General features: G+C 39.7%; 1 protein-coding gene across 2 annotated transcripts; it reads left to right on the top strand.

The window, feature by feature from the left end:
- Window positions 1-34419: 34419 nt before the first annotated feature.
- On the top strand, window positions 34420-134455 carry FAM83B (family with sequence similarity 83 member B). 2 transcript variants are annotated; one of them, XM_043450852.1, is made up of 5 exons: window positions 34420-34538; window positions 56719-57222; window positions 127053-127217; window positions 127898-128022; window positions 131747-134455. In XM_043450852.1, exons 2-5 carry the CDS (start codon window positions 56779-56781, stop codon window positions 134055-134057), a joined length of 3045 nt encoding a protein of 1014 aa, XP_043306787.1. In that variant the 5' UTR covers window positions 34420-34538; window positions 56719-56778; the 3' UTR covers window positions 134058-134455. The 2 variants fall into 2 exon arrangements, with proteins under 2 accessions (XP_043306787.1, XP_043306788.1); XM_043450853.1 differs by lacking the exon at window positions 34420-34538 and adding an exon at window positions 51824-51953.
- Window positions 134456-144179: the final 9724 nt, after the last annotated feature.

Here is a 144179-nt window from a genome sequence, read left to right as displayed (position 1 = left end):
TTTTAACCAATGCACTACAGACCTGGTCATTATATATTAAGGAAATGCATCAGGGAATGATTTTTCTTTTCAGGAGATAGTGATTATCTAGAGCTTTTCAACTTAAGATCATCTCACAAAAATAACAGAGGCAAAATCGAGTAGTAGTAATATCACTAAGATATTAATACAGTTGGGGTAATAATTTTCAACTATTAATAGCTTCTAACTAAAGATCTGCTGTCTATTTCTCATTAAATGAATCATATTAAAAGCAGTTATATTCAGATAAAGCATGTACGATTTCTGGTTAGAAGGGCAATGTAATATGATGCATTATGAATGAGAAGTCCTAGATTTTAGCCTAAATTTCAAGCTTTTATTCTAATTAGCTGTGTGATCTTTGGCAAGGTATTTAATATTTCTTGAGACTTTTTTCCCCTTGTGTATAAAAGGTAATATCTTTTTGCTCATTTTGCCAATAATTTAAGCAAAAGTATTTTGTCAACTATAGAGAGCTCTAGAAATGTAAGTTATTATTGCTATTATCATATCAAGTAATATAAACTATATATAAAAATATAGACTATTTTTCATATATATTTTATTTATTTCAGAAAAATTTTTTGTTTTCATCTGAAAGATTAAACAAAGATCTTCTGATAAAAACCTAGAGGGGGCTAAGTGCTCAAAGATGGTTTCATTGGTTGCTTAACCAGTTCACTTAGTAAACATAGATGCTTACTTCATATACTGATTAGATCATCTTCTGAAAATGAGAGTCTAATATCACTGACCTTGGAACTCAGGATTTGTTCTCTTTCTGGACACACAAGATTGAATAACCCTTTGGAAAAACAAGATTTGTTTCCATCTATTCCCCTATATGTCTTTTGAAAGTAAAAGAATGTTAGTGGATCAGTCATGTCTGACTCTTTGTAACCCTACGGCCAATAGCTCACCAGCCTCCTCTGTCCATGGGATTCTCCAGGCAAGAATACTGGAGTGGGTAGCCAATCCCTTCCCCAGGGGATCTTCCTGACCTAGGGGTTGAATCTGGGTCTCCTGCATTGCAGGCAGATTCTTTACCATCTGAGCCACCCTGGAAGCCCCATACACTATTACAAAATTATATTGCTTGTTCGTAAACCAGTTCCTAGGTATTCTTAAATGCACTTCATTCCTTAATATCCTCTCTATTTCTGCCTGTCAAACATCTGTAAGTTTAATCATAATGATACTTATGGTATTAAAAGACTGAAAACAAAGTGGATGTCAATCACAGAGAATAACAATTATTTTGGGCTATTTTGTCTCCACTTCTTCCCTGATAATGGAGGTCCCAGTTTTTTAACTGGGTCTCAGCTACCTGACTGAAGGCTACTTTCCTCAGATTCTCTTGTAAGTAAACATGGACAAGTAACTAATTTCTACCCTTTGGATAGAAATAAGAATGACGTGTGCAACCTGTGGAAAAGTTCTTCCCCTCTGCTTAACTTCACTCCGTCTTCCTGAAACTTGACAAACAGATGAGGTCTGGGCTTTTACACCATGTGGTGTAATGTCAGTCCAGAACTTCTTTCACGGATACTTGGGAAAAAATTCTGCTGTCTTTAATCCACTCAGTTTTCTCTCATTTGCAGCCAAGTCTAAAACTAACAAATACAGCTTTTTATTTGGGAGAACTGGATAAAAAAAAATCTATTCAGACATTTAAATGGTGCAAAAGAATAGAACATTGATCACAATATACTGAGTGATAAAATCAGATTACCAAACAGCATCTACAGTATGGTTTGAAAGTAGAGCAAACAATGTATTAACTACTGACAAAATTATACAGAGGGGATAAAATATTATGAGCAACAATTTGATCTTCTACGATTACAAAATTACTTTTGCTTGACTAGCTTATAGGTGGTTTAATTTCCTTCTACTTGAAATTTTTTTCTAATTTATATGAAATAATAGTTTTAATATAGAATAAATTTACTAAACTTATTTTAAAAGATGATGTCCATTCTTTAAGGGCTCATCCTAAAGCCACTCTCTCTTTGATGGCTTCTTGGTGAACCCAATAAGTTCCAGTAAATACTTCACTTCTCTGAACTGCAAATCAATTAATTATGTCTTTATATGAACTTTCTCCTGTATCTTTTTTCTTTAATTATCATTGTCTATGCTTATTTCCCATTAGATTGCAGAGCTGAGATTATTTCTTGTTCAGAAATGCATCTACTTAGCCCAAGCTTTGCACATCTAAGGTATTCAAGAAATATTTATCAAATGAGTTGGTGAAGTACAAAGGAATAAAAGTGCATACTGAGTCACTAAGTCACATCCAACTCTTTGTGACTCTATGAACTGTAGGCCATAGAGCTCCTCTGTCCATGGAATTTTCCAGGCAAGAAAGCTGGAGCAGGTTGCCATTTCCTACCCCAGGGGATCTTCCTGACCCAGGGATCAAACCCACATCTCCTGTGTCTTCTGCGTTAGTGGTGAATTCCTTACCACTGAGCCACCTGGGAAGCATAAAAGATAACGGACACCTTTTATAGGAAAATATTAACAAATATTCACAAAAAAGATGCTGGCAGACCAAACACAAAATATTGGAAACAAACAAACAAAAAATAGTATTCATTAGGACAGGCATCCCTGAGAAATGCTGCTTACCTGGATTACACACTCTGATGACCTGAAACTTGACTCTTGTAGACAGATAGAGTACAACCATTTTTAGTAGCCAATTCTCTAACTTAGGACCTTGCAAACATCACAAAATGACTCAGTGAAAATGACTGAGAAGAATGTGAGTTTCCTTTTGGGATCACTCCAGGAATGCCCAGGAATAACTTGGAGAGAATTAAAAGGTGGAACTGAGACCCTGCTCACACATAGGTAGGGGCTACACTACTTTAAATGTAACATTAATGTACCCTTGTTCATTTCCACTGGCTGGTGAGGAGAAGCTTGCATATATGCAGTAAATTCTACTGAATGAAGAAAGCTTATCTTATCAATCTCTAGCGTGTCCTTACAGTAGACCTTAAGAAAAGTCTCACCTAAAATAATAGTCATGTGCAACACAATTCCCCCTTCCAAATGTCTCATATAATTCTTGTTCTGTGAACAAAGTATGAACTCTCAGGATATTCTAGGTATATCAGTTCTTTCTTTTTAAACCTTTATGCCTACCTTTTAAAATAGATTTATTCAAAGTATCAGTGCTGGGAATTCCCTCGTGGTCCAGTGGCTCAGACTCTGCTCTCAATGCTAGGGGCATGGGTTCAACCCCTAGTCAGGGAACTAGATCTCATATGCCACAACCAAAGATCCCACATGCTGCAACTAACACTCGGCACAGTCAAATATATAAATAACTTTATTTTTAAATTAAGAATTAGTACTCCTTCCCAGTTTCTTCAGAAGTCTTTCTATCTCTGCTAAGTGATGTGACAAATGCTATGCATTACTGTGGGTGACAGAGTTCTCCGTATCTCTGAAAAGAGGGTTCTGGAGTCTTACTCTACAATGTAGGATAAGGAGGATACAGTACAAAAGAAAGCTTAATCCCCCTTTGGCTATGTGATTCATTTCCTAGTGGAGGTGTAATGGAGCAATCTCCCCATGATAGATACCCACACTGTGTCCTCTGTCTGCCTCTTGTATGTAGAAAAACCTTAGCCCAAGAATAAATTTCATTTGAGAAGTGAGAAAATGTAGAAACAAAGGAAAGCAGTCAAACAAAGCCAAATAACTACAGTTTAGTCATTAAGCAAACTCAAGGATTTTAGTTTCCTCTTCAGAGCTATAGATAGTAGATGCATGCATGCTAAGTCACTTCAGTCGTGTCTGACTCTTTTTCACCATATGAACTGAAGCCTGCCAGGCTCCTCTGTCCATGGGATTCTCCAGGCAAGAATACTGGAGTGGGTTGCCATGCATTTCTCCAGCGGATCTTCCCCACCCAGGGATCAAACCCACATCTCTTATGTCTCCTGCATTGGCAGGCAGATTCTTTACCACTAGTGCTGCCTGGGAAGTCCATTATAGACAATATTCTGAGCCACATCCTTAGAGCTCAGATATACTGAGCCCAGAATTTATAGATACTGAAGCCCCTACCAGGGGTAAGTTAACTACGTGATGACCAGACTCCCATAACAAGAATTTCAAGAACTGGCCTCAAAGAAATGGGAACAAACCAACCCTAGAACTGAAAATTAACTATATGAACTTAAACCAATAAGGATGACACTGGTCAGACGACCAATGACCAATTTCAAGATGACTGTCAGCGTTGACTGAGCTGTTTCTGCATGGGCCCCCTCCCTCCATTGATACACCCCTGAAACTCCCCTTTAAAAGTTCTTACCCCCTGATTGGCAGAGGGCAGTTTGTTCTTTGGGACATGAGTTCACCTTCTCCCCAGAATTGCTGACTTCCTCAATAAAGCTACCTTTCCTTTTACCCAACACTTATCTGTTAGTATGGGTCAAGAGCTCTTGAGCAACGAGCTCTCCAACTTGAGGTCGGTAACAGAAGTGATACCTGAAAACAGCTGTGTCAGTAAGCAAGACCAGGATGCTACAGACACTGTATAACCAGGGTCCCCAATCCCTGAGCTGCAGAACAGTATTGGTTCACCGCCTGTTAGAAACCAGGCCACACAACAGGAGGTGAGTGGAGGGCAAACGAGGTACACTTCATCTGCTGCTCCCCAATCCCTCACCATTGCTCAAATTATCACCTGAACCAACCCCTTCCACCCTGTCAGTGGGGAAGTTATCTTCCATGGAACTGGTCCCTGGTGTCAAAAAGCCTGGGGACCACTGATGTACAAGACTATTAGCACGTGGTGATTTATTAAATATTTAACATAGCAAGCTCATGTGAAGAAGCATTGAAAAATGAGCTTGGCATTACTTTTCACTGCTCTGAGCCCTGCAGGAAGAAATCATAGGTATTCTCTACCTTCTCAAGAGGGCAAGCTGTTCTTCTTTGTAGAGTAGATACTCCTTCTTCACAAGAAGATGTCAGGCAAAAAAACTTTTAAAAATGCTTTTGTGTTTTATGAAGAAATTTCAAATGGAGATGGAAACCCTGGTGGCAACTCTTTATGACTTTTGGAGCAAGAAGGCATCCCAGGAAGAGAGAGCTGTGTCAGCTTTGCATTTAGGGTTAGGGTGTATATGTGAGGAAGGACATAAAACAGGAGATACCCACCCAGCAACAGAGAAGTTTCAGGAATGAAATTTTGGGAGCAATACAGGGGTCTGAGAAAGCTTATTTGAAGTTTCTTTCTTAAGCAACGAGTGCTCAAAAACAAGCTCATCTTCCTGGGTACCTGTGAGCACCACGTATGTGGTGAGGAGCAGGGAACGGGGTCACTGAGTAAGCAGCACAGCCTGGAAGCCCAAACGAGGGGCCCCCAGGATAGAACCCGGACTCGAGGAGAGAGTAACCCATTGAGCAGGTCAGCTGGAGGGTTCCACTGGTTTGGGCGGGAAGCTGAGGACAATCCCCTCGTCGGTGACACTTCAGCATCGGTGCTCACCAAGATATTCTGCTCCCATTCGGAACTGAGGTTGCTATAGAAAGTGTGGAATTTTTTTTTTCTAAACCAAATAAGCACATGAGTCTGCATGTTTATATACACTTAGGGATGGAAAAGCAGCTCCTGAAAAAAAGGTTGATAGAGGTAGCAGCTGTAGCTATATTAAACTTGATTCAGTAATCCAGTCCACTTTCATTGTTATCATTATTAAGAGCACTTAACTTGAGATATGCCTTCTTAAATTTTGGGGTCCAACAGTATTAATAACTGTAGACAATAAAGCCAAAGATAACAAGATCAGTGTTTATGCAATAGCCAAAAGTCTCTTTAAGTACAGTATTTAAAAGGACCTTCAATGGCTGTATATAATCCACGCATCGTCTATTTTGAGAGCCCTCCCCAATTTTAGCAAAGCTAATATGACTGATGACATAGACATGGAAAGCTCCTTTCTCTTTATAATACACTTAGGTCTGACAGCAATAACCCTGAAACTGTTAGACAGATGAGTAGCCTGTATGCAGAATGTTAAACACAGGCTAGGTTTTCTTGAGCATTTTCTATATGGTTTAGGACCTGGGATAGTATTGATTCTATTAGTAACATATGGTATATTACACTCATATAGAATATTTTAATCTGTTGATTATGTATCTATTGCCTAGTGGTATCAAATAGAGATTAAAACATGGTAAGCAGATAGAAAGACAGCAAGTATCTCAGAGTGTCCCACCAGCAGGTAATTTATGGCTTTCTCTAATCCAGTTAATTCTTTCTGCCTTGTTTCTCCCTTGTAAAGTTGAGATAATACTACTTGTTAATGTTTATAAACTAGGCTTCAGGATACCATGCTTTGGGAGAAGAGAACAGCTACCCACTCCAGTATTCTGGCCTAAAGAATTCCATGGACAGAGGAGCCTAGCAGATTATAGTCCATGGGGTCACAAAGAATCTGATATGACTGAATGACTTTAACTCACTTGGGATACTCAGATGAATGATGTTATTAGATACATATATTACATGTAATTTAATTAACAACCACTTCACTTCTTGGGTTCAGTCACTCAGTCATGTCCGACTCTTTGGAACCCCATGGATTGCAGCAGACCAGGCTTCCCTGTCCATGGCCAACACCCCGAGCTTGCTCAAGCTCATCTCCATCGAGTCGGTGGTGCCATCCAACCATCTCATTCTCTATCATCCCCTTCTCCTTCTGTCTTCAATTTTTCCCATATCAGGGTCTTTTCCAGTGAGTCAGTTCTTTGCAAAGGTGGCCAAAGTATTGGAGTTTCAGCTTCAGCATCAGTCCTTCCAATGAGTATTCAGAGTTGATTTCCTTTAGGATTGACTCTTTGCTGTCCTAGGGCCTCTCAAGAGTCTCCTCCAACACCACAGTTCAAAAGCATCAATTCTTCAGCACTCAGCTTTCTTTATGGTCCAACATTCACATCCATACATGACTACTGGAAAAATCATAGCTTTGACTAGATGGACCTTAGTTGGCAAAGTAATATCTCTGCTTTTAATATGCTGTCTAGGTTGGTCATAGCTTTTCTTCCAAGGAGAGAGTGTCTTTTAATTTCATGGCTGCAATCACCATCTACAGTGACTTTGGAGCCCAAGAAAATAAAAGTCTGTCACTGTTTCCATTGTTTCTCCATCTATTTGCCATGAAGTGATGGGACTGGATTCTATGGTCTTCATTTTTTGAATGTTGAGTTTTAAGCCTCTTTCACTTTCATCAAGAGGCTCATTAGTTCTTCTTCACTTTCTGCCATAAAAGTGGTATCATCTGCGTATCTGAAGTTATTGATATTTCTCCCTGCAATCTTGATTCCAGCTTGTGCTTCATCCAGCCTGGCATTTTGCATCTAATTTATATACTTTGCATATAAGTCAGATAAGCAGGGTGACAATATGCAGCCTTGATGTACTGCTTTTCTGTTTTGGAACCAGTCTGTTGTTCCATGTCCATTTCTAACTCTTGTTTCTTGACCTGCATACAGATTTCTCAGGAGGCAGGTCAGGTGGTCTGGTATTCCCATCTCTTAAAGAATTTTCCACAGTTTGCTGCAATCCACACAGACAAAGGCTTTGGCGTAGTCAATAAAGCAGAAGTAGATGTTGTTATGGAGCTCTCTTGCTTTTTCTGTAATCCAAAAGATATTGGCAATTTGATCTCTGGTTCCTCTGCCTTTTCTAAGTTCAGCTTGAACATCTGGAAATTTTTGGTTCATGTACTGTTGAAGCCTCACTTAGAGAATTTTGAGCATTACTTTACTAGCGTGTGAGATGAGTGCAATTGTGCAGTAGTTTGAGCATTCTTTGGCATTGCCTTTCTTTGGGGTTGGAATGAAAACTGACTTTTCCAGTCCTGTGGCCATTGCTGAGTTTTCCAAATTTGTTGGCATATTGAGTGCAGCACTTTCACAGCATCATCTTTTAGAATTTGAAATAGCTTAACTGGAATTCCATCACCTCCACTAGCTTTGTTTGTAGTGATGCTTCCTAAGACCTTCCTAAGGCCTCTTGACTTCTCACTCCAGGATGTGTGGCCCTAGGTAAGTGACCACACCATTGTGGTTATCTGGGTCATGAAGATCTTTTCTGTACAGTTCTTCTGTGTATTCTTGCCACCTCTTCTTAATATTTTCTGCTTCTGTTTCTATTTCTTTGTGAATGTGGAACCTGAGATTGATGAGGGTAAGTGATGTGCTGAAAATAGTTTTGTAAGTTAGGGATAGTGCTAGAAATATAGACTAATGATTATAAAACTAACTAGTATAAATATGAATAGAATCAAATTCAAATCAAGAAATTCCTAACTATTTGTTTTATGTAGAGTTTAATGACGTTTGGTAAATTTTCAAAAGAAAGCCACTCACGTACTAAGCAGGAGTGTTATAAAACATTTTTTACTCTAAAGTTCTTGCATTTGATATACACTAACATAGGTTTGCCAAAATCTGTGAAAATTCTATGGATAGAATGAGACAATAATTGGAGAATAAGGTTACAATGGAAATGCTATAGGTGGTAATTTGAGATGTGGGTATAACATCTAACTTTATTTCCTTTGGTGAAAGATATTATGAGTCTTACAAATTCTGAATTAAACATTTCTCTCCACTATTGTCATCTGCTGAAGTTTCTCAAAGTCCAACAATTTTTCTCAAACTCCAACAATTTTTCTCAAACTTTATTCTGCACACATTTTGCAACATTTCTTTCAGGTGTTACAGTGGTTTTCTATTGCTTTCATAACAAATTACCACAAGCTCAGTGGTTTAAAAGAACACAACTTAACCATTTACACTTCCAGAGCTCAGGAATCCAAAATGGGTCTCGTTGGCCAAATATCAAGGTATCTGCAGGACTGTGTTTACTCTGGAGATTCTAGGGGGGTAATCTTGTTTTCTGGCCTTGTCCCGCTTCTAGAAGCTTCCTCTTCGTACTGTTGTGGTCTCTCTGCTTCTCCCTCTTTTGCCTCCTCCTTACATCAATCACAACCCTTCTGATTACACCCCCCACACACACACACAAAATAACACAGGATGAGATTTTCAACCTTGATCCCATCTTCTACCTTAATACTTCTCTGTCATGTAAGGTAACATACTTCCAGGTTTTAGAGATTTGAGTAAGGACATCTTTGGAAGGTCATTAATCTGCCTACCACAGATGTTAAAAATTAAAGATCCTCAAATGAGTAGTAGGTATAGGAATAGTTGCCATAAATAACCATATTAATCTCAAAAATTCAGCCCTCTTTCCGTCATGCCTAAATGTCAAGGCTACGGTTTTCCAGTGGTCATGTATGGATGTGAGAGTTGGACTATAAAGAAAGCTGAGTGCCAAAGAATTGATGCTTTTGAACTGCGGTGTTGGAAAAGACTTGAGAGTCCCTTGGACTGCAAGGAGATCCAACCAGTCCATCCTAAAGGAGATCAGTCCTGGGTGTTTATTGGAAGGATTGATGCTGAAGCTGAAACTCCCAATACTTTGGCCACCTGATGTGAAGAGCTGACTCATTGCAAAAGACCCTGATGCTGGGAAAGACTGAGAGCAGGAGGAGAAGGGGAAGACAGAGGATGAGATGGTTGGATGGCATCACTGACTCAATGGACATGGGTTTGGGTGGGCTCCGGGAGTTGGTGATGGACAGGGAGGCCTGGTGTGCTGCAGTTCATGGGGTTGCAAAGAGTCGGACATGACTGAGCGACTGAACTGAACTGAACTAAATGTCATCCTCATTACTTAGACAACATTTTTAAACTCAAACTTTTGTATTTATATTTTTCCTGATCATTAATGAAGTTGAAAATACTCCTGGCTGATAATAATTTGAAAACATACAATAAATTGAATCATATATGACCAGTAACACCACTAGCCAGTCAACATATGCACACAGAATTTATAAATCTGCATGGTAATATGAGTAGACAAACAAGGAGAAATGCACTGGCATTTTAAAATAGAAAACACAGGTTTATAATGATGGTGAATAGTTCCTTTCTCATAATTTATATTGGAAAGTGATCACACATATTTTATGCTCCTTGAGAATTTTGCTTTTTTTTTTTCCTTAATCAATACATCTTTGCATTAAAACTGGAGAGAAAACTTAGTAACAGGCAATTACAGAATCATTTTTAATTTTAAATGTAATCTGTGTTATGTGGTTATCCAAAATATGTTGATTTAAATAAATACATTTCCAAAGGAGTTTGCCAACTTCTCTTTTTGAAATATGAATTCTTTCCTCATTATTTGTTGAGGACACTACTCTTCCCCACTCACTCAGCATCATCATTTGCACTTAAATTTCCTTCATTTGCACTTAAATTTCCTATCAAGATATTAAATTCTGCTATTCTTTTGAAGTGATATTTTCACTGTTGCCTACTTGCAGTGCTAATCAGTCAGTACAAACATTAGTATAAGAAGGTATCTTTTTTTTTTTTTTTTAATAAAAGAAGGTATCTTAAGGATTGTTGTTTGTTGTTTGTAGTCAGTAAGTCTTCTCTGACTGTTTGCGACCCCATGGACTGTTGCCCACTAGGTTCTTCTGTCCTTGGGATTTCCCAGGCAAGGATACTGGAGTGAGTTGCCATTTCCTTCTCGAGGGGTTCTTCCCAACCCAGAGACTGAACCTGCATCTCCTGCATTGCCAGGTGGATTGTTTACCACTGAGCCACCTGGGAAACCCATCTTAAGAATTCGTCCACACTATTTTTTTATTTTTTTGAGAATTAAGAAAAAAAAAATTCAGCTCACATTTACTTTACAAAAGCTTCAAAATGTAAGGCTTATTTAGCTCCCACCTTACCCCTGTGAGCTGAGTACTATTTTAATCTCATTTCCCAAGTGAGAAAACTGGGATGTGGGGAAATTAAGTAATTTGCTCAAAGTTGGGTAGCTGGGAGGAGTAAAGCCACATTTCAAAATCAGATAGTCCAGGCTGGGTTTCCACCCACCTGCCCAGCACTCTGCCTGGAGCGTTTTATGGGAAGCACATGAGTTCCCTTTGTGCCTGGGGGGCTGTGTGACCCACCGTACCTAACGCTATCACTCTGACCGATTCCACTGGGAACTGGAGGGCGCATTTGATAGACAAGGAAGTGCTGGGTATGAGACCTCATTCCCAAAGGGGAAAGAGAAGGAACAAGTCTTACAGCCCCAGACAGAAACGAGCAGAGTCCTGTTTCCCTGGTCAGCCTCCCTCCTCCTAGCTTCACAATGCTGCTGGTGCCCTGACAACAGCACTCACATCACACCCATCTTCCCACGATCCTAATGCACCTTTGTAACACTTATAGGAGCAAGCCCCAACAGCTCTGTCTGGCTCAGGAGATCTGCTTCATCGCGTCTGTCTAATCTTCTACTTCTTCCAAATGTAGATTTCCCAGTTCCACAATCTCCTACTCATCCTTTATTCCTCTTTTTCTCTAACAAGTTATAGCCAATCCCCCTGACTTCAGCTTCAAAACATACTCCAAATCCAAGAATTTCTCAACACCTTCTGGCCACCACCCTAGACCGCATAACCCTCCTGCCTTGTTCGGACCATTGACGCAGCTGCCTAACTGGTCCTGCTGCTTTCACTCCTAGCTTCCTACAGAATCCTCCAGACACTGCAGTCCTAACCTTCCGTAGACATTACTCCTCTGCTAAAATCCCCTAGTATCCGCCTATAGCACATTGGATAAAACCAGGAGGCTTTACCAGATGTGCAGAGCGTAACATAATTGGGCCCCAGAAATCTCTGACTTAATTGCTTTCCACTCTTACACGTGATCAATTTGTACCAACCACTTGGGACATACTATTTTTAGTAGATGTGCCTATAGAGTAATTTCAAAAATTTTAGTATCACTCCCTGGAACATTAAGATAAAATAAGATGGAACCCTTGGATTTTATATAAAAATATTGATTGAAATTCCTGGGGGAAACAATCATCATTCTAGTTGAAGTTGCAGTCTTTGAAGAAATGCAGCTTTTTTTATGCACATCTTTATTTGGAAAAATTAATAACTAAAGGTCATCATTAAGTTCTCTTACAGCTTTAAAAAAATTCACTGTAACTAGATATAATGTACCATTAATAAAACAATGACACCGGAGTTGTTACTAAATTGACACTTTATAAAGAGAATCTTTGAAGACAAAAATCTGATCCTGGCTTATCTTTTAGTTTGATTATCCAATTTTAATTTTTCGTAATACCTAGCAAAAAATGAACCTGCAAAGTAGATCCTCCTTTTCCTTTTTTGAAGTAAAATCACTCCTACAACTAAGAAAAGAAGATTTTTCTTTATGTTCTATCTAAGTATATATTTCAGGAAAGTCTCCATTATGTGGTTTTTGTGAATATTTAAACAATAAACTCCATTTTAATGATAAACAAACTTGTATAAAACTGAATAAATAAATGCCTTCTGATAAACCTTTCTTATTTAAGGTTGACCTGGTTCTTGCAACCAGGACTCAATAGAAAATGAAACTACAAAAGTGTTAAATAACATAATGAGATAATTATTATTTTTTAAATTATGGTACAACATACACAACAAAATTTTACCATTATAGCCACTTTTAAGTGTACAGTTTAGTGGAATTGTTTTCACATCGTGTGACATGAAGCCAATGCCACTATCCATTTCTGTAATATATTTTTGTCATTGCAAGCCGAAACTCTGTGTCCACTAAACAGTAACTCCCATTTCTCTCTTCCCAGCCCCTGGTAACCACTCTTCTACTTCCTATATCTATGAATTTGGCTATTCTAGGTACCACAAACAAACAGAATCATATATTTGTCCTTTTTGTGCTTGTTTTATTTAACTTTACATAGTGTTTTCAAGTTTCATCCTTGCTGTGACATGTATCAGAGTTTCATTCAGTTTTTATGCTGAATAATATTCCATTGTGTGTGTATACTACATTTATTTTATCCATTCATCTGTTGAAAAACATTTGCGCTTTGTCCACTTTTTGACTGTTGTGATTAAGACTGCTTTCAGTCGCTTTGTGTACACACCTACTAGTGGGACTGCTAGGTCTTACCATAATTCTCCATTTAATTTTTTGAGGAACTACCATACTGCTTTCTACAGCAGATGCATCATCCTATATTCCCATCAGCTATGCACTGTAATTGATGCTTCTTCACATCCTAACATTTGCTGTTTTCTACTTTTTAAAAAATAATCCTCTTATTTGATGTGGAGATAATTCTTTTTTAATCTCAGAATAAGGAAGACTTTGGGCTTCTCAGGTGCCTCAATGGTAAAGAACCTGCCTGCCAATGCAAGAGAAATAAGAGACGAGGGTTTGATCCCTGGGTCAGGAAGATATCTTGCAGAAGAAAATGGCAAACGGCTCCAGTATTTTTGCCTGGAGAATTCAATAGACAGAGGAGCCAGGCAGGTTGCAGTCCATGGGTGGCAAAAGTGTCTAAACAACTAAAGGAAGACTTTTCCAAATATGATATAAAACCAAAACAGAGAGAGAAGCCATGAAATATCATGTTGATGAATTTGATTACTCAAAAGCAAAAATTTTTAAGGTTTCTGCAAGGCTGAAGTCACCTTAAGAAAAATCAGTATAAAGACAACCTAGAAAATAATTGTAACTTTCAGACAGAGTTAATTTCCCTAGCTTAGAAAAAACTCCTTCAAATACTTAAATAATCATAAACTAATAATCATAGTAATAATAATCATAAACTAATAAAATAATCATAAACTAATGAGAAATGGGCAAAAGATATAATTAAAAGTTATCAGAATAAGAAAACATAAATAGATCATGAGTATATGAAAAGATGAGTCTTAGGTCATCCATCTCCAAAATGATATCTACTGCATTAGGCCAAAATAAAGATTCAGAAGTAAGTACTCAATGAATACATTTCATATATTTTCATTAACAATCCAAAATCTCTGGGAAGTAGAGCACAATCCACATATAACTCAGACAAAAGGAAAAACCGTTCTTATTTCGAATTCAGATAACATAATTAATTTCTTCAGGACAAATCAGGTCAAGACATTATGGTATAAGCCAAGCTATTGAACTGCATTGTTTAGGTAGTTCAGTAGGGCAGTAACTTATAGAGATGTGAAAGAAAGTGAAAGTGTTGGTCGCTCGGTCCTGCCTGACTCTGCCGCCCCAAGGACTGGAGCCCACCAGACTCCTCTGTCCCTGGGATTTTCCACAAGGATGCTGGAGCGGTTTGCCGTTTTCCTTCTCCAGGGGATCTTTGAAACCCAGGGATTGAATCCGTGTCTCTTGTGTCTCCGGCATTAGCAGGCAGATTCTTTACCGACTGAGCTACCAGAGAAGACCAACGTATAGAATGGTTACTCCAGAAAGGATATAGGGAAAATTTTAAACCAAACATATATTTCTGAGGAGAAACCTTGGAACTTTTTGGAACTTCCAACACCCTCATCATCAGAGTTTGAAATAGCTAATCATATTATTCATACACATAAAAATCTCTGAAAGTCTTCACTCACTATGAAAAATGTGGTTTCAGTGAGTCCTGTAACTATTTAAGTGTAATTCTAAGATGCCACATTAACTCTGAGAATGATTCTTCCTTGAGAAAAATTCCTTGGTAAGAAAAATATATTTAAATTTCATGAACATTTTATATGGGAGGTATTTAATTGTCATGTTTCACATCAAGGGGTCAGAAAGATCAAGAGCATTTATGTAAGAGCCCTTCTCATTTCCCCCATGAAGCTGTCAGGGAGAAAGTTTTCCTCTCCTCTTCTAAGATCTTTTGGCTGGTAAAAGAATTAAATTGACATGAGGCAGATTAGCAGCAGAAAATCAAATAAAAGTTTAATAACAAATATACATAGGAGAGGCTCAGGAAAACTGAGTTACTCTCCAAAATGAACCAAACCTTCACCTCAAAATACCATTTTCACATAAAGATGAAAAGAAGATGTTGCAGGTAATGGTTGGGATTTCAAAGAGGAGGAAGGCAATTCATATAGAGATAGAAAAGCTACTGTTTGCTGGGTTAGGCAAGAGGTGCCTGGATGCAAAGTGGACTCAGACCTCTAGATTCTGCCAAGTTCTCCCCACCACGCCCAGCCCATATCTTTTCAGATATCTCTGGTAATAGCTCTGTTCTGGGAATGTTACCAAATCCAAGCTCTGTCTTCTCATTGCGTGATAGACCAATAATCAGAGACAAGCTGTTGAGGTAAGGAACGTGCTGTGTTCTAAGTCACTTCGGTGGTGTCTGACTCTGCGGGACCCCATGGACTGTAGCCTGTGAGGCTCTTCCGTCCATGAGATTCTCCAGGCAAGGATACTGGAGTGGGTTGCCATGCTCTCCTCCAGGGAATCTTCCCAACCCAGGGATCAAACCCATGTCTCACGTATCCTGCATTGGCAGACGGGTTGCTTACCACTAGCACCACCTGGGAAATTCAAGGTAAGGAATAGTGACTTTATTTGGAAAGCTGGCAGACAGAGAAGATGGTGGACTAGAGTCCCAGAACACCATCTTATCGGGGTCTGGATGCCAGTTTCTTTTATAGAACAGAAGAGGGGGAAGTGAGACAGTAAGTTAAAAAGACATTACTCTTGCAAAATATCTCCTGGCTTGGCCAGCATCAGGGAGGGGATGTGTTAATTTCTCCTTTCCTGAGGCCACTTACAGGTGGGCTGGGTCAGAATGTCTCCCTCTGAGCTGGACGTAGGCACTTCGGTTTAACATTCAGGCAGAGGGGGCAAGGTTTGCCAAGGGGAACCTGAGGTTTCCACAAGGCAATCCACTATATATGCCTTTGTCTATAGACAGCATCCTTGTAGTGATTATAATAAAGTGAAGTCGCTCAGTCATGTCTGACTCTTTTCGACCCCATGGACTATAGCCTACCAGGTTCCTCCGTCCATGGGATTTTCCAGGCAAGAATACTGGAGTGGGTTGCCATTTCCTTCTCCAGGAGATCTTCCTGACCCAGGGATTGAACCCAGGTCTCCCGCGTTGCAGGCAGACACTTTACCGTCTGAGCCACCACGGAAGTACAACATCAACAAAGAGCAAAGGTTAAAGTAAAAGAAACAGATCCAACAAGAAGTCAGAATCTGCTCTTTGCTGGAGTAAAAACAGGCCCTTTATCTAAATCCTGCTAGGCAGTGAAGGGGGCAGTGATGAGAAAAACTCCCCGAGTCATGTTCTTAAAAACAGTCTACACTAATCCTCATGCCAAAGAGACACATTTTGGGGTGACAAACTTTCCCCCCTTAGAAAACCACTATTAAATGTGTAATTAATATTCATATAAAGGGAAAGCTAAAGTTAATGAACTCAAAAAGTTCTTTTCTACACTAGATGTGAGCTTTTTCTCCAACTCACTTTAATAAATGTAATTGGCTTCCTTGGTGGCTCAGATGGTAAAGAATCTGCCTGTGATGTAGGAGACCCAGGTTCAATTCCTGGGTTGGGAAGATTCCCTGGAGAAGAGAATGACAATCCTCTGCAGTATTCTTGCCTGGAGAATCACATGGACAGAGAAACCTGGCAAGCTGCAGTCCATGGAGTCACAAAGAGTCGGACATGACTGAGCGACTGATACTCCCTATTAGATATTAAATGCCTTCCCTGTCTGCCAAATGCTACTCTTGATGGTTTTAGGTAGAATCGTAAACACATGTGATGAAATCCCCGCACTTGGAAAGACTCCATGGTAAGAGGAAGAGACCACAAAAAAGGTAAAAACAAACAAAGATGTAATAGAGTAAGTGTTGCGGGAAGGAGTACCCCTCCCAGGGTGTGAGGGTGGGCTCTCATCTAACTCTCGGGAGTGAATTGTCTGAGGAGACACATGTACCGTCAGAGCAAGAGATTTATTGGGAAGGAACAGCGGGTGGATAGCAGCAGGATAAGGGAGCCCAAGAGGACTGCTCTGGGGTGCCCTCAGCCTGCAGCATTTGAAGCAGGGTTTCCATCCCTGGTCAGCAATTGAGGTAGGGTTGCTGCAGTGAGAGCTGACTCCTAGCCACTATACCAGGGGTCAGTGACGAAGCCCTGGCTCTTCAGCTTTGCAGAAAAGAATTCCCACAAGAGAGGACTGAAACCAGTAGTGTTTATCAGGGGAAAAAGAGTACAGTACATGTGGACAGACGCACAGGCGTCCTCAGAGAGGGTAGTGCCCTTGCGATAGTGTAAATCACTTTTATGGGGCATTTCTTTTGGGTTTCCTTTGGCCAATCATTTTGATTTGCTGATTTGGAGTCCTTATTTGATATATTTCAGGATTCTCCCATGTGTGTGCATGCAGCTCCTAGTCAAGATGGATTCTAGCAAAGAAGACTATGGGTAGACTTGGCATCACTCCCCGTTTGACCTCCAAGGAGCTTTCTAGTCAGGAAGGTCTCCTTGACTTCAAGGAGAATAAGAAATATATGGCCTTTTATCTCTTATCTGGGCAGGGCCCAGCCTCCTCTCGCAATTGTCCTGCTCTTAATACTGTGGAGTTTCTGACTCATGGTCCTCTCTGCAAGCAAGAGCATCTCTCAGCCAAAATGGATTCCAGAGTGAAGGATTCTGGGTAGTTGGCAGGATGTGCTATGGGCTGACATCTGCTCTCTCCTTTTGACCATTCCTGAATTCTCCTGGTTAGTTTTCATGGCAGTACCAAGTGCCTTATAGGTAACATGCCCATGGGCATAGCTCCTGCAGTAGATTGTGGGTTAACAAGATTGGAGGAAAAATTAACAACAACAACAAAAGTGGTGACCAGGGCAGGTAGGAGAAATAACCTGTGTGGACACCATACTCGCTGGGAATCCGAGAAACAACCCGATGCTAGAGTCGTCAAGCAATCAGAGAGGGTGTCTGAGAAGTCTGCAGATGGCATCAACAAGGAGAGATACCAGGTGGCCAGACAACTCATGTCCTCCTTCAACTGGGCTGTCTTAGCTGCCTGAGTGCCTGGAACCTTGGGATGATCCTCTGGTGGATATGTTTAATAACATTGACATATTTTATCCATTTTTATTAAGTGCTGACAATATAATAGGCACTGAGGAAGGAAGGAGAATAAGGATGGCACAGTCTCTGGTGTTAAGAAAATCCATATAACCGGGAAGCTGGGCAGGAAAACAAATGGTAATGCAGTAAAAATGCATTCGGCAATATATGGAGTATCAACAACAGGAAATTATGATAGTGGTAAGTTTTTTAAATGAAATCATTCTGAATCACACACAAGTCAACCCTGGTTGCAGTTCAAAACTGGATCCACCTTCCCATTGATTTTCTCAAAAATACCTAGTGAGTACAACATAAAAGTGTACACAGTATGGTAGAAGATACAGAGATATATTAGACTGAAACTCCCTCTTTATATTGAACTATATTACAGTAGGTCATGCTATAGGTAAGATTTCCCATGATTCATTTTCTTTTTCAGACCGTTTTATTTAAGAGGTTCTATGTAGCTAGGGGCAAAGATGTTCTTTCATGTTACATCAAATTGTCTGTGTCATGGAAGCATTTGTTTAAAATTTAAAACCAGAGTATCAGCTAAGAAAAATATCAGAGGAAAGCAAAACCAGATCCTGAAGATACAGTATACCAAGTGCTATCTCTCTGAACATAATCACAAGATTTTCTATGAGAACTTAAAATAGGGTCAGTCTCTGTGGGGTATTATTATTTTTGTTTGTAGGGAATATTTGGATCAAATAATCATATCTGTCAAAATGACTCATAATGCCACCTGATGGTTGGTATTTACTTCTCAATAACAGTCATACCATTCTAGTGAATAACCAATATCAAAAACAGAACTAAAAGAAAAAAAAAATTAACCTCTCTTCTTGGAATTATTCCAACCGTTTCTGTTGGAAGTTTAACATATCACAGTTCATTTAAGTAAACTCATTATTTATTAAGCCTTTAATTTATAATAATTTGCCTAACATTTATAATAACTTATTTATGATCATTTATAATAACTTGGGCTTCCCTGATAGCTCTGTTGGTAAAGAATCCACCTGCAATGCAGGACACCCTGGTTTGATTCCTGGGTTGGGGAGACCCCCTGGAGAAGGGAAAGGATACCCACTCCAGTATTCTGGCCTGGAGAGTACATAGGTGGAAGTGAATGGAACCCAACTAGTGTTTGGGCATGCACTCAATGAAGCTTAATTGAATTTACAGAGACAGAGAAATGACTTGAGGTCTGGACTGGTGTTAAGCCTCAGAGGACAATGGGATTAGGCCCAGGAGAGTCATCAAAAGTCTCTTTCCATCTCTCTTGTTTATCTATGCGTATCTGGATTGTCTTTTCCATTTCTGCTTACTGGCTTTCTCTGCTTCTCCTCTTTAAGATGAAATGGCGTTGCCACAGCCTCCGAGTTTGCATGTTGTGGTTCCAGTCACACACCACGACTCACTAGCTCATTCTCAAGACTGTATTTAATATGCAGAAAGTGTGATCGGTCCAGCTTGGCTCAGTAAGCTCTTCCTGATTTCTTGTTAGGATCCAGAAACTGATGCAGTTTAACGGCGGCTACCCTCTCACCCTCCTGATGCTTGAGAAATTTCCAGGCGAAGGATGATTACTGTCAGCCTTGCAAAAGAGACACGTCCTAGCCTTGACTTCTCAGCTCATCCGTGTCTTTCTTTCCACATATCCAAAGATATCCTACTCATGACTCAACTAATCAATGCATAACAACAAATGCTTAACTATTTCATGACTGGAGAAATCCTGAATTAATAATCATTACCTTGCCCAGAGGCATAGCATAGGGGATAAATCAGGACTTTTTAAGACAGAAGCAACTCAAACTAACATAACTAAAAGATAAATTTATTAGATCACTTAATTTGGAATTTCTAGATTCTAGATTCAGGCTCAAATAGATTTCAGAGTTCAAACAACTTGCCAATATGTACATCTCTGCCTCCCCTGCTTCCCTCTGTATGTAACCTCGATATTCCCAACTACAGAGGGATGTTCTCCATGCGTGTAGGGAAGATACGTCACTGTTAGAGTCTTGGTGTGATATCCCAGGTTTTTCTCCACTATCCAATTATGTAATCCAGTGGAAGACTCATGATTGATCTGTCTTGGTCATACATGGACCAATTGGTCTATTTAAGAAAAATGTAGTTCAATCTGTTTGTATTGTGTTATTTTTGCCTGCAGAATTTCTTTTTAAGATACCAATTTATGTATGAGGACTCTTTGGGTTGCAAAGGACAAAACCTAACTCAAATTATATTTAAAACATGAACAATGATTTTATACTTAGCTATTTCCAAGACACAATCATCTTATTAAGTGTCATGTCCCTCTACCTCCCAATTACTTAGAGTTTATTTTTCTTCGTAAGTTGGCTTTATCGCTTTCTCTTTATCATTCCTCCATAAAGTTAGGAAAGGAAAAGGCTGTAGTTCCCCACTTCAGCAGAAAGACAGCTTCTAACTTCTCTAACTGTATCATGATATACGGATGTCATCTTAAGCTTTAGAAAATAATCCTATATTTCATCTAGTGACATATTCATAAGTGAAGAACCAAGTATCAGAACAGACATGAGAATGAAAATTGGGGAGAGTGATTACCTTTCCAAGATCACAGAATGATCTGTGGTGCAGTTTGTAGGGGCTGTATTGACTACATGGATCCTCATATGGTTCCTTATATATTTTAGTCTGGTTAAGATATTTTATGATTAAAATTTTAAATGCTATTAATGTTAAAATTTTGATTCTAGAGCCAACTGCTAGATGGCCCTACGTAGATGATTTGAGCGGTCTAGTCTTTTTTTTTCCCAGGTAAACATGGAAGGCCAGATCGTTCACTCACCACTGTGCCTGTGAAGAGAGTGAGGAGGTACTGGGGTCTTCAGCCCCATTAGATCCAAAAGAAACAGGGAAAATACAGTTTTCCCAAAATGAGGATGTTGGTTGGGCAAAAACATCTAAGGGGCATTACAATTAGTTAATTTTCTGTAAGTTAAACTCATTTTTTCTTCAGTTCATTTTCAATCTGTTCTACATACTGATACCAGAAATTAGAGCCTTAACCATAGCCAACACCCTTGAGAAACAATGGTGGGAGGAAAACAGCATGAATCTTTAATGAAATAAATCTTGATCATTTCCTTGTATGGTGCCCTTCACGGTCTCCCCTGGGAGGAGCATGAGGAATCTGTGTGGGTGTGTGTCTGCATATACACACAGGTATGCGGTCATCACCTGCTTCCTAGTGATGTTTAAGCATAGATCTGAGGGGAACCCAAGGGGATAATACTTCCTCCACTGTTTGTTATCATGGGTCACTGTTCCTCAGAATATCACACTGTTTCTGCCCTGAAACTTCCTGAGTTGTCTTTTAAATTCATTTGAGGGGACTTAAATTGCTTAAAAACATTTTTTTTTTTTTTCCCACAAGACACTGCTTATTAGGTAGCACTCCAAACACTTTTGCCATGAGAGCTCTCTGCCTGTGATAATGAGTTATGACCAATGCTTATCATCCTCTGCTGATTGACCTCAGCCACAGACCATAGACAGGTAACAATGGGATGAGGAAGAAGCCTTTCTTAACCATGACCCTGTCCTGCTCCTTCCTCCTGATAACGTAGTGATGGAATGAGCCTTACGATGGAACACAAAGATGACTACTTCTGGGGACAAAATGCTAGAAGACAGCTTTAAAGACATGGGGAGGGAAGTGGGTGGTAAGGTTTAATACATATACACCCAGTATTTTGATTTTGTATTTTTAAGATCATTGCGTCACTCTTATCCATAGTACCTGGTGTATCCATCTACTGCATGTGATTTATGATTAAATTTTTTGTTTGGATATCAAATATGGCAGAAAGTGAAGAGGAAAGAAATAACTTCTTGATGAGTGTGAAACAAGAGAGTGAAAAAGGTGGCTTGAAACTCAACATTCCAAAACTAAGACCATGGCATCTGGTCCCATCACTTCATGGCAAATAGAAGGGGAAAAATTGGAAGTAGTGACGGATTTTATTTTCTTGGGCTCCAAAATCACTGCAGATGGTGATTGCAGCCATGAAACTAAAAGGCACTTACTCCTTGGAAGGAAAGCTATGACGAACCTAGACAGCATATTAAAATGCAGAAACATTATTTTGCCAACAAAGGTCTGTATAGTCAATAATTTTTCCAGTAGTCAAGTATGGATGTGAGAGTTGGACCGTAATGAACACTGAGTGTCATAGAATTGATGCTTTTGAATCGTGGTGCTGGAGAAGACTCTTGAGAGTCACTTGGACTGCAAGGAGGACAAACCAGTCAATCCTAAAGGAAATAAAACCAGAATATTCTTTAGAAGGACTGTTGCTGAAGCTAAAGGTCCAATACTTTGGCAACCTGATGCAGAGTCAATTCATTGGAAAAGTCTGTGATGTTGGGCAAGATTGAAAGCAAAAGGAAAAATGGGTGGCAGCAGATGAGATGGTTAGATAACATCACTGACTCAAAAAACATGAATTTGAGTAAACTCCAGGAGATAGTGGAGGACCAAGGAGCCTGTAGTGCTGCAGTCCAAGAGTCAGACACAAATTTGCGACTGAACAATAGCAACAATTTTTAGTCACTGACCCAGATTTTCTTTATCTGCTTACAGACAAATGCAGGACTGGAACATATCCTGGGTTAAAACAAAACATCTCAGGGTGCACACAGCACACTTCCATACATATCATTCTTTGTTACTGTCTCCATCAATGTTTCTTTTTTGGTAAGCACAGAGCCTAAGTGTCAAGAGCCAAGGGATGATAGTTTAATCAGATACTTCACACTGTGGCATGGTTCAGACTATCAATTTCTCCTTCTGGGATGGGGAAATCCACCCTGGATTTGACTCTCTTGACATCCAGTTCTATGTTCTCTGTGGGTCTGTTATCCTTTCTCAGCTCTTTATCTGATATTAAATAGGTCATTAGTTAGAATTTTTAGATATTGAGTAACAGAAGCCAGATTGTATTTGCAAATGTAGGAGTGAGAGATGCTTTAGGAGAATGCCTGTATCTCTCCAAGCCTAATGATGGGATTGCACTGAAGTGCACAACAGAATCTGGATCTGGAAAGTGGAAAGCAACTAATGCTCAGTGTTAGCTTTTGTCTGCACTCTGCTCTGGGCTTTTGTGAATTTATCCTCTTTGCAGATAAGTTACCCTTGCTTTCCATCTAATGTAAGTCCCCTACACATGAACTTTCCAGATGCAAACTTCCCAGGATGTGAACATGCATTCGCGTGTACAATCACGTGAGTTAGTTCACGTGTCTGGTGTACTCTGTCACCTGTGTGTGTCCTCTATAAGTGGTTGTGCTTTGTGTATTTTTCCATAGAGTACTGTGTAGAGTACAGTAGTACAGTATCTTTATCTCAAGCCCAGGACGTCTGGAACCAAGCGTAAAAGCAGCGGTATAAAGTTGATTGGTATGTAGGCTTATGGTTGGACTTCCAAATAAATTGAACTTAAAAACATTCTCAAAAAGGAACTCATTTGAATATAGGGGACTTACTGTACATGACTAAGTATGGCTTCTTGCAGGCTGATTTTATATTAATAGCTCTAGATAGATGCTGAGGTTGTCTCTAGATTCCAAGAAAATCTCTGATTGGCTTCCCCTAGTCCACAGGTTGTGCGAGCTGAAAACCTAATGAGGTGGAGCAGTTATTTTGAAACATCATCTCCTCTTTTTAGGACATGATCATACAAGGTGAGCCATCAGAATAGAGTTTTGTAATGTAGAGAATGAGGCTGCTTCTGCCTAATTCATCTCAGAGCTTGTCTCCGCTTTGATGTTTGAAATAGGTGTGGCATAACTGCAGTAACGATAACCATAGTCATGTTGGACTTTTGTATGTAATTGCAGGTTTTCTAAGCTCCGTAACATCTCTTTGAGTTTGGTCAGTATTATTATAATTATACCAGATTTAGGGGTATGGATTTGTAGACACAGGTATTTAAGATGCCATGCTAAGGGTCATGACAAATCCAGGATTTGAAGGAAAGTCATCTGGCTGTAAAACTTGGGCTCATAAACTTTGGTCATACTATTGGATTTAAATCTTTTTTTTCCATCTGGATTTCTATTTTCTTCTCACCATTTCTCACTCCAGGTGTTCTAATGTCCCAGCTGAACTTTATAATAGGTTTTTAATTAAAAATATAATAACAAATATAATTTCTTTACATAATAACTTTATATAAAGTTCTTTATGTAATAACAAATAGCAATATAATTTGACTCTCTATAGCAAAAGTATCTCTTAGATTTCTGTCATTTTTTCTTTGTTAAACATTCTTCCTTAACTTCTTTTCTCCAACTAATAATCATGATGATGGTGAGCTTTATTTTCCTTGTAAGCAGAATTGGAGCCTTAAGGAACATCTGCTTAAATGAACTCTAGTGTATTTAAAATAATTCCCTCTGGGGAAATAAATTTTTGGTTGCAATAGGGTTGGTGGTGAAGGCAGAACATGGCGCTGTTCACAAGTGGGTCTGTTTGTGTTTAAATATGAGTGACTTCATTCTCATGATTAGAGAGCGATTAAAAGATACATTCTGATATTTGAACTTTGAGCAATATAGAAGTGTGATTTTTGAAATTCACAGTCCCGTCTAACATCACATCAACTCAGTTTTCAGTAGGGAAAGAAGAAATGGAAGCTCCAATACTTTGGCCACCTGATGGGAAGAGCTGACTCATTGGAAAAAACCCTGATGCTGGGAAAGATTAAGGGCAAGAGAAGAAGGGGGCAACAGAGGATGAGATGGTTGGATGGCATCACTGACTCAATGGGCATGAAAGTGAAAGTGAAGGTCCCTCAGTTGTGTCCGACTCTTTGAGACCCCATGAATTCTACAGTCTGTGGAATTCTCCAAGCCAGAATACTGGAATAGGTAGCCTTTTCCTTCTCCAGGGGATCTTCCCAACCCAGGGACCGAACCCAGGTCTCCTGCATTGCAGGCAGATTCTTTACCAGCTGAGCCAACAGGGAAGCTGGAAGCAACTCAGAGACAGTGAAGGACAGGGAAGCCTGACATGCTGCAGTTCATGGGGTCACAAAGAGCCAGACCTGACTGAGCAACTGCACAACAACAGCTATGGGAAATACTAAGAGACAAAACGTGAGTACGCAGGCACCACTTGGAAGGGTTAAAGAGAAAGTGCTCTTGGATTCAACATGTCATTCACCTCCTTATTCATTATTTGTGCATACTTTAACTAGGATTTTTTTATGGGTTTATTTTTTAATCAGGAGCCAATCAAGGTTATGACACTATAGGTGACGTGATCATGACTCTTTGATCTTAAGGAGTTACTGTGAAACATTTTAAGTGTCGTATTTTCTTTTTAAAATGTTTGTTTATTTTTAATTGAAGATAATTGCTTTATAATACTGTGTTGGTTTCTGCCATATATCAACATGAATCAGGCATAGGTGTACATATCTATCCTCTCTCACCTCCCACCCCATCAGACCCCTCTGAGTTATGACAGAGCACCAGATTTTAACTCCCTGCCTCATACAGTAAATGTCCACAGGCTATCCAATTTCACCTATGGTGATGTATGCTACTCTCTCAATTCGTCCCATTTCCCCATTTGTCTACAAGTCTGTTCTCTGTGTCTGCATCTCTACTGCGGCCCTGCAGATAGGTAGCGCAGTACCATCTTTTTAGATTTCATATATATGTGTTAAAATATACCCGTCTTTCTCTTTCTGACACACTTCACTCTGTAAAATAAGTTCTAGGTTCCTCCACCTTATTAGAACTGAGTCGAGTGTGTTCCTTTTGAGGCTGAGTAATATTCTGTTGTGTATACACACCATGACTTCTTTATCCCTCCGTCTGCCATTGCATATATATCTAGGTCGATTCCGTGTCATCACTACTGTAAATAGCGCTGTGATGAACAATGGGGTGCATATGTCCTTTTCAATTATGGCTTCCTCAGGGTATATGCCCAGTAGTGGAACTGTTGGGTCATGAAGTAGTTATAGTTCTAGTTTCTTAAGGAACCTCCATACCATCTTCCATAGTGGCTGTATCAATTTGCGTTCCTACCAACAGTGCAAGAGGGTTCCCTTTTCTCCACACCTTCTTCAGCATTTATTATTTGTAGATTTTTTGATGATGACCATTCTGACCAGTGTGAGTGATACCTCATTGTAGTTTTGATTTGCATTTCTCTAGTAATGAGCAATGTTGAGCATTTTTTCATGTGCTTATTGGACATCCGTATGTCTCCTCGGAGAAATGTCTGTTTGCGTCTGCCCACTTTCTGATCAGGTTGCTTGTTTTTCTGATATGAGGGTGAATGAGCTGTTTGCATGTTCTAGAGACTAATCCTTTGTCAGTTGTTTTGCTTGCTATTATTTTCTCCCATTCTGAAGGTTTCACCTTGTTTATAGTTTCCTTCACTGTGAAAAAGCTTTTAAGTTTAACTAGGCCCCATTTGTTCATTTTTGTTTTTATTTCCTTTACTCTAGGAGGCAGGTCATAGAGGATCTTGCTGTGATTTATATCAAAGAGTGTTCTGCCTATGTTTTCCTCTAACAGTTTTATAATTTCTAATCTTATATTTAGGTCTTTAGTCCATTTTGAGCTTATTTTTGTGTGTGGTGGTAGGGAATGTTCTAATTTCATTCTTTTACACACAGTGGTCCAGTTTTCCCAGCACCACTTACTGAAGAGACTATCTCTTCTCCATTGTATATCCTTGCACCTTTTCTCAAAGATAAGGTGCCCATAGGTACATGGGTCTCTCTGCACTTTCTATCTTGTCCCATTGGCTTATTATTTCTGTGCTTAAACCATGCTTTCTTGGTGACTGTAGGTTTGTAGTATAGTCTGAAGTCAAGCAAGGTTGATTCCTCCAGCTCCATTCTTCTTTCTCAAGATTGCTTTTCCTATTTGGTGTCTTTTATGTTTCCATACAAATTGTGAAATTTTTTGTTCCGGTTCTTTGAAAATTGCCATTGGTGGTTTGACAGGGATTGCATTGAATCTGTTGAGTGCTTTGGATAGTATATTCATTTTCACAATACTGATTCTTCCAGCCCAGGAACATGGTATATCTCTCCATCTGTTTGCATCATCTTTGATTTCTTTTATCAGTGTCTTATAGTTTTCTGCATACAGGTCTTTTATCTCTTTAGGTAGGTTTATTCCTTGGTATTTTATTATTTTTGTTGCAATGGTGAATGGGATTGTTTCCTTAATTTCTCTTTCTGATTTTTTGTTGTTAGTGTATAAGAATGCAAGGAATTTTTTTGTATTAACTTTATATTCTCCAACATTGCTATATTCACTGATTAGCTCTAGTAATTTTCTGGTGGCATCTTTAGGGTTTTCTATGTATAGTATCATGTTACCTGCAAACAGTGAGAGTTTTACTTCTTTTCCAATCTGGATTCCTTTTATTTCTTTTTCTTTTCTGATTGCTCTAGCCAGGACTTTCAAATCTATTTTGAATAATCATGGCAAGAGTGGGCACCCTTGTCTTGTTCCTTATCTTAGAGGAAATCCTTTCAGTTTTTCACTGTTGAGAATAATGTTTGCAGTGGGTTTGTAATATATAGCCTTTATTATGTTAATGTATGTTCTTTCTATGCGTATTTTCTGGAGAGTTTTTTTTTTTATCATAAATGTATGCTAAATTCTGTGAAAAGCTTTTTTTGCATCTATTGAGATGATTATATGATTTTTATCTTTCAATTTGTTAATATGGTGTATCACATTGATTGATTTGTGTGTACTGAAGAATTCTTGCATCCCTGTGATAAGGGTCAACTTGATCACAATGTGTGATCCTTTTAATGTATTTTTTTATTCTGTTTGCTAAAATTTGGGTGAGGATTTTTGCATCTATGTTAATCAATGACAGAGGCCTGTAGTTTTCTTTTTTGTAGTATTCTATCTGGCTTTGGTATCAGGGTGACAGTGGCTGGTGGAAAGGTTTTCAATCCTCTTTTTAGCCACTCTGCCTCTGGGACTCAATTGTGGTTTTACCCCCACCTCTGCATGAGGCTGCCCTGGAGGACGTGGATCTGCCCAGTGAGGACCAGGCATGGAGGTGGTGCAGCTGCTTGGACATGGACGCTGGAAGCACCAGGTGTGCAAGGGTCTGGCGGTCTTGGGCACAGTTGAGAGGCACTGTGGGGCTCTTTCCCAGCCTCTGGCCGCTCTGCCCCAGCGAGGACCAGGCACGGGGGGGGTGTGGCTGCTTGGCTCGTGGGGAACCCGGCAGCACCAGATGTGCAGGGAAGGCGGTGTCCGGAGGCGCAACAGATGAGGTGCCTGTAGAGTCCTTTTCCATTTGCTGGCAGCTGGCGTTCAAGGGCTTGTCTGGCTGGTCCTTCTTTGTTGCTTGGCACAGCAGGTGCTCAAAGGGCGCCCCTGGCTGATGTTCTTACCTGTTGGTCAGCTTACCAGGCTCTCAAAGGCCGCCCTCCCCGAGATCTTCCTCCATTGAGCAGCTTCTGGCCCTGCAGGTGGGGAAAAAGAGAGGCTATAGCATTAAGTATTCCACATCCACCTACTCCTCCACCATCTCTTCATCTCTCCATTAGTCATATATTTTTGAACCCCTTATTATGCACCATGGGTCCTGTAGTGGACAGGAACAGATAGAAGCTTATTCCCTGGAAACTAAAGGAGTGAAACAATTGCATAAATAAACTTAAAATTATAATTACTACTGGGACTTCCTTGGTGATCTAGGAGTTAAGAATCCACCTTCCAATGCAGGCAACATGGATTCAATCCCTAGTAAGGGAACTAACAGCCCATAAGCTGATAGGGAGCTAAGTCTGTCCTCCTCAATCAGTGACTCCAGGTTCCACAATTAAGACCTGACACAGCCAGAAATAAAATAATTAAATAAATTATTTAGAAAATATAATTACCATAGTTTTCAGGAAGAAAAACCACATGGAAATATACAAACGTAGAAGTGACCCAGTCTAAAAAGCCAGGAAATCTTCCCAGTGGAAGAAAGGGTAACATTTAACTCAAAGGAGATGCTCATAGCAGACCTTCCTTAAATGCACAAAGACGTTTATTGCAACATTGTGGATAGTAGAAAAATAAAAGAATGTTACAGCAAGTCCCCTACATAAAAACCAGTTCCATCCTGAGACTGCTTTTGTAAGTCCAATTTGTTCATTAAGTCCAACAAAGTTAGCCAGGTACCCAGTGAGTACAGTTGGCTACATAGTACTGCACTGTAATAGGTTTATAATACTTTTCACATAAGTAATACATAAAAACTAACACAAAAGTGAAAAAAACATTTTTAATCTTATAGTACATAGCAGAGTAGCCCAACAGCTGGCATACAAGGGCTGGCGTTGAATGAACAGGCAGGAAGAGTTACTGGAGGAGGGAGGGGAGGTGGGAGATCTTGGAGCTGAAGGACTGTTGGCAATTGGAGGCAGAGGGCACGCTGCCTTCCACTCAATCTTACAGCATCTGTGAAAATTCGCAGCTTTAAGCTTCATATGTAGGAGACTTATTGTATAAGGTCGCACACTTTTGGCAGAGAAGTAGTAAAGAGATGAAGGCTTTTGAATTTTAAGAAGCCCACACTAGTCAAAGCTAGAATTAGACACTGTAAGAATAGGGATGGGTGGTGAGCAATAGCAAGCCTGCAGAGAGGCAGAAGGGAACGCAGGAGAGGGGGCGGGCATCACAGGATAGAGATCCACAGGGCAGATGGGCGAAGGGATGAAGGGCAAATAAAGTGGTATGTCTGGGAGACAGGGATATAGGATTGCAGACAGTCCCAAATTAGACCTTCCAGAAAAGGCAGTAGGATTGGCAGTTTACTACTGTTTTCACACTCCCCACCCCCTCATTGCTTTAACTGCAAAAGTACAAGTTATACCTCAGACCTCAACTGCCCTCTGTGAAATCCACTCCAGGTATGAATGACCTTGAGAACACCTAGAACGATCACTACTGATGTGTCCCTAAATAATTCATACAACATAGGAGAGTGATGAATGTTAGTGATTATGTTAATAACACTGGTGATGGTGGCTGCTGCATATTGCCACTCTAAACTGCCTTAGGAGACTCATATTCATCCATAAGAATGATAAAATAGCTAATGACATTTCACAAGTGAAGCCTTTTAAAAGATATTTAAACTGGACAATTTTCATACATCTTTGCAGATAGTGTTTTCCACTAATGAAAATTGAAAAAAAAAAAAAAGTAAGCACAATAATCAGTACATTTCATTAAATATCTTCTGTTAGCATCACTACATGTTCTGTCCCTCTATTTCATTGCATGATTATGTATTTTACTAGTAAATACTGGTAAGATTTTTAAAGTTATGTGTGGAGGTCATAAAAAATGTAAGCAGGCTATTTGTTCTGCCCAAATTGAAGAGAAAATGCATTTGTGAGAAGGTAGGACCTAATGGGCTATTTTAAAATATAAGAGGATGCTTTTCTGCATTTTAACTACCATTTTGTTTCTCTTTACCTCACTTCCTAAAATAATTTATTACAATTATCTAACCTTTTATACTTACTTCTAGATGAAAAAAATAATTACACAGTAATACACCACAATTTCAAGGAATGGAGGAAGTACAAAGTACAATAATACTTGACATTTCCCATCCTTCTAAAAGAATTTAGTGGTGGAAACAAAACAGAAAAACTATGATTAATCTACATATGCACCTACTTATATATAACTGCATTTTTCCATACCTCTTTTCACAAAGAATCACAGCATCTTTTTGGACTTTAAATTGTATTTAAAATTTTTCCATCTTTACGCACACATGAACATACACAGACACAGACACATACACATCAAAGATTTAGATAAACAGCTGATTTCTAGGCATACCTACTATGCCTAATTAACTTTCCACCCTCTGCCCTAACTAGTGTCTGGTATGATGCCTTTCCTACAGAAAGTTCTCAATAAATATGTGTTGAGTTAATGACACTTACGTGATGAAACAAATTAAATGTGGAACATAGATAAAATGTTCATTTCAATGATTTCCACACTAGTCATACATGAAATGTCATAGGACAATTAAACTCATGTGATTATTCACCCAACAGTACTTTTTGCCCAACACTGATAGGAATTTTCCTTCTTAATTTTCCCAAAAGTACTATGGGAAAATGTTATTGATAAGCACAACTAGTTTTTTATTGTTAGATGTGACATTCTTTCTGTATCAATGGCTTTATCTGCCTGGAAGGCATTGCCTTGAAGTGCACTAAAATGTTTATTTTAAAGCTCTTGAAAAGACCAGAAGCTTAGTGCTCCTTTAATCTATAAATAATGGCTGAAATATAGTAATTCATTGAAATTGCTTCGTATCATTTTTCTAAGACACTTTGAAGGAACACAGTTTTGTTAAAAGCAAAATAAACAGAAAAAAATAGTCACTGAGAATATAAATTTTCTGATTTTCCAATAAACTTTAGTTGTTTTTTCTCTTCTATGATTTCTCTCTCTTATTTTTATGTATACTTTTGTGCATCTATATGTTACTCTGTTATTCTATTTCATTATAGTTTGTATTCTCAATGAAATTATAAATACTTTGAGGGTCAGAAAAAATACTTCATACTGTTTTGAAATGCCTTGTGTATGTGAACTCAATATGGGAGATAGATCAAGCTCTGTTGAATGAAATTTGACATTGCCACTATTTTGTTCTAGGACCTCAGCCTAAATTTTGTGGAATGGGGTAAAGATGGACTCACTAATCAATAAATATTGTCTTCGGAGCCTCTTAGTCATAAATACCATCTTCTCATTCATCTTGTTTGTTATTTCTTAAGTATAAAATTATTTGTAAAATTCTACTTTTAGTTCCTGGTTTCAATCTATGCTACTGTTAAAAAACTAAATGTATGAACATACTAAGCACAGTTTTCCAGGGAAAGACTGAGGTTTATGTGTTCTTTGCCGCAGTACCTGGATCTTGTTCCTTACCACTGTTCTTTCTATCCTCTGCTGTTTCCTTTTCACAATGTTTATAGATTTAGAGAGGTCCCCATCATCTCAGAAATAAATTTCACATGACCCTGTTTTTCAAAAGTAGGAAGACCTACTTTTCACATACAGAGCTAGTTTATTTCTTTCCTTTTCCATACTGATAACTTTTAGCTACTCTGGTTATTTCTTATTTCATTCCTTTGAACTTCCACATCCACTCTGACCCCACATGATACTGCTTTTCAGCCTCAATGGTTGTCAGATTGGTCTTCTTTCTGTTGTCACTGCTGCCACCCTGCCACCCTTTTTAGACCACAGCTGGCCCAACTGCTCTTTCTTACACTCTAGAATTCATCTAGATGGGAAACAACTATGAGATTAGTCATTATTTCACCATCAGTAGATACCAGGTCTCTGCTTTGCAGCTTTACAATCAGGAATCTTCACAATCTAAGCCCAAGTATAACAATGAAAGTGAAAGCGAAGTCGCTCAGTCGTGGCCAACTCTTTGGGACCCCATGGACTGTAGCCCACCAGGATCCTCCATCCATGGGATTCTCCAGGAAAGAATACTGGAGTGGGTTGCCGTTTCTTTCTCTGGGTCATCTTCCCAACCCAGGGATCGAACCCAGGTCTCCCGCATTGCAGTCAGATGCTTTAACCTCTGAGCCTCCAGGGAAGCCCAAGTATAACAATAGTGGCCACTTATTACCACACATCAGTGCCTAGATAAGGACTTTACAAGTACTATTCCTAATTCATAATTCTTACAGCAATCCTAGGCAGTAAATAACCATGATCTCATTCTGCAGGTGAGGAAATATCTGTAACTTTACTCCTAAACTTACCTTCCAGCGCAGGCCTGCCGCAACCATGGCCGTGTGCGCCACTTCTGTGCAGGGCCCCAGAACTCACTTTTGCTTTCTCACCTCTAACCTTTCCTCTGTGATCTCAGCATCTAGTTGGATGTCAGCTTCCATCTTCTGTCGAGTTTGCTTATCAGTCAGGACTCAATTCAAACTCCAACATTTCTGTGAAATTCTGCTTGCATTCCCCAATGATCTAAGCAGTTAATCATTTGTTCCTCTTGCCTGGAAAGCACCCGGAGCTTTCCACTTAAAGTTCCTCTCACTGGCTCATGCTAGTTCTGTTTGCTGTACATGTCTCCCATCTCATCTAGCTTGCAGGCTCCTTAAGGTGTCATGTCAACTTGATACAGTCTCTCAACCCATTAAAGACGGAAAGCCTTCAGTAAAAGGCCTTTAATAGATTCTTCCTCTCTACTTAAAGTTTCCTCTCTTTTATTGTTTTGAATAATTAACATCTTAGTAGATATCCTTCTTTGCGATTTCACTTGCTTTATGTATGAATGCATATCAATAAAATTCAACTTCCCATGGGCCGTTTTAATTTGTTTAGTCTAAATACTCTTGCTGTTTTTAAAATAAGATAAGCATATATTTATTAACACAGTTTCAGGTGCTTATATTTGAGAAGGAAACAGCAACCCACTCCAGTCTTCTTGCCTGGATTCTTAACACTTATGGCAAATGGCTAGAGCTTGAAGACAACGCGATGATACACTTATTAGAAACACTCGAAACAGATTTACTGAGATGTAGACGAGAAAATATGAAATTCGTTTTATTAACTGCTGCAATTATATTCAGGAGAGTGTCTCTGGGTCCACAGCATTGCTCCATGGCACCCCACCGAGTGACCTGCTTTTCGCTCAGGTCTTCCTTTCATTCCAAGTCAGTAGCCAGGACAATCCAAAGACAGTCCCACATCTCTGAAATATTTAACATTCTTCTCTTCCAAAAAGGTGACTTCGCAAGCACTTTGTCTGACACCTTTCTGCTGCCTGCTCTTCTCCAAGCCCGGACATACTCCGGCGGGCGGCGTGGTAGGGTCTGCAAGGCCGGCTCCCGATAAGCATTCCCTCCCGGGAGCCGAGTCCGCCGGGTCCCCGGGGGTGGTCCCAGCCCGGCTCCCACCGCGCCGCCCCCCACATTCCTGATCCTGGAGCGCACGGGGGAGGGAGGCCGGCCGCCGCCTGACGCGCGCACCCCCGGCCAGGTGAGCGTCGCCGGCCTCCGGGGGGTCTGCTCACGCGGGCCCGGATGCCGGGACCTGTTGAGGCTGGGTAGCCCCGAGGGCAGACAGAAAAAGAGGGTTTTCTACTTTGCCGGCCGAGGGCTGGATATCTGAGTTCGGACAGGTTCCGGGAGGCTGGCCAGCTGCGCGCGCTGCGGTGCGACCCGGCGCGGGACCTGTTGCAACCCGTCCCCACCCCGCCCTCGCCGGCGCGGCACCTGGGCCCGGGAGGCGCGGCCCGGGCGGGCCCGCGCTGCCCTCCGCCGCCCGACGCGCAGGTGACTCCCCGCCTCCTGCGCCCTCGGCCTCCTGGGACGCGAACCTTCGGCGAGGGCGCGGCGGTGCACGGCGCGGGGCGCTCCCGGCGGTGAGTGGGGTCCCTGCTCCTGAGCCTCCCTGGAGGGTGCGGGGCGACGACGGGGGCGGGGACCGCTGGCACCGCAGGCGGCCGGGAGGGGAGGGCGCGCGCGCCGGACCGGACGGTCGCGGGCGTGCAGAGTTGGGTCCTCGGCTTTCTCTGCTTTTCTGGGCGCGCGGGTTAGGAAGTTTGCAAAGTTCCGTCTCCGGCCGGCCGCGTTCGGCCTCCCTAGGGACCCGCGCCGCCTGCGATGGGTTTTGGATCCCGTTTCCTCGCGGCGCCGGGGTCCGCGGCGCCGGGGGTCGCAGAGGGTCCCGGAGGGGCGCGTGAGCGGGAGGCGCGGCCGCACCGCCGGTGGGTGTACTTCAGATCCCGCGTCGGGAACCGAGCTCAAAAAGGAAAATCCAAGTTTGCCCGGACACCCTCTCCCATTTGTGTGGTTCCCGCTTCTGCTCTCAGAGGGGTCCAGACTTTAGAAACTTTTCGTTTCCCGGCCCCTGTGTCTGTGACCTTGACAAGCTCGCCGGGTCGTTCTGCTTCCTATCAGAGTCTGAGAACCGCTGCTGCGGGTGCTGGTGGACTCCAGAGGAGAGGCGATTACTGCTGGCGAGTCGCATGGAGACGTTAGGCCTGTTCTTTGTCTCCTGTTGGGAGAATGATCACCTCCATGGGGGGTGGGGATGGTGAGGAGGCAGGTAACGTGTGTGTGTCAGTCGTCGGAATTACGGTGAGTGAAGAGACAACAGTGCTTTATAGGGAAGAGGCTGGCGGTCCGGGAGCACAGGCCTGCCTGGGGACTGTGCCCAGAGGGATGCGGTTATGTGGTGGAGTTAAGAGCTAAGGGTTTAGGGCTTCCCTGGTTGCTCAGCTGGTTAAGAATCTGCCGGCAATGTGGGAGACCCTGGGTTCGATCCCTGGGTGGGGAAGATCCCTTGGAGAAGGGAAAGGCTACCCACTCCAGTATTCTGGCCTGGAGAATTCCATGGACTGTATAGTCCACAGGGTCGCAAAGAGTCGGACATGACTGAGCGACTTTCACTTCACTTCACTTCAAGAGCCAAGGAGGCCAGAGGAGTAGAAAAGATCGCGCTGGTGGCCAGGAGTCAAGACAAGGCTGCATGTCCCACTGCTCCTTTCCAGAGTCCCCTGGGGATTTTTCTGCCAGGTTAGGGCCAGGCACCTCCCCTGTCTCCTGTCTCATCCCCAACACAGGCAGAGCCCCGGGGGAAATCCATGATTGGCGCTGAATCAGACTTGACAAGAAATAGGATAGGAAACAGTGAGGAAAGAGAAAGCTGGTCTTTTTGGTCTTCCAGAATAACCAAAGAAGGGGGAGTGGTGTGAAACCAGATCGGGTAGGGGTGGGCTGAGTCCTTGGTTTTGTTTGATTTCTCCCTGTCTTCCTACTGTTTCCGGAGTGACATAGGCCCCCACACACCCTCCAGTCAAAATTGCGTCCCTTGCTTTTGAGTTTACAGCGCACGTGGTGTGCACACCTGTGAAGGATGCTGGCTGCACCCAGCAGAGCCTGCCTGAGGGGCTGGGTGGATCCTGCCCTTCAAGTTGGCACATTCTAGACCCCAGATGCTCAGAATGTATTGTGGGAAGCATCACCCATTGAACAACTGCTGAAAGGGATTGCACACAGGAAGACAAACCACACCTCTAGCTGCTGACTCAGTGATGTTTTTTGTGATCACTCTTTGGAGGTTGCTTTAACCATAACTGACTAAACTCTTTGGGATGGGTTAGTTAATTTATTATTCTTTCTATTATATCCCCTCCTGCTCCCATACTCCTTACAGTTTGTGGTAGAGCTTTTCTTGATGGTGACTTAGTCACCCTGCAAGAACTCGCCTCCTGCTTCCCGTCCAGTTGCATCACACGGCTGGGTTTCCAAGCTGGGAAAGGAAGGAGCCTTCAAGTTTGGAGAACCTTGTGGTGAAAATGTGATTCCAGTAAATCAGGCCTCTTCTATAATATAAATCTGGTGGGAGGAGACCTTTAGAAAAGGCCCCACACTTAGCTTAATTTAACTAATTATTGTGAAGTTACAAGTTGTGCTTGTGTAGCTAGTTAGGTAAGTTCATGTCTCTCCCTCTGTAACTTGCCAAATGTAAGTGTTCCAGGGATGTTTTACAGTTTCACAGAGTCTGTGAAACACAGTGTTTTAAATATACTTTTGATCGTTTAATTATTTCTAACTTGGAAGTGAGAGGTATTTTCGGACTTTGTTGGTGAATTTATTGAAAATCGATCACAATGCCCACCCCCCCACCCCACTGCCACCACCATGGGAACACAGTTCTAAATGATGGACTTTAAGGATACCATGGGTTAAAATTTATATAGATATCACCCACGCCCCATCAAGAATTAAATCCACCAACACTTCTCTGAGCAAACATGCTGGGGCCTACAGGTGCCTCTTGCTTCCTACCAGCCTGCAAAGTAGAGCTGGGCTCCAGAGGGGATTGACATCTGCCTGTTGGGAGATGAGTACTCTGGGTGACTGATCCTGGAGGTGGGGAATGGGGGGCTCTAGTGGAAAGGGGATGCGTGGAGCTGAATTTGAATGGGAGCCAGTTAACTTCCATTAGGAAAGGAGGGTTTTTGAGGAGTTGAGAGGCTAGCGTATGTAACAGGTTAGGGACAGGGGTTGAGGGAGGCAAACGATGTTTTGAGCCGCTGTGATGCTGTGAGGAAGGTGAGCCTGGGCTGGAGAGATGATCCAGAAATAAGGGATATTCACCCGCTGGACACGTCTACTTTGGGACTTGCTTGAGTCACATGATCATGGCTAATACAAGGAAGCTTTTCCTCAGGGGACATCTAATTACTACCCAGTTTGTGTTTTATTTTTCACACTGTCCTTAAGAGTGAGGCCAGATGTCCCCTAGAGGCACAGGCCATTTATCTTCTGAGCTATGTGTCAAATAATTTGTAGGCTGAGCCCATCCTTGGGGAAGGTACGGTGGTGGTGGGCAGTCTCTCGAGGACTGGCGCAGGGTCTGGTGCAACCTCCATGTTACTGGCAGCAGCCTATATTTGCATTTTTTTCAATAGCGTCCTTTCTTTGGCTGCTGTGGGACTCAGTTGTAGCACGCAGGATCCTTGTTGCATCCTGTGAGATCCTTTGTTGATGTGTACAGACTCTCTGGTTGTGGGGCACCAGCTCACTAATTTCCATGCAAGGGCTTAGTTGCTCTGTGGCATGTGCGATCTTAGTCCTCTGACCGGGCATCAAACTCGTGTCCCTGAACAACAAAGTGGATTCTTAACCACGGGGCCACCAGGGAAGTCTGAGCAGCCTGTTGTAAATAATTTAATATGAAAGTTACACAGTCATGATGTGTAAGGCTATCACTTTGTGCTTCCGTGCCCCTGATGTTCAGTTTCTAAGTTCTGTTCGGCTCTTTATGACCCCATAGACCGTAGCACACCTGACCTCCTCTCTCTCTTGAGTTAGCTCAAATTCATGTCCAGTGATGCTATCCCACCAGCTCATCCTTTGCCACCCCCTTCTCCTTTTGCCTTCAAACTTTCCCAGCATCAGGGTCTTTTCCAGTGAGTCAGCTCTTCACATAAAGTGGCCAAAGTATTGGAGCTTCAGCTTCAGCATCTGTCCTGCCAATAGATATTCAGGGTTGAGTTCCTTTAGAATTGACTGCTTTGATCCCTTTGCAGTTCAAGGGAGTCTCAAGAGTCTTCTTCAACACCACAGTTCAAAAGTATCAGTTCTTTGGTGCTCAGCCTTTTTATGGTCCAACTCTCACAACCATACATGACTACTGGAAAAACCATAACTTTGACTATACAGACCTTTGAAGGCAAAGTGATGTCTCTGTTTTTTAATATGCTGTCTAGGTTGGTCATAACTTTTCTTTCAGGGAGCAAGCGTCTTTTAATTTCATGGCTGTAGTCACCATCTGCAGTGATTTTGGAGCTCAAGAAAAGAAAATCTGCCACTGGTTCCAGTATTTCTCCTTCTCTTTGCCATAAAGTGATGGGACTGGATGCCATGATCTCAGTTTCTTTTAATGTTGAGTTTCAAGCCAACATTTCACTCTCCTCTTTCACCCTCATCAGAAGGCTCTTTAGTTCCTCTTTAGGCTTGTTTACTATCCATTCATTAAACATACACATATTGACTATGATGCCCTCACCAATGTGTTCTACTCTGGGAATATGGGGTTAGCATTGTTCTTGGCTCTCAGGAAGTTCATTATTAAGAACCTAATAATAAGTACAAACAGATATTAATGGATAAGGTTCCTTTACTTAGAATTCCCTTCATGCTCTCTGAAGACCCCAGCAGATACTGTATATGCTCACTAATAATTTGTGAACTTGGACACTATCAGACCTGAGTTAGTGGTGATTTTGGCCAGAGGATTTAAATTCTCTCGGCCTCTCAAGTTTTTCAGTGATGCCATGAAGGGCTTGAATACTTGATCACTGGTGTGTGTCATTCTACTCTGAAATTCTGTGTGATCACTCTTATTTGAGGGTTCAATAAAATAGCGTTAGCTAAGGTCTCCCCAGAGTGTCACTGGAACCTCGTTATTTCTACTTCTGTTATCCAGCTTTCATTTCAGAGAGTTTTAGATCTCTATTTATCATTACATTGCTTCTCAGATTGTATAAGCATTACTCACTTGGGGAAGAAAAGGCAGTTTCCAGAGCACTAAGATGTGGCATCTTCCACCTCAATGGCCATGATAGAATTGCTCACCGTGGGGTGTCTGCCTGTCATCTATATACATGCACAATGATGATGGCTTCACTGTAAACAGCGAGTTCCTCTAAATGCTTAGTCTCATCTGACTCATTCAACAGCTGTTTCCTGATTGATTTTTTTTTTTAATCTACATCTTTCTCAAATAAATGTAACTCCTGAATTGTTTGAGAAAAGCAAAATAAAGTTAAGGTGTTTTTAAAGTAAGTTACTGTTGACAGTGTTCCCCAATAATTTCCTTTTTAATTTTTTATTTTTTCTTTCAGTCTCAGCCGTTCCTTTGCTTTTTCTTACTGCCCTTTAATGTTTTGGTCCTGTCTTAGCCTTTCTGACCTCTCCTTGCCCCTGGCTGTTCCTTCTTGCCCCATTCTTTCTTTGCCTCGGTCTTCTCTTTCTTTTTTTACTCCTCTCTTTCCTTCCTCTCCTCTTCTTTTGTCACCTCACCTTTCATCTTTGCTCTGCTCTGCACGCCCAATCCCTGCTTCTGTTTGTTAGTATTCTCTTCATGCTCTCTGAAGACCCCAGCAGATACTGTATATGCTCACTAATAACTTGTGAACTTGGACATTATCAGACCTGAATTAGTGGTGATTTTGAACAGAGTGTTTAAATTCTCTCAGCCTCTCAAGTTTTTCAGTGATGCCATGAGGGCTTGAATACTTGATCACTGGTGTGTGTCATTCTGCTCTGAAATATTGTATGATCACTTTTATTTGAGGGTTCAATAAAATAATGTTTTTTGTTCATCTGTTTTTTAAAAAATCTTTCTTCATTTCCATCTGTCATCTTTCTCCATCATTTCAAGTTTCTACTTTGGCGTATTATATGTTTCTAAGACTCTGTAAAATAAAATTATATTAAAAATATAAATTACAAGGGATGTTTTATTCTCTAACAGCCAAAATATGTTATAAAAAATTTCCAGTTACACTTATCAAATACAATGTTTAGTAATACATTTACAGCATTTTTATGCATTTAAAATTTTTGTTCTTTTTCTTCCCAGTGGAACGGATGTACAATGATCATCTGGTTAAAACTAAAGATTTACCTCATTTGCATATCTAATAATTCCATCTTTGCCTTGATTGTATTCCACTTATTAGATAAGCATTTTGTCACTACCATGGAGACTTTCATTTTTCTGTTTTTCATAAACTTATAAAATGAGTTCAACGTGGAATAAAATATTCAAATAGAGTGCAAATAAGACAGTAAAAAGAGGGTAACAGTGTTATTGAAATTGCATATTGGCATGCTGACAGCCTTACTGGGCAGGAAATTGAAATATTTGTTAATGGATGGATTAAAGACTGGATTTGTCACAGAAGAGTTACTTTGATTGTTAGTGTCTAATGCAGAAAAGTTCACAGGGCAAAAGAACTAAGGAGGGAACCACTTATACATATAATTGAATCTTTATTTTAAAAGAATCTCAGCAGGAAAATGATACAAAAGAAAATGAAAAGTATACCCTATGTCTACAATTTCCATGTCTGTTAATGCCAGGCAAGAAGCATCAGCCTCTAGACATTGAAAGTGACAGGAACATTGCTTTGTTACAAAAGCGTTTGTTTGTGCAGTTGGCCACTTCTTGTACATTCGTATCTAAAGTCCTGATTTTCATCCTGAAAAATCAGTCGCAGCTGGTATATCCTCAAAGGCCTCATTCAGAGCCCTATTATTAAGACAATGTATTCACACTATTTTACATTCTGTGTTGTGTTTATAGAGTAGATTTACTCCCGTGTAGCAGTTTACATCTTGTACATAGTAGAGTTAGGACAAGAAACCTAAATGGAAAAGAGCATAAACTCTCTTCAAAAGCCATTGGATCCTGAATACTATTCCTCAGAAATTTGGCACAAGAACCCTTGACTATCCTGAGTGAGATATCACATGTGGAATAAGTGACTTGATAAAATCATTAATTATTCGAGTTAAAGAAACAAATTGTTATCTTTGATTTTAATATCATTGCATAATAATAACATTGTTTGAGGGAGACCCAAACAGTTTATTTTGTTTACATTTCATATGAATGACTTTTATGTTTAATGTTTTTTATTATGGTAAAAGTCACATAATGTAAAGCATGCTGGTTTAGCCATCTTTAGCTGTAGAGTTCAGTGGCCCTCAGGGTACTCATATTGTTGGCTGCAGTTCTCACCATCATCCATGTCATGAGTTTTTCACCTTTTAAACTGAGACTCTGTCCCCATTAAACACTAACTGCCCATTCCCCATCCCCCTTCCTCCCCTCATTCCTCATCCCCTGACATCTACTGGTGTACTTTCTGACTCTGTAAATTTGACTGTTCTAGTTATCTGGTATATAACTGGAATCAAACAGTATTTGTCAGCATCTAATGTATATTGAAATGCATTTTTCAGGTTAACTTAACATATGTCCTGCAAACATATTGTACCTTCTTTTTTCCCCACCCCTGTGCTATACACGGTACTCATTGGTTATCTATTTTATTCATAGTAGTGTGTTTATGTCAATTTCCAGTCTCCCAATTTATCCCACCCCTCCTTCCCCCCCACCCCTTTGTGTCCATCCTATACTTGGATAAAACCATAATTCCAAAAGATGCATGCACCTCAGTGTTCCTTGCAGCACTATTTACAATAGCCAGGACATGGAAGCAGCATAGATGTCCATAGACAGAGGAATGGATAAAGAAGGTGTGGTACATATATACAGTGGAATATTACTCAGCCAAAAAAGGAACAAAATCATGCCCTTTGCAGAGACATGAATGACTTTATTCATTTGTATAAAGGACGGTTACAACTGAGGGCTTGCCTGGTGGCTCAGATAGTAAAGAATCTGCCTGCAACGCAGGAGACCTGGGTTCGATCCCTGGGTCAGGAAGATCCCCTGGAGAAGAGAATGGCTACCCACTCCAGTATTCTTGCCTGGAGAATCCATGGGCAGAGGAGCCTGGCGGGCTACAGTCCATAGGGCTGCAAAGGGTCGGACACGACTGAGCAGCTAATACACACACGCGCACACACACACCCCTGAAGCAAACAGAAGATAGCTTTTGATAATGTAACCGATGATAACACACCTTCAGAGCAGGGCTAAGCTCTTTCCACTTAGAGATGTGCCTTGTTGTCGGTATTGCCTTTTGTTACACCCTCCTACAGTTATGCAGAGAGGTCACAGGGAACCGAGGCTACTGTTCCTATGAAATCCTTAAGACCTAGGGTCCATTATACATTCCAGCTGCATTTAACACATTTAAGAAATGTGTTTATTTAGACCTCATTGACTGATTTCTTCGTGTGCATGTGTTTTATAAACAAGCTAAAGGAGTAGTGAAGAAACTTATTGATAAAATAATAAAAGCGCTGACTTAGCATGGACTCTTTCCAGTCACATTTTTTTGGGGCAGGGAGGAATTTTTGGGAGGAAATAAAAGAGGCATACTCTATTTCAACTGTGATATCTAGGAAGACTTGATTAAAAGTGACTCCTGAAGGAAAAGACAAATAAAATACTGCTAGATGTTGGTATTGTTTTAGATGTTCTGATTTTTTTTTATGGCTCTTTACACAAATTTAAACTAATATTTTTCTGAGCTAGATATATTATTACCATTTTTTAGCATTTTAATGAAATAAATGTGTGTCAGTTTGTACAGTATCCACAGCATCTTCGCATGGTTTTAAATGGTTACTTTCTAACAGTCCAAGATTATATTTTTGTTGCTAAATATTTATAACACCTTGAATTTCAATGGCTGTTCCCAACATACCTTCACAAAATATATTTTCTCAAGGCATTGTATTTAGAAGCTTCCGTTTTTTTCCTAAAGTACATTGTTTTTACTAATGTATTTGGAAAGTCACTTTTATAGTTCACATTGGAGCACAGAATTATTATGTTTTCCTACAGCACCTGTTCTTCTGTAAATGTCAACGTGAACCATGGTTGACCTTTTACTACCTTAAATAGACTCAAAAGGTGGGCCAGGAATGCATTTAATACATGTTCAACCTTCCTCTCCAGGTGGCCCTTGTTGCCTGCAGTGCCCTGGGCTAAATATATCAAGTCTTTGTTATAAATTCTGCTAAAGTTCAGAAACTGAGGTTGAAAGATCCTGAACCCCACTTTCTGTGGGATCAGGGAACTGTAGATGGGTGTTGTGAAGTGAGAGGGAAGGCAAGGCAAAGAGGTGAGCAGATGGATGGATGGATGGATGGATGGAGGCATAGAGATGGATCCTTAGATATTTCTCCTTTGTGATTACATAGAGAGAATAAAACACAAGAGGAGAACATGAGACATGAGGCCTGTCCAAGACAGTGGGGATATGTACTAACTGGTATGTAAGGGCGCTGGTAAATTAGAATACTGTTTGGTGGCCTTTGAGGGGTTTCCATTCTAGTGAGGGGGATACAGGCTGTGACAAGTAAGTAAATACCTTTGCTATTTTATAGCATGATAAGTGATATAGGTTAAATAAAGCCAGGTAAGAGAATTAAGCATGGCAGACAGGGTGTTTTGTTCTGTTTTGTTTTTAATCAGCAGTCTGGAAGACTTCTGTAAGATGGTGACATATAAGAAAGGAGTGAAAAGGAGGGATGTTCCAGGTAGATGAACAACTAGTGTCAAGATCCTAAGATGGGCGTGAACTGGTAATGTTAACGGTAAAGAAAGAAAGGTACCCAGGGAAGATATCGGAACCAATTGACTGTGTGGATCTGGAGCCTAAGGGAGCAGTCAGGTCTGGGGGTTTGCCTGTTGTCTGTGGACACAGGGTGCATCCGCCTGTAAGGTTCCTGGGGAGAGTGTTGACAGAGACAGTTGAGGATGGAGGTGAGTGTAGCTCCCAAGTTCAAGCCTAGAAATAGGGAAATGGGCCTTGATGACATTTGAAGGTAATTCTCAGCTGCTGTCCTGGAACCCAGCATGGAGAATATCTCAGCTGTGGTTTTTCGATATCGTTGGCTCTAACAACTGTCACTATAAAAATCACTTCCCCTAATAGTCTAGCAGTTCTCAAGGTAAAAGGAGATGCCGGTCCTATTGCAAGTTTCGCCTGCCTTTAGAACAGAGAGATTTACATACTTCTTGAAACCATAATCTGGGTTTGTATCAGGGTGACTTATGGGATAAACTGCAGCTTCACTGTGTGGTGTTTTATCAAGTTGTAAAAAGAAATATAGACTTTAAGCTTCTCAGGGCTGCTCAGGAATACATAGTTACTCCAGCTTCATGTTAACGATATACCAAATGTCTATCATCATAATTCATTTAAGCACCCAATGAATCCTTTCTTCCTGCTGAAATAAATCTGTTTAATAATAGAACTGTCATTAATGACACAGGGACATGAGTCATGCTTTACAGCTAATTTGCATCACTATTTCTGTTGAAAAATGCAAGACTTAGAACTTTATTTCGCTAAGATGAAGTGCAGAGAAGTCACTTTTTCAGAATGACTTTAACATAATTAAACATTTTAAAATAAAAATTTTAGGGAGAATCTCCAAGTGACACAATAACATCTCCATACTTCTGATAAAGTGCTCATTTGACATTAAATTTTTTTTTTTGATAGAGAATGTGGACTTTATCTAAGGACTTTTACAGTACTCATTGGAGTTCTGATTATTCTCTTAAATGTGCTTTACAAAAGGGTAATAATTTGTATTACCAAAAAACTAAGCTCCACTTAGCAGAAACAAATAGGTGCTTACACCTTTCAAGTTCTGCACATGCATGCGTGAGGGCTTAGTCACTTCAGTCATGTCTGACTCTTCGCAACCCCATGGACTGGAGCTAGCCAGGCTCCTCTATCTATGGGATTATCCCAGCAAGAATACGGGAATTGTTTCCGTGCCCTCCCATGGAGGATCTTCCTGACCCAGGGATCGAACTTGCCTCTCCTGCATCATAGGCAGATTCTTTACCACTAGGCACTTGGGAAGCCCCTCTCCAGTATTCTTGGGCTTCCCTTGTGGTTCAGCTGGTAAAGAATTCTTCTGCAATGCTGGAGACCTGGGTTTGATCCCTGGGTCGGGAAGATCCCCTGGCGAAGGGAAAGGCTACCCACTCCAGTATTCTGCCCTGTAGAATTCCATGGGCTGTATAGGCCATGGGGTCTCAAAGAGTTGGACACAACTGAGCAACTTTCACACTTCATGCACACACCTGGGAAGCCCAAATGTTCTGCAGAGATTTTATAATTTTTTAAAAAGTTATGCTTCAGTATTTTGGGGCCTATTGTGCTTTGCATGTGTGCTAAGTCACTTCAGTCCTGTCTGACTCTTTGTGACCCCATTGACTGTAGCCCGCCAGGCTCCTCTGTCCATGGGATTCTCCAGGCAAGAATACTGGAGTGGGTTACAATTTTCTTCTCCAGGGGATCTTCCTGACCCAGGGATTGAACCCACGTCTCTTTACATCTCCTGCGTTGGCACTAGCACGGCTTGAATCAACTCTAATTCTGTTACTTTGAGTTTTTAAGGCAATATGTGATTAGCTGGCTATTTAACAGGTATGTCCATCCTGAGCACTGATGAGCATGCTAAACAGATACAGTCTCCTCGATCACAAGCTCCTAGCCTTAGGAAAGAGGCAGAGAACAAGGCTTTTAATTGAGGCGTCACACAAGATGCTCTGTGCCAGAAGTGCTATCTATGGTTGCCCCTTACCTGGCTGTGGTCATGACTCCCTGAGAGTCCGGGATGACACTACATCTGTCTCCCTGAGCAACTTATCTCATTAACCACATATAGTTATTTTCATTGTCTTTTCTTTATGGCCCCCGTAACAATGTAGCTTTACTTTCTGTACCTTTTGTACCTGTTCATGTGTTGCTTTGTAATAGTTATTAGACTGTTTTATATGTAGTGTTTTGAATTATCTATTACAGTCAACTTACCACATGAATGAAGAAAGAAGAGGATTTTCTAAAGTTTAAAATAACTGTTGGAATAATTGTCTTATCAGCTTTCTTTTCCCACAGTGTGAATATCCTCTTCCCCAGTATGAACAGTATATATTCATTGGTAAAAGTGTGTGTTAGTTGCTCAGTTATGTCCAACTTTTTGCGACCCCATGGACTGTAGCCCACCAGGCTCCTTTGTCCATGGGATTCTCCAACAAGGATACTGGAGTGGATAGCCATGTCCTTCTCCAAGAGATCTTCCTGACCCAGAGATTGAACCTGGTCTCTTGCATTGCAGGCAGATTCTTTACGATCTGGGCCACCAGGGAATCCCATATATTCATTGCTAAAAAAGTGAAAGTCGCTCAGTCGTGTCCGATTCTGTGACCCCATGGACTCTACAGTCTATGGAATTCTCCAGGCCAGAATACTGGAGTGGGTAGCCTTTCCCTTCTCCAGGGGATCTTCCCAACCCAGGGATCAAACCCAGGTCTCCAGCATTGCAGGCGGTTTCTTTACCAACTGAGCCACAAGGGAAGCCCAGTTCATTACTAAGCATTTGGCAAATACAGAAAGGTGTAAAGAGCTTTTAAAAAATCAAGCACTCTCATTTTTATGTTCATGTTTCCTTTTGGTTTTGGATGAATTTTCTTAAGTTATAATTTTGCTCTTGAGTAGTTCGGTAGCCTGCTTCTTGTCCGTATGGCATCCCAGCAGAAGCGAGAGACACCTGACTGTCTTGGCTTTTTTGTTCTTTTGTTTTACATTTGAAAATGGGTGTGTTTCGTGTTGTTTATTCAGCTTCAATAAAATGAAGCTGAACGGTGGAGGCTGACCCAGGAGAATCCAGGACAGGACTTAGTAGGCAGGTCTTTGTCACACCTGAGTGAGACATGCTTGCTTAACCACCTCCCTGCTTCCAAGTAAATTTTGCAAGTTGTGGGTATCTATTCCAGATTTTTTCAGCAGGCAATATAAATATCATCTTAGAATTTTAACGCAAACGGTGTCCCCCCAGAACCCAACTTGTGACGTTATAGGACTCTGTCCAAAAATGTGTCCTTTGCCTGAATACGTACAGAAAGAGAGTACACAGTTAGAAAATAAGAAAAAATGGAGATATTACTAAATGAAATCCATCCTATATGACTGCCTCACCATTTGTAGCAATTTTTAAGGCTGATATATAGAAAGGCTTTTATAGACACCCTTTGCCATCAGTATAGGAACATGAAGTTTGAAGTCATGAAATGACCAAGGTCTTACAAGTATGTGGCAGAGGAGAAGTCAAATCCTAGGCTACTGTTCCCACTCTGGGTCACTGAGCCAACCTCTGATTTGTCGTTTGCCTTTGAAATCATTCTCCTTTCCTATTTCATGTAATTAAAGATTACCCTAATATGCCTCTCTTTGTGTTCTCTTTGGATGAACTGCTTCCGTTTTTCAAGGATTCTTTATGACATAATCTTCCCCCTACCCTCCTCCATCCTGTACTTATTGAACTAGTTTTTAATGTAAACTTAAACTTTAAAATTTATTGTATTGGGTTTCATCCTATCTAGTTGATTTATTATCTTACTATGTAAGATCATTTTGAATATTGATTCTGTCATCTAGCATATATGTTGTTCAATTCTATAAACTGTATCAACGTTTTTCTACTTATTGGTACAAATAATTGTCACACATATTGATCAGGACCAGGCTGAGATGGAGTGTTTTTAGCACAAGATGCAACCGATTGAGGTTACCTTGTTCCATTCCTTGGATCTTTTGGTGTACTAATATCAGAATAAAACACAATTTAGGAATAGGTCAGATATTGGTCCAAGAGTAATTTGCTTTAATTTCTCTTTCATTTTAAGCCATGCATAGAGTAATTCTCTGAGGTTTGACTGAAGTACATGTTCTCTCAGTAAAGTATTTATTCTTTCTCCTACGCGTTTCTCTACAGGAATTACTCAATAAATCCTTCCAAATATAATAAATGACTATGTTTTATTGCCATGAACATAAATTCATGGTCTTTATGTTCTTACATTTGAACTTTAGTTTAGACTGGGGATGCCCGTATGTTGAAGAGCAACCAATAGCAAACAAACCCTGGGATTATTTTGGTGTGAAAGTGATCGTCATGCTCTTCCCCAGTTAAAAGAGATTAAGGAAACTGAGAAATGATTAGGTAGTGAGCAATGATACTTTCATCAGAATTTACAGAGTGAGATGCAGCTGCTTAGCTTGGTCCCTTTCATGCTTCTGATGAGATGGATGCTTCTCTTGGTGACCACGGATGGAGGCGTTTGCACCCACACTAACTGCGTGTGCCACACGGGCATATCTGCTTGTGGACAAGCCTGCACCCACACTGCAAGTGCCACAGGAGCTTGAATTCCTTGGCTGCTTGGGGGAAACCTGTGACCTGCACTGTTGGCCCTTTTGTCCTAAGTGTTATTATGAAGTCAGCTTAGACTCTTAGTATGTTTGGATGCCACAATTAGGTATCTGATTGCCCTTGACAGATTATCACAATGAAGTTTAAATTTAGTAGTGGCTTCTTTAATGTTTTAATGGTCATCTTAAGTTTCTTAAAATCAACGTCAAACATAATATTGGCAGAATTGGTGATGGACAGGGAAGCCTGGCGTGCTGCAGTCCATAGAGTCGCAAACAGTCAGACACGACTGAGCGACTGAACTGAACTGAAAAATTTGAAGAAAAAAGAGATAAGTTATTTTCAACTCTTGTCCACTGTAGATTATGATTTTATCATACAGGGATGTTCTGAAACAAGCCTTTGTAAAACATTTTCTCATCTTCTGTAAACAAATATTTTGATGCTCATCATAGAGTCAATCCCCCATCCAAAACGAGTGATTTGAGGTATCTTTTCCTTCAATATTTGAAAGACTACAAAATGTCCCTTAAAGAAATTTGCCTAACATTGAAGTTATGTCAGAATACTTGTTTTATAATGACACATACACTAGAAGAACAGTTGAAATCATTTGTGAAGGGTAAATTAATTTTTTTAAGTTCCTTTATTTGACATTTTTAAGATTTACAAATAAAAACTATCCTTTATGTGTGTTTATGTTAGCTTCCTAGGGCTGCTGTAACAAAATGCCACACATTTTGGCCTGTAACAATAGAGTTCATTCTCTCACAGTTCTAGAGGCTAACAATCTGATGTCACGGTGTCCTTGGGACTCCGTTTTCTTGGAAGCTCTAGGGGATAAGATCTGTTCGTGACTTTCTCTTAGGTCTGGTGTTGGCAGTAGTCTCCAGGATTCCGACCTCTGCCTCTTCAGTCTCTTGGAGTTATTCTGTGTTTTTGTTTATGTCTTGTGTCTTGCAGAGAATACCCTGTCTCCAAAGGAGATCACATTTACTGGTACTGAGGGTTAGGTCTTGAGCATATTTTCTTGGAGGACTCAGTTGAATCCATGACAGCACCGTTGTTGTTCAGTTGCTCAGTCGTGTCTGAGTCTCTACAACTACATGGACTGCAGCACACCAGGCTTCCTGTCCTTCACCATCTCCCGGAGCTTGCTCAGACTCATGTCCATTGAGTCAGTGATGCCATCCAACCATCTCGTCCTCTATCGTCCCCTTCTCCCACCTTCAATTTTGCCCAGCATCAGGGTCTTTTCCAATGAGTCAGCTCTTCGCATCGGATGGCCAAAGTATTGGAGTTTCAGCTTCAGTATCAGTCCTTCCAATGAATATTCAGGATTGATTTACTTTAGGATCAACTGGTTTGATATCCTTGCAGTCCAAGGGACTCTCAAGAGTCTTCTCCAACACCACAGTTCAAAAGCATCAATTCTTCGATGCTCAGCTTTCTTAATGGTCCAACTCTCACATCCATACATGACTACTGGAAAAACCATCGGTTTGACTATATGAACCTCTGTCGGTAAAGTAATGTCTCTGTTTTTTAATACACTGTCTATTCTGTACACCTGTGTCTCTTTTTCTGTTTTTCATATAGGGTTATCATTACCATCTTTCTAAATTCCATATATATGCATTAGTATACTATACTGGTCTTTATCTTTCTGGCTTACTTCACACTGTATAATGGGCTCCAGTTTCATCCATCTCATTAGAACTGATTCAAATGAATTCTTTTTAATGGCTGAGTAATATTGCATGGTGTATATGTACCACAGCTTCCTTATCCATTCTTCTGCTGATGGGCATCTAGGTTGCTTCCATGTCCTGGCTATTATAAACAGTGCTGCAATGAATATTGGGGTGCACGTGTCTCTTTCAGATCTGGTTTCCTCAGTGTGTATGCCCAGGAGTGGGATTGCTGGGTCATATGGCAGTTCTACTTCCAGTTTTTTAAGAAATCTCCACACTGTTCTCCATAGCGGCTGTACTAGTTTGCATTCCCACCAACAGTGTAAGAGGGTTCCCTTTTCTCCACACCCTCGCCAGCATTTATTGCTTGTAGATGTATATTATCGAGGGTGAAACAGATCACCAGCCCAGGTTGGATGCATGAGACAAGTGCTTGGGGCTGGTGCACTGGGAAGACCCAGAGGGATCGGGTGGAGAGGGAGGTGGGAGGGGGGATCGGGATGGGAAATACATGTAAATCCATGGCTGATTCATGTCAATGTATGGCAAAAACCACTACAATATTGTAAAGTAATTAGCCTCCAACTAATAAAAATAAATGGGAAAAAAAATGACAAAAAAAAATACACTGTCTAGGTTTGTCATGGTTTTTCTTCCAAGGAGCAAGCGTCTTTTAATTTCATGGCTGCAATCACCATCTGCAGTGATTTTGGAACCCAAGAAAATAAAGTCTGTCACAGTTTCCACTGTTTCCCCATCTATTTGCCATGAAATGATGGGACCAGATGCCATGATCTTAGTTTTTTGAATGTTGAGTTTTTGGCCAGCTTTTTCACTCTCCTCTTTCACCTTCATCAAGAGGCTCTTTAGTTCCTCTTTGCTTTCTGCCATAAGGGTGGTGTCATCTGCACTGGTTGAATAGCAACAGCCTAAGACTGAAGTTGGTAACAGGACATCAGGGACATTGACAATGCTTATCTCTCTGGGATTTCTTTCCGCCAAAGTCCTGATTTGGGGCCAGCTGCTTGCCCATGAGCTAATCATAACCTCAGACTATCTCTTATTTATGAAACTTATAATTTCTCCTTGGAGCATTTTCCCACCAACCTCTTATTTCAGAAGTCTTTCCAGTGATCCTTCTGTGATCAGAAACTGTAAACAATGGAGACTAGGTTTAGCTGTTGGCTTAATGCTACAGTTGACAAAACAGTGTTAACATTGCTGATGGGATGACAGAGACTCTGCCTTTCTTTGACTCCTGAAAGACTTCTGTGACCAAATGTTTTATATCTTTAGAGTAATTATACTGTAACATATTGTTAAAATGTAAAATAGGAATAGTAGTATAATAATAATTATGGTAAAAGCTAAATACTTTACAAGCATTTGCCTCATTTATTTCTTAGAATGACCTAATGTCATGAACATGTAACTGAGCAGGATCTATAGGGCCTTCCTGGGACAGACCCCTCCCCATATCTTCTGCTTTAGTACCTCTCTGAAGTACTCCTACCATAACAGCATCTCGTATTTTCCCAAGTTTTTCAGATGCTAAAAGCCATCACCAAGTGAAATAAATTGATGACCTGGAGTATATAGCCCCAGACCTATTGGAGCCTGAGGACTGATAATGTAACCCCTGTGACACCATGCTGGTACCTCACCATTAACCAGAGAATTGTGCATCAGGTGATACATTTCTTGGGATGTTTCTCCCTCACCTGCCTTTAAACATGCTCTGCTGAAGCATTTCAGGGAGTTCATGGTTTTTGAGCAGGAGCCACACATTGTCAGTTCAGGGCCCTGCAATACGCCTTTCTCCAAACTCCGATGTTTCAGTTTGTTTGACCTCACTGTGGGTCAGGAACACAAACTTGCATTTGGTAACAGGCACAGACTGAGGCTTGCGTACATAGATCACTTGTCTACAAACTTCACAACACGCTAAGTCCCCTACATAAGAGTGAGTTCCATTCCGAGTGCCATTTGCAAGTCTAATTTGTTCATAAGTCAAACAAAGTTACCCTAGATACCCAGCTAACACAATCAGAGGGCAGGCTGCAGTTTCACTCCGCCTGATGTTGCTGGAACACAGGTTCGCATCTTTGAAAGCTCACAACTTAAAAGTTCGTATGTAGGGAACTGACTGTGATTTGCGAAGCAGGCTTTGAACCTAGTGGTGTGACCCTGAGCACAAGCTTTCACCCTCTTGGTGATATATTTTTATTTTGTTTTCTATTCAAGGCAGGTGAAATTGCTAGTGAGTACAATTTGTTTTAAGATAATTGTAGATTCACATGAAGTTGAGAGAAATAATACAGAGAAATTCGTTGTTATCTTTGATGCACTTTCCCTCCTTGTAGGCAGCGGTTATATCTTGCAGAACTGTAACGCGTATCATTATCTTTGGGATTTGGCCTTTTTCACCCAGCATACTTCTCTTGAGGTTCATTGAGGTTGTTCAGGCATCAGAAGTTAGTTCACTGTATAGCTGATGAACATGATATGGGGTACCACAGTTTGTATAATACCCAACTGCAAAAGACGTTTGAGTTGTTTCCAGCTTGGGGCTGTTATAAATAAAACTGCTATAAACATTCATGTCCAAATCTCTGTGTGAAGGTAAGTTTCCACGTCTCAGGATCAACCCTAGCAGGGCAGCTGTTGCCTTGTGTTAGTTGTATATTTAGTTTTATAATTGAAATGTCCAAACTGTTGTTCAGAGTGGCCCACACATTGAAATCTATTCTTTTATACTTTGTTTATGTCTTTTGTGTTTACAGATTTCATTTCTGGAATTTATACTCCCCACAGTGACCCTGAGGTTTGATAGCAAATGCAGTATGTGGTGGTTTGGGGGTCTGGATTTGAATCATGTGTTTTGCAAGCCTCTTTTTCTGGAGTCAGTCACTTAAACAATAGATGAGCCAAGCCGTCTCCTCAGCTTTCATATCATGGAGAGATTTTATTTTTCTCTCCTCGTTAACTCTATCCTGTGAAAAGAATATAGGTGAAATAGTATGTGAAGAGAATATACTTTCTAAGAGTTTTTAATGGTTATTAATTAAAGGATGCTAAATTTTTTCTATGTTTAAAGGCATACCCAATTCATTTTGTCCTCGAATATAACCCTTCGACTGTTTAACAGTTGAACTGTTAAACTGCTATCTTGAGTCTATAACTAACTATAGGTGCTGTTTTGTTGAAGTAGCTCTTTATGCTCTGCTCTCCCCCATTAACATTTCTGTAGATGGCTCTTTTATAAGTCCCCCCATGTAAACAGCCCTGGCAATAAATGAGTAGATCTGTAGATAATGGTTGAAGGATAGCTTCTCTCCAGCAGGACAAATCAAGGGTATTTATTTCTTATCTTAACTCTAATACATCATATCTCAACTTAACTGCTTATGGCTGTTGTGTTTTTCCTGTGGTGTGTTTTATCTGCATCGTATCTGGTTTTGCTCTTCATTAGTTGTATAGGGTTTCACTTTTATTCTCACTTCCAATTGCTTTTTTCTTCATAATTAATTTTTCATATGTGTCCTCGTTTTATTTTACTTTCATAATCTCTCTTATCTCTGTGATTTCTTGGCTTACACATAGTTCAAGAATGAGTTTTTAAAAAATATTTGCAGTGTATATATTTGCATAGGTAAAGCTCAGAAGTGAATTGAGTTTTTTTTAAAGCACCTTATGCATTTTGATTTCCAGATGGAATAGACATGTAGCATCACATGTTTTAGGAACACAAAAGTTAAATTTTAAAATTTTAAAAATGAGTGCTTAGGAGGCCTGGGACTGTTATGAACAGTCAGCAGTTGCCTACTGTTTTTAACAATTACAGATGATCTGTGTGATTTCCTGTGATCACTGGATGTTTGTCCCTTCATGGACTGGAATTAACAGATGAAAACTACACTTCACTAAACCTTAGGGAACTAAACTTTCATCAGATTAATCTGTCAAACAAATAAAAACCTTATTTCTTTGTTAATAAATGAGTGTTAATGTGCGAAAGAGAACTTTAATGAACACTGCAAAGGTCATTATTTAGTAGTTTAATATTATGCACAAGAAGCGAGCAATTTGATGAGGATTTCTCAACCTTGGCACCATTCGCATTTTGGACCAGATGATTCCTTACTGTGGATGGCTGTCCTGTACATTGATGTGGACTTCGCAGCATCCCTGGTCCCTACACACCGCATGCCAGTAACACACCTCCCCAGACGTCCTTATCACTGAGAACATCTCCAGACATTGCTCTTGCTTAGAGTGGGGGTGGTGTCAAATCTCTCCTGTTGAGAATCCCTGGGCACCTATATAAGATTGAGACATTTATGAAAGGTCCCTCCTTAACATCCTGGTACATGTCAATAGATTAAGTTGAATGTAATGAGGTAATAAAATAATCAAATTTTACTTCTTTATACCGTATCTCTCACACTAGCAGACAGCTTAGTATTTATTCCTCAAGCCCATGGAGGAGTTTGAGCATGTTACCCCAAAGCTGTGTCCTAATTCCACAGGAGGCAGGAAGACTGTGTTGCCCAGAACTCGGATGCTATGTTGCACAGAGGATGATGGTCCCGGAACCCAGGGACAGTTCCAGTTGCCTTGGCTTTGGTCAAGTTATGGCTCAAGCTGAGGATCCTCTAGGAGACTGAATGCAACATGTTCTCTTTTTTTCTTATGTCAGATTTAATCTTTAGGTTTCATTACTGCTAGATTTTCTCTGTAAAACCTCCAAGCCTAGGGATGGAGGCAGGCTTGTCTCTGTCTAGTTACATAAACTAGCAGAGTAAGTCACCCTGAGCCCCGCTCATTCCTCCGCTCTGGCTTTCTGTACACTGTTATCTTTTCTGACCTTTTCTCCCCCAGCAAAACTATGGCCCTGTTTACTGTCCATTCCTTCATGACTTCTGTCTGTGGTTAGTGACTCCTGTATTTTCAGGTGAGGAGTTAATAAATGGTAATGGCTTCCAGATTTGCTTTTCGGTAGGGCTGAGTGAAGTAGAAAATTGAAAACTACAGCAGGGCCACTGACAAAGGCATTTTTAGTCAAAAGAGCCGGGGAGTGCCGGTCGCACATCATAGAGTTGTACTTTGTCTGCATCCACACAAGGGCAACAGTGGCTTCAAAAGCCTGGAAAGTCCCCCAGTTGACTGACACCAGGTCCAGTCCAGTATCTGACACAGGGAATGAGGGAACGAATAGCACTTTGGGGGCATTGTGAGGGATGGGGCGTGGGCTTGGGTAGGCAGATTTTCCTTCCTAAGAGAAATCTGAATTGTTGTTGATGCCCTGAATGTCTTTATCACCTATATGCCGTCAAGCCATCAGATTTCAAGTTTGTGCTTTGAACCATTGCTTGAATATTCTTGTCACGTCCTCACTGGGAGTTTGAAAAGAGAAAGGTTCTCTGAGCTCCGTATCCCTCCTCTACTCCCCTGATACTGCCAGACTAATTGTTTTGAGCACAAGTGATGCTGAATCACAGCAACCTCCCATGGGCCTCCATACCTAGCTCCATTTTGTTTATTCCCCTTTATCTCCTGCCACTCACACAAGGATCCTGATTTCCAGCAGATCAAGTTGTCTTTTTTTTTTTTTTTTAAATGAACTCTGAAGGTACCGAGCTCATACCTGTTCTGTGCTTTTGCTTATGTTTTACATTCTTGTGTGGGATGAAAATATTCCTTTTTGACATCTGATCATATTTTTACTCATCATCCCAGGTTCAGCTGAAGCCCACCTCCTTCTCTAGGCTATCCATAATGTATCTCTTCTATTCCGTGTTGATCTCGACTTGCTTTGATTCCAAAAGCCTTGACTACAGACAGTACTCATTTTGGCCCTTAGCAGTATATGTCTTTGTTCACAGTGGTAACTAACAGCTTTGCGTGTATAGTTCATTCACCTCTTCATCTTATTAATACATTCCTGGAAGGCAAGTGTTTTGAGCTTTTTATGTTTCATCAGGATATATGCTTAACAGGTACTTGGTAAAGATTTATATAAATGGCTGACCAGGCATTGGTTTTATTCTGATTCTAATCACACCATGTATAATCCCAGATTAAATTTAAGAAGGATGGGCTTTCAGAATGTCAGAGGAGGAAGCTATATTTTCTTAGATGAGATACTAAAGTTAGAGGTATCTTGGGAAGGGATTTATCAACTAAAAATCTGTGAAAGGAAATCAGTTTAACTTATTTGGATTATGGTATTATGTGAATAATACCATTATTATTGAATATCATGTGAATAATACCATAATAATTATTGGGATTATGTGGATTGTGGTATTATTAATTCCACTTTGAATATAAAATGCATGTCATATTGAGCTGGTAGTAAAAATGAATAAAGGTAGAAATAACAGTTGACAAGGATTTTAAGACATTTGATTTCCAAATTCTGATTTTGATTTTCTTCTTTTTAAACATCCAGATACATCTCATTCCTGCACGAATGGACATTTGAAAGTGCCCTTGTCAAAGATTTGCAAGCATGGAGTGCACATCAATGCTTTCCTCCTTGAACGACGAGTGTAAATCAGACAATTACATTGAACCTCACTACAAGGAATGGTACCGAGTGGCCGTGGACACGCTGATTGAACATGGGTTAGATGCATACAAAGAATTTCTTGCCAAGGAACGAGTGTCAGACTTTCTAGCTGAGGAAGAAATTAATTACATTTTGAACAATGTTCAAAAAGTTGCACAAAGCGCGGCACATGGTACTGATAATTCCTGCGATGATGCCTCATCTTCAGGGACTTACTGGCCTATGGAGTCCGACGTGGAAGCACCAAATCTTGACTTAGGCTGGCCGTATGTAATGCCCGGACTCTTAGGGGGGACGCACATTGAACTCCTCTTTCATCCACCAAGAGCACAGCTACTTACGATTAAGGAGACCATTCGGAAGATGATCAAAGAAGCAAGAAAGGTAATATTTCTATCTCTAGATGAGAGATTTGAAACGTGGGAAATCACCAGAGTGGTATCAATACCGCAGTCTCCAACTATTTTGGCGTCAGGAACTAGTTTCGTGGAAGCCAGTTTTTCCACAGACCAGGGTGGAGGGGTGGTTTGGGGATGATTTGAGTGCATTACATTTATTGTGCAATTTTTTTCTGTTATTCTTATGTTGTCATATATAATGAAATAATCGTACAACTCATCATAATGCAGAATCAAGGGGAGCCCTGAGCTTGTCTTCCTACAAGTGGACGGTCCCATCTGGGGGCTGACGGGAGACAGTAGCAGCTGCTCTCTGATGCTAGCATCACTGCCTCAGATCACCAGGCATTAGATTCTCATAAGGAACAAGCAATGTAGATCCCAGTAATTCACCGCAGGGTTCATGATTGTCTGAGAACTGATGCCACCCCTGATCTGAGAGAAGGCAGAGCTCAGACTGTACAGTGAGTGATGCGGGGCGGCTGGAGATACGGACGAAGCCTCGCGTGTTCACCCTCCACTCACCTCCTGCCATGCAGCCCAGGTCCTAACAGACCTCAGACTGGTAGCAGCCCGTGACCCGGGGGTTGGGGACACATGGTATCAGAGATACATATGTTAGTAAGAATCTCTACATGCATAGACCATGCTTGTTACTTTCGGGAACTATACATACGGATATATAGGCAGGCTGTGTTTCTCATGTGTTGCAAGTATCTGAGATCAGGTGTTGGGTCCCTGCTGCAGCTGGCGATTTCCTTCTCTTCATCATGTTCATACATCTGAGAGACCTTCATCCATGAAGTCTAAGGTGTATGGACTGGAAATGGGATGATTTGATGCATTCATAATCTAAATCATTTAACTTTTCCTTAATCTCTGAAAGGAAATATGTGGTTAGTAAATCTGGTAAAATTTTCTTTGTTCTTAAGCACACAGAGCCCTAATTCTTGCTTTGGATATAGTTTATTTTGGCAAATAAAGCATTTTGTTGTTGTTCAGTCATTTGATGTTGTCTGACTCTTTGCAACTCCATGAACTGCAGCACACCAGGCTTCCCTGTCCTTCACTATCTCGTGGAGCTTGCTCAAACTCGTGTCCATTGAGTCAATGATGCCATCTGACCGTCTCATCCTCTGTTGCCCACTTCTCTTGCCCTCAGTCTTTCCCAGCATCAAGGTCTTTTCCAATGAGTTTGCTCTTTGCACTAGGTGGCAAAAGTATCGGAGCTTCAGCTGCCGTCTTTCTAATGAATATTCAGGGTTCATTTCCTTTAGGATTGACTGGTTTGATCTTCTTGCTGTCCAAAGGACTCTCAAGAGTCTTCTCCAGCACAATTCGAAAGCATCTTTCTTTGGTGCTCAGGCTTCTTCATGGTCCATCTCTCACATCATTCATGATTACTGGAAAAAGCATAGCTTTGACTATATGGACCTTTATTGACAAAGTGACGTCTCTGCTTTTTAACACGCTGTCTAGGTTTGTCATAGCTTTTCTTCTGAGGAGCAAGTGACTTAATGTCATGGCTGCAGTCACTGTCCACAGTGATTTTGGAGCCCAAGAAAATAAAGTCTGTTACTGCTTCCATTATTTCCCCATCTGTTTGTCATGAAGTGTTGAGACCAGATGCCATGATCTTAGTTTTTTGAATGTTGAGTTTCAAGCCAGCTTTTCAGTTTCTTCTTTTCACCCTCATCAAGAGGCTCTTTTCTTTTCACTTTCTGCCATTAGAGTGGTATAATCTGCATGTTTGAGGTCGTTGATATTTCTCCTGGCAATCTTGACTCCAGCTTGTTATTCATTCAGTCCAGCATTTCACATGATGTAGTCTGCATATAAGTTAAATAAGCAGGGTGACAATATACAGCCTTGACATACTCCTTTCCCGATTTTGAACCAGCTCATTGTTCCATGTCTGGTTCTAACTGTTGCTTCTTGACCTGCATACAGGTTTCTCAGGAGACAGGTGAGAAAGTATTCCCTTCTCAGAAGGTAGTCTTGTTTTCCCTTCTCTAAGAATTTTCCAGTTTGTTGTGATCCACACAGTCAAAAACTTTTGTGTAGTCAATGAAGCAGAAGTAGATGTTTTTCTGGAATTCTCTTGCTTTTTCTCTGTTCCAACGGATGTTGGCAATTTGATCTGGAGATCCTCTGCCTTTTCTAAATCCAGCTTGAACATCTGGAAATTCTCAGTTCACATACTGTTGAAGCCTAGCTTGGAGAATTTTGAGCATTACTTTGCTAACATGTGGAATGAGTGCAATTGTGTGGTAATTTGAACATTCTTTGGCATTTCCTTTCTTTGGGATTGGAATGAAAACTGACCTTTTCCAGTCCTGTGGCCACTGCCGAGTTTTCCAAATTTGCTGGCATATTGAGTGCAGCACTTTCACAGCATCATCTTTTTAGGATTTGAAATAGCTCAACTGGAATTTCATCACCTCCACTAGCTTTGTTTGTAGTGATGCTTCCTGAGGCCCACTTGACTTCACACTCCAGGATGTCTGGCTCTAGATCAGTGACCACACCATTATGGTTGTCTGGGTCATTAGGACCTTTTTGTATAGTTCTTCTTGTATTCTTGCCACCTCTTCTTAATCTCTTCTGATTCTGTTAGGTTCATACCATTTCTGTCCTTTATTGCGCCCATCTTTGCATGAAACATTCTCTTGGTATCTCTCATGTTCTTGATGAGATCACTAGTCCTTCCCATTCTATTGTTTTCCTCTATTTCTTTGCATTGTTCACTTAAGAAGGCTTTCTTATCTCTTCTTGCTATTCTTTGGAACTCTGCATTCAGATGGGTATTATCTTCCTTTTTCTCTTTTGCCTTTTTCTTCTCTTCTTTTCACAGCTATTTGTAAGGCCTCCTTAGACAACCATTTTGCCTTTTTTTTGGGGGGGGGGGGCGGGGATGGTTTTGATCACTGCCTCCTGTACAATGTTATAAACCTTTGTCCATAGTTCTTCAGGCACTCTATCAGATCTAATCACTTGAATCTATGTATCCCTTGAATAAAGCATAGATTCTCTTATTTATTTCCTGAGTTGTGTGAAAACAGTATTTAATCAGGCTTGATAATGTATAATTCTGAAGTAAGTTTCTGAGGTGCTTAGCATGTTAGGGTGTCTGTTTCCTTTATGAAATACTTATATTGGCTTGTAAATCTCAGAAATTCTATCATAGAGCTCAGACAAAACTGTAGAAATATTTTTTAATTAACATAATAAAGCTTATTGAGAGCTTTCTATGTACTCAGCACCATGATAGATGCTTTGGAAATTACAACTAGATTTCCCAAGTTGTTTATTGAGTTTTAAAATATATAAACAAAAGATTATGATTGTTAACTATGACGTGTCTATCTCTTAGTTATGGATACTGTGTTGTTGTTGTTCCGTTGCTAAGTCATATCTGACTCTTTGCGACCCCATGGACGGCAGCACAGCAAGCTCCTCTGTCCTCTACTGTCTCCTGGAGTTTGCTCAAATTCATGTCCATTGAGTCAGTGATGCTATTTAACCATCTCATCCTCTGCCACCCCACTTCTCTTTTTGCCTTCAATCTTCCCCAGCATCAGGTTCTTTTCTAATGAGTCAGCTCTTTGAATCAGGTGCTTCAACTTCAGCATCAGTCCTTCCAATGAATATTCAGGGTTGATTTCCTTTAGGATTGACTGGTTTGATCTCCTTACTGTCTAGGGGACTCTCAAGAGACTTCTCCAGCACCGCAGTTCAAAAACATCAATTATTCAGTGTTCAGTCTTCTTTATGGTCAAATTCTTACATTCTTACATAACTACTGGAAAAAACATAGCTTTGACTATTCAGAGTTTTGTTGGCAAAGTGATGTCTCTGCTTTTTAATATGCTATCTAGGTTGGTCATAGCTTTCCTTCCAATGAGCAAATGTCTTTATTTCATGGCTGCAGTCACTGTCTGCAGTGATTTTGGAGCCCAAGAAAATGAAGTCTTTCATTGTTTCCCCATCTGTTTGCCATGAAGTGTTGAGACTGGATGCCATGACCTTAGTGTTTTGCATGTTGAGTTTCAAGCCAGCCTTTTCACTCTCCTCTTTCACCTTCATCAAGAAGCTCTTTAGTTCCTCTTCACTGACTGCCATTAGAGTGGTATTATCTGCATATCTAAGGTGGTTGATATTTCTCCCGGCCTTCTTGATTCCAGCTTGAGGTTCATCCAGCCCAGCATTTCATATTATGTACTCTGCATGTATGTTAAATAAGCAAGGTGACAATATACAGACTTGACATACTCCTTTCCAAGTTTTGAACCAGTTCTTTGTTCTATGTCTGGTTCTAACTGTTGCTTCTTGATGTGCATACAGGTTTCACAGGAGACAGGTAAGGTGGTCTGGTGCTCCTATCTTTAAGTATTTTCCACAGTTTATTGTGATCCACACAGTGGATCTATACATACTATGTATATCTATGGATACTTATCTATGTATACTATGCAGTATAAAAATTTAGACCTAAAAGCGGTTTGGGATGCAGACATACCTGGCATTGCTTTCTTTCATGTCTACAAGACACAGAGATGCTTGGGAAAGCATGCTTTTATGAAGTACAGATGTATTAGATTCCTTGAAACCCACAGGGACATGATGGTTTGCAAGACAGGCAACTAAGAATCTCTAGTTCTCATTAAGGAGACACAATGTTCTAAGACCAATATTACATGCAGCCTTTGCAAAGTAAGGTGATTTTTTTCCCCTTAGATCTTCAAAGCTCAAAAAAGCTGACTTTGTACTCATATTAACCCCTTTAGCAGGATTACATTAAGAAAGCACTCATCTATTCCAATTGTTGAAACTAAATTAGCTGTAGAATCAGGCACATAGTAGGTATCCAAACGTTCACTGAATAAGTTGAGCTATGAGAATTTTAAAAACTGGACCATTCTATGCTCTGTAAACAAATTCTGCAGTTGTATTTTGTAAAGTAGCACAACTTGAGAATACAAAATACAACTGTAGAATTTGTTTACAGAGCATAGAATGGTCCAGTTTTTAAAATTCTCATAGTTCAATTTATATATAAATTCAGTATATTAGTTCAATATATATGATTCCTTGTATAGATAATATAGAGCTTCCCTTGTGGCTCAGCTGGTGAGGAATCCGCCTGAAAGACAGGAGACCTGGGTTTGATCCCTGGGTTGGGAAGATCCCCCAGGGAAGGGAAAGGCTACCCACTCCAGTATTCTGACCTGGAGAATTCCATGGACTGTATAGTCCATGGGTCGCAAAGAGTTGGACACAACTGAGCGACTTTCACTTCATAGGTAATATAACAAATACCAAGTAGTAATATTTGTGAATTTCTGTTTGGGGAGACAGTATGTTTTTGAACTACAGTGTTAACTGAAAATTGAAAAATGTATAAGTGAAGCTTCATATTTTTATTATGTTAATCTTTGCAGTTATTAGTTCGTCAGCCTGAACCCCAGGCAGTCTCCTTTGGGGCATTGCACATCTGTGATGCAAACTGAAATTCAGAAGCTGGCTTGAGCTCTTAGGCGAGCACTGACTGGACACTGAACATTAGTCATGACCTTTTGATGTATTTTTGTTTCTAATGTGACAGCTATTTATTTAGTAAACCTTTAAAAGTAATATCCTCTGCCAGGTCACTGTCTTCTGGGAATTCCCACTTGAATTAGCAAACAAGGAACTCAAAGTCCAAACTGTAAAACAATAATATGATGCTTTGCTTCTCTTTCACCAATTCCAAGTGGCATAAAATAAGGAAGAATTTTACCTTTACACTTATCCAAGGTATGTCTATTACCTTGCATGAATATATCCATTCTGAGTTCAAAGAAAGAGAATTATCTGGACTTTATAAGTTGAGTAAAGTGAAGTTGGCTGTAAATCACAGTAGATAACTTAGTGGTTTTCTGTTATTTTCCCAAAAGCATTGGAGAATGTGTTTGTTTCTTGCCAGATTTAATACATATTTTGGCCCAGTGGGCTATAAATATATGGGATGTATGTTGTGTGAGTATTTTGGACATTTCTTGCTATGTCACAACGTTAATTTAAAAATTTTTGAAGGATCCAATACTCCAGAGAAGACAGAGTTATTGACCACATTTTTAAACAATTTTGCACTGCTTGCCTATAACTGAACAAGGTCCTGTGAAAAATGTTAAAATAAGAAAAGAAAATATTGCTGTGAAATATTATTATGAAATCATAGCTTGTCAGAACACGTTGCCTTTGAAAGATTCTGCCTGCTTTTCATGACTCAGCAGCTGAGTTAGGCTCTTGTAAACCTTCAGAGTCTAGCCTATTAGTTATCACAATAAACTTCTTGTTTCTGAACTATTTTCAGAGGACAAATTCTCTTTATTGGTAACTGTCAATGAATTGTCATGAGAGGATGAAATGTACAAAGAGGATTATCTTTTTTTTCCATGAAGTACTTGAATAATGTTTATTTTAGAGGACAAAGTAAAGTTTCTTGCTCCCACATTTCTTAGGGAAATTCTTTTGTTTTTTTAATTTTCTTTTTGGCTGTGCTGCGTCTTATTGGGGCTTGCCGGCTTTCTCTAGCTGCAGTGAGCAGGGGCTACTCTCTAGTTGCCTTGCGTGGCCTTCTCATTGCAGTAGCTTCTCTTGCTTCAGAGCGCAGGCTCTGGGGTGCATGGGGCTCAGTAGTTGTGGGGTGCAGACTTAGTTGCCCCATGGGGTGTGGAAGCTTCCCGAACCAAAGATCGAACCCATGTCCCCTGGATTGGCAGGTGAATTGTTAGCCACTTCTTTACCACCAGGCAAGTCTATGGAAATTCTTTTCTTAATCTTTATGAGACTATGAAGCTATGAGGTCATAATAAGTAGTGCAAGGAACCAGCATAGCTGAACCCAGTAACGATCTCAAAAAAGAATTTAAATTTGTTTTCACTGTTCTGTTTGCAAATGAGATAAACTGCTTATGAAATAAGTGTCATTTAATAGAAAAAAATCAAAATAATAAAAAGAATTCAAAAGCCGTTTTCTTACAGGTCCAAATATTTGAAGTCCGATCATAACCACCAAACTAACCTTCCAGTCCCTTGAGAAAGAAAATAAAAATGATGATCTATCTCATCTCTCTTGACTGGGAATATTTTGTTTTTGAATTTTGCTAATTTATTGGATTTGCTTTATCTCTGAATCATTCTGCTTTTATAAGCAGAATATAATCTTTATAGCATTTCAAGGATTCACAGGTTTGTATTTATTCATTTTATTTTTGCCAGTTGTCACTTACAAGTTGTTCAGAGATGTTTTCCTTTCTTTTCTTTGGCATATTTGAGAATTTTCCTATGAGAAAATCCAATTGCAGATAGCACCTTGTGCCCTAAGAGGATCTTATTTTTATTTACTGGCTCTTTGTTAATCTCCTTCTATTTATGTCACTGTATGGTTGACATAATTATATTTGGTTCAACTTTATAAAGTCTGATAGCATCTAGCAAGACTTTTCCCAGGTAATTATTTGTCTCTCAAGAGGTGTTCCCAAGATGATATATGCATTTATTCCTAATTACCACGAATACCTCTTATGAAAATGTCTCCTCTAATTACTTTGAAAAGTCATCTTTCATTAAAGTCACTTTTCTTCTAGTCACTCCGTGGTAGATATCCATAAAGTCATCATTTCTGATCGTCTTGAATATGTAAATGTTTAGGCAGATACTGCTGGTTTTCCTGTTTCCTAATTCTAGCCTAGCGTCTTCTGTGGGATGTGACTCTCACTCTTGTGAAATATGGAGAAGTCGTATAAGCAAAAATCTAGTGAGAATTAGGGCAGCGTGGTTCCCAAGGTGCTCAGACCTGCATCTCCTGAGTTAAGTCTTGGGTGCTGCCTGAGTCACCGTTCCTGGGTGTGTCTGTTATGGCCTCAGGATCCTTAATAATAACAGAAACTTAAGTACCAGCTGGCCGCACGGCCACAAAGTGAAAGGGGGCTGACAATGGGGACTTTTCCTGGGACTTGGTGGGTGCAATAAAAGTACTGGCGGCTTGGTAGCTAACTAGTTATGGATTGAACAAGTCACTGTGGTATCTTCACTTATTTAATGACAGACACAAAGCAAAGCCTTTTAGGAATTTTTAAATCGAATGTTCCTGTCCAAACCTCTGATAGCTGTTACCGAGTGCTGATTATTTCAGTATGTTATATTCCTTCATTACATGGGTAGTATTTACTGTGTCATACTGTGTCACTTTCATTGCCATTTCTTTGCAGTCACATCCTGCCCAGCTAAGTGATATTTATGTGTTTATCACTGCCTTTATTATCTCTCTCCTGATGTTTCCAATGTTTATTAAAAATTTCCTCTCTGCACCCTTCCTATTTCAACACTCACCATGAATATTTCATTCTTTAAATTTGACTCAAAATTAGTTTCTTCCAGGAAATAGCTTTTGCTTAGTCAGATTTAATGACAGTAGTATCCTGTGACGTTAATTTAACAGCTTTTCTTTGAGTAAATGCATTATAGGTGTGTGTAAATGTGCGTCTGTGTCTGTGTCTGTGTGTGTGTTGAGAAAGAGAGAGAAATCTTGTTAAGAATCTTTTTTACAAAATTTTTATCAGAGTAGTTATAGTTGCTTTACAATGTTGTATTGATTTCTACAGTACAGCAAAGTGAATCACCTGTATGTATCCATAGATCTCTTCTTTGAATTTCCTTCCCGTTTTAGGTCATCACAGAGCATTCAGTAGAGTTCCCTGTGCTATACAGTAGGTTCTCATTAGTTACCTATTTTATACACAGTATCAATAGTTTATATATATATAGATATAGATCCCAATCTCCCAACTCATCCCATCCCCCCTTCCCCTTTGGTATCTGTGTGTTCTCTATATCTGTGTCTCTATTTTTGTTTCATAAATAAGATCATCTATCCAGTTCTTTTCTCAGATCCCACATATATACATTAATATTCGTTTTTGTCTTTCTGACTTGGTTCACTCTGTATGACAGTCTCTGGGGTCATCCATGTCTCTAAAGATGACTCAGCTTTGTCCCTTTTTATGAATGAGTAATACTCCACTGTATATATACACTGCGTCTTCCTTATTCTTTCATCTGTCACTGGGCATCTAGGTTGTTTCGATGTCCTGGCTATTGTAAACAGTGCTGCAATGAACACTCACTGGGGCACATGTGTCTTTTTGACTTATGATTTTCTCTGGGTATATGCCCAGTGGTGGGATTGCTGGGTCATGTGATAGATCTATTTTTAGTTTTTTAAAGAACCTCTATCTTATTCTCCATAGTGGCTATCTCAAGTTATATTCCCAACAACAATACAAATGGGTTCTCCTTTCTCCATACCCTCTCCAGCATTTCTTATTTGTAGATTTTGTGAAAAAGTCTTTTTTAAATTACTCTGACATGACCATGTCAACTGTCATTGTAATTGCATGGGAATACTCTTTCTTTGCCAACCCTGGTGCTGTTCTCCTATCTTCCACTACTACCAATAACCCTGATATTAAGTATATAATTTTTTAACACAGTTACATAAGGGAGAGGAAAGAGGAAAAAAAAATGCTCTTTCAGTTCAGTTCAGTTCAGTTACTCAGTTGTGTCTGACTCCTTGCGACCCCATAGACTGCAGGACGCCAGGCCTCCCTGTCCATCACCAACTCCTGGAGTTTACTCAAACTCATGTCCATTAAGTAGGTGATGACATCCAGCCATCTCATCCTCTGTCGTCCCCTTTTCCTCCTGCCTTCAATCTTTCCCAGCATCAGGGTCTTTTCAAATGACTCAGCTCTTTGAATCAGGTGGCCAATGTATTGGAGTTTCAGCTTCAGCATCAGTCCTTCCAATGAACATTCAGGACTGATCTCCTTTAGGATGGACTGGTTGGATCTCCTTGCAGTCCAAGGGACTCTCAAGGGTCTTCTCCAACACCACACTTCAAAAGCATCAATTCTTCAGCTTTCTTTATACTCCAACTCTCACATCCATACATGACCACTGGGAAAACCATAGCCTTGACTAGACGCGACCTTTGTTGGCAAAGTAATGTGTCTGCTTTTTAATAAGCTGTCTAGGTTGGTCATATCTTTCCTTCCAAGGAGTAAGCGTCTTTTAGTTTCATGGCTGCAGTCACCATCTGCAGTGATTTTGGAGCCCCCCAAAATAAAGTCTCTCACTGTTTCCCCATCTATTTGCCATGAAGTAATGGGACCGGATGCCATGATCTTGGTTTTCTGAATGTTGAGCTTTAAGCCAACTTTTTCACTCTCCTCTTTCATTTTCATCAAGAGACTCTTTAGTTCTTCTTCACTTTCTGCCATAAGAGGGGTGTCATCTGCATATCTGAGGTTACTGATATTTCTCCTGGCAATCTTTATTCCTGCTTGTGCTTCTTCCAGCCCAGCGTTTCTCATGATGTACTCTGCATATAAGTTAAATAAGCAGGGTGACAGTATACAGCCTTGACGTACTCCTTTTCCTATTTGGAACCAGTCTGTTGTTTCACGTCCAGTTCTAACTGTTGCTTCCTGACCTGTGCACAGATTTCTCAGAAGGCAGGTCAGGTGGTCTGGTATTCCCATCTCTTTCAGAATTTTCCACAGTTGATTATGATCCACACAGTCAAAGGCTTTGGCATAGTCAATAAAGCAGAAATAGAACTCTCTTGCTTTTACGATGATCCAGTGGATGTTGGCAATTTGATCTCTGGTTCCTCTGCCTTTTCGAAATTCGGCTTGAACATCTGGAAATTCACGGTTCACATATCACTGAAGCCTGGCTTGGAGAATTTTGAGCATTACTTTGCTAGTGTGTGAGATGAGTGCAATTGTGCATTAGTTTGAGCATTCTTTGGCATTGCCTTTCTTTGGGATTGGAATGAAAACTGACCTTTTCCAGTCCTGTGACCACTGCTGAGTTTTCCAAATTTGCTGGCTTATTGATTGCAGCACTTTCACAGTATCATCTTTTAGGATTTGAAATAGCTCAACTGGAATTCCATCACCTCCACTAGCTTTATTTGTAGTGATGCTTCCTAAGGCCCACTGACTTCACATTCCAAGATGTCTGGCTCTAGGCGAGTGATCACACCATCATGATTATCTGGGTTGTGAAGCTCTTTTTTGTATAGTCCTTTGTATTCTTGCCACCTCTTCTTAATATCTTCTGCTTCTGTTAGGTCCATACCATTTCTGTCCTTTATTGAGCCCATCTTTGGATGAAATATTCCCTTGGTATTTCTGATTTTCTTGAAGAGTTCTCTAGTTTTTCCCATTCTATTGCTTTCCTCTATTTCTTTGCACTGATCACTGAGGAAGGCTTTCTTATCTCTCCTTGCTATTCTTTGGAACTCTGCATTCAGATAGGTATATCTTTCCTTTTCTCCTTTGCTTTTTGATTCTCTTCTTTTCACAGCTATTTGTAAGGCCTCCTCAGACAGCCATTTTGCTTTTTTGCATTTCTTTTTCTTGGGGATTGTCTTGATCACTGTCTCTTATATGATGTCACGAACCTCTGTCCATAGTTCATCAGGCATTCTGTCTATCAGATCTAGTCCTTTAAATCTATTTCTCACTTCCACTGTATAATCATAAGGAATTTGATTTAGGTCATACCTGAATGGTCTAGTGGTTTTCCCTACTTTCTTCAATTTCAGTCTGAATTTGGCAATAAGGAGTTCATGATCTGAGCCACAGTCAGCTCCTGGTCTTGCTTTTGCTGAGTGTAAAGAGCTTCTCCATCTTTGGCTGCAAAGAAGTAGTTGAGGTTTCTTGATTCACTTGATAACTTTTATGGGCAAAATATTGTATCCTCCTTTAACTGACCAATTTCAAATGATGATTTTTTTTCAAAGAGACTTCATGGAATCTCATGAAGGCTCTGAATTGCAGAGTTAGGGCCAGGTTGAATCCCAACTCAAACAGCTGTTTGCATTAGACATTGTACTACAACCGCTCTGAGCTTTAGTTTTCCCATCTGTGAAATGGGTCTGCTAATACTCCAGTGGGTCCTGGTGAGAGTGGAATGGATGGGCTGACATGTGTACCATGTTACCCCCATATGTTTGGTGCGTGTGGTGTTGAGATGATGACAACCTCTATTCCTCTTCCTCCTCCTTCTACTTTTCTTCCTCTTACCATATTTTTCCAGACCTTTATGTTGTCAAAATTTCATAAGCCTTTATTTTTGCATCACTGTGATTTGGCCTTTCTTTTTTAAAAGTGAGAGCAAATGAATGACCAAGTCCAGCATCTAAGGAGACGGCATCTTACCAGGAATGGCAGCCGAGGTTATTAGCTATTGGTGAAATGACTCAAATCCATTTCTGAAGTATTGTGGTGATTATGTAACAGTGCATTAGCGAAGTGCATAGCATTTTCCAAGGGTTATTGCTTAGAAGGTTCAAAATGGGAAAATATTGATTCAACATAAGTATGCATACTTGAAAATACTACCTACTGTGAAGACAGCTTACATGTTACAGATTTTATACTCAGGATGTGCAGAAAGGCATCCTCTTTAATGGACAGTTTTTCAAAATTGAAGAAGAAATTCTAAACCATGCAAAGATCTGAAAAGATACAGAGTTTTGGTGAAAAGCTAAGGGGGAGGACGGGGAACATTGTTGTAGACCAAGAGAAAAAAAAAAGAGTCATCCATTTCATCTCTAATTTGAAAAGTGAAAATTTTTTGGATTTTTATACAAAGATTTTATATTTATAAAAAAAGAAGAGCAATTTTTTGTAAGTTTTATTTTAGACCTGACATTTAGTGTCCAAAGTTCAAATAACCCTGAGTTTATGAACTATTATTACTTACTAAATATTTCTGATATAATTAAAAATGTAATATAGGACATATTATTTAAGACTTACCCTAATTAGTTATCTCAGCTTAAAACTGTTACTTTCCAGACAGAGGGGCTACTTCTTTTTTTGCTTAATGGAAGCAATTAATCTGAAATGTATGAAAAAAATACAAATAAAACTGTTATATAAGATCTCCAGCTTGTTTTTTATACTAAAGTCATGTGTGATTTATGAGTTTCAGGTGTTTTACCAGGCTATGTCTTATCAGGTAAAATCTAAAAATCACCTTTGATTTTCATTTTTAACCTATTTTTATTTGACAGTGGCAATTTGGGCAAGAGTTTAACTTTTAAAAGAATACTTAAAATCATTTATAGGAGACAGTAAACATCAGAAACTCTGCCTTGGTGATGTTAACCTATATCTCTATTACTAGTTGGGGGAAAAAAAGGTTTTAAAATTTGAATTATTCAGAGTACACATGATTTATTTGATTAAGGGAAATGTTTCTAAGACCATTTTCTGCCCTCAGTTATTATCTTTTGGTATCCTTTAATTCTTTTTTTTTCTTTTTTTTTTTTTTTACAATTTGAGCTGTGAGAAGCAATTCCCCTAGGATTGCATGTGGTGTGTATATTCTTTATACTAAACTGTGAGAGGGATTGTTATTGACCATGGCACAGAACTTAGTTCAATGTATTCTGGGATCTCTGAAGTAGACAGCTTATTTATTTATTTTTTTTTTTAAGCAGCCCCTTCAGTCAGACAGCTTATTTTTTAATGATAATTTCTGTTTACTCATTTTCCTTCCTGTCATAGGATTAAAATAAAAAATAAACAGGTACTTATTGAAATGTGTAATATTTTTCTGATACCCCACCTTTAGTAGTTTTTGGAATGGCAGGCCTAATTGTCATCATAAAACATTATGATCATAAAACATTCAGTTTTCCTAATGTCTATGTGATACCGAAAGTTCACAGGGATAGAATTTAGCAGTTTTGCAAACTCAGATGCTTTTATAGGGCAGAGCCAGAAAAATCATTCTGCACAGGAGAAAGGGGCACGTGATATTCCAATGGGAAGTCAAAAGAGCATGGATGAAGAGAACTTAACCTCAGCTCTGTGGGCATCCCTGTTTAAAGCGATGTAAATGGAGGCTTCCCTGGTGGTTCAGTGGTGAAGAATCTGCCTGCCAGTGCAGAAGATCCAGTTCAGTCTCTGGTGGTCTGAGCAGACCCCACATGCATGGACTGACTAAGCTGTGCACCACAGCTCTTGGGGCTGTGTTCTAGAACCCAGGAGCTGCAACTCCTGAAGCCCGCTCCGCACGAAGAGAGGCCGCTGCAGTGAGAAGCTTGTGCTCTGAAACTAGACAACAGCCCCTGTGGCTGCAACTTAGAAAAAAGCCCATGCAGCAACGAAGACCCAGCACAGCCAAAAAGAAATAAATAAGCAAAATTATTTTAAAAATGATATAAACAAATTGAGGTTTGCAGCTGTTTGGGGTGATAAACTTAGGACCTCAGGTCAGACTGAAGTATCTTATCAAATGTTAACTTCCACGAGAATAAAGGGATGTAACTTTCCTTTCCTTATCTGTTCTCTTAATAAGACATGAAATGTAATGGCAGGGGGTTGCTTTAGGATGTCTTTTTGAGGTGAGGGAGGTTCTCGCATCAGATTGATGTTTTGTAGCTCAAGGATTTTTGCCCATTCTCCTGGAGTTGCCACAGATTCATCATGAAACATATACTTTATATCCATTTTACATGTCGTTTAACTAGTCACTCTTCAAATTTCTTGAAAAACATGGCTTAGCTTTTATTATCAGGACTGGAACTAGCAACTGATTTTGAGGAAAGGATTTGTGTTGTGTAATCCAGTAACAGTAACATGTAATATTTGTTGAACACTTATGTGTCATGTACTGTTCAGCAGTTTACATGCACTACTTTAAATTGACCTTCACCCCCCGCCTCGTGAAATAGGTACTTTTATCATCTGTATTTTAATGAGGAATAATCTGCTTTCTGGTAATAGGCATGAAGAAGTCAGTGGTAATGATCCAAAAGGATCATAATCAGAAAGTGTGAATGGCGGCTTATTCCCAAATGGGGGCTGTAGAATACCTGGTGAGAGGGTCTGGCAGGGACAGCGGTTGGTGTCCATGTGGGTGTGCTGGTTCTAAATGGGCCAGACACAAGGCCACTGTGGGATTTGCCGCTAGAAGTCAGGACTGACCGCCTGGAACGGACAGAGGACTGTGATACGTGGATGGGGTGTAGCACCTAGGATGCAGACTGTATTAGGACACACGGGAAAGAAACAAATTCTCTGGGTTTCACATAAATGAGACCTTAGAAGAAGTAATCAATGAGATTGTCCTTTGGCCTCTGTTGCGTTCAGCTATGACTGGATCAGCCAGGCTTCGACTAGCTTTAACAGGTGATCAGTATAGCAGGCAGCTCACTCATTCAGCAGATATTTATTTAATGTAAACTGCATGTCAAGTACAGTTCTAAATTCTGAGGATACATAGGGAATAAAACCCCAAAGAAACACTGCCTTTAATGGAGCTTATGGACAAATAGGGATATTTAGGTAATAAGCACAATAAATGAAATATTTTTCTATGGAGAAAAACAGAACACAAATATGGAGGGTAAGGAGCATTGAGTGGTGGCAAGGGGCAGTTTAAGATTTTAAATTGGGTTCTCAGAAGAGGCTTCATCAGCAAGGTGATGATGAAGTCAAGATTTCAGGAAAAAAGGAATGGGCCCTGCATCTACTTGTGGGCAGAGCAGACTGGACATGGGGTAAGCTTTAGGGCAAGGACATGCCTTCTTGTGTATCAGAGGAGTAGTGTGGATGCCAGTTCCTGGACCCAAGAAGCCAAAGGGAGATGAGCAGGTGAGTTCAGTGAGGTACCATGAGGTCCTCATGGACCATTACAAGGACCTTGGTTTATGCTCCATGTAAAATGGGGAGCCACTGGAGAATTTTGGGCAAAAGAGAGACATGATCAATTTGAAATATGCTATATTTTAAAAGGATACATCTGGCTGCAGTATTGAAAATTAACTATAAGGGCTCAATAATAAGCTTGCTAATTTGCTCCAGTCGTGTCTGACTCATCTCACACACTAGCAAAGTAGTGCTCAAAAGTCTCCAAGCCAGGCTTCAACAGTTTGTGAATCATGAACTTCCAGATAGATGTTCAAGCTGGATTTAGAAAAGGCAGAAAAACCAGAGATCAACTTGCCAACATCTGTTGGATCATTGAAAAAGCAAGAGAGTTCCAGAAAAAAACAACTACTTCTGCGTTATTGACTATGCCAAAGTCTTTAACTGTGTCAATCACAACAAACTGGAAAATTCTGAAAGAGATGGGAATACCAGACCACCTGACCTGCCTCCTGAGAAATCTGTATGCAGATAAGGAAAGAACAGTTAGAACTGGACATGGAAAAACAGACTGATTCCAAATCAGGAAAGGAGTATGTCAAGGCTGTATATTGTCACCCTGCTTATTTAACTTATATGCAGAGTACATCATGAGAAACACTGGGCTGGGTGAAGCACAAGCTGGAATCAAGATTGACAGGAGAAATATCAATAACCTCAGATATGCAGATGACACCACCCTTATATCAGAAAGTGAAGCAAAACTAAAGAGCCTCTTGATAAAAATGAAAGGTGAGCCTCTTGATAAAAATGTTGGTTTAAAACTCAACATTCAGAAAACCAAGATCATGGCATCCAGCCCCATCACTTCATGGCAAATAGATGGGGAAACAATGGAAACAGTGGCTGACTATTTTTTTGTGCTCCCAAATCACTGCAGATGGTGACTGCAGTCTTGAAATTAAAAGACACTTTCTCCTTGGAAGGGAAGTTATGACCAATCTAGACAGCATATTGGAAAGCAGAGATATTGCCAACAAAGGTCCATCTAGTCAGTTGTGGCTTTTCCAGTAGTCATGTATGGATGTGAGAGTTGAACTACAAAGAAAGCTGAGGGCCAAAGAATTGATGCTTTTGAACTGTGGTGTTGGAGAAGACTCTTGAGTCCCTTGAACTGCAAGGAGATCCAACCAGTCCATCCTAAAGGAGATCAGTCCTGAATATTCATTGGAAGGACTGATGTTGAAGCTGAAGCTCCAGTACATTGGCCACCTGATGCAAAGATTTGACTCATTTGAAAAGACCCTGATGCTGGGAAAGATTGAGGGCAGGAGGAGAAGGGGATGACAGAGGATGAGATGGTTGTATGGCATTACCTACTCAATGGACATGAGTTTGAGTAATCTCCAGGAGTTGGTGATGGACAGGGAGGCCTGGCGTGCTGCAGTCCATGAGGTCACAAAGAGTCGGACACAACTGAGCGACTGAACTGAACTGAACTGTCTGACTCTTTGAGACCCGATGGAGTGTAGCCCTCCAGATTCCTCTGTCCATGGGATTCTCCAGGCAAGAATACTGGAGTGGATTGCCATTTTGTCCTCCAGGGGATCTTTCCAACCACAGATTGAACCCACGTCTCTTATGTCTCTTGCATTGGCAGACGGGTTCTTTACCACTGGCGCCATCTGGGAAGGAACCCAAGAATGAACTTAGCAGAGGCTATTACAGTAATTCAAGTGTGAGATTTTCTTGTCTTAGATTGCCATGATGGTAGCAGTGATGATCAGATTCTGGATATATTTTAAAGGCAGTAAGATACAAGGTATGAAATAAATTGAAAATATAAGATTACTCCAACATTTTTGATCTGAGCATTTGGGATGATGACATTGTCCCTGAAGTTGGCTTCAGAGTCATCAGCGTGTTTGAATCAAGATGCAGGCAGAGACCAAGTCACAGAGGCCTTTAAGTTATCATTTTCACCACAGCCCTGAGATAGCTGACTGGTGACTACAGCCACCACTGTCTAAATAGTGACTAGGGTTCAGATTATAATCTATACCCAGAGTGACTGGACTTGGAGACAGTCCTGATCCTGAGGTCGTTGGTGAGGAATGGACTGGGACATAGCTGGATAAGCCTGAGATACAAATAAGTAGGTAAATAGAGCGTGTGAGATAAGAACCTGGCTGGATGATGACCCAAGGCCTGATAAAGCAGGAGGACACAAAACCTGCGGAGAAGCAGAACCTCCCAAAGGCAAGTGTTAAGCAGTCCTATATGCTGATCTGGTGAAGGAAAGACAACTGGGAAGGCATTTGTTGGGACCTCACTTTCTTGAGAGATCACTGTGGATCATATGTGTGGAGGAGTAGGAGATGTACCCTGGAGTGTTTGGCATTTTCAACAACAGGGAATGTGGAGGGAGCAGAGTGGGGCTGGAAAAAGGAAGGCAGAGAGTGTTGAGATCAAACTGTGAAGGTCCTTCAGTCTGGCTTTGTGAGTATGGATAGTGGGAGGTCATGAAATGTTTCTGAGTGATACCATCACATCTGTTCTTGCACATATTAACATTTTGTTGGTTAGTTAAAATGTAGAGGGAAATACAAGTAGGTTATAACAGATGTTGGTAAAAGCTCACCAAGAGGCTGATAATGGCCCAGAGCTGAAGATGTCTTCTTGAAATGAGAATATATTATACCTTCAATTTCTTGTAGAGGTAGAATACTATAACTACTTAATTCAGTATCTTAAGGAAGGTGATTTGGGAGAGTTATTTTTAAATGTCCTAACTATTTGATTTTAAGTCAATAAAATTTATTTCTAAATAAAAAGTTACAACTATATACTACACTATATATAGTTTATGTGTATCTATTAAATCCTTGTTAAGTTCAGGACACTCTACTAGGTCATAGAAATGGAAAAAGAAATGCTTCAAGTGGTTTAGTGGTTTAGAGTTTAGTATTTGGGGGATGTGCTAAAAGATTTATGGGAGATTTACGGATAAGAGCTTGAGGGTATTGGCTGTTATGTGAGTGACCTATGTGTTACAAAGGGTCTGGATTTTTTTCCACCTTTTTTACTCTATGTATCAGAGTGTTATAGAGATACTTCTTAAAGTTTCAAAGTAGCAAAATATTTTGCCAAAATATTTATTGGCAGACAGGGATTACTAGTTCAAAGAATATATAGAATAAAGGTTTATTTTTTCTTATTATCAGAGTATATATATTCCTTATAGAAAATATGGGGAAAATACAAGAAAGAGTTAAGAAAATAAAAATTAGGTATTTTCTTCCCTCTAAGATATAAGTAGATGGACAGGAAAGTACACGTGCACCCAAGTGTGTATTTTATATTTGTGTGTAAATCTCTTAACACCCAATATTACATCTCTGACATAGAATGTTCATATGTGATATACTTGAGATCATACTTGAAATTAAGTGTAACAATTTGCCTCCTGACTTTTCCACTTAGGACTTTTCCATAATAAAATACTTGCTTTCCTGTGCTGATAAGCAGTGGCATAGAATGAGGGCAGTGAAGGGTGCCTGGGTGCAGGTAATAAGGAAGTTCATTGCCTCTTGGGAACTTGAAAACAGTAATAAGACTGACTAAGAGGCAGTCTGCCTTTTATGACACGGTGCTCTGGCAGTTGTAAATAATATCAGTGATAATGTCCCGTTTCTCACTGGGGCAGCCGCTGCTGTAGGCGGGGCGGGTCCTTCTGTCTAGATCTGTCCCCACCCTCCTCCCACTCCTCTGTACATCCGTGCTGATATGATGAGAATCCCAGGAACATTCCTTTAGAAATGAAGAAAGCCTCATCACCGTCTTTGTGTAATTATTGGCTACTCAATAAGCACTCTCGAAGCTTTAAAAGCAGAGAAATCAGTAAGTGTACATTTTCTTTCTAAACTTTGTTTCAGGCTGTATTAGTGTCTTGTTAATCATCACCTATCAATTTCCGCCAGTAAGTCAAATGACTGTTTTAAGCAAGTAAATAAATGTGAGCATGCAGAAACATTGCCATTTGGCTAAATATCAATCCGATAAGTGCTCCTGGAAAATCCATAATCGTGGAAAACAATCAGTGTCTTTGTCACAGTAGCAGTCATAATCAAGCCGCCTGAAATTCAAGAATGGTTACTTAAAAAAAAAGAAAAGAATATGAACCCGGTGACCAGGTACCCTTTTTACTATGAGCAGTTGGAAATTTGAAGAAGCCCCAAAGGTCAAAGTCACCTAACTGATTAGTAACCCTCAGGACAAATTGTCTTCAGGTGTCTTGATTCCATTCCCAAACGCTTACATCCTGGGTTGCTTCTCTACTGGGAAGGAGCACTAAATTTGTTCCTGACTTTAATACTCTCTAGCATGTATTGACTGGTATGTGCCCGGCAGTATGGTAAGCTCTTTATATGGATTGACATTTATATTCATTGCAGCTCTCTCAGATAGGTACCTCTGTTGCCTCCTTTCATGGGTGAAGAACAAAGAGATTAATAACTTTTTACTAGGATTTGAAGTAGGAAAGGCGATGCTGGAACTTGAACCCAGACAGAGCACCTAATAGTCCTTGCCTATTGGTATGGGGCAAACCACTGAATTCTCAGGACACTTTTGTGCAGGTCTTATTACGGTTGGGTCTTGATGATCTACCTGATAGAGTCCAGGTGGACAAACATGGCATATACGAGGCTCCTCCTGTGGAAGGCGGCTCCTGCTCACCTTTGCCCTTTATCTCCTTCCTCTTCCCTCCCCTCACCTGACTCTGCAGGGTTACCGCTCTGCCTTTCTGCAGGCTTTCCAAGGCAGCTGATTGTGTCCTGATTTTCTACATGATTATTCTCTTCTGTGGAGCCTCCCTGCGCTTATTCTTTGCCTCCCATTCCTCTTTTAAAATCCTTGTTCAGTTTTACTTGCTAAGTTGAGCTCTGATCAGTTCCCTCAGCAGACTTGGATTGGTCAGTTGCCCTATGATGTTGTCACGTTGATGCTTGTCCTTTGGATTTTAGATGAGCTGTGTTCTCCACTCTTGTCATAGCGCTCAGGGTTCTTCACCCATTGTTTTCTTCTTCTTCTTCTTTTTTTTTTTTTTAAAGCTGGGTATTTCTTTGTTTAAAATTTATTTCTAAGAATCTTTTTCACCATCTGTGAATTCTTTGTGGCTCCCCAGGTAGCTCAGTGGTAAAGAACCCACCTCCCCATGCAGGAGATACAGGTTCGATCCTTGGGTTGGGAAGATCCCCGGAATAGAAATGGAAACCCACTCCGTCTCCTTGCCTGGAGAATCCCATGGACAGAAGAGCATGATGGCTACAGGCCAGGGAATCACAGAGTTGGACACGGCTGAGTGACTGAGCGCTCATGCACGGGTGAATTTTTTGTCAGATACATGTCTGCAGCTTGCAGTCATTGCGGCTCATAGTCCATGGGGTCGCAAAGAATTGGACACAACTGACCGTGCACACACACACCTTTGGGTCTGCAAATCCTTCTGGTATTGATTTATATGTGTCATGAAGTCAGGGTCCATTTTAGGTTTTGTAGAAATAGTATCAAGTTGACCTAGCAGCATTTATCATCCCTTCCATGTGTAACTGCAGTACCACTATTGCCATTCAGACATTAGTATACTTTTGCTGTATTCTGTTCCATGGATCTATCCCTAACTTTGTTCCAAGACGACAGTGTTTTAGTTTTTATACCTTTATATTAAGTGTCTCTATGTGGTAGTATTACATCCTCTAGTTTTGTTTTCCTTCGATATTGCCTTGAAAGTGAAGTCGCTCAATCGTTTCCGACTCTTTGTGACCCCATGGACTGTAGCCTACCAGGCTCCTCCGTCCATGGAATTTTCCAGGCAAGAGTACTGGAATGGGTTGCCATTTCCTTCTCCAGGGGATCTTCCCAACCCAGGGATTGAACCCGGGTCTCCCACATTGCAGGCAGACGCTTTACCGTCTGAGCCACCAGGGAAGCCACCCAATATTGCCTCAGTTATTCTAAATCCTTGGCTTCTCTGTAGGAATTTTAGAATCCTTTTATCAATTTAAAAAAAAAAATCTGAGCTTTTGATTGGGATTATATTGCATCTACATACTGTTTGAACAGAATTAAACTTCACAATACTGAATCTTCCAATTCATGAGTGAGGTCTATTCCTCCATTTATTTAGTTATAAATACATTCTTTCAGTGGGATTTTGTAGTTTTCTGTATATAGGTATTACATATCATTTGATTTATTAGCTGTTGTTGCTTTTTGATCATATTCAAAATGATATTTTGTTCTAATTTTTCCTTTGCTTGTGTATAGAAATACATGTATTTTTTGTACTTTAACCTTGGATTCAATGACTTGATAAATTCATTTATTAATTCCAATAGTTTATATGTAGACTATTTGGACTTTCTAGGTATATCATCATATCTGTAACTAATGCTAGTTTTATTTTCCCTTTTACAATCCATTTAACTTTTATATTTTTTGAGTACCTCATTACATCGCTAGGGCTTCTTTTACAATGTTGAATATGACATGAAATATAAACAGCACTTTCTGTGAAATTTTTTAAAATAAAATATCACTATATTTGTAAAGTCAGCTGACTTTTATTGTTGCTTATTTAGAGATAATATATCTTTTTTCCATATCTGCTTTTAAGAATTTATTTTCATTTCTGTAACTTTAATATTATGTAACTGAGTGAGTACTTATTTTTAAATTTTTTTCTTAGTAAAGCTTCTCTAATCTGTGTTGTGTCTGTCTGCTCTTTAGGAAGTATCTCAGCTAGCATCTGCTCAAATGTTGATTCTCTATCCTATTTCTGTTCCTATCCCAGGAATTCTACTTGCTGGTATTAATTTGTATGTTTTTAAATTTTTGTTTATTTAAGCATAACCTGTATGTATTTTATATTCATTTTTGTGTTTTCCATCATTTTATCTCTTCCATCATTTCATCATTTTATACAGAGAGATAAATGTTTTCTATGTAGGTATCTTCAAGTCAATAATCCTTTCTTTGAGGATTATTTATTGTTAAACTCAACTGTTGAATTCTCAATTTTGGTATTGGTATTTTTCACCCATATAATTGTTGTTATTGTTGTTTAGTCGCTCAGTCTTGTCTGACTCTGTGTGACCCTATGACTATAGCCAACCAGGCTCCTCTGTCCATGGGATTTCTCAGGCGAGAATACTGGAGTGGGTTGCCATTTGCTTCTCCAGGGGATCTTCCTGATGCAGGGATTGAACCCACATCTCCCGTATAACCCTTGAATGCCTCAGTGAGTTATTTCAGAGTCTGTCTCTGTAACGCCAGTGATCTGGATCACTGTACATCTCTCTCTGTTATCTGTCTGTTTTTCCTCTTGGTGTTTTTTGTCCTTTGTTTGCATCCTTTCACCTCCTTGGAAATTGTTCTGATTGAATGCTGTCTATTTAGTACGAAAAGATGCAGAAGCAATCTCCATTAAAGAGGACTTAGTTTTCTTTAAACTGACAGTTGAAGTAAGAGTAAATCAACCTATTCCATAGTGACGGAAGTATGAGGATGACATTTAGTCTGACACACAGTGGGCTGTTCAGTTTTCATTTACTTCTAGAGTAACTCTTCTGGGATTTCGCTGGAGGTATTTACAGGAGCCTCTTTTTCTTGGAAGAATCTCAACTCCAATTTTTGTCTTCGTAATGTGATTGTCAAAAGCTCTCTTAAACTCTACCCGCTTATCAGCTTTCTTCCCTCCCCTGTGAGCAATCTAAGATTGCGGGAGTGTCTTTAGGGCAATAACTGCGTGGAATCCTGGGTTCACTTTGCTGTGATTCTCTGTTCTCTGCTATCCGGTGTCCTAAAGTCCTTTCTGCGTTGGTGGTGTGAGAGCCCAGTGTTGCTTTCTCCATCGTTCTGAAATTGCTGCAAGCACTTCACCACAGCTCACTGCCGTTACTGCCCTTCTCTGTGAAAAGTGGCAGGAAATACTCCATTTCCTCTTGTTTCTCCTTTATCTCTGATTTTGGCTCCACAAATCCTGACTACCTTTATTTTTGTTTTTCAGCCCTTATTGTCTCCAGTAAGAAATTTGGTCTAGCACAAGCTATCAAAGTCTTGTATCAGAGGACTGCCTTTCACTTAATTTAAAATGAATTGGTATCATTAAATATCACAGAGTCTATCTGCATGCGAATTGAAGAAAAACATTTATGCATATCTTAGATATATATTTATAGAGTTAAAAATGAAACTAAAGGGTAAAGTTATCACTATTTTAAAGTTTCGAGAAGTTGTTTAAAATTTGTCTACTACTTAAATATAGTTATTACTCATTCAGTGAATCAGTTAAAGACTTTTTATTTTACTCTTATTTTAAGAATTTCCAACATGTTTATGGACAGAAACCATCCTGTATCTTATTTTTCCTCTGCATGCCTTACTTTCCAACATTTTTCCACACAGTACACATCATCAAGATCATTGTTTCAACCATCATCTTCGTAGTTTCATCTATTTAAGCTACAAATGATGCAGTCTTATGTTTAAAATACTACTTAAAATAGTATACAAGTGCAAATAAGTTTATGTATAGTTGTTCTATCTGTGCAAGGATAGATGTTCATGTTTACATATGTTTTATATGTGCATACTTTTCATTTCTTCATGTTTAAAATCTTAAAGCATATTGCTTAAGCTGCTTAACTCTATGGGAAATTTAATAGAATTTAAGTGCTCTTAGGTTTAAAGCCTTAAAAGAAACCTCTGTGTGTATCTTTTTAAAATGGCTTTATAAACTTTATAAATATCGTGTATAATAATATATTATTTAATAGTGATGTTTACATACACATTTTATACATGAAACTTTTATATTTTAACCATTTCTGTTAAACTTAATTTTTTAAAATATTCTGTTTTTTATTTTGTCTGTGCTGCACAACTTGTGGGATCTTAGTTCCCTGACCAGGGATTGAAGTTGGGGCCACAACAGTGAAAGCGCAGAGTCCTAACTACTGATCTACCAGGGAACTACCTAAACATTTTTAAACAAAAATATATAATGCCAGAATCTATTCAAAGTATCAAGAGGAAAGAACTGCCCCAAGTGAAAACAAATACAATGATTTTATAGCTTATATTCATCAAAAGTTATAATATAGAAAGCATAAGGTTTGGGAAAATGTAGTGTTAATTTTTTCAGATGTATGTTCATTTCATCTTTTTTCAGAAAATGTCTGCCATGTTCAAACAATAAATGTACTCATTGAGCAAAGCACGCAGGCCTTTTTCTCTTTCTATATTAAATTTCAAATAGTTTATTTCTGTTAACAATCCAATTTGGAAAACCATGCAACTTGCTTCTATAATAAAAGGTTGTCACGTCAGCTGCCTTTTAATGTGCTTGTAAAAGTAGACCCGTTTTGATTCAGTCATCAGAGCTTTCAGGATTTATTTCCATAGTTTCACAGTAGCGGAATCCCTGGAGCTCAGTCACAGGTTTCCCAGAGCTTAGTTTCACATTAACGTGTGTGTCCACACTGTTTTATTTTTAATGGTAAGACCAAATAAATTGAGAGCCCAAATAATCATTTTAAAATAACACTTCAGGAAGTGTGACCCAAGGAATGCACTCACTGATTACACATGTGAAATTCTCCCCTCAACCCCAGAAGTAGAAAAAGTCTCTGTTTTTGATTTCCTAGTTACTGCCAAAGAAACTGCTTACAGATTGCTGTGACCTATGTCACCATATATTCAACTCATGCAATCACCATAATAAAGAAGGGGTGACAGGATAATTTTTTAAATTATTTTATTGGAGTTTAGTTGCTTTACAAGATTGCGTTAGTCTCTATTGTACAGCAAAGTGAACCAGCCACACACATACACATACTCCCTCCTTGCTGAATTTCCTTCTCGTTCAGACCAGCACAGAGCACTGCATTCCCTGTCCTGGACAGTAGGTTCTCGTTCATTACCTCTTCTGTGTATGGAATCGGTAATGTGTATGTGTCAATCCCGATCTCCCACTCCTCCCACTTCCCCTCCCCCTTGAGCATCCATATATTTCTTCTCTGCATCGGTATCTCTATTTCTGCTTTGCAAATAAGGTCATCTGTACCATCTTTCTAGATTACACATATACCCATTAATATACAATATTTGGTTTTCTCTTTATGACTTACTTCACTCTGTATGGTACCCTCTCAGTCCATCCACGTCTCTGCAAATGACCCAGTATCTCTCTTTGTTTATGGACTGAGTGGCATCCATGGGATAGATGTACTACATCTTTATCCCTTCCTCTGTTGATGGATGCTTAAGTTGCTTCCTTGTCCTGGCTGTTGTAAATTTAGTGCTGCAGTGAACACTATGGTGCATGTATCTTTTTGAATTATGGCATTTTCTGGATATATGCCCCAGAGTGGGATTACTGGGTAATATGGTAGCTATGTGTTTAGTTTTTTAAGGAACCTCCATACTCCTCTCCATGGCGGCTGTTTACACTCCCACCAACAGTGCATGAGGGTTCCCTTTTCTCCACACTTAACTCCAGAATTTCTTGAATGGGGCTTAGCGTTTGAAACTGTATTGAACATCTTTACTCCTTAATCTCTAAGAACTGCTTCCCTGGATAAATCTTTGATATGAGGACTTTCCAAGTGAATCCCTTTCAACTGCTAGCTTTTCCCTGGCAGAAGTCTAATGTAGACTGTTATCTCTTCTAATCTGTTTTCTTCAGAGAGAGAGAGAAAAAAAAAAAGAATATATGATCTTAACTGCCCCCTGCAGTGCTATTACTTTGATTTCTATACCTTTATTTCGTATTTATGGTTATTTCTCTCTGCTTTCCTGTATGACAGACTGAGTGAGTTGCTTGCCTCCATCCTGATATCATTCTTTCTCTCATTTTTTAAATCATTACACTTCCTTAGGGAGTAGATCATCAAGTATCTCTGCATCTTTATTTCTCTCTCCTCTCATCTCTGCAGTCTTGGTCTCTGTTCCATTCCTTTCTAACCCGGTGCTTCAGAGTCCACTGGTTTTCACGTGGTTAAGACACGCCCGCCGCTTTTAACAAACCTCAGCCTTCCCAGCTTCTCTGGGAGCACTGGTCACCTCTCCTCTCTCACCGTTGTTCACTCTGACATTTCTCTTTGTTCTGCTTCCTCCTGTCCTTTTGTAGCTCTTTCCATCTCCTGCAAGTGAATGTTTAAAAGGTTTTAATCCCTGGGTCTGTTCTCTCTGCACGTTATCCCGTGGTGCACCTTCCCACGTCCGCACCTCCTCCTCTTTACAGCTCTGGTGTGGACTGTCTTCTGAATGTCGTCCTTTCATTTTTCCTGACTGGCCCACATCTTTACCTGCGGGGCTCACTGGGCTTTTAGATGCAGTTGTGTCCAAAAGGGTCTATGAAGTTCACTAAACGTTTTCTCCTGTCTTCTCTCTCTGTGAGAGGCATCCTCACTTTCTCTGATGCCGAGGCCTCCTTGGAATCGCATGTGACTCATCCTCTCTCACCGCACACCTCCAGTTTTGCCATCAGGCCCTGAGGTGTGGACCTCTGCCACGTCTCCCTTCTTCTAATTCTCTCCATTGTTACCGCCCAAGTTCTGCTCTCAACTTTCCATGGTTAATCACAATAGTCCCTCTAACTCATCTTGCTACCTAACAATTATGCTTTCTCCAGTATCCCTGCAGTCAGTTGCCAGAAGGATCCACGTCATCCTTCTCTGATGACAAACCCCTGTACCTTTGCGTTGTGCAAGTGCCACAGAAGCACCGATGCATCCAGCATCTGCCCCTGTAGCTTTTTTTTTTTTTAATTTTTATTAGTTGGAGGCTACTCACTTTACAATATTGTAGTGGGTTTTGTCATACATTGACATGAATCAGCCATGGATTTACATGTATTCCCCATCCCGAGCTTTGACATCTGCCATTTTCTACCTTTAAATATTCGCTTCTGCCCTTCCCTCTTCCAGAAATGCTCTTCTTCATCTCTGCCTACTAGATCTGTATATACTTTGGGCACACCATCTTACTGTTGCCGGTGCTAACATGTCCACAACTCTTAACAGCCCTCCTTCTAAAAGTAAAACTGAATTGCCTTCTCCTTGAGTGTGTTCTAGACTGAGTGACTCCCCTCTAATGAATAGAACATGGTAGAAGTGAGACCAAGTGATAAGTAGGATATCTTGCTTACCCCTCTCTCTGGATGATTTTTGCTCTGAGAGAAGTCATGTACTGTGTCGTGAGGCCCCTCAGCAGTTTATACAGAGGCCCGTGGGGCCAGGAACCAAGACCTCCTACAACTGATGTGTGAATGAACCCCCGTGGGAGCAGATACTCCTCAGCCAGCCTCCGATGACTACGACCTTGGCTCGGAGTCAGAACCACCCAGCTAACTTAATGCTGTCACATTCTTCACCCACACTAACTGTGAGATAATTGATGTTTGTTGTGTGAAGCCACTGCCTTTTAGAGATAATTCTCTATTCAGCATTAGATAACTATTGTAAGAAGCCTGATCTCAACTAGGGAGATGAGATTACGTCTGAGAATTCTTTTGATTTATACCAATGACGTGTTCCTTGACACAGACTATTCCTATTATAGTTATTTGTCAATCCATTTTATAGTTGATGTATTAGGACACATTTTTACAAGTCTAAACTGTTTAATAGTATGCAGAATGCATATTATGTCTAATAACTATGCCAAATGCGTCAGCACTTATAACATGAACCAAATTTCTGATATCAGTCAGTTCAGTAACTTAACACTTTATATCTTGGTTCTAGAGATGATCTTTGCCAAATCAGCTGCTGGTTGTTAAAAGACATTCTCAGCATCACATTTCACATTTCCAGCAATGATGTATGCCCGACATCTATGGACCAATTAAAATGTTACGCTTCTACTAAATCAGGTTATATACAGAGTCAATTTCTAAATTAAATTGAAGGTCAAATATCTGAACAAAATGATGCAGATGGAAAGTGACTTTTTATTAAAAAAATCCTTCTAAAGTTTAGCATGTAGGATTCTCCTTTGATAATATTTATGTGAAGAGAAATACAAGGAACCTTTAGAGTCCTTTCTCGTGCACATGTGAATATATGTGAGGCCTCAGTATTTATTCCTGTGATCATCCTGCTCCTCTCCATTCTGGAAGTGGTTTGCCATTCAAATTACTTTAAGTGATGCAAGTGCTAAAAAATAATTGGTTTCGTGTCACCTTATTTGAACCTTAATCAATATGTTTTACAGTGGTTGGAAAACTGTACTGCTTCATTATTCCATGAAGGAGACTGTGTTTTTCCATTTGGACGCTTACATTTGTCTGTTAGTTTGGGGGTTAATTTAAGGGTGAGAGAGCAGAGTTTCTTCCTGGCTCATATTTAATAGTGTGTCTTCTGCACTTGAATCCTGTAAGTGCTATGGTGTATGCAGCCAGTGACCTCCAGTCCATTGATTTAAATGACTTTCCCAGTGTCCCATATCTAAATTCACGAAGCAACAGATCTGCCCAGAATTTACAAACTCCAGGTCCTAGAAGCAATTTTCCCGCCCCCCGCCCATAGATAGTATATGTAGTCTACATGGATACTAATGAGTTTCTTGATTTTGTTTAGGACAATAATCATTAGATAAATTGGGGAAATATAATCTACCTTCTGTAACATATCATATTTGTGATGTCTACCAATAAAAAAATGCACATATGCCCAAAATGGTATAAATACAAATATAATTTATGCAGGTGTCTTATATTTGAGGGAAGATATTTGAGGATATTTTAATTAAAAATATGTGTCATCTTAGGGAACGTAAGAAACAGAACTCTACAGAGGTGTGCCTTAGCCATCTGGTGTTGAATGAACATTTTTGTTCTTTACTAGAATAGAATACAAAACCTGTATCTCCAGTTTTCAATAGATGACATATTAGAAAGAGCAGTAGACCCTTGGAGTTGGGCTGCTAATGAAAAATGGCTTTGGCCAGAAAACTATTGGGAATAAGCAGGGTAAAATCTGGTATGATACCTTTCAGAAAGAAACTTCAGAATATGCAAATGTATTTGGCAGCTTAGGGCAGGGATCATGAACATGGGCATGAGCCCTGGGTCCCGACTGCCTGGCATTCAAACTCAGCTATCACCTAGCCTTTGCTATGTGTTAGATCCGATGCTACATGCCTGAAAGACTGTTATTTCATCCTTGAAAAGACTCTGGGGTATGCTTTATTTTCCCATTTTTCAAATAAAGAAACTGACATTTCAAAAAGTTAAGTAATTTGACCCAGGCTAGCATGATAGTTCCAAGTCTGGAACCAAATTATTGCCAGGGCATTCATAGATACTTTATTGCCTTGGACTCTGTAACTCAGAAGGGGTGTGGGAAAACAGCCACGGTAACATCCAAAGTGTGGATGAGTGAGGATTTGAAGAGATGATCACTGCTGAGCCTGAATAGGAGAAGTTTTGGTTTGCCTGGGGCAGATGTATTCTTGGGAAGGTAAAGGGACAGATTTGATACCCCGTCAAGATCCCTTCTGTTTTTTTTCATTTTAGTCTTGCAAAAACTGCTATTATACCTTATTGTGGGCTTCCCAGGTGGCACCAGTGGTGAAGAATCCACCTGCCAATGCAGAAGACACTAGAGACATGGGTTCAATCCCTGGGCCAGGAAGATCCCCTGGAGAAATGAACGGCTACCCACGCTAGTGTTCTTGCCTAGAGAATGCCATGGACAGAGGAGCCTGGCGGGCTACAGTCCATGGGGTCACAAAGAATCAAACACGCTGAGCACACTGTCCAGTCCATACTGCGTTGTCCTTCCTTGAGACTTGTACTTAGCTTTTTATAATATACATCTGTTTTTTCTGTTCTCAGGTAGATGTGCCAGCTTGTGGTTCTGGCTTTTATTGTCTCAGGGCAGTTTGTGTTTAAAGATTGTTGTGCCAGAGAATTTTGACACGCACTCAAATATCAAGGCATCATATATTCTGAAAATAAACATGCCAAGTTCATGTTCATAGTTTTTGGTTGTGTGTGTTGTAAATGTTGTATGTAATGGTTGTCTCTGTTGAGAGAGGTTGCATCTAAATTAGGGGAAAATGGGCTCTTAAACCAAAACCTGAAAACATTTGTTATTGTTTAGTCTTTAAGTCATGTCTGATTCTCTGTGACCCCATGGACTGCAGCACGCCAGGCTTCCCTGTTCTCTACTGTCTCCCAGAGCTTACTCAAACTCACGTCCATTGAGTCGGTGATGCCATCCAGCCATCTCATCCTCTGTCACCTCCTTCTCCTCTTGCCCTCAGTCTTACCCAGTATCAGGATCTTTTTCAATGAGTCAACTCTTCACATCAGGTGGCCAAAGTATTGGAGCTTCAGCTTCAGCATCAGTCCTTCTAGAGATAAGCATGGCAAAGCCTAAAAAAAAAATCATTGGTTAAAATACTTTATCGATTGCTTAAAACTAAAGTGCATACCAACATGCTACTTTTGCAGATCTGGCTGCCTATTTATAGCACCCATCTAGAATGATGCAGAGAATCAAGAAAAAAAGAAATCAAGCCTAGAACAGCCAAAGTAGACGTGACAAATCTACAGCTTTTTGGTGGAACAGGCCTCTTAGTCCCTTGTGTGAGTGCGTGCTCAGTTGCCCAGTCAGATACAGCTCTTTGCGACCCCATGGACTACAGCCTGCCAGGCTCCTCCAGCCATGGGATTTTCCTGGCAAGAATACGAGAGTGGGTTGCCATTTCCTAATCCAGTGGAATCTTCCTGACCCAGGGAGTCCCTTATATTATACAAAATTCAAATTAGCTCTTAAATCTTTACAAACCCAGATCAGATTACAAATATTAAATTAGGACACATATCAATGTATGACAAAACCCACTGAAATGTTGTGAAGTAATTAGCCTCCAACTAACAAAAAAATAAATAAATAAAATAAAAATAAATAAATAAATAAATAAATTAGGACACAAGCAGCCATGCTGTCAAGAGAGAGAGTTAGCTTGACATCCTGATAGCAAGAGAAACACAAGAGAACCATACAAAAGAAGGGCATAAGCGAAGGCTCATAATGCCCTAGGATACATCAACTGCCTCTGCAATCAACCTTTAATCCTGTCACTCTCTTACAGTGCTTTAAATACTGTCAAATTTGAGTCATATTCAGTCTACTACTATGCTTCAGAAGTCAGGGAAGGTTTTTTTCTTTTTTTTATTAACCATTTAAAAAAATTGAAGTCTGTGGAAGCAACCTAGATGCCCATCAGCAGACAAATGGATAAGAAAGCTGTGGTACATATACACAATGGAGTATTACTCAGTCATTAAAATGAATACATTTGAATCAGTTCTAATGAGATGGATGAAACTGGAGCCCATTACACAGAGTGAAGTAAGCCAGAAAGATAAACACTAATGCAGTATACTAACGCATATATATGGAATTTAGAAAGATGTTAACGATAACCCTATATGTAAGACAGAAAAAGAGACACAGATGTATAGAACAGACTTTTGGACTCTATGGGAGAAGGCGAGGGTGGGATGATCTGAGAGAACAGCATCGAAACATGTATATTACCAAGTGTGAAACAGATCACCAGCCCAGGTTGGATGCATGAGACAAGTGCTCGGGGCTGGTGCACTGGGAAGACCCAGAGGGATGGGATGGGGAGGGAGGTGGGAGGGGGGTTCAGGGTGGGGAACACATGTAAATCCATGGCTGATTCATGTCAATGTATGGCAAAAACCACTATAATATTGTAAAGTAATTAGCCTCCAACTAATAAAAATAAATGAAAAAAAAAAAGAGGGAGGGAACATAGGTACATCTATGTCTGGTTCATGTAGATGTTTGACAGAAATCAACACACTGTAAAGCAATCATCCTTCAATTAAAAATAAATACATTTAAAAAAAAAAGAATGTCAATCAAAAAAAATTGAAGTATAGTTCATTTACAGTGTTATGTTAGTTTCAGGAGTACAGCAAAGTGACTCAATTGTGTGTGTGTATACACACACACACACACACACACATATATATATATATATATATATATATATATATATATATTGTTTTCCATTATAGATTATTACAAGATATTATATATATATCTTGTATACACACACACATATAGATATATATATATAGTTTTCCATTACAGATTATTATAAGATATTGTATATAGTTCCCTGTGCTATACAGGAGGTCTCTGTTGTTTCATCTATTTTATATATGTTTGTGTATATATCAAGGGAAAATTATTCTGTATTTAAGAATGTTATCAATCTAAAATTGATAGAATAAAAACAACAAACATATTTGGGTGTTTAGTCACATTTCAGTAATTATTAGGAAAATTTACCTGGTATGAATTTATATATGTTACCCCAAATCCTTGGAAAGATCTTCCTTAATAAAAATCAGTTGTACTTGTTAAGAATTCAACGTAATTTAATATTATAGTCAAGTCTAGAGTCTAAGAAATCACGTGGAAACAGCACAGCCCAGAATAGTGTAAGATGACTTTTGACACCATCCTGTTAGTATTTAGTGAGATGTTGTCTATTTCCTTCCCTCTCATCTTTGTGGTTCTTATTTCTATTGCTCTTGCTTTCCTACTCGTTACTGCTCCGTTCCTTCCCAGGTCTTCTCTCTGAGACCCGGTAGGTTACTTAGTCCCATCAGCAGGCCTAGGGCAGCTTTACCACACAGGCCTGCTGCTGCACTGGGACGGAGTAACCCGCCATGTGACCCAATAATAGAAAACATCGGCAACAGCATCTGAAAGTTGGGAGATCAGAGATGGACAGCAGTTCTGGGTACCACGATTAATCTAAAATGATACTTGCAATCTTCTTGAGAATAAAAGCCTTGATTGCATAGCTGTATATCCTGAGTAGTTTAAATGTTTTAAGTTGGAGAGCTCTTAGATATGATTAAAATTTCTGACATGTGCTTATATATTATTGTGTTCTCTACACATAGAATATAGGGACAGAGGACTCACACATTTTTCTTATAGCCTTTGACAGAAACTCTGGTAACAATTTTTGTGTGAAAAATTCTGTGGATGTCTGGAAAAAGACAAAAGAACATGAAAACCTAGCTGTTAAGTTAGCTGTCAAATTCAGGTCAAAGTGTTTAAGCTTTCATTTGGTGAATATCCTGGAACTTCCAGTCATTTTCTTTTTGTTGAGACCAGTAGGGTAACGTGACGGTAAAAAAAAGACATGTCAGTAACACCAACGCATCTGCCAGAAGAAGTATTAAAAGGCGTCTATCTGCCAGAAGAATTAAGCAGGGCACATGCCAGCCAGTTCACAGCCAGCAAGATTTTGGCAAGCAGATAGTGATTAGACACATATGAAATAAAAATAGTACCTGTACTGTTTTCCTAATTAGCAACCTTGAAAGTTATGCAATTTTGATGTGATAATTACAGCATACTGAAGGAAAACAATCAAGTATTGGGGCCAAAGAGAAGACCAGAATAAGGGAAATATCCTTCTACCCTCTACTCAGGGTGACCTTTCTTAGAGTGGCTAATGTTATTTTCTTCCTCCTCCTTTGGGTATTTAGCTAAACTTTGTGTCTTACATAGGGTTTCTAAGGATCCAGTATGGTTTTCCTGTATATTCCCTGGGAATTAAATCTGAAACGAACCAGAAGCTTCTGGCATAGCTGAACCCGCCTGTTGCTCCTGTCCGATGCTCTTTCCTGCCAAGCTGTCTGCAGCTCAGAGAAGAGTTTTCTGCCAACCCCACATCAGTGCAGGAGCCTGTGGGGGGCTCATCACTGGCTCTGTTAGGTGTGAAGCGGGCTCAGAGAGGCTCACAGTTGGCAGAGACTCAGATACGGAGATGGCTGGTCTTTGCAGGTCATTTGTGAAGATTTGGGACAAAGGTCAGAAAGAATGAAGTGATGTGACTAGTGGAGATCTCAGGACATCACCCTCTCAGTGTCCCAAGCATTCCATATTTAGCACTTCCCCAGATGAGCATCTACCTCTCTGACTCTATCACCATCTTATCATGTGTTGAAAAAACATACAATGTGAGAGTTGTTAGTTAAGTTTATTGGGGACAAAATGAGGACTGTAGCCTGGGAAACATCATTTCAGGTAGTGCTGAGAAACTGCTCTGAGGAGGTGAGGGGGGAACTAGGATATATGGAATTTTGCAACAAAGGGCAAGTAGTTGGGAACATCAGAAGATTGTTGTTGTTCAGTCACTACGTCATGTCTGACTCTCTGTGACCCCATGGGCTGCAGCACACCAGGCTTCCTTGTCCTTCACTGTCTCCCAGAGTTTGCTCAGACTCATGTCCATTGTGTTGGTGATGCCATCCAACCATTTTATCCTCTGTTGCCCCCGTCTCCTCCTCCCCTCAATCTTTCCCAGCATCAGAGTTTTTTCCAATAAGTCAGCTCTTTGCATCAGGTGACCAAAGTATTGGAGCTTCAGGTTCAGCATCAAATGATTTACTGTTAATTAATGAAAACCAGATATGTCAAGTTAAGGAGTTCAGTGCTTTTCTCTGTATGGGAAGATGCAAGAGTCTGGGCTCCCTAAAGTCATTCCTTTGATCCTGGGGAGCTATCTGGGGCCAGTATCCTGTATTTTCACATCCTGAGTTTCCTCAGGGCTTACCTCTTCACAGTGGAGAGGCACAATTGCTGATGACTGTGAAATCCTTGATTACTGATATGGCAGGAAATATTCCATTTCTCACATGCATTCAAAGTAGTAACTCAACTATACTCCAATACAAAATAAAAATCAAAAAAACCCCAAAATAATAGCCTTGAAATTAACAGGTTTAACTCCTTCCTCTCCCCAACACTTCCCTGCCCCCACACACTTTTCTATCAAAACTTTTTCCACCAGCACACTGCCTCTAGTGCCTCTGCTCAACTTCAGACTTTCATAGTCTCTAGTCGGGTCTGATTTGGGAACCTCTCCTTTGTTCTTCTATAGTCATCTTTCCTGTTGATTTCCCCTTAGCCTTTACATTTTAGTTAACACATCTCTGCTGAGCATTTCTTGAACTTCCCAGGTTTGTTCAGTGTTACCTTCCAGGCTCCTGTGGGCATCTGTGTAGCCCTTACTCTCTCTGTGATTCAAATCTTTGTTTATGCCTCTGTCTCTCCAACTAGACTCTAAAGTCCTTGAGAAAGGAACTTTATCTTGCACACTTTAAAATTCCTGATCCACAGTGAATACACAGCATATTTCTTAAATAAAAATGAGAAATAGATGGGTTCTGATTTGTCATGAAACCCAAAATCAGTGGTATAAACTGACAAAGTAGAAATTAGAAAAGCCTTATTATATTTTACATGAACTTTACGTACAACATTTATGCAAATGGGAGGATTGGTTCAAGGTTTTTCCAAACATTTCTCTCTTAGGCATCTTAGAAATCACATGCAATTATAACCTGCACTGAGGATTTTGGATGTAATAGTAAATGCAGCAACTTGAAGCCTGATTCAAAATGCTTATTTTATCTTTAGTCATACCAGGTAATACAGTGTGTTTTGTCCTTTGTCATACCCTATAATTCAGTGCCTTCTTTACCTAGATCTATCGGTGTTCTGTTCAAAAGCTTGTGAAAATTGCCAAACCGAATGCTTTCAAATGTTCATTCTCAGACGTTCATAACTCAAAATAAATTGAGCCCCAAGGGCCAAATGATTGGCAGCACACTTTTTAATCACAATGGAATGAAATGCTTCAGTTCAAAACACACAAAAGTCAAGCCTGATGTATGAAACGGGTTAAAAGAGTTTATCCCATGATATACAGTTTACAGATGGTTACAACATGCAGCATCACATTTAAAATCAACTAAAATTTTATGAAAATGCACCTTCGATGTGTTCAGTGCGAGTATGTACACAAAGTTATTCATGCAATTAACATTACAGCCTACTTCAGGTTAAGGCACAACTTGAAAGCAGGAACGAACAGCTTGTCTCTCTTTAGATCATGGCCTTTCAGTGGATGGAGTGATGGGACGAGAGTGAGATGTCCCCAGCTTTATCCCACCCTGTGGCCCCAGAGCAGAATTCTGGGGGCCCTTTTCAAGCTACTCATTCACAGCCTGGCAGGGGTGGTGGTGCACAATCTTAGTGTGTAAAGAAAGTGTTCGCTTGATGGGAGCATGGTATTCTTGAAGAAGATTGAGGCAGATAGAAAATGAGAGCGCTACTGAAGAGTGAAGTCAGCAGTTGGCAGGATTTCCTTCTCATATTTCCAGAAACACCAAAAATAAAACACTTTTTCTGTTTTTACATACTCAGATGAAGCATTCATAAAAATAATAGTTTTGGTGCCACAGATTCTGTCTTTGCTGTTAATCAAGTAAATGCTGATGACTGAGGGGAGAAAAAGACACATGTCAATGACACTACATGTGCGCACGCACACATGCACACATATGTATATGTATAACAAATGTACAGAGCAAATAAAATGCTTGATTATGGAGGCTGAATAGACTGTGCTTTCAGCTTAAATGGCAGCATGAATCAAGTAAGTTATTTTAGCAAGAACTGAGAGATGCAAAAATTGATGCTTATGTTGGGCCATCCCATTGACCTGGTAAGAATGGCTGGGAAACGTGGGGTGCAGGGACCCCACGTGTAACCGCCCTGGAGTATTCAACATTCAAAGCAACTCTAATTGTGTATTAGGAGATTAAAGGGCGACCATAGGTCAAAATTTAAATTTTTTCAATAGATCATGACTCTTCTTTGACACTTGTCAACTTTACTGATTTACTGAGTTCCTGGCAACAAAAGCTTTTGTTGACACATATGTGGAAAGAAGTGAGAATCTGCCTATGTGTCTCACCAAATCAGTATTCTTGAATAAGCTACAAAGAAGTCTAAAGGTTAAAGATGACACATGTCTCAGAATTCAGTTAATATTGATCCTGCTTTTTAGGCTATTCTTGAGTTCTTTGGCTCTCCTTTTAATGCGTTTATGTTTTCCTAGACTGGAAACACCATGGGGACTGGGGAATTGAGTAAACATGTACTTCAGTATAGACTCTCAGTCGGTAAGACTACCAGGTTTACAAAGTTGCTCAACATTTAAAAAAAAAAAAAAGTGTATTATTATCCTCTTGAAGCAAATACGGTGAAAGCCTGTTACAATAAAGCACGTAGATGATTGATCCTCATATCCCCTGAAGCCATTCTGTGAAAGAGCTCCCTGTGGGGACTTAGCTGGTGGCCCGGCTGCTACGACTCGGTGCTCCCAGGGAAGGGGGCTCAGGTTTGATCCCTGGTCAGGGGTCTAGGCCCCACATGCTACAACTGAGACCCTACCCAGCCAAATAAATGAATAAACATTAAAAATAATTCCCTGTCAAAGGAAAAAATATATAACACATTATACACTCAGGGGAGAAGTTTTTTTGTTTTTTGTTTTTTAAATGTAATAATACAGCATTGCCTTGCTATGGAAAGTTTATAAAATAACTTCTGTAGGTTCTTATGAAATAGCGTTGCTCTCTTTATTCAGCCCTTTAATATTGAACATAAAAGGAAGAAAGAGCAGCTGCTGACTGAAGCTAGGTTGTTGAGGCACTGAGTTCTTCCTTGCAGTGACTTTGAAGAGAAGTCAATATTTTACATTCAGAACATTTTTATTAATCAGATTTATAAAATAATTTAAGGTAATTAAGCACTCTGACAGGTTGACGTTGTTCGGTGACAGGTATGTCATTTTCACATCAAGTAGCTAAGTTGACAGATTATTTTTCCATCCAGGAGTCATCCCTCCTCTGCCTCCATTTCAAGTGGAAGGAGGTCAGCTGTCTTCCCATCCCTGGATCTTTCTTATTTAGGGAGGTTAAGACCGACTTCATTTTCACTCATGATTTGTGAATTTGCCATCATTTGCTTGAATCACTTTCAACACAATTTTTTCTTTCTTTTCTTTTTAGGCACAAAAATTTCAAATAGTTTATTACCATTATTCTTCCTTATGTCTTTTGTTTTATATTGGAGTAGAGTTGGTTTACGATGCTCTGTTAACTTCAGGCATGCAGTAAAGTAATTCAGTTATACATACACATGTATCCATTCTTTTTCAGGTTCTCTTCCCATACAGAGTGTTATAGAGTATTGACCAGAGTTCCCTGTAATATACAGTAGGTCCTTGTTGATTTCTATGTTACATATAGTAGTGTTTATCTGTTAGTCCCAGACTCCTAATTTATCCCACCCACCATACTTCCCCAATGGTAACCATGCATTTATTTTCATGTTTCTTATTTCATCCCTCCCAGCTAAGAGGTTACCTTATTTCTGTTTAGTCACTAAGCTGTGTCTGACTCTCTGCGATCCCATGGACTGTAGCTCACCAGCTCCTCTGTCCATGGGGTTTTCCAGGTGAGAATACTGGAGTGGGTTGCCATGCCATCCTCCAGAGGACTTCCTGACCCCGGGATCGAATCTGCGTGTCTCATGTCTCCGGCCTTGGTGGACGGGTTCTATACCACTAGTGCCACCTGGGAAGTCCTCATTCAGTCAGACATTGTGTCCTGAGTGTCTGCGTCTTGTCTCTGACATTGAGATTCAACTGCATGGCATGAGAGATAGAATAATGCTACTCCCCAGTGCTGACTCCAAAAACAAGACCGTGTCCCCAAGCACCCCTGCCTTCTATTTCAGAGCTGTGAATCTGCAAATCATGAATTCACTTCAATTAATTTTGAATCGTATTTCCATTGTTTTGACTCTAGCAACTTCCAGAAGTAGAAATTTAATGAATCAAATATCTATTATATGGAATTTTTTCTTATCTGGAAATTCATTAGAAGGAATGTCCAAGTCTCCCATGATCTCTGTCTTCAGCTCTATTGTGATCATAGTCTGAGAATTCTGTCAATTTGCCATGATTATAGGAGAGGCTACATGCCCTTCTTAATAATTATAGTTATCTTGTTTTCAACAATTTTCAAAACTTTTGTGTAGGTTCTAAAAGAACTATTGAATTCCAGGCAGACCTCCTTTATTTGTGAGTGAGTCAGACTGTCCTTTCATTTTATTCCTAGTTCTCTACTAGTGATGGGCTTCCCTCATAGCTCAGTCGGTAAAGAATCTGCCTGCAGTGCAGGATACCCAGGTTTGATCCTTGGGCCAGGAAGAGTTTTCTGGAGAAGGAAATGGCAACCCTCTCCAGTATTCTTGCTTGGAGAATCCCCTGGACAGAGGTGCCTGACAGGCTACAGTCCATGGGGTTGCAAGAGTCAGAAACGACTTGGCGACTAAATCAGCACTACTAGTGAGATCCAAAATTTTACATATATGTAACCCGTAGCTCACTTACTCAGGCAGAAATGTCTCATTAAGACAGAAGTTTTCAAGGAGTGCTACATACTCTTTTGTTTTCTCTATGCTCAGGAATCTTGAGGGACTCTTCAACTTCAGCCACTAGGATAGAACAAGATGATTAAAGGTGAATATTATATTATTTGATTTCATAAACATTTAAAACAAATACATTTGATAATCAAAAAAAAAAAAAAAAAATAGAACTAGTGTTGGTCCTTTAATGGACCGGAACCTGGTGGTCTGGAGTCGACGATAAGAAAGTAAGAGAGAGAAAGAGGCTGATAGCGCTTATTGGTCCTTTACTGGACCGGAACCTGGTGGCCCGGAGAGTAAGAGAGAGAAAGAGGCTGATATCCCCTGGTTTACAAGGAAAGCCAATAGAGTCCTGTTCTTAGGGCTACGTGCTTAGGGCACGTAGGCACCAGGTGCCCTCTCGAGTGGGTGAAGGTGCAGTGTGCCTTCTTGAGAGGGTCTTAGAAGCCCAGGCAAGAAAGTGAGCTCAGCAGGCCTCCGTGCTCCAAGGAATTAGCCAGAAATAGAGAGAGAGAGAAAGACAGAAAGAATAGAAAGAAAGAAAGACACGGGGACCAAAGCTCTGATGGAGCAAAGGTGTTTTAATCAACATGGCTTGGGCATACATACTGTAGTTTTTCTCAGCAAAGATAAAGATTAAAATTCCAGACTTACAAAATATAAGACGATCCCTATTAAAGAGAGAGTTGCAAACAATCACCTTTTACCGTATGGCTCAAAAAAAGGAAGAGGGTACTTATCACCTTAATGAGAAATGCCTGGATTCCTTAGCCCCGAGAAAGGCGAGCCTCTCCTCTTAATTCCTGAATATTCAGGAATCAATAAGGGCCGGAGGGTTCCTGACAGATCCAAAACAGCACACAGGAAGCCTCTTGTTAAATGCTTCCTGACAAACTAGTATCGCTTACAATAATACCACAGAAGAATAAGAGGAAGATAGAAGACAATAAAAATAACCTGAAACAAATTTGGTGATTATAACTGTAGTTTCTTCCTATGTATATATTTCTGTATATTTATATCCTACATAATGCTTGAAGCTTGGCTTATTTTTTCCCCTGTTTTCCGTGATATGACTGTACTGTAACTGTAATGACGTGTTATTTATTGGGCACATAGACTGCTTACTGATGGGTGTTGTCACAGGGAGTGAAGGGTCAAATATGTGCATATACTTCTCTATATTTGAGTACCATCTCCATCAGGATGAGTCCATGGAATTGGTCTGGTAGATGTGGTTTGGTACTCAAACCTGTTCACTGTAAAGAACATTACCAGATTGTCACTTCGGAAAATTGTCTCAATTTATACGACCATTGAGATTTTTTCCTCACCACCTGCCAACAGGGAGTGCTGCCAGTCACTTCTGATAGGTGAAACATGATAGCTTGATTTGCATTACTGTCTGTTATTGCGTTTTTGTACTGCATCTCTTATGCTGTATTGACCATGTGTATTTGCTTTCATCATTTTTCTTTTGGAGTATTAGTCTTTATTTATTTATTTTTTTATTTCCTAACTCTGCTAATGTAATAACACAGTTCTTTCTTAACTGTCTGAAAAACACCTTTAATAGATTCTTGACTATATTTTAAAACTCATTCTTCTTTACTTTTTCTGTTCCTTTCTATTGATCTATTTTTAATATGCCATAGCATACTATTTATCATAATATTACACTTTCAGTTATTCTTTCCTTTGAGTATCTCTCTGTAGTCACATTTCATTTCTAGGTGAATATTAGAATCATTGCTCTATATGCTTACAGATCATGTGTATATAGAGTAAGTTCTAATGTCACTTCCTAGCCCCTCCTCACCAAGGAATTAGTGTCAACCCTTAACTGGTGTGACAGGATAGGAGTTCTCTGTTAGGCTGAAACTGTCCCAGGCACCCTAGATGGTTATTGTCTTACTCTATTTGGCCAAGATATTTGCTTTTTTAATGTTAATTAAAAATACTTTATTGCTAAAAAATGCTAGCCATCATCAACCAGAGCCGTGAGCAAGTTGTCATCTTTTTGAAATAGTAACATCAAGGATCACCAATCACAGATCAGAATGACAAATATAATAATAATGAAAATACTTGCAACATTGTGAAGATTGCCAAAATGTGACACAGAGCCAGAAAGTGAAAAATGCTGCTAGAAATATGATGCTAGTAGACTTTGTTAAATAGCATGACCAACTCAATGAACATGAATTTGAGCAAACTCTGGAAGATAGTGGGCAGAGGCGCCTGGCATGCTTTAGTTCATGTGTGTGTTAGTCTCTCAGTCATGTTCAACTCCTTGCGACCCCTGGATTATAGCCCACCAGGTTCCAGTCCAAGGGATGCTCCAGGCAAGAATACTGGAGTGGGTGGCCATTTCCTTCTCCAGGGGATCTTCCTGACCCAGGGATTGAACCTGGGTCTCCTGCATTGCAGGCAGATTCTTTAGCAACTGAGCCACCAGGAAAAATATCAAACATGACTTAGCAACTGAACAACAATAGCAACAAATAGACTTGCTCAATGCAGAGTTGCCAGAAAGCTTCCATTTGTAAAAACCACAATATCTGTGAAGTACAATAAAGCAAAATGCAGTAAAATGAGGTGCATTTTTACATGACCTCTAACCTCAGAAATCCTTACAAAATCCCCAGTGAACTATGATGCCACCAAGTTGCAAGATATTTGCTTTCTATTTTAAGTCTCCTATGTGAAGTGTGTGAAAGTTGCTCAGTCATGTCCAACTCTTTGCGACTGTATAGTCCATGGAATTCTCTAGGCCAGAATACTGGAGTGGGTAGCCTTTCCCTTCTCTAGGGGATCTTCCCAACCCAGGGATCAAACCCAGGTCTCCCACATTGCAGGCAGATTCTTTACCAGCTGAGCCACAAGGGAAGCCCTAAAGGGAAGTCTCCTATGACTAATCACAAATAAAGTCTTTGTTTGCATATTGTTTAACGTCCAACTTTAACAGGTCAATAGTCTTAAAAAATCATAAATGAAAGACTATTTCCCTCTCTTTAAAATGTCTACAGATTAGCTGGTCTTCTCAGATATTTGACAGTGTTAAGGAGCGATGGTCCCTACATGTGCTGACATGCAGACAGTTATCAGCAAGTCCACCTGAGCAAACAAAACTTGTCCCAAAGCAGTGAGTAGCATCATTGTCTAAAAGTCCTAAGGTATTTTGTTGAATGGATTTACAGAAGTTACCAGTTCTACCTAGAAGTACTATTGTCCAAAGATTATTTATTGTTCTAACCTAGATGATTGCCTCCCCAATCCTTTCTAAGATAAGCACTCTTCCACTGTACCCTGCCCCCCTCCTCCAGCCTCTATTTAATACCTCGCAGGATCTGACCAAGCATGAGAGCTCAGTGCACTTTAGTTAAAAACTAAACCAATGGATAATGAATGACTCTGCCCATTCTAGTTTGTTCCATGGATGGGCCAAATAGATTCTGGCTGTTAAAACATTGACCTAAGTTCAGAAGGCTGAGTCTGTAGATTCCTTTAGTGCTAACGCTGTGGGGCCAGCAGAGTGGGAGCCAGAGTGGGGCTCTGGCCTAGGAGCCTCATGCCTGCCAGCGTTGGCAGGGAGGTTGTAGGAGCCAAAGACTAACTTTTAAAGAAGCCAAGCAGTGAAAAGGAGCAAGGAAAATATATATTCAAGGGAACAAAGAAAGAGGAAAACAGAGGCACGGAGAAAATAAGAGGTCCCCCATATATGAGATTTATCTTTCTCTGACTTTATTTACCTAGTGTGACAATCTCTCAGTCTATCCATGTTGCTGCAGATGGCATTATTTCATCCTTTTTATGCCTGAGTAGTATTCCAGTTCTATATTTTTGTACCACATCTTCTTTATCCATTCATCTGTCCCTGGACATTTAGGTTGCTTCCATGTCTTGGCCGTTGTAAATAGTGCTGCAGTTAAAGTTGGGGTATGTGTAGCTTTTTGAATTATAGTTTTCTCTGTATATAAGCCCAAGAGTCAGATTGCAGGATACAAATGAACTTATATGCAGATCAGAAATAGACCCACAGACATGGAATACAAATTTATGGTTACCAAGGGGAGGGATAAATTAGGAGTTTAGGATTAACATATACACACAACTGTTATTAAACAGATAAACAGGAATCTACTGTATACCACAGGGAACTATATTCAACATCTTATAGTAATCTATAATGGAAAAGAATCTGAAAAAGATAATACATCTGAATCATGTTGGTGAACTCCTGAAACAAATGAAACATTGTAAATCAGCTGTCCTTCCATTTAAAAAGAGAGAGAAAATGAGGGAAGAAGTGGTGGGTGGAGGAAGGGAGGTTAGTAACCTGTAAGGAAAAGGAAGGACATTCTGGAGAGGCCTGGAAAAGACCCCCAAAAGGCCGCAGCTGCGTGGGAGGCAGGGGGGTAGAGCTGGGGAGTGGCTTCTGCCGCCCACCCTGATCTCCATCCCTCCTGCGAGTAGAGTTCTGTGCTTCCTCCCGAAGGAAGAGGTGGAGAAGAGGACAGCAAACGTGGAAGCCTGGGGGACAAATGGAAATGCCTGTGGGCTCCGGCAGTGCTGCCTCCACAAAGCCCAGGTGCCTGGGGTTCTCTCTTCAGAAAAGAGCTTCCTCCCTTGTCCCAAGATGAAGCTCTGTGTGTGTGTCTTTGTGCTGAAAGAACTAGATTAAAAATTCCAGGCTCTTGTTTGATCTGACCTTCCTGTTTTATCTCTACAGAGAACCGAAATTCCATTTAAATGGGATTTTCAAAAGCCCACAAAGTACAAAATGTCTGGATGTATTTAGAAATAAGCTAGGTCATTTATTCGATTAAGAGCAGATAAAAGGAGCAGAACCTGTGACGAGGAGCCTGTATTGGTAACACACATGGGCTGAATGAAGCTGGTGACTGTTACGGACTCAGGCTTGTTGCTTGTCCCTGAAAAATCATTGAGAGAGACAGAAAGAGAGATTGACAGAAAGAAGTTGCCTTTAATCAGAATGCTGGGGAGAAGGCAGACTCATGTCCCCCAAAAACCAACTGTAAAGATTCTGCTTGACCATGAAAGTTCTTAAAGGGAAAATCGGGGGATGATCTCGGTGAGTCCTTGGGATAAGAAGTGAGAGTCCTTGCCATCCCTCTCCGTGGGCAGGCTTGTCACCTGCTTGGGATCTTTCTTTAGTTGCTGTCTGTTTACATAGTTTATTTCTCGAGATTACTGAAGGGGAAGCTGGAGAAGTGATCTGGTCATCTGTTAATTACTTACTCTTCATTTCTACTTCTTTCGTCTATGGAACAGATTGGGCAAGGTTCGTGTGATTAATATTTGAAAAAGGTGCTTAAAACTGAGATAAGCAGAGGACTGAGGTTCCTGGTGTGAGGTTAGTGACAAGACCAAAGGGGGTGCATGCAGAGAACTCTTGGCAAAGAGCTCTTTCCTGCCAGAAGCTGCTTACACTGCTTTATCTATTTTATCTGATTTTATCATCTAAATTTTAATTAAGAAAAAAAACTTCCAAAACTTAGAACTCAATCTAGTAGAATTTAGAGTCAGAAGCAAAACAATTATTGGTTATTCCTACAGTTAATAGGTGATTTTACATCTATAATGATTTGATATGATGTTGCTAAGAATTATCTTTAAGATTTCATAAAATATTATGACTAAATAACAACATACTGAAATATCCATTTACAGGTATGGCAAGTATTATGAAATCTCTTTCATTCAATGTGTATGTAAGAGCCTTTTTGATTAGACATTCTTTTCTGGTTATATTAAAATTTGTCCTGTTTTATGAAGTGCCCATTTCCATTTTATCCTATTATTGTAATGTGTTTAGGGTAAATAGGACTATCAACTATAAAGCTCATTACAGTTATGTGGAGAAAGTCTACTTTTAGTATGAGCTATGCATTCCATTTCAGACAGTGCCTTTTCTTAAGTGATGGTTAACAGCAAAAAACAAGTGTTAGACGTACTTTTCAGCCTTTTTTGTCGTTTCTTCAGTGGCATAAAGCCATTGTCTAGATTAGTCTTATTATATTTTAATTAGATTAAACAATTATTCCCATCATTGTTTTATTTAATCTAATGCTATTTAAGAATGTATAATTTTTCTTAGACATATAATTTTACTTGCTGATTTCAATCCTTTGGACTTGTTACCATGGAAAACAACCAAACAACTCCAAAGCATTGTTCAGTGTTGCTGAAATATATAAGCAGAAGAGGTCCAGTGTGGCTAACATTTCTGGATGACGTCATAGCCCATGATATTCGCTTCAGTTCCTTACTCTCTTTACTCCCATTTGATCTTGACTTTCAACTTCTGTGCCTAATGTCTCATTAGCCTGTCTCATAAGGAGCCGATGGCATGAGAGGGAGGAAGTAAGGGAGAATTCTTGGTGATATTTTCATAGGGAATCTTTTGTGAAATGTGAAGTTTCTTTTTTAATAAGCATAGAATCTCAGAGCTTGAAAACACTTCAAGAGGGCAGAGTTGACCTAATTCATGCTTTTGCTCAAAAATGTTTTTTTTTAAAAATTCTATGCAAGATTCCAGTTAAATACTGGACCAAACTTCTGAGAATGTGTTCAATTTTGAAGAAATCTCAGAAGAGACATGCTTCCCAGAGGCTCAGATGGTTAAAGAATCTGCCTGCAATGTGGGATACCTGGGTTCAATCCTGGGTTGGGAAGATCCCCTGGAGGAGGGCATGACAACCCACTCCAGTATTCTTGCCTGGAGAATCCCATGGACAGAGGAGCCTGGCAGGTTGCAGTTCATGGCGTTGCTGAGTCAGACGTGACTGAGCGGCTAAGCACACACACAGAAGAGAGACATAATGACCTAAGTGTTATGATAACTTATTTAGCTTGAGTGGCCATTTGATTTTTATTCAAGGAATAACATTGAGCTGATATGACATAGAACCTGTCATGAAAGAAAATCCATGCGAGGGATTTTTTAAAAAATACCATTATTTATTTAAGGCTCTCCTTTACCAAAATTTGGAGGAAGAAAAATTAAATGGACTTAACACTTGTGAAATACAACTGTTGCTACCTCATTTATTGACCAAATGGAGCTCTCTGCCTTCTTGGCATTTCTTGAGGGGGAAAAGAAGCTAGCAAATGTTGGCAAGGACGCTGGTAAAAGATATCCTATTAAGAGGAATTGTAATTATTGATTTCATTCAGCTTCAAATTGCTTATTTCTTCATCCCACTTTATTTTGTTTCTCCATTTCTTTATTAGGAACTAAGCAATTTTTTTTCATGAGCTATTCTACTTACACCTTTGCAGTACAGTTCCTTACCTGGCAAGACTCTTCCGTTTTCAGAAACATCCTCAAAGCACAGTTCTGCCACCATGAAGTAGAACTTCTTTAAACACTTTGAAACCTATCTCATTAAATATTCTATATATTTTTAGCATGGATGAACATATGACATATTCTGATTACTTGATTTTTAAGTTCATTAGTGAGATGGATTTTTCAAATAACCACTTGTCAGCTATATAAAGACAAAAATCTAGCCAGTTTTCGTATCTCATATAATTTATGATACATATTTATGAGACATATCTCATGTATTGGAAAGCATCCAGAGTGAGCTTATATACATTTTCTTTCCAGTTTTACTGAGATAGAATTGATGTACAGCATCATATAAGTTTAAGGTGTACAGCATAATGTACTTACATCATGAAATGATGATCACAGTAAATTTAGTGAGCTTCCATCATCTCATATAGACACAAGTGTCACTTGAGATGAGAACTCTTAGGATTTACTCTCAACACCTTTCATATATAATATATTGCAGTCTTAGTTATATTTATCATGTTGTACCTTCTATCCCTTATATTTGTTTATCTTATAACTGAAAGTTTGTATCTTTTGACAACTTTATCTAGTTTCTCCTTCCCTCTTCACAGCCCACTTCCCACCTCTGGTAAACACAAATCTGATTTCTTTTTCTATGAATTTGTTTTTGAGACATAATTGGCCTAATCCACTATGGTAGTTGCTGGTACACAGCATGAAAGTGAAAGTCACCCAGTCGTGTCCAACTCTTTTTGAGCCCATGGACTATACAGTCCATGGAATTTTCCGGGCCAGAATACTGAAGTGGGTAGCCTTTTCCTTCTCCAGAGGATCTTCCCAACCCATTGATCGAATCCAGGTCTCCCGCATTGCAGGCGGATTCTTCACCAGCTGAGTCACACAAGGGAAGCCCAAGAATACTGGAGTGGGTAGCCTATCCCTTCTCCAGCGGATCTTCCTGACCCAGGAATTGAACCAGGGTCTTCTGCATTGCAGGTGGATTCTTTACCAACTGAGCTTATCAGGGAATTCATGATTTGATATTTCTATATGTTCAAAATAATCACCATGGTAAATCTAGTCACCATCTGTCACCATTCAAAGATGTTATATAGTTATCAGTTATTTTCCCCATACTGTACATCTCATATCTGTGACTCATTTATTTTGTAATTTAAAGTTTATACTTCTCAGTCTCCCTCATCTGTGTTTCTCTTGCCCTCAACCCGCACCTCTCTGGCAACCACCTGTTTGTTCTCTGTATCTATGACTCTGTTTCTATTTGGTTATGTTCATTTGTTTTCTTGGAGTCCACATGTAAGTCATGGCATAGAGTATTTGTCTTTATCTCTCTGATTTATTTCACTTAGCCTAATACCCTTATGATCCCTCTGTGTTATCACAAGTGGCATCATTGCATTCTTTTTTATGGCTGAGTTAGTGCTTCTCTGTTATTTGTATGCCACGCCCTCTTTACCCATTCATCTCCAGATGAATGTGTAGGTTGTTTCCGTGTCTTGGCTATTATAAATAATGCTGTGAGGAACATAGGGATATGGATGTCCTTTTGAGTTATTCTTTTTTGTATTCTTTGGATGAATTGGTAGATCATGTGGTAGCTCTATTTTTAATTTTTTGGGAAACCACCATATTATTTTCCATAGTGGTTTCATTAATTTATATTCCCACCAGCTCTTCACAGGATTTCCTTTTTCTCTGCATCCTCACCCACACTTGTTAACTTGTTGTCTTTTTGATGATAGCCATTCTGATAGCTGTCAGCTGGGTTTTATACATGTTTGGAATAGAATCTCTCCAATGAAGATTCTGTCCCACAGTGGCTCAGACATAGCTATAGATAGAGTGTAGAGACCGAGTAGAATTTGATACTAGCTTAATCCAATGATAATATTGTGGGGATTGTCAGAACTTTTAACCAAGATTCAAAAAATGGGGTACAATTGTATTTCAAGAATGGGACTCTGCATCAAAGTGTTCTTTGCCTTTCACTATCAATGAGGCATTAACCACACATCTGGGACCAAACTGAACTCTACCCAGGGATGGTTACCATGTTCTGGAACCTCCTCAGGTATACACATTTCCCCCTGACTCAGGCAGTGGGTTGAGGTCATATGGCCTGATGGCAGACTACTGAACTAGAAGAAAACTCAGTTCTAGCTGCAGCTTTATCACTTATGGTGTGATCTTAAATAAACACCTTAATATCCATGATCTTCAGCTTTTGTTGCTGGTGCCACTGAGGTGAGAATACTATTTATCCAGCCCAACTAATTTTTTGGGAAGGATGATTCTTACTAATACCCTCCATGTTACAAATGTTATATTCTGTTCAGTTCAGTTGCTCAGTCACTAGGCCTCCCTGTCTATCACCAACTCCCGGAGTTTACTCAAACTCATATTCATTGAGTCAGTGATGTCATCCAACGATCTCATCCTCTGTCATCCCCTTTTCCTCCTGCCTTCAATCTTTTCCATCACCAGGATCTTTTCCAGTGAGTCAGTTCTTTGCATAAGGTGGCCAAAGTACCAGAGTTCAGCTTCAGTATCACTCCTTCCAATGAATATTCAGGACTGATTTCCTTTAGGATGGACTGGTTGGATCTCCTTGCAGTCCAAGGGACTCTCAAGAGTCTTCTCCAACACCCACAAGTTTAAAAGCATCAATTACTTTGGTGCTCAGCATTTCTTCTATACTCACCACAACTCCCACCATCACACAATGACTATGCAAAACCATAGCTTTGAACTAGAAACAGACCTCTTGTTGGACAGTATGTCCTCTGACTTTTTTAATATGCTGTCTAGAGTTGGTATCTCATAAACTATCTTCATTCCAAGCGAGCACAGCGCTCCTTTTTAAATTCATTGGCTGCAGTACACCATAAGCAGTATAATTTGGAGCGCCCCCCCCCCCCCGGAAATAAGTCTTCACTGTTTCCACTGTTTCATCGATTCTATTTGCCATAGAAGTGATGGGCCAGAATGCTGTATCTTAGGTTTATGAAAGTGTTGAGTTTTAGAAGCAAGCTTTTCACTATCCTCTTTCACCTTATATAAAGAGGCTTTTTAGCGTCTTTGCTGATTTTCTATCTTATATTACCTGTTGCAGTTAGGTATAAGTTGTAGGACCTTACTTTCATTTCGAACGAGCAGGCAGCATACCTTTAGGACCTTCTAGCTATTTCATGGCAGGTGTACGATAGCATAAATAATTCCCACAGAGAAAGACCAATAACAACCAGTGTTTTGTTTTTTAACCCCCATTTCCAAGTTTTCAAAACGTGACTCCAGCCACCTCCAAATACCAGACTCTAAAATGTAAACATGAAAGCTGTCAAGAAGAAGATTTACTGAGAAGCTTACTTCCTTAGGAACAATGGAAAACCAGTGACCAGACTTTATTCTTGGAGCTCCAAAATCCATGCAATGGTGACTGCAGCCATGAAATTAAAAGAAAGGCAATGCTCCCTTGGAAGAAAGCTATGACAAATCGAGACAGTGTATTTAAAAGCAGAGACATTATTTTGCATACAAAGGTCCATATAGTCAAAGCTATGGTTTCTCCAGTAGTCACGTACAGATGTGAGAGCTGGGCAATAAAAAAGGCTGAGCGCTGAAGAACTCATGCCTTCAAACTGTGGTGTTGGAGAAGACTCTTGAGAGCCCTTTGGATGGCAAGGAGATCTAACCAGTCAATCCTAAAGGAATTCAACTTTGAATATTCATTGGAAGGATTGATGCTGAAGCTGAAACTCCAATACTTTGGCCACCTGATGCGAAGAGCCAACTCATTGGAAAAGACCCTGATGCTGGGAAAGATTGAAGGTGGGAGGAGAGGGGGATGGCAGAGGATGAGATGGTTGGATGGCTTCACCGACTCAATGGACATGACTTTGAGCAAACTCCGGGAAACAGTGAGGACAGGGAAGCTGGCATGCTGCAGTCTGTGGGGTCACAAAGAGTCGGACATGACTGAGCAACTGAACAACAGCAACAGTTTCTTTAGAAAATCATGGAAATTTTTAGGAATTCAAAATAAGAAGTGTAGATATTCAGTTAAAAACATTGGCTTTTTTACTATTTGAAAATAACCATACTTGATGCTTCAGAGAAATAGCTTGAATAATTTAATAAATTTTATTGAGTTGTATTGTTAAGTTGATGGGGATACAAAATCACCGGGGTATATTTCCCCCACTCTCCCCTAGCTTATTACTCCCTTGAAAGTAGTAAGTGAGCAACAAGGCTGATGAAATCAATTCTGTGCTAAATGTATTAAAAAAAACATAGATGGAGCATATATTAGGATGGTATTGATGCAGGCTCAGGGAATCAGCAGCAGCTTTGTGAAAGAGGCCTGCAGGTAAACTCGGCCTTGAGAGGGGAGTTGGATTTTGATAAAGAGAAGGTGGGGATTTAGACAGAAGGAATCGCAGGGGGCATGGAAGATGCAGTGAGGCCTGAAATGAAGACAGACTCCGCATGCCACTATAAAGAGTTTACATTTGATTTTATAAATTATGTATTCTTAAATAGTCTGACTTATGGGGGGAAATCTGTAGAATTTGAAGGCCAGAAGCTTTCTCCGGACAACCAGCAGGCTGTAAGGGTTTCCACGTAGCTGTGTCATAGATGGTTGACAATCCACAGACCCAGAGCCATCCTTCTCCCTTTCCAGCCTTCCATCTGCCTATGTGTCACTGACGACATCAGCCACTCAGTCATTCAATCCAGAAATCTGCAAGTTGTCCAGAAGTAATTTCTCAACATCGAAAACTCCTAGGGAAATGTTTTCTTGACAGACATTGATATGATCCCTGTTGCCAATCAGATTCTGAACCTTTACAGCAGACTTCTGGTTGGTCCCTCTACGTTTAGACTACATTCTTCACACTGCTTTTTGGAAAATGATCTTTTCTAAAAACATGCTATTATGGCAGTTTGTATAGTAAGAGAACATTCCTTAATGACAAGCATATAACATACACATTACGTAAATAACATCTCAGTTTCTAAAAGTATGCATACAACAGGATTAAAGAAAAAATGCCATTGTCCCTGGCATAACTGTGAAATTATTGCAAGTTTTCCTTTTTTAGTCTGTTTTTTTAAAAAATCATTCCTCCCCAGGTGGTTGAAAGAGACAGACCATGTCTCTCTCTCTCATTCTCTTTCTCTCTCCCTGTGTGTGTGTATAATTATGAAGCATACTTTATAAATTTTTTCATGTCATAAGAATATTGCTGTCTACTTGTTTACTTTCTGATCCAGACACTAAAATTGAAAGAAATTCTCCTAAATTTTATTTAGGAAGTTTGAGTTCAATGTGAAAAAAAAGGCGATTTAATATTAAGTCTAAAGACCCATGAGATTATCTTTTACCTGAATAATTAGCCTCTCTGAGAAAGTGGGGCTGGAGATCTTCTCTGATACTCATGAAACTTTCATTTCTTTAATTTTAATTTGAAACCAAATATGTCATTGACAGTGTTCTTTCCTATCAGATAGTTAAATTCACTGCACACCCCTTTCTATCCTCCTCTCAGAGGACAGATTCCTTTGGTTCTCTTATCAGTCAGGAGGCTTTCTGTTGCCTTTGATCAGCTTAATAATAAAAGCTGAAGGTCAGATTTCTTATTGAACTGCTTTACATTTTAATGATTTGGATAATTTTTTCTTCCCCTATGATTATCTGAACCTATTAATGCTTATCCAGTGTACTTTTCTTTTGCCATTTGATCTGTTTTCAGAAATGAAGTCTCAAGAAACCTAAATTCACAGGCATATTTAATTTTTTTCAAAAATATTTCACTGGCCCAGATTGAAACTCCACATTCAATTTTCTTAGAATGGAAGTACTTTTAAAATATTATTTGTGTCCTAAAAGATGAAATTATTTGACCTTTGGAAATATTTGAAGTTTAAATGGCTTTCAAATGTCATTTGACAAATTTGGTATAGTAACCAAATTTAATGTATTCAAGAGAATTTTTGTATAGTTTTTTCCTCATCTCATTATATTTCTATTCTTTAATCATTAGCTCCCATTTTGCCAATATTTACAGCTTTAAGAGCTGCTGAAGGATATATTTATATAAAATATTTTATTTTTCGAGTAACATGTAAAATATTAATCAAAGGTCATATGTAAAGACATGGATCTTCCTTAATATTATGGATAAAACAATTTGGCTTAACTTAATGAAAGTGGCTGGAATAAATGTGGCTATCTCAGCTTTTGATAAAGACAGTTTTATTTTAATAAAACCTCAATGTTCAGATGTAGTATACATAATAAACAGACTTTCAACCTAGAATTATGACAAGACCCTTTCTATGAACCTACTGAAGGAAAATAAATTATACTTTAGAATTTTCCTAGCAGAGAAAGTGAAAATTTTCACAATGAGATTTTAATCATATTAATGAAGACTTGGAAATACTAATAAAATAGGAAACTTGTGTCTCATATTTGTAGCCCAACTGATAAACATTCACTGCTTTGTATCTGAATATTGTTCATCTATATAGAATGAGTATCATTAGGTGTTCAGAATACTTAAGAAACTTGGATGTGTGGGAGACAAATTATTCAGGAAATATTCTAAATAATGTGGCTAATTGTTTTCAACTGAGGTTGATGATACCCTGAAAATTAGTTATTCCCCTGTCTCTTAGCTTTTAGAATGACTGTTCCCTACCACCAAAGGCATGCTGTCTTTCAATTTTCAGGCATCAAAGTAAAAAATAATACACAGTTCTCAGAAGCTAGTGGTAAAAATATATATATATATTCTCCAAGAGAGAAGAGAGAGCAGTAGAGTTAAATAAACAGGGGATTAAGTTCATATAACTTGACTACAGGCTAAAGACACAGGAAGACTTACAGTGAATACAAAAATGCTACTGCAATAGTTCATGACTTTTATGTAAAACTCCTTGATATTCAAATTTCTTATTCAAATAGAGATTATTATTGGATAAATAGGACCTGTGGCATTTTTGCAACACCATGTGATTGATTTTTTTTTTATGTCAAGTTATTTAATTGTTAACATTCAAGAGACATAATTATTGCTCAAGTAAAGAATGCAGTCTAGGAAGGAGCTTGCCGTTGCGGGTCAGTGATCCCAGCCCACTTGGACGGGGTACGTAGACGCTTACAGACCCTCCCTGAGCATCTTTTCTCCCAACCCGAGCGTGGGTTCCAGTACTTGTGGCACATGGCCTTAGTTGTTCCAAGGCAAGTGGAATCTTCCTGGACTAGGGATCGAACCTGTGTCCCCTGCATTGGCAGGTGGATTCTTTTATTTTTTTTTTTTTAATTTATTTTTTTTTTATTGAAGGGTAATTGCTTTACAGAATTTTGTTTTTTTTTTCTGTCAAACCTCAACATGAATCAGCCATAGGTATATATATGGAAGTGAAAGTGAAGTAGCTCAGTCATGTCTGACTCTTTGTGACCCCATAGACTGTAGCCTACCAGCCTCTCCTGACCATGGGATTTTACAGGCAAGAATACTGGAGTGAGTTGCCATTTCCTCCTCCAGGGGATCTTTCTGACCCAGGGATCAAACCCAGGTCTCCCGCATTGTAGGCAGATGCTTTACCATCTGAGCCACGAGGGAAGTCCTTGTATTTACATATATCCCCTTCCTTTTGAACCTCCCTCCCATCTCCCTCCAAATCCCAACCTTCTGAGTTGATACAGAGCCCCTGTTTGAGTTTGCTGAGCCAAACCGCAAATCCCCATTGGCTATCTATTTTACATATGGTAATGTAAGTTTTCACGTTACTCTTTCCATTCACAATGGAATATTACTCAGCCATAAAAAGGAATGCATTTGAGTCAGTTCTGATGAGGTGGATGAACCTAGAACCTATTATACAGAGTGAAGTGAGTCAGAACAAGGAAGATAAATATCATATTCTAACACATATATATGGAATCTAGAAGAATTGTACTGGAGAACTTATTTATGGAGCAGCAATGGGGAAACAGACATAGAGAACAGACATGTGGACATGTGGAGAGGGGAGGAGAGGGTGAGGTGTATGGAAAGAGTAACATGGAAACCTACATTACCATTTGTAAAATAGATATCCAACAGGATTTGCTCTATGGCTCAGGAAACTCAAACAGGGGCTCTGTATCAACCTAGAGGAGTGGGATGGGGAGGGAGATGGGAGGGAGGTTCTGAAGGGAGGGGATATGTGTATAGCTATGGCTAGTTCATGCTGAGGTTTGACAGAAAACAAAATTCTGTAAAGCAATTACCCTTCAATAAAAAATAAATTTTAAAAAAAGAATGTAATCTAATGCAGGAACAGAAAGTTTTGTTATTATAGTTGTTGTTTTAATTATTGGGGAATATTTGGTTATAATCAATCTATGAATTAAGAAAACATGGCTTGAAACATGTGAAATGTTTTACTCATTTGTTTAAATTAGGAATGCTCAAGTTTTCTTCAAATATAACAAAAATGTCTATCCTTCCAGTTTACATTATCACCCACATTTTCATTAATAGTTAAGTTCAGTTCAGTTGCTCAGTCATGTCTGACTCTTTGCAACCCCATGAACCGCAGCCCGCCAGGCTTCCCTGTCCATCACCAACTCCTGGAGCTTACTCAAACTCATGTCCATCGAGTCAGTGATGCCATCCAACCATCTCATCCTCTGTCATCTGCTTCTCCTCCTGCCTTCAATATTTCCCAGCATCAGGGTCTTTTCTAGTGAGTCAGTTCTTTGCATCAGGTGGTCAAATTATTAGAGCTTCAGCTTCGGCATCAGTCCTTCCGATGAATATTCAGGACTGATTTCCTTTACCCCTGACTGATTTGATCTGCTTGCATTAATAATAGCAAGTATTTAATGATCCTTCGCCATGTGCTTGTAATGTGTACAATCCTTTACAGCGGGCCACTTTCTAAGGACTTGATATACATCATCTTAATTTTCCAATCAATCCTGTAGGGTAAGAATTATTGACTGGATTTTATAGATGAGAAGTTAATTTAACTCATTAGAAAATGGCAGATCCCAGATTCAGAGAGATGGGACAGATAGTTGTGGAAGAAAGGAAATACTGAAGAGTGACTTAGGAAGAAGTACAAAAATAAAAGGGAGGGACTTTGCTGGTGGTCCAGTGGCTAAGACTCCATGCTACCAGTGCATGGGGCCCGAGGTTTGATCCCTGGCCCGGGAATTAGATCACACATACCACAACTAAGTGTTCACATGCTGCCACTAAAGGTCCCAAGTGCCACAACTAAGACCAGACACAGACAAATGCATAAAATAAATAAACAGATAAAGGGAAAACTTAGCAAGGATAATATCTGAATTTAAAAGGTAAAGATGGAAAAGAGTGAGAAGATGGAATTGGATGGAGTAAAAGTTAAGTCCTTGATTCCGTATCATCTTGCTCTGGAACATTTCAAACATGTGTAACAGAAAAGTGAACAACATAATGATTCCTCATGCACCCACTAGCCTGTTTCATTAATTATTAACTTGTATTCAGTTTCATTTCCTCCATACCTCTCATTACTGCTGAATTAAGTTGAAGAAAATCACATATAATGGATCATTCCACCTGTCATTGCTTCAATATTATTCTCTTAAAAATAAGGGCATTTAAGAACACATAAATTATCAAACTTAAACATTTCATTAATATTAAATGTCTAGTCAGTTTTGAAATTTCCTCTTTACCTAATTGTCTTTTGACAGTTGTTGAACATTGCTGGAACATTTCTCCAAAACTTTCTAAAAGTGTTGATTTCAAGTGTACATGCAAACGGATTTTCAGTTGGGCTCTCACTGTTACACCGCAGAACTCCTTCTAATTCCCTGTTTACTTCGTGCCTTATCCTCAGAGCAGCTGTTCTGGATCTTTTTCATTCCCCTGCAAACCCACAGTCTGAGCCTTCACTGACCGTCGCCCCAGATTTGGGCTTTGCTTCCAGCCATGAAGTATATGCTGAGGGCACTCATGACAGTCACCTAATGTTCCGTTTCCTCTCTCACAACATTCTCCACAGTAAGTCCTCTACACGTTTTCAAAGGTGCCGATGTGCATTCCATCAGCATCAGGCGTGAGCGAGCCCGCAGCTTGCCCTCGGTCTCCCATCGCTGATGATCCTTCCACTCCACTCTTTCCCACCTCCTTCACCTCTTCCAGTTAATGACTCCTCCTGCCCGTGCGCTGGATGCCAGCCCCTGTGTGCCAGCTGTTGTTCTGTACTTTTCAGGATACTCTACTGTAAGGTTAAAAACGTTTTCTTTTTTGTGTGCTTGCTTCTTATGTGTTATTTGTGTGAAAAGTATTATAAACCTGTTACAGAACAGTTCAGTTCAGTTGCTCAGTCGTGTCCGACTCTTTGCGACCCCATGAACCGCAGGCCACCAGGCCTCCCTGTCCATCACCAGCTCCCGGAGTTTACTCAAACTCATGTCTGTTGAGTCGGTGGTGCCATCCAGCCATCTCATCCTCTGTGGTCCCCTTCTCCTCCTGCCCTCAGTCTTTCCCAGCATCAGGGTCTTTCCCAATGAGTCAGCTCTTCACATCAGGTGGCCAAAGTATTGGAGTTTCAGCTTCAACATCAGTCCTTCCAATGAACACCCAGGACTGATCTCCTTTAGGATGGACTGGTTGGATCTCCCTACAGAACAGTACCTTATAGCTAATTGTGTTAGTTGGAATCCTAGGCTAACTTTGTTGGATTTACAAACAAATCGGACTTTTTACAAACACGCTCTTAGAACAGAACTTATATGTAGGTAGGTGAGTAGCTGTACACCATCAAAACATTTCTTGAAGTTATCTTTGTTTCTCTTCTTCCCTATAGCCTTTGCATGTCTGTAGGACCTAATTCTAAGGCAGACTTCTCCTGCTCTGCTTATCCCATCCCACTCTGGCATCACTGAGATCATATGCCATCAATTTTATTACCTCTTTCCTACATTGTTCCTTTGATATCCACCTAATTTTTCCCATATGTCTACAAACACTTAAGTTTCAATGGTTAGGAAAAAAAAAAGAAGAAGAAAAGCATGGATGAATAGATAAACAGGTAGATAGAAAAAGCAAAAAGTACTTTCTAGCAGTGTCTATCACATTGTTTCGGTTTGCTTTGTATACAAAATATTTCTTTGGAATTTCAAATGTTCTTATACTGGTACAATACTTCTGCATGTAATTCAGGTCTCTTATACCTAATGAGCCCTGACCAGCCTCTCCCTTTTGTTTTCCTCAAGCACTCAACCAGGGAATCTTGTCAAATCATCCTTTGCAGCTTTACCTCCATCCCTTCAGTTTATTCTTGCTGCCTCTGTCCACATTGGGATCTTACACATATATGCTCCATTAGGACTGAAACTAATGCCTTTACCTGCTGGTAGATGCCCCAATTTCTCACTGATCCCATATATACTAACATATTAATCATACTGTTCTGATCACATAATTCTTTTGCTATAAAGCTTTAAATGTGTCCCCATTATGCCTTAAGCAATTGGTAGTTAGACCTGCATGCAAGGGCTGCCCTCTACAATCTTGGCCAAACTGACCATTCTGATTCGTCTATCTTTGTGACTAACTTCTCCTCAGCATAATTCCATGCCCCAGCACAATGGGTCCACTAGCTATTCCTGCTGATCCCCCCTAATGTTTCAGTTCCTATTACCCAGACGGTTCTTTTCCTTCAAGCTCTACTTTGCAGTTTTTTCAGTATAGCTAGTTTCTTATTCCTTTCTTCCCTCTTTTCTTTCTGCCTACAGTGCCCTTCTCGCCTTTGTTCCTGACAGTTCAGTTCAGTTCAATCGCTCAGTCATGTCCGACTTTTTGCGACTCCACGGACTGTAGGACCAGGCCTCCCTGTCCATCACCAACTCCCGGAGCTTGCTCAAACTCATGTCCATTGAGTCGGTGATGCCATCCAACCATCTCATCCTCTGTCATCTCCTTCTCCTCCTGCCTTCAATCTTTCCCAGCATCAGGGTCTTTTCTGGTGAGTCAGCTTTTCCCATCAGATGGCCAAAGTACTGAAGTTTCAGCTTTAGCATCAGTCCTTCCAATGAATATTCAGGACTGATCTCTTTTAGGATGGACTGGTTGGATCTCCTTGCAGTCCAAGGACTCTCAAGAGTCTTCTCCAACACCACAGTACAAAAGCATCAATTCTTCCACGCTCAGCTTTCTTTATGGTCCAACTCTCACATCCATACATGACTACTGGAAAAACCAGAGCTTTGACTAGACAGACCTTTGTCAGCAAAGTAATGTCTCTGCTTTTTAACATGCTGTCTAGGTTGGTCATAGCTTTTCTTCCAAAGAGCAAGCTTCTTTTAATTTTATGGCTGCAGTCACCATCTGCAGTGATTTTGGAGCCCAAGAAAATAAAGTCTGTCACTGTTTCCATTGTTTTCTCATCTATTTGCCTTGAAGTGATGGGACCAGATACCATGATCTTTGTTTTCCGAATGTTGAATTTTAAGCCAACTTTTTCACTGTCTTCTTTCACTTCCATCTTTCACTTTCATCACTTCTTTAGTTCCTCTTCACTTTCGGCCATAAGGGTGGTGTCATCTGCATATCTGAGGTTATTGATATTTCTCCTGGGGATCTTGACAGACACCCCTTTGTATTGCAAAATTTTAAATAAGATAATAGCTATTCCAAGCCAATGGATAATTATGTTACAACCAAAGGAGGTCTCCTAAAAGCCTCAGGAAAACAAGTTACTTTTGTCAGCATACCAAGCCCAGGAGCCTTGTCAAGTCAGTTTTCAGGAGAAGGCACTTTTCAGAAAATGCTAGAAAGACAAGAACTTGTAAGAGGGCTGAATTGTGAAATCAGTAAAATGACTGACTCTTCTTGCTATTTCTTTGAAGCCTGCTCAGGGTTTCAGAATATGAATTTTTGAAAGATACAAACATTTAATTCCTAACACTGGTGTATAAGTACTTTCAATCACGTAACATAATGCAGAAACAGGGAAATGATTTGTGCAATGTTTCTGAGTTGTCAAATATATGTACTAGGTCTACAAATATATGTTGTACCTAAAACAGAGCCTAAATATTCACATTTAACATTTTCTGTTGACTTTTGGTACAGTGCCCACGTGTTTTTTGTTTTTTGTTTGTTTTTACTATCCCAGGTCATGGTCGGTAAGGTTTTAAAAAGCTAAGCACAATATATGTTTTAATCCAATTGCTGAGTAATTAGGAGTAAGTGAATATTTATTGAAACATAGCATTTTAGAACTTGATACACACACCATCTTCTGTGGATAATTTAATATATAGTAGAGGTCATTGAGACTCAGAATCATTTCAGTGACTTTCCAAAGACTACACAATTCATATCAGACCAAATCAGTTGATAATGATTTAGCTGCTAGTATACTTATATGTGTACAAAAATTATAGTATTCATAATGAATGTGAAGTCAAGTGGCCCTTAGGAAGCATCACTATGAACAAAGCTAGTGGAGGTGATGGAATTCCACCTGAACTATTACAAATCCTAAAAGATGATGCTGTTAAAGTGCTGCACTTAATATGCCAGCAAATTTGAACAACTCAGCAGTGGCCACAGGACTGGAAAAGGTCAGTTTTTATTCCTCTCAAAGGAGGATAAGGCCAACAAATGTTCAAACTACTGAACAATTGCACTCAAATTTCACATGCTAGCAAGGTAATGCTCAAAATCCTTGAAGCAAGGCTTCAACAGTATGGGAACCAAGAAATTTCAGAAGTACAAGCTGAATTTAGAAAAGGCAGAAGAACCAGAGATCAAGTTGCCAACATGCACTGAATTATGGAAAAAGCAAGAGAGTTCTAGAAAAACATCTACTTCTGCTTTGTTGACTATGCTAAAGGCTTTGACTTTATTGGAATATTCTTAGAGATGGGAATACCAGATCACGTTACCTGCCTCCTCCAAAACCTGTATGCAGGTCAAGAAGCAACAGTTAGAACCAGACATGAAACAACAGACTGGTTCAAAATTGGGAAAGGAGTACGTTAAGGCTGTATATTGTCACCCTGCTTATTTAACTTATATATAGAGTACATCATGTGAAATGCCAGGCTAAATGAATCACAAGCTGGAATCAAAATTGCCAGTAGAAATATCAACAACCTCAGATATGCAGATGATATCACTGTAACAGCGGAAGATGAAGAGGAACTAAAGAGCCTCTTGATGAAGGTGAAAAGAGGAGAGTGAAAAAGCTGGCTTAAACTCAACATTCAAAAAACTAAGATCATGGCATCCTGTCCCATCACTTCATGGCTAATAGATGGGAAAACAATGGAAACAGTGACAGACTTTATTTTCATGGACTCCAAAATCACTGTGGATGGTGACTGTAGCCATGAAATTAAGTTGCTTGCTACTTGGAAGAAAAGAAAGCTGAGCACTGAAGAACTGATCCTTTTAAACTGTGGTATTGGAGAAGACTCTTGAGAGTCCCTTGGACTGCAAGGAGCTCCAACCAGTCCATCCTAAAGGAGATCAGTCCTGGGTGTTCACTGGAAGGACTGAAGTTGAAGCCGAAACTCCAACACTTTGGCCACCTCATATGAAGAGTTGACTCAATGGAAAAGACCCTGATGCTGGGAAAGATTGAGAGCAGAGGAAAAGGGGAAGACAGAGGATGAGATGGAAGACAGAGGATGAGAGTTGTATGGCATCACCGACTCAATGGACATGGGTTTGGGTAGACTCTGGGAGTTGGTGATGGACAGGGAGGCCTGGCATGCTGCAGTCCATGGGGTTGCAAAGAGTTGACAGGACTGAGGAACTGAACTGAACTGAACTGCTACTGGGAAAAAAATCTATGACAAACATAGACAGAGTATTAAAAGTCAGAGGCATTACTTTGCCAACAAAGGTCCATATATAGTCAAAGCTCTGGTTTTTCCATTAGTCATGAGTGATGTGAGAGTGAACCCTGAAGAAGCCTGAATGCCAGAGAACTGATGCTTTTCAATTGCCATGCTGGAGAAGACTCCTGAGAGTCCCTTGGACTGCAAGGAGATCCAACCAATCAATCCTAAAGGAAATCAACCCTGAACATTCATTGGAAGGACTGATGCTGAAGCTGAAACTCCAATATTTGGCCACCTGATGGGAAGAGCAGACTCATTGGAAATGACCCTGATGCTGGGAAAGATTGAGGGCAGGAGGAGAAGGGGACGACAGAGGACGAGATGTTTGGATGGAATCACTGACTCAATGGACAAGGTGAAAGGTGAAGTCCTTCAGTCATGTCTGACTTTTTGCAACCCACAGACTGTAGCCTACCAGGCTCTTCCATCCATGGGATTTTCCAGGCAAGAGTACTGGAGTGGGTTGCCATTTCCTTCTCCAGAGGATCTTCCCGACCCAGGAATCAAACCCAGGTCTCCCGCATTGTAGGCAGACGCTTTACCGTCTGAGCCACCAGGGAAGTCCCAGCGGGCAAGAGTTTGAGCTAATTCTGGGAGACAGTGAAGGACATGGAAGCCTGGCAGGCTACAGTCCATGAGGTCACATAAAGTCAGACATGACTGAACTATTGAACAATGAATGTAAAGCTGAAACTAACTCTAGTGCATAAACTATATTATCTATGAAATTTCACACAAAATGGATACTTTCACTTAGGCTGCAGTAGGATAAGAACCAAAATCACTTATTCTTAGTATTAGGCTCTCTTATTTATAAGATTCATTTAGGACCTTGCTTTTAACAGGCATTACAGATTTAGAAACAAATATTTCTTAAGTGATCATTTATCTTAATTTCTATTACTCAGTTTTATGGTTTTCCAGCTGTGTTGATTTTTATTATAAATGTAATTATTAAAGTGCTCTTATTTATTATTAATTTGAACTTCTTTTTAGCTTTTCTCCTGTTGAAAGAGAGTAAATCCTCCTCCTGTATATATGTAGAAAATTACCAAGAAAGTCTGAATACTTTAAAATTGTGCTTAGTATTTTGAAGCATAAAAGGTGTAATATTCACTTTTTCAATTTTTGAAGGTGATGCTGACAGTTCTGTAACTACAGAACATTAACCCAAAGTATACTTACATTTCATTAAGTATCTGGGTCATATAAAGGCATATTGCTAATAGTGTTCTATCTTAATGGATTACAGTGGAGAAAACAACACAGGTTTCAAAATTAAAATTCTGAAGGTGATGAGGCATGTTTCTAAGGAAATGCAAGTAATTCAGTGTCAACATTGTGATGAGCATTTTCTATCGAATCTGTCACACTTTTCATTTTTCTTCTCACTGATTTCTACCTCACAAATAAAATATATTTCACTGCACTTAGTAACATTACAATAAAAGGGGGGCTTCTTAATCTACTTTAGTCAATATGATTCAATAGGATTTAGATATTTTCAATATGCATGTTGCTATCAGATACATTTTTCCCAGGATACTATTTTGTGTGGATATTTTATTTTTCAGGATTTATATTCCTATCAAGATCAAATCTAAACGTATTTCACATTTGCAAGATCCTTCATAGGAGCTATACAGTTAAATCCTAAGTAAATTTGCTCCATATTCATAAAGCAGATAATCTTTGTGCTTATATTTAGGTTAATTCAGTAAACATTTATTAAAATAATAGTGGGCATCATTCTAATCTTTGCCTCTATGCCTGTAATGCTAGTCTTCCAGTTATATGGCTAAAAATAATCTTTATTGATTTATTTAAGGCTTATTCATGAAGCCCTGGTAGCATATGTCATTCTACTATGTACTCACCCCTAACATTCTTGTAGAAATAGAACATTTTTTTTCCTTTCTCTGAATTATTTTTAGAGTATAATACATAACAACTCATTATTTCCTTCTCTAAATGAATTTAAGTTGTATCATGAGTATGAAGTTACCATAAATGTATTGTCACTATTTATATTATTTTAATTCATTGTGTCTATGTCCCTTCAGGAAAATTTACTAATCTGAGATAAATAAGCAAAAACTCACATCCTTGAATCGAGTTCTCTGAAACTACTAAAAGATGCAAGATATCTCTCAAATCTTAAAAGTGATACAGAATACCTTCCTAAAAGTTTTCCAAGTCTCATGTTGCTGAGGAATGCATTTGTTTGTGTACATTTCCAATTTATCAAAGAAGAATAAAAGTAACTAATGAAGAGGCAAGAAAAGTTTACAAATATGTTACATGGTGGTTTAATGAATCCCATCTAATGTAAATAACTTCTGTGTTGACTTAAAAAATTAATTAATGTTCCCTTTGAAAAACCTTGTACTAATCAAGTGTATCATTTTTATTTCATTAGATACAATCATTTTGGTTATTTCTACAGTACAATGTGATTTAGCTAACTAGCTGGGAATGTAATACCTTCAGATCAGATTTGGCATAGCTCATTTCTAATTATCATTCCTTTCCATGAATATAACCCACCACTTAAAAAGGTGGCTGCATTTTATATTTTATTTTTCCTTTCTTGGCACAGCTGAAATTCTCTGTAGACTTTGTATAATTTTTATAGGTATCTATTGAGGGCACTGGGAACCAGCAATCCTGATAAGGTGCCTGGCTCTGCTGCCATCAGATAAACTTGTCAGAAATGTGTAATCTGGTTTCCCGGATCCTAATGTATTGTGTTATCTGTCATGCAAGAGAGACTGTCATTTGTTATATCTTATATGTGCTAGAATCATCCATTGGCTGAATGGCTTCAATTACTTTTAACAAACAAAACCCTTTATTTATCTGTCATACATTTGTATTCATTTCCAAAGTCTGAAGTAATTTGTTGCATAATTTCTCTGGCAAATTATAAATAAATTCTTTAGATATGCTGGTCATTTTTTTTAATGCCATATAGTATGATACTATTTTTCTATTAAAAAATAATCCCATTTTAGTTAAAAAATTAGTGCTAGACTGCTCCAGACATGGTTTTTAAAGTTATTTTGTAAAATAAGTTTGTAAAATGGACACTTTCATTTCTTTATGTCAATGTTCATATAGCGTAACATCACTCATTATTGTATCATAAACACATTAATAACTGTGGATATGACTGAAATTTTTTCACATGTTTGATTTTCCAGAGTATGTAGAAGACACAGATGAGGCTGTTCTCACTAGCTTCTCCCTTCTGGCACCTCATCTCAATGATAAATAAGGAAAGGGACTTGGGAGGCCATTAGAATGATTGAAATTATTCTTCCTAAAGATAATCTGATTGAAGTATGTTTTATTGATAGTTTAAAGAATGTCATCTTGTGTTGTTTGAACATGGTCCAGTATTTTGTTCTAGCATCTTATTGTATTAAACTAGATATTATCCATGACCTTCTTCATCTATGTAGTTGCAGTGTGTCCAACACATTATCTTAGTGGTTGCTGCCCTGTGCCTATTGCCAGGGCATTTCTTTTCCTTCTTGTGTCTTGACCATTTTTGTTCCTTGGTGTCCGTCACTCTTTCCAGCACTCTGGTAGCAGTTTCAATATGTGTGTAAAGGATCCTTCTAAAGACCAATTCCTTTTCCTTCTCTCCTCCCACGATCTTGTCCTACATGCATCTCAGCCCCGACTCCCAATCATTGATAGCATCACAATCTGTAACTGCGGATCCTGTAGGACCTAATTCATCCTTCTGCCTGTATCTCTGGCACCTGGTACCTCTGAAACCTGCTAATATCCAATGTCCACTTATTCATTTATCTATTTATTTTTAACTTTGTGCAATGGAAATTTTCAAAAGTAGAGGAAACAGCATATAGAACACTCACGTACCACCAACTGGCTTCCACTTTTCATCACCAATTTTGGTTCACCTTTTATAATGTGAATTAAATACAAGGCAACACTTTTATCTGTAGCTATATTAATGTGCATATTTAAAAGAAAGGATATATATTACCTTTTATGATTATATTACTGTCATTGTAAAAAATTAATGACAATTCCTTAACATTTAACTATCGTTTAGCCCCAGCGAGACCTCACATTCATTGATCCTACCCCTGTTTCCCTGCCTCTCACATCTGTGACACCATCATCTCTCCTCTCTTTATTGAGTTTAAATCCCGGGGTCAATCTCTTAGCTGCTGCACACTGTGTGTGTGAGTGTTAGTCGCTCAGTTGTGTCCGACTCTCTGCGAGCCCGTGGACTGCAGGCCACGAGGCTCTTCTGTCCATGGGATTTTCCAGGCAAGGATGCTGGAGTGGGTTGCCATTTCCTTCTCCAGGGGCTCTTCCCAACCCAGGGATTGAACCCGGGTCTCCTGCACTGCAGGCAGATTCTTTACCATCTGAGCTACAAGGGAAGCCCCCTACATTGCACATCTTCTATCGCTTTCATCATTAATTTCCACTTTTCACAGGAGCATTTCAGTTGGCTGTGTGCCGCATGACTGCTCCCCTGTTCGCAACCACACTGACTGGTCCCATTTCAAATTCATGACTTGCTGGGTCCTTAATGCTACCCTGCAGTTACACTATCTTCATAACCTATTGCCTAGGTGACTACTTAATGCGTCTTTCCTCACACCTCTTACCTGTCTTCCATCACCCAAGGTCTTCCCATCTCACAAAGAAAACGGCAGCACTCAGAGCTGCCTACCCGCCCCCACAGGCGCCACCCTTGCCTTCCACCGGCACCTTCCACCTGGCTTCTCCTTGGTAGTACAGTGGCCTTTTACTGGCTTTATTCCCTGGACTCTGATTATTCAACCCCATAGCCTATATTTCATTGCCTGCTCCAACTTTCCTCCAGAAACCCCCAGTTCCCCATACCGCCTCCAACTATCTCTTGCATCGTGAATTTTCACTCTTCACTGGAGCATTTTGTTAGCACACAGACCTGCTGTTACTTCTGTCACCTTAAAATAAAATATACAACTTCCACTGACCCAGCTTAACCCACTGCTACTGCAGTGAGTCTTGACTCACCTCTCAGGATGCCCCCTTTTCTTAGCCTTCCTTTGCTGCTCTACCCCCTGTACTAGACCACCTAACTTACCTAGTGTCCCCGGTCGACTTGGATTTATTCTTCATCTCTACCCCATGAGACCCAGTTGACAGTTCTGACCTAGACCTCCCTAAGCAGCATTCCCCTTGAAAATCCAGGTCCTTTGACTTTTTATTTTATTTTTTTAATTTTTCTATTTTTATTTTTTTCCATTTATTTTTATTAGTTGGAGGCTAATTACTTTACAATATTGTAGTGGGTTTTGTCATACATTGACATGAATCAACCATGGATTTACATGTGTTCCTCATCCCGATCCTCCCTCCCACCTCCCTCTCCACCCGATTCCTCTGGGTCTTCCCAGTGCACCAGGCCCGAGCACTTGTCTCATGCATCCAGCCTGGGCTGATGATCTGTTTCACCCTAGATAATATACATGTTTCGATGCTGTTCTCTCAAAACATCCCACCCTCGCCTTCTCCCACAGAGTCCAAAAGTCTGTTCTGTACATCTGTGTCTCTTTTTCTGTTTTGCATATAGGGTTATCATTACCATCTTTCTAAATTCCATACATATGCATTAGTATACTGTATTGGTCTTTATCTTTCTGGCTTACTTCACTCTGTATAATGGGCTCTAGTTTCATCCATCTCATTAGAACTGATTCAAATGAATTCTTTTTAATGGCTGAGTAATATTCCATTGGTGTATATGTACCATAGCTTCCTTATCCATTCGTCTACTGATGGGCATCTAGGTTGCTTCCATGTCCTGGCTATTGTAAACAGTGCTGCGATGAACATTGGGGTGCACGTGTCTCTTTCAGATCTGGTTTCCTTTGTGTGTATGCCCAGAAGTGGGATTGCTGGGTCATATGGGTCCTTTGACTTTTTAATCTTTTACCTAAAAGTTATTCCAGCTGTACCCTCCCCTATGTTAGTTGATGACAACTTGGTCCTTGAGGTTAAAGAGCCCCAAAAATCTTAGAGTCGTGCTCTTTCCCCCTCTTTCTTTCTCATCCCACATTCAGCCCACACAGAAGTCCTTGCAGCTCAGAGCACCCCATGTTGACTGTTTCTCATCATCACTGGAGGTGGCTGCTCCCAGGACCATTCTAGTCTGGGCCACCGTGACCTCCCACTGGAATCGCTCCTGCGGTTCTAATTGGCCTCCCTGTTTCCACCCTGCCTCCCAGCTTTACCATCTGTTCTTAACTCAGAGGCCAGAACAATCTTTTTCGAACATAAATGAGACCATATTATTGCCTCAATAAAAAGTTTCAACAGCTTACATTTTATTTAGGAAAAAATACTGAAAGCTTTGTAATGTCTTCAAGGCTTTCTGGTAAGTTTTTCCATTTCTTGTTTTATTTCCCACCCTTGCTGTTTCTTAAACCTGAGGTAGGACCTTTGCACTTTTGGGTCCCCCTGCCTGAGATACAATCTGTCAGGATATCCAGCTTAAGGGCTTTTTTAAAGGACATTCTCTCAGAGATGCCACAGACCCCCCACTTCTCCATTTCCAGGAACTCGTGACCCTCCTCACCCTGTTCCCGTTTTTCCCCAGTAAACATTATCTTACAACGAATCACATAATTTCCCTCTTCTATGCATTCTTTATGGCCTCTTTCCCACTTTGTAAGCTTCGCAAAGGGCAGGGACTCTGTCCTTCGCATCGGGCAGGCAGTGGGTGGTCAGCATCATTTCATTCCCCGTGCTGCTCAGTCAGTAATGGTTGTTTTCAGCAGTTAACTTGGACTCTCTCCATTTCAGGAGCCTGTTCCTTTAGGATATTTCTCTCTGCATTTACCTTTTTAATCATCTCTTTTTGTTCATTTTTTTTTTCTTTTACTTGTTCTGTCTGCTCAGCTAATTTTAGGCATATGTATTTAATTTTCTGGTCTTCAATTCTCCTTATACCTTTCTTATCTTTGGTCCTTTCTCAGCTATATTTCTATTTCTAGAAGATTTTTTTTTCTGTCCCAGTTCACCAAGACTTTTATTCTTAACAACTAGTTCCAGAAATCTTGCTTTCCCCTGGAAATATTTCCCATGAGAAGCAGTAGCATTGATTTCCACCCTTCACCTAACTGCCCCCTCCATCCACCCTGCAGACAACCTCAATCACCAAGGTTCACATCTGCCCTTCACTCAACATTCTACTGAAATGCAGATTCCCTTTGACTTAAAGCTAGTATGAAATTATTTAATGTGATAAATCTGCATATAGTTTATTTACAGTATACATTTAGCTATTTTCTATTTTATCCATTTTTTTCTGAAAGCAAGCACTTTCTTGGTCTTTCTCTATTGGGTATCTAACATTGTTTCCTATTCGTATCTTTAACAGGTCATTGCCTTAGTGATGGATATATTTACAGACGTGGACATTTTCAAAGAAATCGTGGAGGCATCAGCTCGAGGAATATCTGTGTACATTCTGCTTGATGAGTCCAAGTTTAGTCATTTCCTGAGTATGACCGAGAAACAGGGCTGTCAAGTTCAACGTCTCAGAGTAAGAATTCTGCGCTTTGTTTTGTTTTTGCAGGTACTCCCTCTCAGTCACATGAAAGGCACATTAAGCTGTATCACCGGAAATGTACAGCATATATTTAAGGTGGTGACCACAGAAGGGTCCCCTTGTCCTTTTCAGATTACGACTTCATCATCCTCATGATGGTTTTACAGGATGCTTTTCTTGATGGTGGGGCTCTTAAGCTCCTGAGTTAACTTTGCTGTCAGTCATAATTAATGTTTCAGTTTTGCATGGGCAACCTTGAAACAACTGACTTGAGTGATTCTTTCATTCAGCAGATGTTTTCTTGTCACGATCATTTCAGTGATGTCTGAGTCATCAAGATGAGGGTGAATTTTAATCTTGTTTTGTTGTCATGTTACTATACCCTGAAAGGAGCTCTTGCAGTAGGACCCTAAGAGATTTATAAAACCGTCATGTTTAAATGCTTTAAGTTATATTAAAATGCATTATGTAAGTGATCATTTTCTTTGAGTGCTTTCTTTTCAGGTTTTGTTTTAAAATGTACTTTTCCCTATCTTTATTGTTGTTGTTATATGTTCAAAGAAATTGTTACATGTGTACTTTTTGATTAAAATTTTTTATGTTAATACATTTTAGTTTTCAAAATGTCCCCACTCTAACCATAATATTTACTTTATATTTACATTCAATTCTAGAATATTCGAGTGCGGACAGTAAAAGGTCAAGATTATCTTTCCAAAACAGGAGCAAAATTTCATGGAAAAATGGAACAGAAATTTTTGCTGGTTGACTGCCAGAAAGTTATGTATGGTTCCTACAGGTAAGGTAATTGTTTTTACACTCCAGAAATATCAATCATTTATAGAATTTATGAGTTTCAAGCTTTAATGTAATCTGCTTAGTTATTTCTTAAAAATAAAAGAAAAACCCTTGCATGGAAAACTTGGAGAGACTTGCATCTCAGTTCCGGCTGAAACAATATTAAGTCATCAGCAAGTCACATAACTTACTTGGGCTTCAAGTTCTTCCTCCCCAAAATGAGGGAATTAATATCTCAGGTTCCCTAAAGCTTTATAATGCTTAAGGTGTTCTTGTTCCTTATGAAAACAGTGTGAAGCATAATAATTGTTCATATACATAGAAACTGTATCACCTTGAAGAACCTGCTTAATGGATTGCTTTTATTTTAGTATTATTGAGACCCTGATGATTATTATGCTGTAATCAGAGCATTCCTGAAAAGTCACTGAAGAGTCTGACTGTTAAATGCTATGGTGGGCGGGTTTTCCAGCCCCAGGTCTACTCCTTGGCGTCTTTCTATACTACCACTGGAGGAATGTATCCACCTCTGTTCTAACTTGGCCCTTATGTTTCATTCCCAGTCCTTACAACGTGTCTGCAAGGCACTTTTTTTATCTACATTTTATATGTGATGAAACTGAAGTTCTAGAAGGTTCCGTGGCTTGTCTAAAATCATCACCACTAAGGACCGAAAGGCAGTTCAGGTCTGGCAACCACGTCCAGGTCCGGCTGGCTCTAGAGTAAAGTGCTGCCTTAAAACTCCCGTGTAAATTTCAGACATAGATCTTGAATGGCTCACACAGTAAGGCCATAGCAATAGGCAGATGAAAATGCCGACACACACCTGAACTCCTGGGTCAGCAAAGCGCAGCAGACTAAAGCCTGTGGGAAAAGCTCAGGAGAGCTGTGCACGTCTACAGGATGAGGAAAGGGAAAAGTCTGCCTCTTGTGTTAAGAACTCAGAAGTCCAGAAGGAGGAGGCAGTGCGTTGAAGGGAATGGCCATGGGCAAGTTACTTACTTTGGGTGCCTGTTAGTTTCTTCCTCTGTAAAAGGAGCATAATCATAGAACCTACCTCGTGTCATGAGAATTAAATGAGTTAATGCATCCAAAGCCCCCCAGAATCAGCTATTACTCTAGGCATGTTTTAACTGTTAATATTTGCTCAGGGATCCTCTAGTGAAAATCTTCTTTGCGGTTTTAAAGGAAAACATGTTAAGAGCAGTGCTTGAAGTTAATGAATTATTCCAAAGACTCATTACTTGTATACTTGTATATGCTTTTAGCCCTTACCATTTTGTTTGTTTTTTTTTTTTTTTCTGACTAATCATTATGGATTTTTCTTATCATCAGCAAATATGAGGACAGGATCCGGTGGAACAGTTATGAACCGGTTTTTGTGGAAACTGGTTAATAATGTACACCCTTTTGGGTAAAAACAGCTTTCACTTCTCTTGTTCTAGCATTGCCATTGTTTTCCTTGTAGGCAAATTCAGAATGCCTCCTTCTTGACGATGCTATTTTTATTGGAGTATAGTTGCTTTACGGTGTTGCATTACTGTGTACTGTACAGAAAATGAACCAGCGATACACAGACGTGTATCCCCCTTCCTCAGATTTCCTTCCCTTCCAGGTCACCGCAGAGCGCTGAGCAGGGTTCCCTGTCCTCTGCAGGAGGTTCTCACAGTTATCTGCTTTATGCATGTTTCTTTGCCAGGCAGTGTCTTTATATGCTAGGCTCCCAGCATTTCTAGAGAGGTCTGGCGTCTGTACCCCTATGTCACACACTGTGGGAGAGCTCTCACATCACGAGGACAGTGTCATCAGGAAGACACAAGAGGTGTCTGGCTACATCATGATACCAAGAATGAGGACATAAAACACATAAACTTTTCTTTGTCAGTGTATGTAAATCAGATCTTGAATTGGATACCCTCATTTGAAATCGTCACAGTAAAACCTGGAAGATACTTATTATTGCCCACAGGTTTGACTAAGAGAGAATTTTGTGGGGTTTTTTTGTTGTTGTTGTTGTTTTTTTTTTTAATCTTGTGATCTCTTTGCTTTGTTTTCAAGATTTCCTCCACTGGTTTAAAGATTTTATTTTTCTGTGGACCATTTTTAGTCTTTATTGAGTTTGTTACAGTATTGCTTCTGTATTTTTGTTTCAGTTTTTTGGCCACGAGGCATGTGGAATCTTACTTCCCTGACCAGGGATCAAACCCTTACCCCTTTCATTGGGAAGGTGAACTCTTAACCACTGGACTGTCAGGGAAGACCCCATCAGTCTGTTCTATAGCTTCTTTCTTCAACTAAGTATAATTCGCTTTCTGTGTTCAACCAGAACATGGCCACTCTTGTTTCCTTTCTTTTTCCATGTTTCTTCTTTCCCCAAAATGGTTTTCCCACTTTTCAAGTCTGAACTCCCTGGCTTCTAGTTTCTGTCAACATACTGCTAAACTCTTACTGTCTCTGGGGATAGTCTCCTATTTGAAAGCTGATCATTCATGCCTTTGCTTGCTGTTTTTAGCAAATTTTATATTCATATCTACAGTTGGATTGAAAATTCCTGTAACAATTCACTTTTGTGCCATTTCTTGGAAGTCATCCTGGTTGCCACACATCTGTACATAAAAAGTACCTTGATGTGCTCTGCTCATACCATGCATTTAGTAAGCACACTAGAAAAAATTGAACATATCAGAATAAGATTTTTAAGTCACACACTGTTGCTTATGATATTTTATGTATTTTATTGTTCTGTACATTCTTTTACTATTTCCATCAGCCTTTGTTACTGTCTTCCCTGTATAAACAGTATGCTCCTTGCATATTACCACCCCCCCCATTCTATCATGCCCATTTTTTTGAGACATAGCATATTACAATGGCTTTTTCAGCTCAGTGACTCTGTTACATTATCAAGATTTTCTAAAATAAGATTTAAAATTATATATGAAACTTCAAGACAACTGTCACATCTCAACTCTTGGAAAGAGACTTAGAAATTCCACAAAATACAATAAAGGCATTTTTGTACATAAAAGCAATTGTATTCTACAAGCAGAGACCTAAATTGGCATTCTAACTGGCTTGGTTTGTGAGGACTAAATTTACTGTGAACAGAGTGAATTGAAGGATGCCTTCAGTGTCTGAGGCTGCTGCCACAAATCCTATGTCCGTTTCCAACTTACAGCACCCTAAACTGCATGTAAACTTAAGGCACAGAGATGAAATATATGCATTAGCACAGACTGTCTTGCATCATGACATGTTATGACCATAAGGGATTTTAACAATTATACTGTCCTTTTTCCCATTCTGGCTGGGAGGAAACTAAGGTCCAAGTTCATGTGGAATAGTTGGCTTGGAAGAGACCAGTTCTCTCAACTTTTCCTCTAATACTAGCTTGCCTGCACCTGACCAGGATATGGCATATGAAGTAGAATGCCATGTTTTGCTCCATAAAATCTTAGTAGGCAGAGATGCAAAATGCACACTCAGCTTTTCTGGTACTTCTCAAAGTTATGGATAGATTCAAAGCCAGGACTTGAGTTGCTTTGTTATTTAAAATATGAATACAGGCGTGAGGAGACATATTGCAAAGATGTAATGACTGAAGTTCTAAATTACAGTAATTAAAGAAAACAAAAATACTCTTTGTCAACATTAAATGACACTTCTTAGTAGAGCTAAGTATTATCAACACAGTTAACATTTGACAATTTTTTTTTTTCTTCCAGCTACATGTGGTCATTTGAAAAAGCGCACCTCAGCATGGTTCAGATCATCACAGGACAACTTGTCGAGTCCTTCGACGAGGAGTTTAGAACTCTCTATGCCAGATCCTGTGTCCCCAGCTCTTTTGCTCCGGAAGAGTCAGTCAGGGTGAACCACAGCAGAGCCCTCTGGGAGAACGGTACTTACCAGCGATCAATGTCTTCCTTAGCTTCTGCTTCCAGCCAAAGAAACCTTTTTGGCAGACAAGACAGCATTCATAAACTAGATTCTAGCTACTTCAAAAACAGAGGGATGTATACTCGCAATGAACACGACAAATACAACATAAGAAATCATGCATACAAACCTCACTTTATTCCCAACTTTAATGGTCCAATCCGTCAGCATCAGCACAGTCAGTTAAATGAAAATTGGAAGAGGCACAGTTATGCCGGGGAACAGCCAGAAACAACACCATACTTGCTGCTCAACAGGGCTCTGAATCGGAATATTAATGCTCCTGGGACCTGGAAAAGGCCTTCAGACAGCCTCAGCGTGGCATCCTCATCCCGGGGTGGCTACGGAGCCCGCCAGCACACACCTGCGCAGAGTTTTGCTGACCGCCTTGCCCAGAGGAAGACGACCAATCTTCCAGAGAGGAATTCCAACGTGCGGAGGTCTTTTAACGGGACAGATAATCATATTCGCTTCTTGCAACAACGCATGCCAACCCTTGAACATACCACAAAGTCATTTTTGCGTAACTGGAGGATTGAGTCCTACTTAAATGACCATTCAGAGGCCCCCCCTGATTCCAATGGATCTGCTCCCACCGACAGGTTTGAGGGCTGTGAGGGACCTGAGAATTTGAAAGCCAGCGCCCTATATACTCACTCTCGGCTTCGTTCCTCTTTCGTGTTTAAACCCACTTTACCTGAGCAGCAGGAAGTCAACAGTTGTACAACTGATTCCTCAAATTCAACTGTCGTTGGTTCCCAGGGAAGTGATACACCTAAAAAGCTCCCAGACACCCCAACAGGGGCACACCTTATGACAGACAAACCCTCAGAGGAGTCAATACCCAAGCTCTCATTGCAGCCAGAGGCACCAAAAATGCACACCTTGCAGGTTCCTGAAAGCCACCCCCCAGCCTTAAACCCAACTACAAATGGCCCTACGGAGTCAAACAACTACTTATATACAACCCTGTGTGCAAACAAGCAGACGGAAAACCTAAAGAATCAGAAAAATGAGAATCTGCTTAAAAGGCGCAGTTTCCCATTCTTTGACCACTCAAAAGCCAATGTAGATCATGGGAATAGTAAGCATTATGTGTATAGCACACTTACCAGGAATCCAGTGAGACAACCAGGGAAACCTAAAGAGGAGTTGTTAAAAAGCTCTAAAAGCATGCACAGTGTGACCCATGGTGTGGAAGAGGAGGCCGTGGGGGAAGAGGAGGTTTCCAAGGGAGACCCTCCAAGTGGCACCACTACCAAGTCCGTTTCCATGGCCGCGTTGCTTGATGTGAACAAAGAGGAGCCCAACAAAGAAGTCACTCCCAAGAAAGAAGTGAAGGGTTCCCCAAGTTTTTTGAAAAAGGGATCTCAGAAGTTAAGGTCATTACTTAGCCTTGCCCCAGAAAAGAAAGACAATCTATCCAAAAACAAAACACCTGCCTTTTACAGAATGTGTAGTAGTTCTGACACCTTAACTTCTGAGGCGGAAGAGAATCAAAAACAAAAAATATCAGAACCCAAAAGTGATTCATCACCTAGGAGAAAGCATTCCTCTTCATCCAACTCTCCAGGCACCATCCACAAGAGTAAGGAGGATGTAGCAGTACATTCATCCCAGAGGATACATTCTCCATCCGACGAAAGTAACAAAACCATAGCTTCTTCAGGTCCAGCTGAAAGCAAGTTCTCAGAAGGAGCAGGAGATGCCTCTGCCCCCAGATTCAACACCGAGCAGATCCAGTACCGAGATTCAAAAGAGATTAAAGCAGTTGTTGTTCCTGAAAGAAAACCGACTTCTTCTCCAAGATCAAAGCCCAAAGATGAGCTTCTGAGAACTCATTCAATTGACCGGCGTGTTTACAGTCGTTTTGAGCCATTTTGTAGGATTGAAAGCTCTATTCAGCCAACAAGCAACATGCCAAATAGCAGTACACACCGCCCAGAAGTGAAATCCTCAACTATGGGAAATAGTTATGGCAGGTCCAGCCCAATGCTTAATTATAACACCGGTGTTTACCACTCATTTCAGCCAAATGAAAACAAGTTTCGAGGATTTATGCAGAAGTTTGGAAACTTCATACACAAAAATAAATGAGCTACTGTAATTACAAATAGACTTTAAAATATAAAATCAATGTGGGTATAAATATTTGTCCAAAGAACATTATGGAATGTTAGCATGGAAAAATTAGCATATTTTTATAATATACTAATTTCTATGGGGGCAGAATTTGAGGTATGATGTATGTGTTTACCAACTCACATATGTACAGTATTGTTCTGTGTGATAAAATTAATTGTGCTTAACTACACTATAGATGGAATGTCTATAAATACATGATTTTTAAATGGTAAGACAAATGTAATGAAATTGTTTTCTTCAGACTGAAGATCTGCTTGTCTTCAATGGAAGCTTTAGTGGAGAAGTGGTGTATGGATTTTAGCCATTCATTACAAACTCTTTCCTTATTAAAAATGATCATAACACTGTCAGCAGTCTTTTATAGTATGTCTTTGTGGGGTTTTCATATCTTCAGATTATGTGAAAATAGGGCAAAGCATTTGCGGTTTTCAATTACTTTTCAATTCTACAGGATAACTTGTATTTTATTAATGTTTTATTAATTTTTCTGTGAAACTGGTAGGGCAACAGTAGTACAATTTAAACCACATGTCTCAGCACATTTTTTATCTGAGGTATTTGCAAAGTATTGGCCTCAGGTATTTCAAATTAATCACAGAAATTTATTTTCAGAATGTGCTTATTTCCACTTTGGACCAAGGGAAACTCTAGCCATCCCACCCATCAGCTGCTGAACCTTTATAGTCATTCTTTTCCTTCAAACTTACAGCAAGCCAGAAGGAATTTGGAAAACCTAAATTATTCCCCTCCTTTTTCCAATTTGAAGAAGACTTTAAAACTGTAAACTTCCACATAAATTTTTATCTTGGATTAGTATGACAGTGATTAGGTGTTTTGCTTGCAAAACTCTTTGCTCACAAAACCCTTTGCTCTTTATTATACTATGCCAAATACACTCCAACTGCATAGTTTCCTTGAGAGCACCCTGATGACAATGAGAAGTGCTACATGGCCTGGCTTGGTTCTTCCATGACCTTGGGGCCTGGTTGAAACTTTTAAATCTTTCTATATTTTAGTTTGGTGATGATATGTAGTTCATAAGATCCCATTTTGCCTTTCTTAGAGTAATGAAATAAAAGTTCCACATTCATTACAGAAACTGTAACTTGGCTTTTTTTTCATTCACAAAGAGCAGAATTCAAGAAACAGTGCATCATTTGAGAGTGGAAAGTATTTCTATGTCACATTTTTTTTTGGGGGGGCGGGGTGCGGGTGCGGCCACGCAGCAAGGCATGTGGAATCTTAGTTCCATGAACAGGGATTGAGCCTGCAGCCCCTGAGATGGAAGTATGGCCTCTTAACCATTGGACCACCAGGGAAGTCCCATAAGTTAAGTGTTGGTCACTCAGTCGTGTCTGGCTCTTTGCGACCCCATGGACTGTAGTCCCCGGGTTCCTCTGTCACGGAATTCTCCAGGCAGGAGTATTGGAGTGGGGAGCCATTCCCTTCTTTAGAGGGTCTTCCCCACCCAGAGGTTGAACCTGGGTTTCTTGCGTTGCCAGCAGATCCTTTACCATCTGATCCACCAGGGAAGTCCCACATGACATGTTAAATATATTGTTTAACACCTTCTAAGTTGCTATATGGGACAACATGTTTTAAAAATTCAAAATTCAGCCAAATATTAAAAGCTGCATCGTTACTAAGTAAAATAATAACATTAAACTATGTCATTAACAATTTTCCACAGTTTTTAAAACCATGATAAGAAACATGACAAGAAAATAAACAACAGCAAGAGAAGAAAACCCAGCATTCGTAGATGAGGTCCTCAGCTAGAAACTCAAGTCCTCAGAGCAGTATTTTATGGGTACCATTTTCCTCATTATCTATAGGTGATAATTGTGACATTGTGACTCAGAGAGCCAATGCCCCAAACCACATCACCAATAAGTCACGGTACTAAAGTGTCTATAACATTCTGTCACATGTTACCTCCCAAATATGTTCAACACCTGCTTCACCCAGACTGTTGAGAATTAGATGAGAGAATATTTACATTTCCTGACTCAACAGCAATCAACTAGGAAAGGTTTAGTTGAATTCTGCCAGCCTACCAAGCATATGCACAGCTTAAAACTCTCTTAGTTGGAGAGGCTGCTCTCTGAACATAACTTAGGAGTCCACTTTTAATTGCTAGGCAACATTTTTGACCTCCTTCCAGTTGACCTTTGACAAGGAGAGGAAGAGAAAAGGAACCGAAAGTGAACTTGCCCCTGACATGCTTTTGCTCTAGAGAAGGAACTCCACTGGGTTAGGAGCTAGGCAATGAATAGAATGTAAGGTTAAATATTGTCTCATCTCATATTCACAGTCACCCTGTGAAGTTAATACCTCCTTTTTCAACATGAGAAAACTAAGCCTCAGAGAAGTTGTGTAACCTTTCAAGAGCTAAACAGCTCTCTTATCAGTAGAACTAGGGTTTGAGTACAAAAGCTTGTATTTTTAATACTATACCCACATCATAACTTGCTGGCTTCTACTCCACTCTGCTTGAGGAAACTTCTTTAAAAGTAGTTGTCTTTCTCTTTAGCCATCTCTTTAAGGGTTGGAAAAATAAACAAGTAACTACAGCAGGGGCATTTGATACACTCAAATCCAGAATATGGTACTCAATTTCACATCATTCATAAAAGTTGATTTTAAAACTCCCTTGTAACATAGGGAATTTCCAACTGCTATAACATGAGTATCTACCTGTTTGTTTTGGAAAGCTGAGTGTAATAGACTGGAAAATTTGCACACTTCCTAATAATTCAACAATATGCAAATAAAACATTAAGAATGAACAGTCATTTTTCACAGGAAAAGTAGTCAAGTATATTTACCAGAAAAAGTTGAATTTTTAAATAGCCTTTGGAATGTGTATTTCCTTGTAATCAAATAAGGAATTCAGTTGCAATAAGAAAATTTTTAATTGTGTGTTAAATTTTAGAACCATCTGACAATTGTGTGATCTATTAGATTTGATGTTTAATGAGTGAGATTTTTCATTTTGTTCTTAGAAAAATCTGCTTTTGTGACTCTGGACCATAGTCATTTACAGATTTATTAAAAGCAGAACCCAGAGTTAACCAAGCCAATTTGGCTTTAATATTACCCATTCTTTCTTATTGTTAGATGGGGCTTCTTTCAGAGCTAAGGGCTAATGGGCTGTCATTAGGCAGCTCTGAAATTGGAAGTCCTGAAATTTACAGCAATGCAACTGAAATTGTATAAAGCTGAAATTACATAAAGACGAGAGTTTTAATCATGTTTAATTACATGCAAAAGCCTGTTCTTTTTTTCCCACAGCAGTTGCTATCATTTCTGGAAACAGAGAGAGCTTTTAAGTAGTTCCTGAGTCCCCTTCTCACTGATGGAGTAGGAAGGCCAGGGCTTCATTCCATTTACCTGTGAGGTGGCGTGGGCTTTTTCACAGCAGATTTACTTCCCTCTCTGCCTTTTATCTTTGGCTATTCTCCTATTTTTTTTCCTCCACAAACATCTGTATGTCAGCATCTATACATGGTAACTTTCCAAAGTTTCTGAAGTTGAGGAACTCTCAGGGTTAAGACTAAGCAAGCACATAATGCTTCAGATAATTTACTCAGGGTCTTGAGTGTTCAACAGACACTCCCAGGCTTCATGGATGTAGTCATTTCAAGCAATGCTTCCTTTTTCTCCCCATGTTATTATTGGTAGAAAGATAATGTTGCTTGGATGTATTTTCATATTAAAGTTTGGTGAGACAATTTTTACTCTCTACATAATATATAGGTTTGTAGCAGAAACTCAAGAAATTAGGTATGATTTGAAAGTAATTCTTGGCAGATAGTTTCAGAATAGTTTAAGTGCCTTTGTCCTGAATACTCTGGTATTCCTCTGTTTCAGGGATTGGGGCTGGCCACAATTTTGACATGGTCTGTTGAAGTCTGGGTTTATTTCAACATCTACATTTGTGGAAGCAGATATCTTATTTAATTGAGATGTGCTCCAAATAAGTTTTAACTCTGGCTGTACTTAACTATAATTTTACTCAAGATTTTCCAGTTATTCAAATACTGTTCCACAGATATTTTTCTTTTGTGAATATCTGTTGATTCTTAATGTGCCTTAAAGCTAAGGGATACAAAGTAGAATCATTATTTCATATAATGTATGACTTATGTGTGATGCTGTTTAAAAAAAAGTTTATCATAAAATTCATTTTGGTTCCAGAATATTTAAAAAGAAAAAAGTGAAATTATAAACCTAAGAGAGTCAATTTTTGTATACCTACAATGTTAGCAAATATTCTTCTAAATTTTGTTGTTAGATCTAATAAATGAATATTAAATAATTTTGTACAAAATCAATATATTGTACGTTGTTTACTTTTTATCTTCATACCATGTATTTCACCATTGACCCTGATGTTTTTCACTTGGTTATTACACCATGAATTTATATTTTTACATATTTCAAAATATTTCTCCATGAATTTTGGGATTATCTCTTAAACATTATTTTTTGATTAACTATTATATTTCATGTAATAATTTATCCACATTTGATATCCAGTGATGATACTCTTCCCTTAACAGTGAGACTAAGTTGTTCTTTATTGAATACACTTATTGATCAGTTAAAATAGGTTTAAGGGTTGGAATAAAGTGTCACTATATTGGAAATGACAGTACAAAAGGTAGTTTGGTGTGACCCATAGTATTCAATTTTATCATTAAGCTGAATGCTGCAGTAGAAAAAATATCTATTTTCTGTAGACGACACCACCTCAGGAGGCCTGTCTGGCACCATAGAAAATAAGTTTCAAAATAACCTAGGTGAGTGAGAAAGTATTTAGAAGTACAGAATGACATTACATTTTTAAAAATTAGGAAAACGGTTCTACCAATATAACTTAATTGGTGAGTTTGATGCCTGGAGCCTCTGTAAAGCAGGGCATTTCATTGTGGTTGCAAACCTAAAGAAAATGAGAATGTAATGCTAAAGAGACCAGGACAGCAAGGGGAGTTCAGATGCTTCCACACGGAGTGGCGTCTAGGGAAGGATGTATGTGCAGGAGGATTCTCTTTTTATACGAGGGGCAAGCTTGAATAAAGGGTACAAGTCACCTGGAACAAGAGATGTTTCTCTTCAAATGCACAAGCACACCTCAGAGATACTGAGAGTTCAGTTCCAGACCACCACAATAAAAGGAAAATGCAGTAAAGTGAAGCACAAGAATTTTTAAATTGCCCAGTGTTTTATAAAATTAATGGCTTCCTGGGTGGCGCAATGGTAAAGAACCCACTTGCCTATGCAGGAGACCCAAGAGAGTGGGTTCTATCCCTGGGTCGGGAAGATCCCCTGGAGTAGGAAATGGCAGTGCATTCCAGTATTAATATTTTTGCCTGGAAAATTCCATGGACAGAAGAGCCTGGTGGGCTCTAGTCCACGGGGTTGCAAAGAGGCTAACACGACTGAGCACAGTGCAGCAGCAGGGGCATAATAAAAGCTTTGTTTACATTATACTGTAGTATATGTATGTGTCTTAACTTAAAACACTCTTTACTGCTATAAGATGCTAGACATCATCTGAGCCTGCAGTGAGTCATAATCTTTTTGCTGATGGATGATCTTGCCTCAATGGCTACAGACTGATCAGGGTTGCTGAAGACTGGGGTGACAATTTCTTAAAATAAGACAACAGTGATATTTGCCACGTCAAATGCCTCTTCACATGAACACCTAAAGGGTTATTAGTTGGCCTAATATAATACTGTTGTGCCTCAGGGAATGGGAAGGTCTGAGGAGAGGGAGAGAGACAGAGAGCAGCTGGTCAGAGGAGAGTCAGCACACACACGTTTATTGTGCTAAGGTCAACATCCTATATGGGCATGGTTCCCAGCACCTCAGAACAGCCACAGTAGCATCATCAAAGGTCACAGACCACCATAACAAATACACTAACAATGAAAATATTGATCAACGATAATAATTATTGAAATATGGAGATACAAAGGGAGCAAATGGTATTGGAAAAATTCTGAGTGACTTCCTTTCTACAGCGATGTCACAAAGACTTCAATTTAAAGAACAAAAGAAAAAAATCCATGTCTGAGAAGAGCAATCAAAGAAGAAATGAGGTCTGCCTGTTCTGAGTCAGGGAAATGATTTTATGATGTCATGAATTGTCCTTCCTACGTTGCCTTAGCTTTATCCAAGGCCTTCTTTAACCTTCATCTATTTAGACCAATTCTAGGAAAATTTTCTAGGGCAGACTTTGTGACAAAAACCGTGTGTCAAATTTAGAGCAATATCAAGAAACTAAGATGTTTAACAGGCTGGGAGCCTTACAGGGAGGTTAGTACCTAGTATGGAATACAGAAAACTCTTAGAGGGAATATTGAACAGGGTGAGACATATGAAAAATTATTCCATTGTGTAAGACAGTGTTTGCCATTACTACTACCAAACCAAATAAATTTAGTGGTCCATAATTCCATTTTAAAAAATTAATAGAATAGGAGACACTAGGATAAAAAGTATCAATGCCTCACAAATAACAAGAACAATATTTGATGTCACTTTAATAGTTCACAAATGTGGAGGCTTTGGTCATGATGGAAAAAGTGTTTTTAACTTACTGAGAGACTCTCAAGCATGCACACCTGGACAGGTCTTTTAATGAATGACCATCATTCAACACCCGTCCTGGACACTCATCAACCCATGGATAAACGTGCCTCTTCCAGACCCTATCTCACCACTCTTCCAGACTCTATCTCACCATTTCATATTATTTTGAAGTCATGTCACAGCTGTGTTTTCATTATGTATCCCTAAAATTTAAAGATTTTTTAAACAGTGAATGCAATAACTTTATCAATTATTCCTTAATATCATCAAAGATCTGAAACGTGTGTCTATGTGTCATTCATGATCACCATCGGCATTTCACTTAGAAAAAGTAGTGCCCCTGACACTAGAAATGGTGATTTGTCTCAGTATTAGACAGTGGGAAATTTGTGACATCATTTCTGAGTTAGTTTTTGATGGAGAGGCAAAGGAGAATTTTCTGGGATGCTTTAAGTGTGGAGCCAACTTTTCCTTCATTCTGCAAATAAAAAGAGAAGAGATAGTGTTATCTTTCCAGATTTTTCATCCTCCCTAAAATGTGTTATCTCCTCAACAATTTTGTCTGCCTCATTCTAATATCACTAAGATTCTCATTTATAGGAATTATTAGGGACACTGCCTTGGATTCACTTATGTATTCATTCACTGAAATTACATGTCTATTACTTGCTTGATACCTATGGTGTACACATAAACCCCTCTTTTTGCGAGCACAATTTAGTGAGCAAAGAGTCACAAGGAAACAATCAACATCTCATGTGAAAAGCCACAGTGGGGACTCTGTGTGCCAGGGAGATAAGGTGGAGGATCTACTCTAGGCAGAGGAAAAGAATATACAGAGAAAGAAACGTAAAAAGGCATGGCATTTTTCCTAAAACAATGGAGAGATTTGTGCGGTTTGGTCTTGGTGTTTATGGGTGTGAAAATAAAGAGCAGTAATTGTCAGAAGAGAAGCTTTAGAGCCAAATTATAAGACATCCTATGTGCCAAGCTAAAGTCTAGACTGTATCTTGAAAGCAGTGAGAAATCTCTGAAGGCTCTTAAGTTTGTAATAACCTTTAATTTTTTTTTTGCAAAATTAATCTTAGGAAGTGATCCTAAAAATGAGTTGGAAGGAAACCCAGAGTCCAGCTAGAAACCTATTGCAGTAATCTAAGAAATTTTTAATTCATGATGAATACACGCAGTGGCACTGGGGGATGAAGAGGAAAAAAAATTAATTAGTATTTTTGCATTAGAATAAAATAATTGATAATCAAATATATGATTTTCATTAAAGGGAAAGGATGAGTTTTGATAATTTGAGTTGCTTAGCTTGGAAGGCTGATGTAAGTCTTCTCACCTGATGTAAGTTACGTAGAAGAAGGGGTAGGTGTGCTGTGTGTGTGTGTGGTGGGGGGAAGGATGCTGAGTCATTTGTAGTTGTTATTTTTCAGGTACCTGTGAGACACTTGGTTGTAGGCAGCCGTTAATGGTGTGTATCTGAGGTTCAGGGGAGAAGATCGAGTTGGATGCGGAAGTAATCTGCACTGAAGTGGATAACTGAAGTGGGTAATTACACCAAGACTGCCCAGAAAGAGCTAGAAAGAGAAGAGGAAAGAAATTAAGAGAAGAGAGGAAAGAAAAGCAAATAGCGGAGATTTTAGCCTTATTTCTTTTCACCAGTCCACAAAGTGAATGAATCTCCCCTGCTGAAAATATGTTTATTTTGCAATTTATTGTATGCTTTAAATAGTTAATGACAGTTTTCCTGAACACTTTCCTGGGAAATTCTTATTTAAATCCAAGATCCTGACCTTGTATGTTAAATACTTCCTCAACTGCCTTAGGCTAAATGTAACAACCAAGGAAAATAGCTTCCTAACTATGTTATCTCTTGAACTTCTCTTATGCAGATTATTTTTCATGATAGAAGCACAAACTGAATGGTGAAATATTTTCACAAAGGATCTCTTCTGTCCTGATTTTTTTTTGCCGAGTAAAGTTATTATATTTCAAAATATGATCAGACATGGACTGAGTAACTACAACAGAAAACAGACTGGAAACTTAGAACTGGAAACTAGAATCACTTCTAATGAGGCATGGGGACAGTGTAGCTACTCCAACTGGAAAAACCAAAGGAAGGTATTGAATATAACTTCGAATATTGGAGGTGTAACAAGGGACCACAGTAGTCCAACACAGAATTCAATGTTTGAAGGTACTAACAAAGAATATGATGAGGGCCCCGAAGGTCGGTATATGAAACATAAATCACTAATTTATCTGGAAGTAGCTGGCATAGAGAGTTACGGCTGGCTAAAGGGGCTACTCCTGACAGCGTCTTGGGTTGACTTTGGAACTGATTTAAGCAACTAAGTGTCTCTAAAACTGGAGATCTTTGGTGGGTGCATGCATGCTCAATTGCTTCAGTCATGTCTGACTCTTTGTGACCCCATGAACCATAGCCCAACCAATCCCTAAGTTCCATGGGATTCTCCAGGCAAGAATGTTGATGCCGGTTGCCATGACTTCCTCCAGGGGATGTTTCTGACCCAGGAATCGAACCTGCATCTTCTGCATTGCAGGCTGATTCTTTACTGCTGAGCCACCAGGTAGCCTTCTTTGGTGGATATCCAAGCAAAATTCTGGATTGAGAGAACAAAGTAAGAAAACAGTATTTTCTTACTAAGAAAAAATTTCTCAGTCTGAGAAATTAGGGTTTAGGGGAGTGGAATTTTACTGTTTGAATTCTGTGTTTTCTGCCTTCTAGGGTTCTTTGATAATGAAATACCTGGCACACTAGTGTCTGTTCTGTCCCACACTCGGCCTGGCTGAGAAGCAGGGCTAATGCTTACATCCACGCTTCTTATGTTTCATGCTTCTTATGGTCCTTCTGCCTCTCTTTGTCCCCTTTCTTGCCCCACATGTTTCATCCCATGCATGCACACAGCAATGGCTTATTAATTGGCTTTGTCTCTGACTAATCTTCTTACTGATCAATGAAATCTTGTAGGGCAACTAATGAGAAGGGAAGTTAGGAGTATACTAAGGTGGACATTTTACCTTCTGGGATAAGAAGTAGAAACATGAGAAGAGGTGCACAGATGCTAAATTGTTTTTCAGAAATAAGGATGTAATTTGATAACTATATAAAGTAGAACTAGCCAGTAGGGTGAGTCAGATTGGCCATGAGCATCATGACACTCATCCTCAAATGGAGGATTTAGAGCTACTTGAATATCTCTGACTAGGATCAAGATCCATCTTAAAGACTAGACTGTGGCTGAGCTTGAGCTTGTTAAGGAGACAACGTGGAGCAGGTGTGGCAGTGTATAAACCGCCCTGAGTCAAAGGAGTAACGTACCTAGACTGGACCTGCAGGTATCTAGAACAGGCATTGTTGACAAATATTCTACTTAAACTCGTGATTTACATTTGCTCCAGACTTCTTGGCACATACATCATATTTCTCCTTTTTATGAGGAA

The sequence above is a fragment of the Cervus canadensis genome, chromosome 28 (genome assembly GCF_019320065.1).
Source record: "Cervus canadensis isolate Bull #8, Minnesota chromosome 28, ASM1932006v1, whole genome shotgun sequence".
In the NCBI taxonomy this organism is placed as follows: Eukaryota; Metazoa; Chordata; class Mammalia; order Artiodactyla; family Cervidae; genus Cervus; species Cervus canadensis.
Note: the sequence above shows the minus strand (reverse complement) of the source record. Positions and strands in the feature narration are given on the sequence as shown.

Coding starts and splice junctions, on each gene's coding strand:
- FAM83B (XM_043450852.1), top strand. CDS start 56,779: ATGGAGTGCACATCAATGCTTTCCTCCTTGAACGACGAGTGTAAATCA. Junction 127,218..127,897: donor GTCAAGTTCAACGTCTCAGA/GTAAGAATTCTG, acceptor ATTCAATTCTAG/AATATTCGAGTGCGGACAGT. Junction 128,023..131,746: donor GTTATGTATGGTTCCTACAG/GTAAGGTAATTG, acceptor TTTTTCTTCCAG/CTACATGTGGTCATTTGAAA.